This window comes from Lepidochelys kempii, chromosome 10 (genome assembly GCF_965140265.1).
Source record: "Lepidochelys kempii isolate rLepKem1 chromosome 10, rLepKem1.hap2, whole genome shotgun sequence".
Taxonomy (NCBI): domain Eukaryota; kingdom Metazoa; phylum Chordata; order Testudines; family Cheloniidae; genus Lepidochelys; species Lepidochelys kempii.
The window spans coordinates 64,070,194-64,214,372 of record NC_133265.1 but is presented as its reverse complement, the minus strand read 5'-3'; the positions used below and the strand labels follow the sequence as shown (position 1 = coordinate 64,214,372).

Below are 144,179 nucleotides of genomic sequence, written 5' to 3'. Positions count from 1 at the left end.
GCAGAGGTCTATGAACAAGATGTAAAGGTTCCAACCCTGCTGATGACCCATATGGTGGAATTTCTATTTTTTTCACTTTGTTTTTCTAAAACCATAGTGAATTACACACAAAAATCAACATTAAAAGAATGCTAAAAAGAACTCAAAAGGCGGAATTATGAGTTACGATACAGTTTTTAATTACATGAACACATACTGTTTTTTCCAAACAAGATCCTTGCCTCTTTCAGTGCAAAAGGACAGACAATGCGCTGGGGATGAATCTGAGTTGTGTAATGAAAGAAGTTATTGTCTGTAGTATCTGTGCTTCATTTGTCGCAGCAGTTGAAAGGTGTGTAGTGAAAAAGACAGATTGCAGGAAAAGAAAGGTTGGTCAAAGCAGTAGAATGTTGCCCTGAAGTACCTTCCACTGCCACAGAGCTCCTATGCGATGGCAGGCAAGACATTTAAACCAAATTTTTCACAATTGGTCACTATTTGTATGTTCATTTTTGGGGTGACCAACATGAGACTCTAGAATCTCCAGAGCTGTTGGGCACTCATAGCTGCAAGTGAAGTTAATGATTTGAACATATAATGCTAAGTGCTCTAAAAATCAGGTCATAGGCATTTCAAATTATTTGAAAATAAAATAAATTAATATTTGTGAAGCACCAAAGAAAAGCCCATCACGAGGTTTGAATGTGGGGGGGGGGAGGCATGGGGCAACATACTGAACAATGGGGATAAAACAAAATACTGAATAGCTATTAATTAAGTGAGCACCATCCATCCTGTGTACTGAATAAGGCAGGGGGAAAAATAGTATGTGATAATGTAATATAAGACTGTGTTGTGACGCATATGCACAAGAGGTTAAATTAAGGTTGCACAGGAAACCTTCATTCTGGCATTTCCTAACTTTAGAGTGCTTGATTTTGCAACCTTAATGTTCTTTTAACAGTTTTTGTATGTAGTATATATTACAATATCAAAAGCTAAAGCTTACCATTTTGGGATTTTTCTCATTTCTAGCTGAGATGTTCCATATCAATCTTCTGCTTTGTTCCATACTTGACTTCCCCTCACCCAGAGATGATTTTTATTTTTTCCCCAAGTTTGAGAGAAATCCATTTACCTGTTTTTGAATTATGGAAAGGTGAAAAAAAGTGATTTTTTAAAAAAAAAACATACACAATTTGAAAATGGCTGATCTGTACGATCTGACATTTTCAGGTTGGCTAGCTCTGACTCAGTACTGGGTACTTTCATTACTTGCCAAGGGGAAAAAAAGAACACCCAAACAACAGATATAAACATTTTTTAAAAATTGGTTTTGTGCATGCATGGTAGCTACAACATCATCTGCACTGCTGAATTAGCACTGTAGTTAACAACCATGGTTGTAAGTTTTCAACATATTTCTCTGTAGGAAAATCAGAAAGCAGGAGGATTCTGTACTGAAATTCTTATGCTCCTGTGGAGCTCCTGAAGGTTCTAAATAAACTTCACAAGCCTAAAAGCCTGGTATTGTATTACACTTCCCAGATAATCTGCGTGGCTGGAGGCCCAATCTCCTCCTTCTCCCCTATACAGAATCTAACACCTTGGAGCACCATCTGTTGGGTTTTGAGAATAGTGCTGTAGAGGCACCCGACTCCTCCCCAAATATTCTGTATAAGAGAAGTGAGATCTATCCCTGAAGAGACCCATCCACATGTAGGACTAGCTGTCACAATCTGGCCCATGGAATTTAAAATGCAAAACCTTGTCTTCATAGAATATTAAATTAAAAAACTTTAATGCTGTAAAGTTGGGGAAAGAAAGTGTTAGTCTCATAGTAACACTCTTTGGGGTTAGTGAGTGAGTAGGGGGAAGGAACAATAGGTAGGCGAACTGTTGAATTAAAGGAAAGGGTATTGGAATTATATTGGATGCACTGGGGAAAGGACTTATTAGCTGATGAGGCTGAGAATTGATAAATTTGGAACGGGTCTGAGAACTACATAGGATGAGGGAAACTGAGAATGGAACTGATAAACTGGGTGAGGCTGGAACTGAATTGGGGAAGGGGAACTGAGAATATAATAGACTGGGAAATGACAGTGAACATTTGATTGAGTGAAAGGTGATGCAAACTCAATAGACTGGGAGTAAAGACAGAATAAATAAAATAGAGGAGAGGGACTAAGATTGAAGCAGATTATTAACTGATACCACAAAACTGATGGTAAGAACATCTGTGCCCATTTGTCTTTGTGGATAAAACTTAGAATCTTCAGCTTCAAGAAAGACTCCTTTGCTACTTGAGCTAAAGGAGTAACTGCACTAATTAATAACATTAGTAGGCATTTATCCTTTATGTTGACCACTCACTTAAGTGGAATACAACAAACTGAGAAAGCAATAACACTCTTCCCTTCAAGGGAAACTTGTCCTTAGCAAGTAAAGTCTGTGTTTGAAATCTAGTATCTTTCCACCCCACAAGGTAACAAACAGGAGCTTTACACCACCAAAAAGGGGAGATTCCTAATTTTCCAATGTGATATCAACTAGCTTGTAAGTCTTGGAACATCCCAAGATATCAGACTTCAAAGTTATGACATATTTCTTTCCTCCCTAGCTATTTTTTAATTTATAAAATGTAATAAAAAGGTTCTCATTCCTTCTGCTTCTCTAAGGGTAGTTTACATTATTTGAACAATAAACCAAAGCCGAATCAGCAGCAAAAACTCCAGCAAAACCCCTTCCATGATAACTCAAAAGGTAGGGCTTTCCCCACTAGAACTCAACCACCCATAAACCACATTTCCACTGTCAAACTCACCCTAGTCAGACATGAGGGGAAAGGATGGGCCTTACATAGTGGCCTGCCAATCAAGAATCCCAAACTACTTCAGACCAAAGATAGTGCTTCTACCACAACTGAAGGCTCCTCATGGAAGAAGCTCTATCACCAACCCCCTCTATGTCAAATAAAAGAGAATACAGCTCATGTGTCTCTGCTGATCAAAGTATGGCAGCAGTCTCTCACATAGGAAGGCCCCACACCAGTTGGGGCTTCACAGATTAAAGCCAACATCTTAAAATCCACCCAGAAACTAACAGGCAGGCAGTACACATCATGGAATACTTGTGTTCTGTGCCCTAATTAAAGTATACCATTTACTAAGTGGGCTGCTGTATTCTGAAAGCTCAAATTTCCAAGTTAACCTGAAGTGTAGCTCCATTGCAAGAATCTAGCCTCAAGATAACAAAGACATAAAACCCTGCAGTCAGACCCACACCCAAGAGAAATGGGTTGCAGGTACTCACAGATTGCAAAACTTGAGTAACAAATGGCCAATGCACTCACTGAATAGATCATCCTTGTCACAGCATTTGGCTGTTTCCTGCAGGAAACATCACTTTGGTTTTATCTGGACTGAGCTTCAGCCAACTCTCATCCAAGATCCAGCCACTTCGAAACACTAGGGTAGTCTTTCCACAGTTATGGTGCAGTCAGGTGAGACAGTACTACTGAGTTGAGGTGTTGTCAGCATATTGAAAGTGAGTAATTATAGGCTGTCGTGCTAGTTCTTCAATCAGCACCATACACAGATTGAACAAGATAGGAAACAAGATGCAATCTGGTGGAATTCCATGCCATAGCACCCTATGGAGTAAGAGCAATTGTCCCACCTTCTGAGAGCACTTAAGAAAATAATGGAGTCACTCAAGAGTGGCTCCATCTACTCCTACTGCAGTCTACAAACAAATCAATACCCCCCTTTGGTCATCAGTGTCAATGGCTGCCGATACACCTGACAATATCAGCATAGACATCCAGTCTTTGTTCATCCTCAGATCATTTACTAATCCCATCAGCACAATTTCTACCCATATACCAAGATCTGTAGCCAAAACATCAAGGAAGTCTGAGGAATCTAAGTACTTAAATAGTTGTCTCACCACCAGAAACTTCTCTTAACTCATAATAGAAGATGTCATACTGGTCAATAATTAATCAGACTGATAGCATCAAGGGTTGGTTGTGAAGCAAATGTTTCACAGTTGCCTCCTTAAGAGACCACCTGAAGGGAAACATTGACAATTCCCACCAGCAATGGACCCTGTACTTCCTTACTACCCTTTATCATACAGGAAGGACAGGCATCCAGAGGACATGTTTGATTAGTTATAACTTTTTTTTGCCTTCTGAGCACTGTGCAGTGAGCTAGTAGCAATGAAGACTGTCCAGCTTTACAAGAGGGGATATGAAAAATAGACATTTTTGTATATCTGTCTAAGACATTTTGAAAATAGATTTTCTTTAAAATACAAGGCATATGCAGAATACTTTGGATGATAGCATGGTATGAGGTTTTTATTGGCACTTCTTCTGGATAACCTGCATACGTCACACATGGCTTATTACTTATGATTAATGTGGCCATTATAAATTGATGCCAATGAAATCCTGTAACTACAGAACATCATCATGCAGTCTCTCTCATATGTACACAAAAGTAGGTATATAGCGTTGCTGGCCAAAATCTGAACTGACATTACAAAATCTTTACTGTTCACAATATCAAAATAAAAATCCTTATAATGGACAGTTCTAGCAGGTGCTTCTTATACTACTTACTCTTACTCTCTCCTCCAATTTCTGCAGGCCAAGATCTTCAAAAGTGACTTGTTACTTGGGGGGAGGGGCGCGTGGCTTTATTTTTGGGTGCCAAACTTGAGACTTTAAGGGGGCCTGATTTTTGGAAAGTACTGATAACCCATACTCTAGACTTCTCTCTACAGCAAATTAGTGCTTGGCAACTTAGTGTGCTGAAGATTCACATCCTGCCTTGCTACGCACTAACTCGCTCTGTAGACAATTCTTCTTCAGACCCCTTAGTATCTACAGATTGAGGCACCCAAAAAATCACAAGTCATTGTTGAAAATGTTGGCCTAAAAATATGGACCGCTTCCATTGACTACAGTGGGCTTTCAATCGAGCCCATACAGAACAAAAATCACAGTACGACAATAACTGTTTTAATAATACTCAAGCTTAAGTAGAAGTGAATTGTAAATGAAAAATAAATATTTATGTATAACAGTCCAAGAAGTACTGACCTAATCTTTCTTTTGCATCTTGATATGTGCAGCTAGGCAATGGATTACCAATATTTATATAAGATGCCCTTTAAAATTAGTACATAGCTTGAATTTAGAAAGGTCAAAGGAACAATCTTCATTCTATTCTCAGATAGTTAGTAAAACCTGACCTTCCCTAGTGTGTTATATGTTCTCTACTCTTACAAGATTTAATAAAGGCTGCTCCGTCCATGCAGCTTTCCCACACTTCTCAACAGAAAGTTCTATAACCTGAAGACGTTGGAGGTATTTAAACATAAATTTATGAGACAGGAGTAGACAAACAAAAGATTTAGAGCTAGCAGAGAATTCATTTCAAAACAATGGCTTTTTTATTTATTTCTGTTTTTACAGTGAATCCAAAATCAGAAAACATGTGAGCATCAGTGTACAAATAACTCTCTATTTTGGGGTCCTGAGAAGTTTCAGCAATTGCTTGTAGTGTAATGAATGTTTGTAATTCATTAGATTCTGTTTAAACATGCAAAGCACGCCATGACATCAATGATGTTCTCTTTATCTCAACAAATAGGCTATTACACTTAATATACTTCCAGTTAAGCCAGCGTGGTTAAAATAAGTATTTCTTGTATATATTCTAATTTTAAATTGTGTATTCATATTTTAATAAGATTTAAATTAATTGTCACATCCCAGACAAGACCACGCTCTGAAAATTATCCCAATAAGCTTCAGAATCTTTACAGTATACTATCTATATATATCTTCCCCACAAACGTATCTTTGTTTATATAATTTTGCAAATGATAAAATCTAAATAAACTCAAAATTGTCATGGACAGACCCTTCATAGATTTTCAGTTTGTAGCTGTCAATCTTCTTACAGCTGCTACATAACAAAACAACAGTTCTTTTCTTCATGCAGACAAGCAAATTCAATAAACATTGGTAAAGGTTCTTTTACAAAAGAAAGAAAACCTGGTTTTCTAACAATCTATTAAACCTTTTCTTATTTACTTCTGAACTTCTACATGATTTTTAAATCATTCATGCAAGTTGTACATATTTTAATGCCGCATTTAATCAAATATGAATTTTGCAAAACATGAATCTGCTGATTGCTAGACACACATTTTGTTGACAAAAAGTATGATCAAGACTATTAATGAATAAATTCATTAAAAAAGATAGAGGTACTGACTTACTATTCACATTGCATTATAATTTGGAGTCTGGGGTACAGAGAATGCAAGTAGTATGCAAGGATCTAAAAGGGCCATTAAGGGTAGTCAAATTTATATTTCACTTTATCTCAATCAAAATCTGCTTGAAATGGTCCATGTTATTCTAAGAGAACAACAACAAATGTACAATAGAAAGATCAATGCTGTGTGCAAGAATATACATTCAGTGCTCTAAACTGAGGAGGACAATGCAGATACGATAGAAAGATGGAGACAAACTGAACAGTAGTTAGAAATACTGTTAAAGGTTGAACTAGGGACAGAAAGCTATGATGACAGGCAAACAAAACATTTAATCAATAAAAATCAATGTGAAAAGGATAATAAAACTAAAAAATGAAAACAGATTGCTACTAAGAAGAGAAATAAATGGGTACATTGATGTGTAATTTATTTGAAGAAAGAGGAAATTCAGAAGTGACTTATAAAATGAAATATAAATATTTTACAGGAGCTAGATGTCTGTTTTATCTATCGTCACTTTCCATAATCATAACACCAGTTCTATGTCATGGATTTTCCCTTTGAAATCAAGCTCTGAGTTAGAGGTTTTCATATAACTAACGTGTTTCTCCTGGGGGCTAGAAACTCAGCTTCAGCAGACTGGAGCACTTAGCAAGTCCGTCAAGTACTGTCAAACCAAAATACATTCAAGGCATTAGATATGTTAGAGTCCATTGGGATTTACACCCAGCATCACTTGATGCACATGAACAATTTAGTGTTGAGAGTTGTACCAGTTGTTACCAATTTTTTATCACTAGCATCTTGTTTAGATAAATCAAACCCCCTCTGTGGGGGAAGTAAACAAAGTGACCAGGAGTTGGAATTATAAACAGGAAGGGGAAACTGTATGTGTGAATACACTTACACATTATTTGAAAGGCATATATATATATATGTGATATATGTGCATCAATATTGTATCGATCTATTCTGCTCTGGGTGCACATGCATTAGTGTTAGGAGTAGTTCATGTGGACACCGTGGGGAGAGTACACCTTTAATAGCATGTCTATGATATATGGTAACATCTGAGAAGTGGATAACATCATTAAAAAAATTAGAATTTCTCAGCCCATCAAGTAGAAACTGCTGAGCACTCCAGCTGAGAGAATAATTGGAAAGTGGAAACATCCTGAACGAATTAAACCACGAGAGAAACCAAAGAAGGTAATATAGGTGCAAACACATACACAATGCATAGAAAGAAAAGCACACAGACTGTATTGTACATATTTGTGCTGAGACTTTATACACTAAATCTCGTATAGCAATATTTTAAAATTTAAAAAATTCATTATTAAACTGCCTCCCCCTAAAATGCTTTCACTGGCTATACAGAGAGGCTTTCACTCATCTGCAAGCGTGTGCTTCCTTTGTACGGTGGGAACAGGCTCTAAGTTTTACGCTCAGAGCCAGTAGCTGTCTGAATAAAGCAGACAACTATGATCATAATCCCTTATCTATCCTGAGATTGTTGTGAGGAAGTCAGTTTTACCCCCAGACCAATCCTTCTCAGCAAAATACAGAACCCTGCCATCTCCTCACGCTTAGAGACCATCAGCAGCGGTCCTGTCTCTCGGCCACTGGCACGGATGGAAATAACACTGCAAAACAATGAGCCAAGAGAAAAGAGACCCACCCAGAGAAATGCAACGAAACCGACCAAACCCAGAGAAAGAAAGGAACCCCCCCCCCACCAAAACAAAAGCCACGCACTCCTTCTCTCTCACACACAGAGGACTTTTTCCACGCACCGATTTCCCCCCCACACACACTTTTTTTTTTTTTTGCAAATGAAGCAAATCTTTCTACTCACTGACATTACGATCCAGAACCTATGTAACCCCAGAAGGACTGCGTGTGTGTGTGTGTCTCACCTCCAGACATTCTGCATATAGCTACTCTTTGAAAATAAAGATTAAAAAAAACAACAGGCGACAAAAATAAGACACGGGCCAACTCACTCGCTTTCCTTCCCTCTCCCCCAAATCCTGAGGGGCAGCAGCTCCGCGTGCGAGCGATGCTCACCTCCACCCACCCACCCAGGGGATGCCGCGTCTGGGCTGCAGCTCGCAGCGCCCCGCTGGGAAGCGCTCCTGTTTCCCCCGCCTAGGTCAGGGCGCCCGGGGAGCCCAAGAGCGCTGCAGCCGAGCGGGCAGCGCTGTCCCCGGCATGGCAGTCTGCTAGCGAGGCGGATGACTTACTTGGGGCTGCGGCTCGCTCAGGAAACCACCTGCTCCGGGCTCCGCAGGGCTCTGACAGCGATTATAGGGAGGCGGTGCAGGCTCAGCTCCCGGCACGGCAAACTCCCGGGCCGGCTCCCTCCCAGCCCCGGGTGACTCCACCTCAAACCCCACGCCCACCCCCCGCCTCCCGCCACTCCCCGCGCCTAACGCCCCTCCAGCGACCATTGCCTCAGAGCCCCACGCCCGCCTAGTAGCGACCTCCCTGCCGTTGAGCGGCCCCCGCACCTCACATGGGTTCCGGCCGCAGCCTCCGCTCTGGAGTGAACCCCAGAGCCTCCTACCACCCCTCCTCTCCTTCTTCCACCCGACGCCATGCTCAGTGTCCCCTTCTCCCAGGGTCACCCCATCCTCCAGCCTGTGCCTCCTCCGACCCCGCGCCCCACCACAGAGCCTTTACTTCCTCCACCCCAGCGCCTCTGCCTGCTTCCATCCTCCTCTCTTCACTGGGTGGCTCAGTATGGCCTTCTCCCCCTCATCCCAGTATTTCCTGAAGACCTTACAGCTCAGTCCCACACCAGCTTCTCCATCAGCCACGCATCACTTTTACACCCTCCCCCTTATCCCCAAAGCAGCCCCCATCTCAGACACCCACACTCACACCCCTGTCTTGCAGCTTCTCATACCAAATGTCTCCTCCACCCATGTAGATCCCACCCCTGTGTTTTGCCTCCTACACACAGACCCCCCAATACACCTGAGTTGCAGTCTCCCAGATAGTGCCTCCACAACCACCCCCCAGTTCTATTTCAACCTATTCACTCTTCAGGGTGTTCCACAATGGCAGGCTGTGCCCAGTTTCACCTCTTCCTTAGCTCTTGCTTTTTCTGTACATCAGGGGCCTCCTCTCAGTGCTTGTCCTTCCTTCACCCACTCTCTTCCTTGTCCTTCTACCTCTCCTTCCTGTCTGCCACTCTTTCTTGGTTTTGGCCTCTCCATTTACTCTGCCTGTCCCCTTCCAGTTGTTTATTTTCTGTGCCCTTCCCCCCCCCCCCCTTCCCGAGTTTCTTCCCCTTCCTTGTCTTTCTTAGTCCCCTGTATCTCTACTGCCCTCCCATAAATGCAATCCAATTCAGGGGGCTTTTTTTTTTTTTTAATTCTTCTGAGGGTTGGGGACATCCATAATGAAGGTGCATTAACTGCCTGCATTGCCTACATCTCAGGGAATTCAACAGCCTGGCTGACTGAACCAGCTCCCCACCCCCATCCTCTGCTGACACACAAATGCTCTTCAGTAATCAATAAAGCACTGAGTTGGTTTAGCTGTGAGGAAAGAGATCAGACAGAGATTTTCTCTTCAAAATGCACTGTTTTACTTTTCTCACTTTACTTCCTAGCCAAGTTTCCTGTTTAAATTTAAACACAAAGTGCTTCTCTTGGTTTACCCTAAACAGTAAAGAACACTAGATTGGGGCCAAATAATTGATTCCAGTTTGTGTGGATGTTTTCTTTTCTATCTATGCAATAGAGGTCAGGGTTTGAGCAAACTAGTGAATGTCATATAGTTGCACATTGAAAATGTATTTTCTCAGGGTTTTTATATGCATATAAGTCATTGAGGCTTCACAAACATAGGCTGAGTTCTGAATTTTTGGCCAGAAAGAAGAGGACAGGTTTTGCACCATTACCAGTTTTGTAGTAATGTTTTGTGTGTAGGCAGTTTTGCACGTAGGCAGTTTTGCACAGTAAATAACTCAAGTTATATTTCAGAGATAGGGTAACTGGCTAAAGCAACATAAAGGTGAGCTTGTTCTTGGACCCTTTTAATTCTTAATAAAAATTATTAAAATATAGTTACGTGGCTGCAGTTACTGTGTAATTAACGTCTGGTCTGAATTTAGTTGTTTTAATGTTATTTCAGAATTTTTTTTAGAAAGATATTTATATGTATGGTATGTATTTGAGTTCAGATCAATTGCTTTTGTGAATAAATGGAGACAGAAGTATATTACTAGATAAATTATTTTGTATAGCAGCATTTATAATTTCTTTAAACAAATTACAGAATGGTTCTTAAGGATAGGTACAATAGAAATTTAGAGGTGGTAGGGACCTTGAGAAGACATCAAGACCAACCTTCCAATCTGAGGAAGGACTAAGTATACCTAGACCATCTGTGACAGGTGTTTGTCCAGCCTGTTCTTAAAAACCTCTAATGATGGGGAATCCGCAACCTCCGTTGGAAGCCTATTCCAGTGCTTAAATACTTTATAGTTAGGGAAAAATTTCTAATATCTAACCTACATCTCTCTTGCTGCAGGTTAAATCCATTATTTCTTGTCCTACCTCCAGGAGATATGGAGAATAATTGATCGCCATTCTTTTATAAAAGCCCTTAACATCTGAAGACCATTATGGGGTCCAACTTTAGTCTTCTTTTCTCAAAACTAAACATGCCCAGTTATTTTTTATCATTATAAAGATGGGAGTGGTTATGCCAAGGAGAAGTAATACTAATGTTGTAATGTCAAAATCATTCTGTGTTAAGCCATTGAGCATGTCCAGTATAAACTAAATGTTTTCCAGAAGCATAAGCAACGTCAGTCTGAGCTGGTTGCTGGTTCACTTAGTAAAAGTCTTTCTTTCTAATCAACTTGTCTCCTGCATGCTCATTATATTGTATCTGGAGTTAGTGTTATGATAGAGCTCTATGTCTTATATCTATATATAGATAAGCACCAGAGGATGGCACTCTAAAATACGTAATATAGTTCCTGAATTTTATCATATTGTCTAGCTCTTAGATAGCACTTTTCATCAGTAGATCTCAAAGCGATTTGCAATGGCATGTATCATTTATCCCTGTTTTACAGATGGAGAAACTGAAGCACAGAGAGGCTAAGTAACTTGCTTAAAGTCACTGAGCAGGCAGGGCCAGGAATACAACCTGAGTTCATGTCCAGTGCTCTGTCCTCTAGGCCACAACAATAAAAATTTGTTGTGTACTGCAAATGGTTTCTAATGTGCAGCTCTTTATATCAAATCTTAAATCATCTCAAACAAATAATGAACCAGTTACTTCCTTCAAATGTACTGGGTTTGCAAAGGAAGTTAGTAGGAAAATTGCACCTGCTTAAACAATAGTTTGACATTTTTCTATATCTCATTGATGCAGCAGAGACAGACTTTTTTCACATTGTGTTTGGCAATGTTACATGTACTTGTGATTTTGACATGGGAGAAGAAAGAAAACAATGACTATTAGTCAGGGATTATAGATATATTTGTTAGGTACTGTAACCCCATAAAAATGGTATTTATGAGACATTTGTTTTATCCGTGCACTATGAGCCAGTTGATGAATATGTGACTAAAATAAAGACTAAAGCTGGAACATGATTTAGGGAATTATGTGACTCCATTTTAAAAACAAACAAAAAACCCCATTCCTTTGTGGAATACAGAATAACCAAGAGGGGCACAGACCGCTGTGGAGAAGTGATTTAACTTCAGCCTGAGACATAGCCATTTGCAGAATCTGTGTCCTAAATGTCTCAGTTCAGAGTGAACATCATCTCATCGGGAAACCAGCGTAATCTACAGTTCTGAAATTTGCTGCAGAATTCACCCATCATTGCAGAATCATGTTTCAGAATCTCAACATTCTTTTTTTTTTTAAATCAAGTTTCTAGTTCCTATGATTGCAAAGATAACCTTTAACATGTGAAGAAATTGTAAAATGATGCCCAAATGAGTTTGTAAAAAGCTTTAAAAATTCCTTGCAAAGATATCTGTAGGCTTAATAGGCCTGATTTTTTACTGACCTTCATCTTGTTTTTTCGATTTGCCCCCTGTGCAAAGTAGATGTAAAATGCTACTATTCTGCTTTGGTAGTGTGTACATACACATGGGGTAAATGATTACACAAGCTGCAAGGATCAGGTCCAAAGACTGCAGATTGGTAAATACAGCTAAACATCAGTAGCAAAACTGTATCCTTTAACATGGATAATGGCATAAAATGAAATGTCATTCCAAGAATATATATGACTTCAGATAAGAGAGAACAGAGGTGCAAAGCAAAACTTGCTTCATATTCAAGACAGAAAATAGCAGTAAAAGGGCAAGAAACTATTATCTTATTTTAAAATTCAGTATCACTTGATAACTTTCCACATAGTAAATGCTGATGTAGCACTTGTTTTAAGATTAAAAAACTGCCTAGACATGAAGTTAGTTAAAAAAAGATGTTTGCTGCAAAACCACTAGATAGCACAAAAAACAGATATAATGTGACATTTTTCAGATGTTTTCCAAAGCTTAGGATGTCTGAAAAAGAGAACACTACAATAAGTTAGGCAAATCAGTAACTCTAGTGAAGCAGACACCAAGAAAAATTCAATTTTCCTTAACAGATAAAGTAAAAAATGAATTTGATAATATGGAAACCTAGGATATATTTAAAAGGTAGAACAGCTTACAGAATACTTTACTCTAGGGTTATAATTGAAAAGCCAAATAAAGTATAGATATGCATTGATCCATGTGATTTAAATAAAGCCATAAAACATTAACATTCTCTTATGAAAACCATTAAAGAAGCGGGAGCTATGATCTCAGAAGCAAAGATATTCTCAATATTAGATGCAGGAGCTGTATTTTGACAAGTAAAGTTAGATGAATCAAGCTCTAAATTAGTGACTCAATAAATGTACCATTTAGGTGTTAAAACTTTAAATTAATGCTTTTAGTTATTATACTCTCAATATATTCCTAAAGAATAATATTACCCTGAGTTTCAGAGATTGGGACATAAGGTTCAGAAATCATAATAAATGATTTAGGCCACAATTCTACAAGTTACTTTAATCAGTGCCCTGGGCCTGGACAGAGTGCCATTAGAGTCAAGGTTTATATGTTTAACAAAGATGAGGACACAGAGAAAGGGACAGTAAATACACAGAGAACCTAGACTATTTAGAGGAATAATTTTGTACTAAATTCTGAAATGGGCAGAAAGCTACTGAAGATTTCTGAGGATGGAAATGATATATTTATATTTACATGTATGAAGAAGAAGATGAGCAACTACAGTGTTGCTAACTCTTATGACTTTATCACAAGTCTCATATTTGGTGTTAAAGCCCTAGCTCCTATAGTCATGTGATTACGGAGGATCTCAACTGTCATTTAGCCCATATTTGAAAAGAGTTTGACAACATGAACACTCCATGCTCAAAAACCAAAAAACAAATTAAAATCTCATGATTAAGCCAATCTTATGATTCTGGATGCATGATTCACAATTTTTGAATGAACTGGGATTCACAATGCTGCAACTATATATTTGACAAAACAAAACAAAAATCAGAGTGTAGCCTTAGAGAGAATGTAGAGTAATTGGAGAAAAGAGATGGAAGCAAGAGTAAGATCTCTAAAGATGCTTTAGAAATGTTTTGGAGGAATTGGTAGGCAGTCTTACACACATGGGAGAAGTGGCAGGCAAAATAAAATGTAAGCCCTTCAAATATATAAAAGTTTAATTAGGTCATTTAAAAATCATTCACATTTTTCATTGAGATGACTCAGTTACACCAAAAATGTTTGTGTCACAGATTCACAGGGTCTGTTCTATGCCCCAGCCGTTAACCAGTGTCTTGTGAGTATCCCTCTAGTGTGCTGGACTCTAGGAATCCTCACTGTTTCACAGAGGCAGACCCATGGCCTCCACAACTCCAAAACTGGGACTTCAGGTTCCAGCAATCCCTGTCTCTTGCAGTGGCTCACTGCAGTGAGTTCAGCCAAGCTAGACTTTCCCGTCCTCCTCACTTCAGGACTCAATGCTCTGATTAAGTATCTGCTACGACACCAGGCAGCCTTTTCATAACAGAGGTGCCACTAGTACTCCTTTTCTTTTTGCGAATACAGACTAACACGGCTGCTACTCTGAAACCAGTAAAAAAAGTATTACTCACCAGGAGCACAGCATCTGAAAGTCTTTGGGTTAGCATGAGAGATGCAGACTTAGGACAGAGTTAATGTTGGTGGGAGACAGGCATCCCCACTCTGTGTCATTTGTCTTCCAGTCCCAAGAGAGCTGCCACCTCTCTGTGAGCCCTACCCTTTTTTAAAACAGGCACCTGTAAACCAGAAACTCTGGAGAGCTTTCATTTCAAAAACACTGTTGCATGGTGTTTCTGAAACAAAGTATGCTCCCTAGGACCTGGCAGCCTGAAATTGACAAGATTTTTATCATTTTTACAGCTCCTCACCACTGACTAGCCCTTTCACCATTGCTATTCAGTGGTTGGCAGCCATGAAACTGACAAGAATCATGTCAAGTTCAGGCAGCAGCTGATGGGTCTTCCAGCATCTACAGCTCTGGGGCATGTGGGCTGCCCCACGGCTTCCAGACTCCCAGGCCAGCTGGCTCACTGTGCTGCCTGACTTTCAAGGTATCTACCTCACCAGGCTACAGGTACCTGGCAGCCCAGGGAGCTAGTCTGCCTGGGAGTCTGGAAGCCCTGGGATCCTTAGTTGGGGGAAGAGGGGGAACTGCCTTGGTACTATGGACCTTAGAAGCCTAGAGTCCACAGCAGCCCACCAGAGGAGCTGACAGGAAACTGGGCAGAATCTTACCTGGGAGGAAGGTTTCTGTTGGAACCCTGCCCAGAAGTTCATTGAACTGGATGGGTTTCCAAAAAAACCTTTTGGGTTTGACAAATCAGCATTTCCCATTAAAAAATTCCCTTCCAGCTCTAATTGATACTTGTCCAACCTCCATTTACTAAAAGCAACAAAATGAGATCCACATTCTTCTTCTTCTTCTTATCAGGTGAAGCACCCGCCAAGCCAATTTGCAACAGCCTCAACAGTGAAGTGCAGAGCCTTCAGACCACCATCAAATCTGGCCAGAGGGTAGTTGTGTGACTTTGTCGGTCTTTGGCCACAACCACATGTGGAATCCTCTTGTTGGCCCTAGTTGTGAAGGCAAATTGATCCTGGCCTGTTTGAATTAGTTCAGAAGGGCCCATGAGTGCCATAGCAAATCAAAGCTGAGTACTTGCATATTTGGGCCAGTTATAAGAGACTGGTTTATGAGAGACACAGTAGATTATATAGATGTTCATAATATGATCCTCCCTCTTCTTTCTTATATGCTTTGATCAGCAGTGAGTAGTTAGTAACACTGACAAACTTATCATCATTGGGCATCTGAGTTTTCACCTCTTAGATGAATGGCACTGTTCATTCCTTTCTGAGTTACTATTTCAGGCTCTCTGCAAACTCAGGCTAACATCACTACATCAGTTACACTTGCTTCACATTTTCAGAATTTTCTTCACAACCACAATAGTGAGAAACACTTAAAAAATGAAAGTTAGAATCTGGAGCACAGGATAGCACTGTAGGAGCAGTACAGTGTGTCTTATTAACATGTACCACCCCAATTTGAACCCTTTTTCCTTTTGAGTACAGTGTTTAGACTTGTAAAGTTGTTTCTTTTCTAAGAGCTATAACAGCAATATGCCTCATTTCAAGTATAGGATATATCTTTCAAACTGACAGAATCATTCAAAACTTAAGTTTGAGTACTGTATGTGCTTCAACTACTTTTAATATGTGCATCACGAGGATGTGCACTTTCAAAAAGGAGGCAAAGTCAATCAAGGTGGCGCATTCTGATTTCAAACAAAAAATGTGTGTATAATAAGTAAGAATAAAGATGGAAAATAAAGTTTTTGGGAAAAAAAGCATGCAGCCCCACGGATAGCAGTAACCTACTTGCAGGGATTTGAATGTGTGCTAGTTCTCTATGTTCTCTGTTAGAAAAATGTGTGTAAACAATAGCAACAGGCACATTTCATAATACTTATATGTTAATCATTAAGCTAATGATTATTTGCTTCCTCTGAACTGGTGAAGAGCATTTTTTCTGTTCTCTTAAGTGTTAGTTAATAAAATATTAATAAAATAACTCATAAATGGTTAAACATATTGAACGGTGGAACTTTAGGTTTCCTTTTTACATTTTCTAATACATGGAGTAGAAAGATTGATTTAAAGTAAAACCTACGACACACTCATTATGTCCCTTTTGCTCTTAAGAATGGGATCCACAATAGCAAATGCAATTATGCCAAGAGTTATATTGCTTAGCCTGCTTTATATTCCCACTTCACACCTTTAACCCCACTAAGTGGACAGTAAGGTTTTCACTTTGGTTACATGAATTATTATGTAATAATAATACTCCATCACTTGTGGACATTTGTATTGGCTTATATGTAAGGCTATGTTTTCAAACTCTGAAACAATGTTATGACTTTATTATTTTCTCACCCTTCTTTCCCATTGAAATGTAAAGTGATTAACAGCAGAATTCAAATCATTTACAGATTTTCAAGATGTGAAATTTTGTTAGAGTCAAATTCTGCACCTCTCTGTCCATGTAAAGTATAAATAGGCATACTTTAATTTTACCTAGAATAACCCAATGTCAAACTCAAAAAACTTGCCAAACCATCGCAGAAATTCAACTCATCCCAAACACCAATTGAGGCTAAGGCTTGAGTGAATAAATAGATCTCGTAACATGTCCTTAAGGTCAGGAACTCAGGGTCTGTCAGACCAGTTATGGAAGCAAATCTCAGAGTCAAATGACCTCCACTCTCAACTCCCTATCTCCATCCCTAGAGGTACTAATATAGGGACAGTGTGCAAGAATACCCCAGATAAGCTCAGCTTCTGGAGTAGAGCAAGAAGATAAGGCAGTGTCTAACAATCAGGACTCAAACCCTATAGGACTTTACAGGTTCAAAGCAAAAAATTGAATACACTCGGATACTAAATGGAAGTAACTGGCATCCATAGAATACTGAATTTCGATGAGAAACCACAAGCAACACGTTGCAAAACCTTTTGCATATACACAGTAATCACTGTAGGGTTCATTAACACATTAATGGATGACAGTAAGTGATTTATCCTATTAGGTTATTTTTATTCTTGATATGTTAAAAGTAGTAGGTTTTAACTAATTTTACTTACTATATAGAAGTTATGTGTAGCCCATTTAAGGACATAGTTTTGCAGTAGTTCCATTGGGCAAAATCAACCATCCTTCTTTCTTTGGGTATATCTACATTGCAACTGGAAGCAAGCTTCCCAGCCTGGGTAAACAGACACACAAAGTTTGTTTGAGCTAGTGTGCTAAAAATCACAGCGTAGCACAGATGGCTGCTTGGGCTACCTACCCCAGCACATACCCAGGGGATCCAGGTGGATTTCTCATCAGGTGGCTAGCCTGAACTACCACCCATTCTACCTCTGACTATTCTGCTATTTTTAGCATGCTAGCTTAAACAGAGGAGGCATGTTGTGTCTATCTGCCCAAGCTGGGAAGCACGCTTCCAGCTGCAGTACAGATGTACCCTTTGTCTATTGTATACTCTTTAAAGGATAACTCCAGAAGCTACATAATGATTTTCTAGCACCTCATTTACTGTATCTCCCTCTACCATATCCATACTGGATATCTATGTTCAGTTTTCTGTTCTTGTTTAAATAGCTCAACTCCAGGCAGGGCCAAGGCCTTCTTGATTATCTGCAGGCTCCAGCCTCTCCTTTGAAGAGGTAGTAGTACACTCTTTCACAGTGACCAATCACAGAGCTTGAATACTGAATCAAGAATATTTAAAGGAATAGTTACAGTAGCAGCAAACAATTAATGATCATTCAATAGGCTGAAATTTGTTCACCAAAATATTTGGCGAACAAATGCTTATAGCAATCAAATAAATGGATCTCACAATCTGTTCAACCAATTAGCAAATAGAAAAAAGGCCTAAATTTGCTGAACAAGTTGTTCACTTCAAATACTTTCCCCAGCTGTCCACAGGATTAACAATGGCCTACTTAGTTTTTCCTAACGGTGCACAGAAATGCTGTATAGATAAAGCTGTTGAACTCAAAGCTAAAACTTTGCAATTGATAAATGAGTATCACTACAGACCATGGATTAGTTAGTTACTTGCTTTTGAATTCATTGTACTAGCAATCAACTGTCCACAGGATTGTGTTCGTGTGTGTGTGGAGGGTGATACTTTTGGACTAAACAAAAAACAAAAGACATAAAAATGAAGTTTAACAAATTAATATCCAGTTGCTATAATGAGTTGCCATTGGTAAGGATAATAGCAATCAACCCAGCATGAGCATGGTACAGTAGTTCTAGGCTGCAAACAGGCTGAGACCTGCAAATCAAGATTTAATGTGGAGAGTCTTTTGCTTTTCCCAAGAGAACTGTAGCTGCATTTCAGATCTTAAGGTCTTGCCCTCAGTTATTTTGCCTGAGAAATTATCCTTGGATCATTGATTCTACTAATACATGTGTAGTACATAATATCTGCTGTAGGATATAAGAACTGACTTATCAGTTACAAGTAGGCACCTGTCATGCAAATAGTAGTAAAACAGAAATTCCTTAATGAGCAGCTCGTATTTGTGTTAAGCAGCAGAAATTGATCTTTTTCCTCAAAGATAGACTATTAGTATTTCCTTTCTGAGAGAGAATTTAGAGATACCCCTTTCTTTTTGAAGAGCAGCAGAGGTAAAAGAATGATCTTAATCAGTTGTTCAGTTTTCAAAATATGGGTAAGAAATAATGCCCATAAAAGTTAGGTTTCTCCTTAACATCTTTTGAAATCTAGTGTAAGTTGTTAAAGCACACTCTGAAACTTAAAAAGTGCAAATCCTACCACTTGTTCAGCTTTGACTAGGACTCCGCTGTAGCAGAATGAATTAAGAATGATTGCATCATTTACATTCTAAGTTTAGTTTTCAAGTATAGTTGATTTTGCTTAAATGAGAATCCTGTCGCTATTTTGTAATTAGGACTAATAATTCTCTGCAGTTCATAATTGGTCCAAAACAGGTGTTTACTTTTCTCTCTCCTCCCTCCCACGCAAATTATATACATTTTCAGCCTGTGCTTAAAGTATGAGATTCTAAAGAATTCTGCTAAGCATAAAACACAAATGAGGATACAGTATTTATAACAATTTTATGTTATAAAGCCTAAAACTCGCTCAACGTGCTGACATGGTCCATTTAGGTCCATTCAAGGTCCATTTAGGCCTGATTTTTAGATATATCCATAATTCCAAGTGAAGTCAGTGAAAAATGGAGGTGCTTGGCACATGTGAAAATCTTCTAACATGGTTTGATAACATTTGGTGAACCTCAGTAAAGACAATGCAGTAAATTCAAATAACCAGCAGAGCTAAAGTAGGGGAATTGTATTGCTTTTCTGTGTAGATTGTGCCCACTGTAGGTAGATAGATTCTGACTATACTGTTGAGACCCATAGCTGAGAACATACCCGGTTTTATCCCTAAAGATGAGGTTCCCTTTTACATTGCCTAATTGCCAGGAATCACAAAATACTTTAAGTTAAAAGTTTCTGTCTGATTTGTCTTACCTCCATTATTATAGATTTGTGTCTGTGCTTTGAAAGTGGTAGCACCTGGCAATCATTTATCATATCTGATTGTTCTTCAATGATTTGAGCTCAGACAACTTACCTTATCATCCGTGCAGCCAATTTTTATGTAAAGTACTCGTATTGACTATAAGAGATCTGATGGCAGTTTTAAAACCTTTCTGCATTAATAGCCTTTCCGCTGCATTTAAGCATCCTGTCTCTTAGATGCTGTGACAAATGTGGCACTGCTATTATATGTCCTAACTACCCACTTTGAATGGTGACAACGTCTATTCTTCAAAATGATAATTGCCTAATGCAATCTATCATTCAAATTTATGTCCACCTAGGGAAAACTATACCTTTACAATTACATGAGTATTTAGTTAGAAATACATAATTAACCAGTTACCCTATTGGAATTACTTTAGGGGAGTTCCATATCACATAATTCTCAGATAGAATACTTGGCATCCTCTTGTTGGGAAATTGGGGCATCAATTGTTCAAGGTCCTTTTCAGTTCCCACTTATAAATTCTAGAAGGGAGACAGTATGGTTTAGTAGTTAGGATACTGGACTGAGACTGAGGAAACTGCAGTTCTTGTGGTGACTCTACCGCTAACCTGCTGTGTGACTTTAGACCGTCACTTCATTGCTCTGTGCCTTAGTTTCCCCTCCCACCCTTCATTTGGCTTGTTTATTTCGACTGTAAGCTATTTGGGGCAAGGATTTTCTATGTCTATCAAATAAGGCCCTATTCTTAGCTGGGGCCCATAGGGCTACCGTTGCATTAAAAAAAACAAAAAAATCATTCATTCATTCACTCCCATGGATGCTGAACGCACTTGGCATCTCAGAGGAGATTAGCTGAATCCTCACACAACTGTGCCATTGGGGTTCAAACTGAAAAATTACAAGTCATTTGAATAGGTAAAGATGAATGAAAACAGAAGAAAATTGCCACTGTAAGCAAGCTGTCCTTATTTCCTCCTTGCAAAGCAGCCATTAGACTCACTAGTTTTCATCTACCCTTCAATCACAACTTAATACCTCAAAACTTGAAATAAAAAGAATCATCAGAATAATTACATTATAGACAGTCACTAGGGCGAATTAATTTTTTTAAATTGAACTCTTTCAACAGAAAATTGTGTTTGACCACACGATAATTTTTGCAGAAGATATCAGCTCTCTTGGAATTTTTAATTTTTTGTTGTTGGGGGGGGCGGGGGGGAGGACAACACAAAAACAAAAAACAGCTTGAAACTTTCCAGGTGTTTGCAGTTTTAAATCTGAGAATATTTAAGTGTTTGGCAGGTTTTGGTTAAATACATAAATAAATAAATAAATTCAGTTTTCTCTTTCTCAACAAAAAGGTCAAAATTTTCTGTAGAATTTTTTTTTCCAGCCAGTTCTAGCAGTCACACAGGGCCTCATCCAAAGTCCATTATAATCAATGGAAAGACTCCCACTGGCTTTGGATAAGGCCTACAGCCAGTACACAGCCAATAATACAAAATAGTGAATAAATGTATGCTTAGCCTTACAACATAAAAGTGACTTTAAATAATCTCCTGCCTCCCATTTTTTCTGTAACATACTAATTGTGGGCCAAATTATGGACATTCCAGTGCCAACGGTCCTAAGGGTTTAGCCCTGGAAGGTGGAGCACCTCAGTTTATATGGAAGTCAACAGAAGCTGAAAGCAGTCAGCACTGTTCAGGAGATTCTCAGTACCTTGCAGTATCAGGCCCTAGGCGAGAAAGCAGAGGTGGATTTACCATGAAACAAACAAACAATGTGGTAGCACGGGGTCCCCAATGACAAGGTGGGCCCCAAAATGTAGGACAAATCTCATCTGACAACCTGCCCCCAAGTCCTGGCCGGCAGCACAGCAGGGCTCAGGCAGGCAGGCTGCCTGCATTCCGTGGCCGGTGGCCCCACATGGCTCCCGAAAAGCGGCCGGCTGCTGGCATGTCTCTGTGTGCCTCTGGCAGAGGGAGGTGGATCCGCACGCTGCCCCCACCCCAAGGGGTGCACAGAGACATGCCAACAGCAGCGCAGCAGGGCTAAGCCGGCTCCCTGCCCATGCTGCCACTCTCACTCCGTGCCGTGCCACTCCCAGAAGCAGCTGGCATATCCCTGTGGCCCCTGCAGGGTGGTGTCTCCGCGCTTCGCCCTCGCCCCGAGTGCCGACTCTGCAGCTCCCATTGACCCGCCTGGCCCTCCCTCTGCCTAGGAGCCACTGCCAGAGGGGTGTGCTGGTCGCTTTGGGAGCCGCACTGCCCAAGGTTAGTGACTGACTCCTCTGATACCCCAACCCCCTGACTCCTCTGATACCCCAACCCCCTGCCCTACCCCACACCCAAACTTCCACCCAGAGCCTGTGCCCCAACCCCCTGCCCCAATCAAAGTACCTCACTTTATTTTCATTTACTTCCTATTACTTTATAATATAGGAGGATGAAGAAAAAAAAAGAACGAAAAATGGGGTGGAGTGGGGGAGATAATGTTCTTTTTCTTGGCTGGCTCCCGAGAGGGGGCCCCCAAAAATGAAGCTGCGCACAGGGTCTCACTAACTCTAAATCCCCCACTGTGAGAGAGGGTGCAAATGGCTCTCCCCTCTCATCCATAATTTTGCTTGCACTGCTGGCAGTATTAGAAACTGCTGAGGTTTTTCTGGGCAATCCATACCTTTGTGCCTTCTGAACCCAAGCAGGGCTGCTTCTGGGAGATTGTGCCTACAGCTGTACAATAATATCTTGCTTTTCAGTATGTTTCTTCAGTCAATGCTGTTTGGCCAGTACACCTAGTCCACATCCCCAGCATGCTACTCCCTCAGGAGAGGTACAGTTGTGCGCCATGCGCTATACAATAATCATTTATTCTAGCCTTAAATATTTCAGGAGGAACTGCTGTTCTACAAAATGTAAAAAGTATATTCCACATCCAATAAAGATTTTAAAAGAGAAAGTCACCTCTATTCTACAGTGCCTTTACAATTCTATTATTTTAGCTACAAGTTTTTTCTTCTTGAAATTGAAATGACTGCATTAAATGACAAATATTTAACATGTAACTAAACAGGACGTTAAGAATGATATATTCATCTGAATTCGTAAATGTGCAAGGGTTTATTTAAAACCTCCTCAAGGCAGATTCATGACTGTGCATTTTATTAGCATAAATGACACTATACTGGGCAACATAATGCACCTGATGAAGCACTGAAAGAAAGACTGAAAGGCAAAACCCATCATCTAACATAGATGAGAAAAAGGTCTGAAATTTGTAAATGTCATTGTAATGAACTAAAATAAATATACTGAAGGCTCAATCTTGCAAAGTGCTGGATTGAGTCCTAGAAGCACTACACAAATTTAGCTGATCTTCCTCTGCATTGAGCATAATAGATTTGTTACAATCCTATCCATATGATGGAAGGATATAGATCTAAGATTGTTCAAAATTTGCTAGGGAAGAACCTCAGCTGGTGCAAATTGTCACAGCTCCCTTTACTTCAATGGTCCTATGATAATTTACACCATTTGGAGGATCTAACTACATTCAAAGCTGACTTTAGAATGTCTGGCAATGTTTTACTGCAGCTCCCTCTGTTCAGCATTCACAAGTCCATCAGATGTCTTACTTAAGGTTCCCACAATCTCAATTTAATTCTCGCACATATTCTTTCCCAACTAATGCAGCCTATGTTCCTTGACGTTTTTAGAGCGACTTATAATTTTCTATTGGATTATATATATGTTTGATTGTAGGATTTTTTTTAAAACATACATGGGGCGAAATCCATCCCTGTTGTTGTTCTATTCAACTTAATGGAGCAACACTAGGAATGCATTTATCTTGACACTCATATGGGGAAGAATCAGAGCAGTAAAAATGGTGTCTGTGGCACAGGTCAGTTACATATCTGCAGGCTGCTCTCACAACCATAAATCATTCCTTGAAACATTGCACAAAGTGATTGTAACATTTGGGGGCTGGGGGAGGAAGGGAGAGGCAAGTTTCTTCTTTGACATTTTGTGCCCCACTGGGAAGGAGAAGAATAAACACTCCAAGGTTTGAAAAATTATCCACAGGCCTTCAACTACAGTACAAATTATTCCACAGATATCTGCAGAGGCAGAAATAGAGGGCATTCCATGAGTGGTGCTAGGGCAGCATATGTCAAGCTCTGAATTCTGTGGAGCACATGTATATAAAGACCCTAAGCATTCCTGCCCAGTAGTGCTGCACACATGGATGATAGGAACAGAAACACACTCATCACTTAGCAAACATATCAAAACAACTCAACACATGAGATGGCAAGGAGATATTTCAGAAGTAAGAGACGAATTTAAGGCCACTTGTACATAATGATGAAACAGTAGTATACTTGAACTGTGATTATATTTGGCAGGACTTCTCCACTGCAGTGTCATATGACCCTCAGAATTAACCACACAATGGGCCAAATAATGAAGGCATTACTAATTTCATACACAGGCAAACGCCTAATGACTTCAGTGAGAGTTTTGACTGAGTGACGGCTTCAGGATTTGTCCCTACAATAACTGATTATATAAACAGTGATATAAGCAAAATTAATACACAGTGAACTGTTTCCATGCATTTTCTTAGAAAGATGTATTTGTTGGGTTTTATGCAATTAAAAGTACAACTAAAGAGAAGAAATGAGAAGCAATTTTATAAAAAGAACTTTTGAAAATGGGAATAAATCTTAAGCCATTTAGGGCCAGATTTTTAAAAGGTATTTAGGGCCCTAAAGATCCAGATAGGTGCTTAGTAGGATTTTCAAGAATGCTTAGGTCCCAATATCCCATTGAAAGTCAAGGGGACTCGGGCTCCAAAATGTCTAAATTTGTTTTGAAAATGGGACTTAATTTCTGATGTCACTTAGATGCTTTTGAAAATTTTACTCACTCGGACTCACTACTAGAGCTGATTGGAACTTTTTTGACAAAATACGTTTCTGTTGAAATATGCTGTCTTTTGGAAGCTAAACATTTCACAGAATTATCCTGATTTCACCAAAGTATGGGGGGATGTTTTCTGAGGTCCAAGGCTCTACAGCCATTTGAGTTGAATTACAAACCATGACCTTTTGGATCCAAAAAATGGATGTTTTGATACAATTTTGTTTCACAAAAATATTTGAAAGGCCCTGCTTTTGTTCCAATGCCAAATGAAAACCAATTTCAAACCCACAAAAGTTGTAAGAATGGAATTGTCATCCTCCAGGCAGCTCCATTCACTAGTACTACCAACCTTTTCCTCGAAAGAGAGGGAAATAATAAGTACAAAGGAGGCCATTAGGGACATTTTGTTGCTTATCACAAGGAAAAAGATCTATGACTTGCAGGAATTATCTTTAGGGTTTGTGTGCAATATGCCTACAGTTTAAGATGGTGTACATGAGATTTATGTAAATAATTATTAGGATGAACTTTGAGGACATCTGTACATATAGACCACAAATCCTTTGTGCAAAGTATAAGTCACCAGGTTTCATACTGAACTTACACATCCTGCCCTCTCCTTCCAACCTGGGACCAGGAAGAAAACAACCCCGTAGCTGCTCCGTGGCTTCTACGTACAGTTCACAGACCTGCAGACTACAATCTTGCTCCTACTTCAACACTGGCCCAACCAGCCTCATGAAAGCGGCTGCACTGCTGTGAAGAAAGCCACTTAACAGCAGTAGGTTTGCAGCTTGGAGAGGGTTTACAGTCTCTGCATGGCCTCTGTAATTTCTCTTTCCCCATGAAACAGAACCACAGCTCTGCTGTTCCACGGTTTTCAATCAGTGCAAGAGAAAGTGAGGTGTAAGGGACTAGGGTTCATATTAGGAACACTGGACTTTGAAACAGATCACCAGGGTGCAAGGTCCCTTCAGTGTTGGAAGCAGGAGTGTCATTTCACAATACGTGTGTGTGTGTGTGTGTGTGTGAGAGAGAGAGAGAGAGAGAGAGAGAGCACGCGCGCGCAAGCGGAGCCACAAGCTCATAGTATACAGCGAATTTTTGACCTTTTTCTGCTCTTCTCCTGTAAACTATGAAAACACCTACTGCTCTGCAATAGCCATGGTCTCTATAGAAAGTAATTATGCAAATAATATAGTCTTTATTAGATTTGTCTGAGTGGCTGTGTGTGTCAGAGACTTCAAAGCCTTGGCAAAAGACTCCATTCTAATACACTGGCACTTCAATTAATAGAAACACTCGCCCACTATTTTGGACCACATTTGGTCACTTTTAATAATGGTATCATTTGCCCAAGAGTATGCTAGGGTTTTTCTTTTTAAATAATACCCTGATTAGCAAACCTAAAATCAAGGACACACAGTTTGGTTTCAAAGACATCATCTGTAGTATCTTACTGTGTGCAGACCAGTGTGAAGATAAACCCTTCATTAGGAACAGGAACTGTGTACTGAAATGAGGGATCAAAACTGCCTAATACTCTGTGTAGCTGCAGCCTGCAACTGACTTTCTGTGGGCTTCTTCGTTTCTGCTCCAGCAGAAAGTGTCGTGAGCTACCAAAGTCTACATAAAGAGTGTACAGGAAGTTTGGCATCTCTGCACTTCCTGGATGACTTACCCGATAGCACAGCTTCCCTTTTTAAAAGATCCTTTACTGAACTAAAACACTATTAAATTAAACAAACTATACCAGATACAATAGTTGACTTAACAGCCCTTCAGGCTGCCTAAACACAACATATTTCTATCAGCCTATTCAGCAATCTTCCTGATCTGCTGTATTGCAAACCCCCAAGGCAAGTCCTTGTCTGCAACAGACCATTCTGTCTCATGATCAATAACAGGGTCAGATTGTGACTTGTTTCACCTTGTGTGCCTACTCTCATTTCATTTGTCTCAGCCAATGGTTCAGGTATCTTGAGCAGATGTCTACTATTGTTTTGTAAGATTTTGCCTTCATCTGTGAACACTAAGTTTGAGAGAGGTGACTTCTCTAATCACTGTAGCTTTCCCTGGGCAGTGCCCACCCTGCCATATTCTTAATTTTTTCATATTTTTGCCTTATTCATATTTTTTTAACCTGTGGAAGAGGTCTTGCTCCTTCAGTGTAATATTTTGACTGACTTTGCTTTCCTAGACTTTTCCTCACTATTACAGACTCCTTAGTCATCCTGTTATTGTTGTCGTCATCAAGTATTTATAGGTATTTCTTGTAGAGGAATTCAGCAGGTGATATTCCACATTGTAGAGGTGTAGCTCTGTAGTTCAGTAATACTAAATATGGATCTTCTCTTGCATCCATGGCTTTTTTGAGCAAATTCGTCACCGTACGTAGTCCACATTCCACAAATTCACTGTTTTGAGGATATTTGCGAACGAATGTCTCGTGGCAAAAATCATACATTTTAGAAAAAGTCCAGGAATTCCCTATTCTTGAACTATGGTCCCCTGTCAGTTATTCCTGTTAGAATTTCATGACATGCAAATACAGATTTAATGTACCTGACAACTTTTGCTGCTGTGGTATCTTCAAGTGTGACTGCTTCTGGGAGAGGGGTAAAGTAGATCATTGTAACCAGGTGGTGATATCTCCCCAGGCTGAATATGTCATTCTAATTCAGTCTCACGGAACTGCACAGTATCATTGGTTCCTTCTGCTGGGAGTTGCTGTACTTCTGATATGTTTTCACCATTTCTTTGATGTCACTGTTCATCTGTGGCCAAAATATAACTCTGAACACTCCTTTTTGCTTTGGTCATTCCCAGGTGCCCTGTGTGTATTCATTCCAATAGATCCTCTCATCACTGTGGTAATCACAGTCTGTCTCCTTGAAGAGCATGCTTGAGATCACTGACAGCTCATTTTATAGTGGGACTAAGAAGGTGGGAAATCTTGATTTTTTTCTCGTGTTTTACACATTGCTTGTGTCACTGCTTAAAGAATTCCATCTTTAGCTGTTTCTGCTTCCATTATCCCATATATCTGGAGATCAGGACCAGCTCTAGGCACCAGCAAAGCAAACATGTGCTTGGGGTGGCACATTTCCAGGGATGGCATTCCGGCCATCTTTTTTTTCCCCCCAGCCCCGCTCAGCCAACCAATGAGCCCCTGTGTGGGGTGGGGCGGTGGGCTCAGCACGGGGGTCCCGGCCCTGGCCCCCTGCCACCTCGGGAGTGGGGCGATGCAGCTCCTCCCCACCTGCCCGCCCCTGCCACATGTGTCACAAGTGGTGGAGGAGCCAGAGCCGAGCCCAGGATCTGGTCTGTCCCCCTCCCCACGGCTGACCCACCCCCCGAGCTGCTCTGTTGGTTACTGTCCCCTCTGCAGGGGTGAAGCCAGGTCTGAGATCGGGCTGGGGGCCCACGGGCGGGATGTACAGCCCTGAGCACCTCACTACAAACACTGCTATAGCATTATGCATTCTTTTAACATTACCAGTATCAGTGGCTTCTGGTGAGCTCAAGTTCTCAAAACTGAAAATTACTAAAAAATTATTTGAGGTCCACCATGTCTCAAAATCGTTTGTCAGGACTTGCATTAATTTCAGTTGAAAAGTACCATTGCACAAAATTTAGATTTCACTGAATTATTAAGAGACTACGCAAGTATAAAAACCAGAAACATTCAGTTCATATAAATTCTTTTAATTTATGAAAAACTGGGCGCACTGGAAGACACTAACATTTTTCATTACAGTGTATAGTTGAACCCAAATTCTTTGTAATTGTGATTTTATTAAAATTAAATGAGTACACTAGTAGGAAATTGTTTTATTTCACTAACTACAAATTCTCTGGTTTTCATTTTTTTTTAAATTTTAAACAGTCAAAAAAACCCAAAACAACAACAACAAAAATTGCAAAGTGCAAACAGGTGTAAAAAGCCAAAAAAACAAAAGGGGGTGGGGTGGCGGGGGGCAGGCCAAAATTTGTTTTTGCTTGGGGTGACAAAAAACCTAGAACCGGCCCTGCTGGAGATACAGCACATGACACTTATATGTTCATATGTACGTTTACTGCTTGTTCCACATTACCAGGCTGAATACTGTCCGATGGAGCATATGCTCTTGGGAATGTGTCCGTCTTTGCTAAGTGGTGTCCCAGCTGGAACTCTCAGGTCACAACATAATTCTGTATTTTCAAAAGTAGTCACTGCATTCTTGGGTACTCTATCCCTTTGTGTGTCCTGCAGTCAGTGGTTTGTACTCTATTTTGAAGCTATGACCATATAGAAAATCATGAAATATTTACATCTGGTGTAATGATGTACATGTCTCTTATTCAGTTCATAGTTACATCTTCTCTGTGTCTACTATAGCCCTAGATATATGTGAGGCTGGGAACCAATCAGCTCCATGACACTAATAGTATTGCTCCCAACCCTCCTTTTGAGATGTCTGTGGAGAGTTTGGTGTTTTTAAAGAGGTCAAAAAATTGCAGCACTGGAGCGGATGTCAGACTGTGCTTTAAATCACTGAACTCCTTTTCATGCTCTGGTATCCATTCCCCATTGTGACCTTGTGGAGGAGATGTCTTAGGTGAGTTGCATGAGCAGTATAGTTAAGTATGAATTTGCTGATATAATTCAACATGCCTACCAGCCTTTGAATTCGTTTTTTATCTTCAGGTCTTGGCATGTTCACAGAAATGTAGGGCTGGAAGATACCTCCAGAGGGCATCTAGTTCATCCCTCTGCACAGAGGCAGGACCAAGTGCACCTAGACCTTATCAGATAGATATTTATCTAACCGGTTCTTAAAAACCTCCAGTGACAGGGATTCTACAACCTCCTTTGGAAGCCTGTTTCAGTATTTAACTATCCTTATTGTTCAAAAGCTTTTTCTATATCCCTTGCTGGAGATTTAGCCAATTACTTCTTGTCCTACCTTCGATGGACATGCAGAACAGTCAATCACCATCCTCTTTACAAGAGTCCTTACTATATTAGAAGATGTATCAGGTTGCACCACTCTCAATCTTCTTTTTTCAAAAATAAAGATGCCCAGTTGTGGGTTCCCTCTACTCCCTAGTATTCAGTATTGCCTGAATCTTTGATTCATCAGGCAAGAAACCTTTTGAGGTCAGTCTCTCTCTCTCAAGTGTGTTATTTCCGTGGTTTGAAATTGGCCTTATTCAGTTTAAGGTTATTAGCTCTCTCAACTTCCAGTTTGCTCCTCAATGGCAGTGCTGCCCCAAATTATATCATCAATGTACAAGGTCATGCCTGCTCATCCCTCTAGCATCTGGATTACTGTACAGTGAAATACTTCTGGAGCCAAACATACTCCTAAATGCTGTCTTAGGAAGCAGTATCTGCGAAACGGTGCTGATCTTGTAGCTCCCAGTGTCTAAGGGGATCTGCCAAAATCCTGCTGCTGCATCTAATTTGCTGAAGAATTTCACTCCTGCCATTTCAGGCAATAGTTCACTTCTTGCGGACAAGTGGGAGTGTTCTCTTCATGTTCCATACACAGCTGCATAACAGCCATAGTGGCTTTTAGATACAGTTCAAATTGCTGTCTGAACCTCTGTCTGAGCCAGGCATAGTCAGCATTTCCCCTGAATCTCAGGGCTGGTGGGAGGATTTACTTGCAGTAGCACAGGGGCTGTAGCAGCCATTTCAATGTTACCCCTCCGACTGGGTCTCTCAGAACACTGTGCCTTCCACCCCGGTACCACAGAGTATCTTACTGATGACCGCTGTCAAGATTAAACCCTTTATTATGAAGGAGCTATGTACAGAAATGAGGCAACTAAACTCCCCATTGCTCTGTGTAGCTGCAGCTGGTGATGGCCCTGTCCTGAGCTTCTTTGTTTTGGCTCCAGAAAGGAAGTATAATAGGCTACCAAAAGCTATATCTAGAGTATAGAGGAAGTGTGGCATCTCTACACTTCCTGGAGCACTTTATCTATATCATATCATCCTTGCTATAGGGTGGTGATAATGGACTTAATCCCATGAGATGGTGAGAACCCTGTGCTTCCATTAGTGAATGGGAGTAGAGAGCAGCCAGCACCTCACATGGGTGGATTCACTGCTTCTAGGATTACTGCTTATCAGAAAATGGATAGGAAGAATATTGGTCTTTAATCTTAAGAGTGAAGTGGAACTTAACTAGTTACGCCACTGCCCACTTTGGGTGGGAGGTGCTTGAGGATGGACTGCATGGATGGGCCTTCACCCCAGGGATAGCTCACACAGTACAGGCATCTGTATCATGGTTATAGGGCTAACTACACTTCAGTCTCCTTTCTGGGATCACTGAGCGCACTTCCTTAGGTGTCAAACCTCATGAATTTACCTATCTTAGGGTAGAAATTCACAATTCTTCCACTCTGACATCAGTCCCTGGGCTACAGTACCTTGAGTATCCACCCTGCTTACCCACCTGCTGTTCTTCCCTTTGGAGTTTGTGACCAGTGGTCTACACTGATCAGGTAGCTTCTTAAGCCAAAGCCTTTAGCAGTAGGACTAAACCATAAGAGAAAACGGTTTTTAAAACAATGGTTTACATGTGTATTTTACCTAAAGTATTCCAATGGTAATTAAGCAAGCCTAACTTCTTCAGACTCCCCCAAATTCCTGTGTCTCAGTCTTATTCCCCTTAACATCTACTGCCCATCTCTGGAGATGGCCCCCCTCTCTAAACCTGGATCCTGTGCACAGCAAAGGGAAGCTCCTTGCACCTTCTCCCCATGCATAGCCATGCAGCACCAAAGGCTAGTTTGTGAATCTGCCACATGTACTTGTAGCCTCAATTTCAATGATTACCTCAATACAGAAATCAATATAATTTTCTTTTAAAAAGTGGTGTAGGAAATAAAACCAAAAATAAATAAACTAGGAGAAAAGAGAGTTACAAATCAAGTCTTCAAACCTAATAGGATTCTTTTTTCTTCCTTAATTGTAATCCCTAATTGTAATCACATTTGAGAACTGGCGATGGATTTTTTTCTCAGTTGACATGACACATGATGTGGTAGATGCTACAATGTTTTCTCCTGTGAACTACATGTAGCTGAGATCTCCAACAGTTATGCTACAAAGCCTGCTTCAGTCTACTTATCCTTTCTTAGTGCTGTCACGATCTTCCTTAGAGGAAAGAAGGAGAGATGTAAGGGGACTGTTTCATGTTCACTTTATGAATGAATTTAGTTATGCAATATCTCATAAAATGAGAATACCTTCTTGTGATGTGTGCTGTGAGCATTTCTGGTGCCGATAAAATGAATGAGACTTTTCTGACAATGTGGTGCAATGACACTATGTTTTCTATTAATTTATTATAAATCACTGTGCTAATCTTTGTAGATTTTAATCAGCAATGAGTTGTGTGAATGAATACGGAGCTTAGCTTCTTTTATTTGTGAATACTACTACAAAATCCTATAGATTTTTTTTTTTTTAACAAGTGGAAGAAAGAACGGTTTGGGACTTTCATTTTGGTAAGTGTGGCAGATTCTGATCTCAGTTACACCAACATAAATTTGGAGTGATTCCACTGACTGTAATAGACTTACTTCACACTTACACTGGTGTCACAATGATTGTCTCTACCTGGCTAAAAGAAATGTTACAAATATGAATATTCAAAATCTTTCAACATCACTTCAACTGAACAACTGAATGGTTGAAAATCAGTCCTTATAAAAACTTCATGCTCTTTTTTACATTATTTTCAAAGACTTCATTTTAGTTTCCTCCATAAATCTTTGTAGACCACTGATTTGTCAGTTTTTTTTGGCTCCAATGTATCCCATGGGTATTTAAACAAAGAAAATGGTAAGTAAATGGGATACTAGTTTGTAGTATGTGGAAGTCAGTACAACTGTTTTTCCTATCAACATATGTACAGATATATAGAGCTTCTTCATATTCCAGATGTTTAAGCATATGGAGAGAAGAGATTCAATGAGTTGGAACCGCTTGATACAATTATTCTGGTGACAAACTCTCTAGCTATATAGTTCATTGAAAATTTTCTAGCATTGCCAAAGTAGCTGCAGTTGCCATTCACAGATGTGCCCACACCTGCATTTCCACCCATACCATTTATTACACTAGAAAAGAATAATAAGTTTAAGAAATGAGCCATGTGCCATATGTGGTCTATCCTCCCACTGATGAGCAAATGATTTATGTGGGTAACTCCCACTAAGAGAACAGATTAATTGGAAAATTACTTGTGAATCAACTGGCTTTCAGACCTTTATGTATGGATAACAGCCACCAGTTTTTATGACACATCCAATTTTGTAAATTCAAAATAATATTTCATCCAAGAGTCATTTTTGTATCGTAGCAAAATTCTAGGATTTTTGGTGTCACATAAAGATATCGGGCACATTATTCACTGCAAAGTTGCTATCAAATATTTGGCCCATCTGTGTATCAGTATAACTTCAAGACACTACAGGATGTCCATGTACTTATAACAATCTCATAAGCTAAGCAATACCAGTCTTATTATTTGATTAGGAGAAGTCAATGAAAATCTAGGCTCGGTAGGTAGAAAGTATATTGTTCCAAATGCAGGAGGTAGTACTGCACTCTCTGAGTAGGTACTGATTGAACAAATACCCTATTATAATGCTAAAGGGTCAATACTATACTTTAAGTTCCAACTTTTAGCAGAGACATCTATTTTTATGTCTCTGCTAACATGATCATTAAAGCTCCCACGGAATTTTTCATAAGAGCTGTTGTGTCCTAGCCAAATTCCAACATTCTGCCTACCTAAAATGATCCTATATTGTCAGCTGGATAAAGTAAATGCTTTCTATTTACTATTGTGTAGTATTGTTACATGGTATTGAAGAGCTGCCCTGTTTCATTTCAAAGCTGGCTGCATTTCAATAATGGGTTAAAACATAGAACACTACCTTGTCACTATTGTGGCAAAAATAATTATATAAAATATAAGTGGTTATTATTGTCTTTTAGTACTCTGCCTTTTTCCTAATCCGAATTTTGCCTAAATCAAAAATTTGAGAATTTTTATGAATTTATGAACATGCATAATAAATATGGTAATGGTCACTCCTGAACAAGTTTTAATAAGCCAATATAGGTGCTAGGCAATCGTAATAATTATCCTTGAGAGGTAATTACTCATTTAGTGATTTTTTTCTGATAATGGAAGTTCCTCAAGCAGCTCACGATTTCTATTAATTTCTTTGTTAATCAAAATTACTCAATTGTTTTTGCAACTTTTAAAATAAATTACACTGTGCATTGATCACAAACTGTTCCCCAAAAATGTTTTAAACTTCATATTCAAAATTTGAGTGGTGTGGGTTAGGTGTTGTTGATCTGTAAGTCACCTTGTACTGTTTCTGTTCTCTGAGTGTATGAAAATAAATCAGGAGCATGCTTTGAAGAAGCTACTGGGCTCTGTATGTGTTTGGGAAAGGTAGAAAATAAGCAGGATTAGGGAATATTAAAACTTTTTCCATTCTGAGCCACAGTACTGTCTCTAAACCTTATTCCTGGGGCGGGGGGAGGGGGGTAATGGGGATGGGGTGGAAATGGGCAATTAAACCAAAAAAGGATCTGACCACAAACTTCACAACTATGACCATATTTACACAGACTTAAATTTTGTGACTGTGATATGAGAAAATTAAGTTTAAATTGTACCCCAAGCAAATAAATCTACTAGGAGTCTGGCAAGGGGTTTTGCGAACCCCATCCCTTTTGCTCATCTACTGTATACTTTTGATTCAAATAGTCAAGCTTATGAGCTAGAAATGAACTTCCCACATCATTTGTGTAAGAATATCCAATATAAATTCTTTTTTAAATTCAAGCAACTGCTTATGGAAAATATTTTATGATATTCATCTGGCTCTGCAGTCCAGAAAGGAGGACTACAAAACCTACATATCTATTCTAAAAGTGTAACGTTAGCTAAGAGTTTGAGCTTATGATTAATATTGCTGTTTGTTACCTTCTCTGGGAAGACCATGTACAACCACAGTGAAGATTTTGCTGTCTTTCAAGTAGAGAGAGAAGCCAGTTCAGGGAGAAACAGTGAAAAGTTTCAGAGTTAAATTTGCCTACATGCTGTACAGAAGTGTCCTTACCAGTCTTGCATTTTCCCTATAGTCTGTCCAAGGCAGGTAGCCTAGCCTACAAATCCATGATGTCCACTAAATCTGATGACAGTCTTATTAAATTACCTGAACAATTGTAAAACATCATAGCATTTCACCAGAACTTAGACATGTAAGCAAGTTATGAAATCAGAATCTGCTCCTTTTGGCAGGTTCTCCTCAGCACGTTATTCTACTTATTAAAATGTTGACTGATTTCCTGAGGTTTGAGAGTGGGGGGATGGGGGGACAGGATAAAAATATGCTGTTCTAGCAGTCTCTTCCCCACTCCCCAAAATAACGGTTCTCTTTCTGGACCCATTTCCACACTTGATTACCTCCTAATTCCAACTGCACAGGAGTTTCACGGCCTTGGCAGCTTCCTAGCTAGTCTCTCCCTGCAACTACATCACAGAACTGCTATAAAGAAGAACAGGAAATTCTCTCCATCCCTTCTTTGCACACCATTTGACTTCCTCTCCAGAGACAGCAGAAACAAGTAAATAACCCTTCCTCTTTTTCAATGGAGAAGACAGAGGAAAAATAAGGTAATTTTTCCATTTCCTTAGGATCACTATTATGAAATGGCTGATAATAATGTATGGGAAGCTGCATTTATGAACTGTTATCTATTCAATTTCCTACTGTAATGGTGCATTGTATAAATATTACATTTCTATACTTACTGTAGTTAATTAAACCCTTTAAAATGTGACAGAAAATAAATAGGAGATTATATCAAATAAAAGGCTTTGGAAATCTGAAATGCAGTTTTTGGGTAAGGGGGGAAACACCCTACTGATAAACACATTTGACCTTTTTTGTGTTTCATTCTATGCTGTTTGCTCCAACTTAGATCTCTGCCATTTTATGTTGTTGGTTACTAATACTGGATTTTTTCACTGAATAGTTTAAAAGGTCCACACACATTAGAATTTTTGTCTTGTATTACTCAAACTGAATATTAATATATAACATAATAAAAATATTATGGCTTCAAAGTAATACAACAACATTTTCATATCTTTTCTATTACAGACATACCACTCTTCTGTTCTACCCCACTACAAAACATTCTGAGTAGAAAGGGATGGCATACATTTCTGTTTGTAAAAGGAGCTCCATTCACATTTCCATGGTGACATACACAGCTCTTTTCTTTGTTACTCCGGAGTAAAACGTGCAGGATCTCTGCCACATACTAGAAATGCCAGTACTTGCCATTTTAATTGCAAAAAGTCCTTCCCCCCTTCTAATTCTATTATTTTTGTCGTGCTTGCTTGCCAACTTCCTTGGAATAACTGGCTCCCTCACAATACCCAAGTTCTAGCTGAGAGGGCAGGAAGCATAGCCTTCTTCAAAGCAACTGCACTGGCTCAAATCCTGCAGCCCTCAGTTTTTACTAAATCCTTACTCACACAAAACTCCCTTGATTACAATGTTTGCGGTGTTGGTCCCAGACTAGGAGAGAGACAAGGTAGGTTACAGTGGGAATTTTGACGGAGTAAAAACGGTGTCATGACTAAGATCTGGCCCACTACAAAGGCATACAAAGGTTATAAAGGCATCAATGGGACTATTTATGTGAGTAAGTATTATTCCACCTAAATAAGGACTGCAGAATCAGGATTACAGTGTTCAATTAGCATGGTCCTGGAAACCAAATTTTCCATCCCTAATACTATGTTAGTTTACTACTGGCCTATGGAGAGATGTCTTAGGAAGACTTCAGCTTGGGAGTCTGTTGTTGCATCTCAGTTATAATAATCATCATTTTTATGCATGTAGGCATTCAGCTGAAAAGGAAACAAACAGTTGTTGGTTTGTCTTTCTATGCTCACTCCCCAGGTTACAGACCGCAGTAAAAATACTGGGACAGATTTTCAGTTGGCATAAATTAGCATAGCTCCAGCTAAGAATCTGGCCCATTTTTTTCTTTTAATATTTCATCGTGTTCTCCTTTTTAATGGAATGCTAATTCTTCCTGCACTGCAAATGCAATATTCCCTTTTCTCTACTAAGTCCGGATCATTTTCCTGTAGTTTTTCAGAGAGTGAAACCTGAGTCCTGTTGTGTCAGCCTTAAAACTCAAATCAACCATATGCACATTTCTACAGCACATTTTGTACAAATGCCCTAGGGCAAATGCACAAAGATGTAAAATACAATAAAATAAATATTTAAAAAGCTAAATAAGACAAATGGATTTTTCATTTTGACCTAAAAATAGACAGCATTTTGGAGTTATAAAACATAAAGGAATCACATTTCATTGCTGTGGAGTACAGTGAGTAAATGGATATGATCCATTAGATTGTCTGTACAAGTAGAATAGATAAAAGCTATTTAAGAAGAGGAACAAAGCCCCTTGATTAAGTCTCCAAAAGACAGAACCAAGACATACAAAGCCTTGTAAGTTGGTATCAGGATTTTAAAATCTAACGTATTATTACTGTAGACCAATTAGGTTCTTTTCAAATAGGGGTAATACAATGGAAAGACTCACCTAGTCTGGGAAGCTATTTTCAGCACCTGATGAATTCTGTACTTAAAAGCAACATTCAAGGGAAGTTGCTGGAATACTCACAAATAAAAAAACGGAAGCAGCCAAGTTAAGATGAAGTAAAGAATATACATAAATTCTCTGTTTTTTTAAAATACCGGGCTTAATTGCCTTTTAGAAGGTTCAAAATAGAAAGCATAGATGGTAGGGAAATGCATTTCCATCAGATAATCACTTTTTCAACTGACTTGTGTGCATTCTGCAGAGCTCACATTTGCTTGCATAAATTAGGTAGCGAGGCATACAGCTATCGGGCGTTCATGTACTAGTTTGAGTGTGTGCATGAAAAAACACGGACAAACAAAAATGTTGCAAGCCATCTACTGGAGGCCAGTTGTAGATTTGGCCCTGATTTTGTTCCTGTGTTTAAAAGGGAGGTGATATTAAAATTGCTGTTTTTTGTTTTCACCTTTGCTTTATGCACCAGTATTACTGATGTAAACCCAACCCAGAGGCTATTGCTAACCTGGTAAGTGATGTTGCAGAATCAGCAGAGAGAGCACAATATAAAAGCAACTGGCTAAAATTTTTTGTTTGAATTTTCTTTTTTTAAAAATTGATGGTCTTTTTGTCAGAATGGAAATTTCTGCAGGAAGTGTCAACAAAAATGTTTTGGAAGGGTTGTTAAGAAACTGAACCCCACCCCCTAAAATGATTTTTATTATTACAACTATTTTCAATGATTAATCCCCCAGACAGAATTTTTTGTTTTTTTCAATTTTATGACAAAAACCTTAACTTTTGAAGAAAAACATCAATGCAAAATGATCATTTTTGTTTTTGTTGAAGGTTTGCAGGGGAACAAACAAACACACCAAAAACAAAAAAAACCCCAAACATTTTCTAACCAGCTCTTCAAGTAATCCTTGTTGTGAGTCTCTAAAAAGGAAGCCAAATTTGTGTGTGTCAAATATTGTTTTAATTTCTTGATGACAAGCAGGTGGATATAAATTTAAACACACATCTGGATGATTTTCCAGTTCAGAACATAATATTTTTGGCCCAGATAACATATGTAGGGAAAGAGAATGGTCTCTTTAAAAGATGGCATTTAAGTTTATAATTATTTCTTTTGAGTTGCACCAGACATGATATCCCTTTTAGACTTTTGGCAGCCTTTGATACTGCTGATTACAATGTTATTTTAGTTTACTTCCTGTCTATTACGGTACTGTCTGGAATAAGGACAGGCTCACTTCCTCTTAGTGATCAATAGTGACATCATTAGAGGCCTTTACTTCTGAGTCTCCTTAGAGTGTACCACATGTTTTAATATTAGGATTTTGGGCTAAAAGTAAGTAGTGATTCTTTGGTGCCCTACTTGAAAGACTTAAAAGGGTCTGATTTTTTTTTTTTTTTTTTTAAAGTGCTGATGTGGTTCTGGATGCTGATGATAGAATGTTCCTGAGCTTTAGAGGTTGTCTCCAAAATTGCCTCCCAATAATTTGGTTGATTTTATGGCTGTCTTGTTTGTTTTAATTTTTGTGCCCAAACCTAGACATTGCATGATTAGCATTATATACCATTTATTTTATATATATATATAAAAATACATATGTATGTAATGAGCCAGATTCTTGGCCCTTTTTAAATCTCCTTTGCACTGTACCGCATGGAATTGCTCTGATGTAAGGAAATCACCTGGTGGCTTTTAACTTGATTTATGTCACCTGATCCCTCTGCTCTTTGCTTAGCGGTATACTTGGAAGACTGGGTTGTGGTGAGGGCCAGAGAGTCCTGCCCTCCAGCAATCTGGGCTGCTGGATTATTTCTGTTGCCGTAAATTGGAGTAAACACAGAGTTGCTCTAGCTTATGCCAGGGGCTACTTCAGACCCCAGGAAGCACAGGATCTGGGGAGGCGTACAAATTATTTAGAGCCATCTTTCCCATCATGCTCCATTACTCCAACTGTGAACCGAGCACAGATGAGGATCCAATCCCATTAGTTTTTATTTTAAAAAAAAGCAAAGAAAAAAAACACCTTGTATATAGGCGATTAAGTAAAAGACTGCAACATTTTCATTCTTGAAATTGTGCAATTCCATATATTTTTGTTAGCACCCCCAACAAAGTTTCCAAGGCCAATTTCCAGCACTTGTTTGATGGCTGCACTTGGTATCAGAAAATTAGAAAATGTGATGCCACTTTTAGCAAACTAGTAGCAGTGATTGTTCAAACAGTTTAACACTCACAGCTAGTTTAAATTAGATTACAAACATTATTTAAACAACAATGCCTGACAGGGAGCATCTAGCACCAGGTAATGGAAGGTATCAGAGTGAACAGAAGGCAAGATCTGAAAGGCATAACTACTATTGTAAACTTCAGTTTTCAACACGAATTATACAGGACTAAAGATTCTATTTTCTTGTGGACGTTTACTATAGTGTAATTTCTGCTAGATAATGAATCAGTCTTTCCAAGGGAAAAGTCAATATTTAATATCCAATGTGTTCTGGTTTATAGGACGTATTTCAGTCAAATAATAGCAACTTAGACCAAATTAGGGCATTTCCCCCCCTCCCCCGCAAAAAAGACTGGATATGTGCCATGAATACAAAAAAATCCCCACAGTTTACTGTAATAGATTCATAGCAGCACTCGAAACTGCAGACTTAATATCAATAAATTCATGGTCCTTAGATTCAATAAAATGTTTGTTTCTCTTATAAATGCAAGCATAAGACTCTACAGTTTTATCCCATAAAGGCCTGTGTTTTCGTAACTGACAAACATTCTGAAGTTTATCTTCTAACATTTCTAGATCATTCAAATGTTTTGTTATTATTAAGGAAAGTTTCCACTTGTAAGTTGACAATGGCTCAGTAACCGCACAGTTTTACATTTCTGCACTCCTGCATATTTGTAGTTTCATGCCCTCTGAGACTATCTCACAGAAATCTCAATTTTTGTAAATTAAAACCTATACATTAAACTGATTTGTGATTATTATGGCTAATAATAATAATAATACTTGGTATGTAGAGAGCCTGCTCTCCTTTTCAAAAGTAAGTCTCTGATTCTGGATTTACACCAGTGGAACAAAGCCAAATTTGGTTCATACAGCCCTTTACATTTGAGGCCATCAAAGCATATTAAATAAGACTTGCAGTACCCTGAGTGGAAGTGAAATATTATCCCCATTTCATGGATGAGGAAACTGAGGCACATAAAGAACCTATGTCAGAAATAAAATCCAGATCTCCTAGCTCCCAGTTATGTCTCAGTATTTTTAAAATCAGGAACACCAGGCAGGGGTACTTTCAGATAATAAGTTTGGTTTCAGCCAATATCAGCTTTCTGATGTGCATTTATTTTGTTCGTTCTTCCTTCTGTTCTCATTAGATGTATTTTATTGAAGGTTAAGCCCATGCCATTTTTAACTCCATCCTTCCCTCCTCCAGCTGCTCAGTTCCAACTCGGAGATGACAATTTATAGAGAAAATCGTTTTGTAAAGCAAAATGAAGTAATTGTTCAAAACAGAGATTGCTCCTTTGGATATAACATGAACAACAGAAGCAAGCAGCAGATAGGATGGTGATAAGGTTAACAATGGTGGGTTGTTACACAAGGTTTTTAATAACACTCATATTAATATTAAATGAAATATATAAAATAAGGACCTAGGTGTAGCATCAAATAACTGGGGGGAGGAGGGAAGAAACAGACATTATGGAGAGGGGTTGGTGAGACAGGCAGCAAATTTTCTTTAAAAAAAGATTTAAAATAAGTAGTAAATTAACTATGGCATCATACGTTATTCTTGCTAATGTTTCAGTGCTATTACTCTGACCAGTGGAAATCATTCACTGTCCTTACAAATACTTCAACCATGAATGCAATTATCTAGCAGCTTTCTAAAAATAATTAAAATGTAAGGGCTTGGCTAATTTGAGATACTCCCATATGGTTCCCTGCATAGCCTGAAAAACCTCTTACAATGTATGAGCACACACACACAAAAGCAGATTTTACAAGATACCTGGCAGTGTACCTATAGATTTTGGATTAAGAGGTACCTCCTTACATGTAATTACAGTATTTCGAGCTGTTAGGAAGAATCTTTGCTTCTGAAAGTGTTAAAGACAGTTACATATTTTACTGAGCACACATTTCATACTTGCATTACAAGAGTCATATTCCAGCTCTGCATTAGTTTACAGCAAAACTATTGGGAGATCAGATCCCAGCTGTGAAGGTCCCCACAAAAAGACCAGCAAGGAGGTGACTACTAAGATAGATCAGTTAATGTGCATGCTAAAATATACTGGCAATGACCCTTGTCACCAGATCATTCTCACTCTGTGCAACTGGCTCCGGGTGATCGATGGAGAGTGGAGTGTTTGAGAAGGGCTAGAAATGGGGTGCAACAGGAACAGGGGAAAGTAGTTGAATCTCCGAAGATCTCCCCCCCCCATCTCCACCACCCCAACTTCGCTGCTTATAACAATATAAACGAGGCTGCCTTCATCCTTATAAAGTTAGGGACATATAGGGCTTGATTCTCCTCTTACAATAGTGTAACTGGAGTAACTCTGATTAGTCAGTGGAATCCTGGTATACAAGCAGTTCAAGTGGGACGAGAATCATACATTAACAAAAATTTTGAGATGATTTGCACATAACCTGCAACAGGGCTGGCCTTACCATGAGGCAAACTGGAGGTGGCCGCCTCAGGTGCCAGATTGTGGGGGTGTACCACTAGGACCCAGAGTGTAGAAAATTGTGTCTACAGCTGATGCATACGTATTCTCTCTGCTCTAGATCCACAGAGATGGTGGAGTGCTGTGCTGGAGGAAGGAGACATAACAGGCAGGCAGGAGAAAAGATGAGAGGGAATAACAGAGAGCAGCAGGAGCTGCAGGGAGAGAGAGGAGGAGGAGCCTCTTATGTACCTCTCTAGCACCCCCCAGGAACCTGGATTGATTAACACCAGCTTCTCAGGGAGCTTCCTGTTTCCTGCTGCTTCCCTCAACCCACTTGAGGAGAACAGGCAGTCAACTGAAGTAGTTGGAGCCAGTTAGGCCTTTGAGATGCTGATATCTTCCCTCACTCAGGCCCTGCTATCAGCTTCCTTATTTGTTCCCTTCAATTGAGTGTTGAAAGCCACTATATCTGGCACAGAACAGCAGTCATGAGTGAAAGAAGAAAACGCCCCTCTGGGGCAGCATTCAGAAAAAGAAAGAAAGCAAAGGAAGCTTTTCTATCTAAGCAGGAAGGAGCTCTCCTGAGATACATAGACACAAATGTTCATAGTGAGCCTTTCGGCCCCAGCGAGGATGTGAGCGGTGAGGAGATGCCTGATCTTCCAGTTAGTCACAGTGCAGGTGACCTGGCAGCTACTGCAGCATCCATATCTCCATCTCAAACGGATGTAACCATGCACATTCCTGAAGAAAAAAAGTGTAGATCGGAGAAGAGTATGGTGGAGGCACAAGAAACAGCTGCTGCTGACCTTAGTTCCTTAAATCTAGATGATCCAGGACTGTGGGCCCACTTGAGCAGCAGCCTAAGGGACTTCCTTGTACTGCATGGGTAACAGCAAGTGAAAAACTTCATGTTCCCCAAAGATAATGAGAATAGAAGTTTCCATCCAACACATTACTGGCGTGAAATTCCCAATGGTGACAGAGTGGAGAGGCCATGGCTTATGTACTCAAAAATCCAGAATGCTGCAGACTGTTTTTGTTGCAAACTCCTCCAGTCGAATGTTCCAGCCACATTGGGTTCCACAGGAACAAAGGACTGGAAAAATCTGGCTAGAAATCTGGCATGCCATGAGAAGGCAGCAAATCATCAGAGAGCATTCCACAGGCGGAAAGAGCTTGAGATAAGACTAAGGTTAACGACCACCATAGATGATCAGCATCAAGAGAAGATTGCATCAGAGTCCCTTTACTGGAAAAATGTTCTGAAAAGGCTCATTGCCATTGTGAGAATGCTTACTACCCAAAACCTAGCACTGCGTGGCACTTCAGATCAGCTTTATATGCCAAACAATGGAAACTTCCTTAAAATTGTGGACCTGATGGTGGAGTTTGATGCTGTACTCCAGGAGCATCTAAGAAGAGTCGCCACCCAAGAAATGTACACACACCACTACCTTGGAAAAACAATTCAAAATGAGACCATACAGTTACTGGCAACAAAAGTCAAACAGAAGATTGTGGCAGATCTGAAGTCAACAAGATATTACTCTGTTATTCTGGATTGCACACCTGACATCAGCCACACGGAACAAGTGACTTTAATAGTGCGTTTTGTAACAACAACAGAACCTAGTGAAAATGTCCCTGCAATGGTGACTGTCGGAGAGCATTTTCTAGAATTTATTGACATTGATGATACTACAGGAGCTGGTATGACAAATGTGCTTCTTAAAAAGCTGGAAGATACGGGAATTGTGATAGTTGACACAAGAGGTCAGGGCTATGATAATGGTGCCAACATGAGAGGAAAGAACAGAGGAGTGCAAACACGGATCCGAGAGTTAAACCCTTGAGCTTTTTTGTCCCATGCAGTTCTCATTCATTGAACTTGGTGGTCAGTGATGCAGTATCAGCTTCTAGTAAGGCTGCTGAATTTTTTAATGTAATTCAAAGCATCTATGTATTTTTCTCTGCATCAGCTCATCGATGGCAAATTTTGAAGCAACATTTGGGAACTGACACTGAAACTACTGAGTGCCACACGATGGGAAAGTCAAGTGGAGGTGACAAAGCCTATCAAACACCAGATTGGGAAGATAGATGATGCCATAGTTGCCATTTATGGAGGATAATGCTATGACAGGAACTGTTCGTGAGAGAACAGTGGCAGAGGGAAATGGAATCACCAGAAACATACGTAACTTCACATTTCTGTGTGGCTTATTGTTGTGGCATGACATACTGTTTGAAATAAATGTAAGCAAGAGACTCCAAGGTGTTGACCTTGATATATCTGGAGCAATGGAACAACTGGACAAAACAAAGTCATACCTACAGTCTTACCAGTCAGATGAGGGATTTCAAAATGTTCTGAAGAGCACACAGAAGTTGGCAGAGAAACTTCACACTGAAGCTATTTTCCCACCCACTCAAGAATACAAGAGTCACCGAAGAAGACGACATTTTGATTACAAGGCACGGGATAATCCCATAAGAGACCCCAAACAACAATTCAAAGTTGAATTCTTTAACCAGGTGCTAGATTGTGAAATACAGTCAGTTGAAGAACATTTCATGCCGCTCAAGGAACACAGCAGTATATTTGGGATGTTGTCCGATATTCCAAAACTCCTCACTACACCTGAAGAAGACCTACACCAGCAATGCAGGGCACTAGCGACAGTGTTGACACTTGATGACATGCGCAATATTGATGCGAGTGATTTAGGTGATGAACTGAAAGCCTTTCAAGATACATTTCAACAGGGTAAACTCCAAAGGCTGTCTTGAATATATGTGCACAAATAAGATGACCGCCCTCTTTCCAAATATTTTTGTTGCTCTGCGCATACTTCTAACAATTCTTGTCACAGTTGCCGATGGAGAATGCAGCTTCTCCAAGCTGAAGTTAATAAAAACACATCTACGCTCCACAATGACCCAGGAGAGGCTGGTTGGCCTTGCAACCATCTCAATAGAGCATGAGCTGGCCCTGACTGTGGACCTCAGGAACAGTTCAAATCCTTGCAACCAAGAAGGCAGGGAAAGCACCACTTTGATTATTCAAACAGATAAAAATGCCAATGTTTACTATGCAGACAAGAAAAGTTAACTTTCGAACGCCTGAACAGCAAATGTAAGTGTTACTTAAAATTTTTGAACAAGGCATTTTAAGTTGTTAGTTCTCCTTTACTGGGGTAGGTAGCAGAGCAGTATCATGAGAGGAGTAAAACAGGAAGAAGGCAGAACTGAGACCTTTTAAAGTTTTGGTCTAAGCGAGGGGAAATGGGGGTGTCATTTGAGCTCCCTGCCTCAGGTGCCAAAATGTTGTGGGCCGGCCCTGACGTGCAAACTGTACACAGCTAAACCTGGGTGGTACAGGAGAGCCTGCACTGATCATACAAGAAGGCCATTTTCCTTGTTGATGAAGGTTAAAACCATGAGTTTTTTTTGCAAAAAGATCAGACAATTAAAAAAAAAAAAAAAAAGATTCTTGCATGGTCAAACGTAAGGCTAAAAAGCCAAAATAAACCAATGATAACCACAGTGCCAAAACAGTTAAGCAAAATCTTTAACAACAAAAAAGCAAAAAGCTGATATTTCTTTCCTGGATGGTCCGCTTCCAAGGTGCAACACTAGAAATCTTTGAATAGAAACCCAGGCATTCAATAAGAGCTTGATTATATTTTACCTACTAGGTTTAAGGGAATTTGAAGACATCTATGATTGAATATCACATAGAAAATTATGCAAAACATCAACTGCTTCACAAGATCTGTAAGGATTGGAAAGTATATTTGAGTATTTTCTGCATACCAATGACACCGCAAACAATGATTTTATTCAAGGGAAGACTGTAAATGAAAAATAAAAAGGGACCACAAATGTCAGTCGGTAGTTTGCAATAATAATTCCCCAGATAAATGGCATGAGACAAACAACAACAGAAAACAGATAAACGAAGCTTGATGAACCAGACCAAAATCCCAGGTGAAAAAGAAAGGACTGTGATTAGTAGCATTATAAGCCACAAAAAGTTTATGAACAGGTAAATGGCATCATAACTCTGTGGTAACCAGATGCAGGAAGGGCATGTCTGCATATTTGCAACCGAGTAGTTTCAACTCTACGAGCTGGTGCAAAGCCAGACTAAAGGCCTAATTCACCTCCCATTGCAGATTTACACCATTGCAACACCCATGACTTCAATGGAATTATCCAAAATTTACACCTGTGTATGTGAGGTCCATACCAGTCTAAACCAGCCCACCCAGCCGCTGCACGGCCCCTCCCGGGAGAAATGTATGCACAGCTGGACAGATAGACAGGTACAGCCCACTCCTCATGACATGTTACTCTTATTTAATGTCCTCTCCCTTGGATACAGCCGCTCGCCTGCTAGGCCTGGGAAAAGACTCTGGGAAGGCGGGTGGCTGCTGTCTGCATGTGCCCGCTGAGGGGGCAGAAATAAACCTTCAATCTTCAAAACACACTTCAACCTTCAAAACACACTGGCTTTACATCAGTATAAATTTGTGCTGGCTTTAGTGATGTGGTGGAACCATCAAGCTGGCTCTTTCCACCAACACAGGGGACATCCCTGTCTGTTGTAGAGCCAGTTTGGCTGACTCTATGACTTCCTCCACAGGAGACCCTGGTGCAGGAGGTCTATCCAGACTGCTGTTGCATACTAGCTCTTCCTGGCTGCTGCAATAGTTTCTATGAGCCGTTGGCAGCCACATAAAAGTTAGAGTGGTGCTCATCTGCATCAGGCCTCCAAGCCCTGCACTGAACTCACTTATGACACAGGGATAAATTGGCCCCACTACTTGATTGGAGTTACTCCTGAGTTTCACCAATATGAGATGAGATCTGAAAACTAAGACTTAATGATAAAATCAAATATATGCCACTGCTGCAAAAGCTGTTTCACTACGCCCTTCTTACCTGCCACTGAAATAAACAGGAGGTAAGAGACCGGACGAAAACTAACTGAATCTAGTCCAATTAATTGAGCTCTTTAATTATAATAGTAATTGCAGCCATGTTCTAATGAGGTGAAAGCTGACCCTGAGTAAGCAGGAATATAAACTAGACTGGTGAAGAGCCCTAGGAATGGATATGACTTATTTAAAGCAAGGCAAACAAGGATCAATGAATCAGCTGATTTGAGGTATTTTTCTGAATAATAAATGTAGTCTCATCATTAATGAAGTGGATAAATTTAGGGAAACAAGTTGATAATGGCAACAAAGAGAAACTGAACATCAAAACTATGGCGTGTCATAAGGCAACCCCCACCTGGGGTGACCTGTGGCAGGCTGTATCTGCCCATGAAAAGAACATAGTCACTCAGTGTGTGATACAGAGTCCACCTCTGGTCATAATTTATTCATAGTTCCCCAGAAATCTTGTAATAAAACCACTCTCCAATTCCCACAGTAAACATATAAAGATATTAGGGGTTTTCCATTACCCTCTCTGGGAACATCACTTCCAAGTCACCCACCAAAAAAGTCAATCGCAGCACTATGTTTTCAGTTCCTTTATAGCTCCTGATCCAGGTCTCCACCTTTCAGGTCCCCCAACTTGAGAGTGCTTCTTCCTACAACACTTCACTTTTACCCCAAGTGCTGCCCATCCTGCAGTGCTCCACTTCTCCAAGCTTCCCTATCTGGAGTTCTATCCCTACATGGGGACCTACCCTCCTGCAACAACCCTCTGGCTTCTGAGCTTGGCTTCCTTGACCAAGTTGGATCTTCCCCTTTTCCTAGGGGCCACTGCCAAAGCCTCCCACTTATCAGGGGTCCACAGATTTAGCCAGTGCTCACCAACAGCTTCCTCCAAGCTCCTCACTGGCGGTTCCCAGTTACTGCTCTCCTTCAGCTCTTTGCTTCAAGCAACATTCATTGGCCCTCCCTGACTCTCCAAGGCTCTGTCTCACCAGGTCTGCTTCATTCTAGGGCCCAGGTGCCCTCTCTTAAACCTAATTGGGCATCAAATGACCAGTCACAGATGCACAAGCCTCCTTCCTCTTCAGGTAAATCTACACAGTCAGCAGCAATGAGCTACTAAGCCTGGGCCTCACACTACTGTACTAAAATAGCTGTGAAGATAGCACTTTTAAGTTGCAGCAAGGTCAGCTCCCCTCCCTAGGCTTCAAAGCCCAAGTTCCAGCCTGAACCTCAATGTCTACACAGCAATTTTTAGCTAGGTAACATGAGCCTGTGAGCCCAAGTCTGTTGACCTCGGCTGAGAGCTCACTGCCATGGGCTGGACAGATGTACCCTTAAAAGGCCAGTGCCACCCTGTGACAGGGAGTTTGTCTGATCTTACTTATTTTCTTCACAAAAAACTCAGAGTTTTGTGCAAATGGGATGTTCATCAAGATTGCTGCTAGGGACGGAAGGAGACAGTTAGGGAAGGGGAGAGAGCAGAGATAGAAAGTAAGCGGCTGAAAGGAGAGGAGGGTGGGGAAGAGGAACATTAAGATGGGAGGGGAAAGCAATAGAGGAAGGGTAGTAGGTGAAAGGAAAAAAGAGTAAGATAAAATGAATAGCAGGAAGAGGAGAGGTTGCAGGGGAGGAAGAGGAGACGGATGTTGAGAGGTGTGTGTATATATACATAATCAGAGGTATGTAGCTGGAGACTGGTAGCTTCCCACCTGTACAGCTATGTGAAATTTTTCACAAAAGACCTTTTTTGGAGGGCCAAAAAATGCAGATTTGGGTTGATCAAACCTATTTGTGACTTCAGCTTGAATCTGCCAATTGTTTCAGCCAGGGGAAGGGAAAAAAAAGAAGAAGAAAGTTTCAAAAAAATTGAAAGCTTTATCTGGACAAACTGTTTTGATTTTACAGTTCAAAACATCTTTTTGCTTTGAATTTTACTGCAATTTATATTATATATAAAAAAGGTTAAAAAACCCAAAAACGAAATAAAAAGTTTTATTTCCGATTGAATGAAATGTTTTGTTTGACTCAAAATTATTTTTTTTTCTAATTTTTTGTTTCACTGGATAATTTGAAATCCCTCCCCCAACAGTCCATTTTTCGGTTTAGCCACCGAATAAAAAACACAAACAAACTTCTGTTCTCACAGCTCTACTCACAGGGCAGGAATGGGAAGCAAACTAATGCATAAGGATTGGGGGGTCTGTGTCAGACATGAAGTTTTTTGAATTTTGGAGGCTCATTGCCCTGAATTTCTAAAGCTTATTGTGTTTAGAAATAGGAAATTTGGCAAAAATGTGCTTTTTGGGTTGCCAAAAGGAGGAAGGATGATCTTGTGGTCAAAATATTGGTCTGGAATTCAGGAGAGCTGGGTTCAGTTCCTGGTTCTGCCACAGACTTTCAGTGTGACCTTTGGCAAGTCACCCTCTCTTAAATGTGGGCACAGCAACGCTTCAATGCCTCAATGGGGTGTTGCCAAGGTACATTCATTGGTACTGGTATGTGAAGCTCACATGCTATGGTGGAATTAGGGTAGGGCATAAGAAATCTAAATAGATATAACTTTGAAAATTACTGACACTTTTCAGAAAAAAATCAATAAAAACCACCAAACTGTGGATTTCTTAAATATTGTATCACTTTTGAGACTTGGGGATTCTCTATAGCCTCAGTCATGCCAACATCTCTCCACGTGCTTAATATGAGTGCTCCCAATTAAGTCAAAAGCTAAGTACACACTTACATGTTGGCAGGATCAGGAACCATAGACCAAATTTTCAAAACAGCTCAGGACCAAATTTGCACTGGAGCTGGCTGAAACCCCTCTCCCCCCAGTAGTTTCCTTTAATTTCCCACAAAACAAAATTTTCTTTGAAAAAATTCATTTTGGGTTAATCAAAACATTTTTCTTCATACAAATTGTAGTTATAATTTTGACTTTTCTTATTTTATATTACAAATTATGATGTAATAAAATAAAAAATGAAATGAAAAGTCATTTCAAAGAGAAAAATTAAAATCTTTTACTTGAATAAGGTCAAAATTGAAGGTTTTTCTGTGTTTTTTTTTTTAATTATTATTAAATTTCACGCCAAGTGACATGTTCCTGCAGAAACTTTTAATGTGGCAAAACAACATTTTCTTACAGAGAGACTTTCCGTCAGAATGGGGTGCTGTGAGTGGACAGCTGAGATCCCTCCTGCCACCTCTGCCTTTCTTTTGCAGGGTCTTTGAACTCTTCACCAGCTGCAAATCTACCTGTGAGTATTTCCTACCCCAGCCTCTGGTCTTTTGGGCTTGGGTGTGAATGCTAAATCCCCCCCACTAGAAGAGACCAGGGATGGTCAGTCATACTCCCCTTTCCCTCCTAGGCCAGCTTTCTACTTATCAGAAGTGGACCCGTCTCTCTGTACCCCCTTGGTTACCAGATTTCTAGGAGGGGACTTTTCTCTGGCTGTCAGATTCCTTGCAGAGGGCATGCTAGGGGGTTCTCACAACAAATTTTTTGGTGGCCACTCTGATAATTTTTCCTAAAATACTTAATTAACTTTTGGAAAAACAAAAATATGCACAGATACATGTCCAAATCATTGTAATTTATTTGTGTAGGGTTTTTTTGCAGACTCAACAATAAAAATAGTGTACAGTTTTGTCTCTATTCTTTACTGGACCTATATAGAATAGAAACATAAATAAGGTGCTTTGCATGTTATCTTTTGTTGTTGTTTCTTTTGTTTTTTTGATTGCTTTTTTTTCTTTAGACTTGCTAGCTAGTAAGTCTGCTTCTGTGAAAAGTGATATTTATATATTTGTTAATATCACTTTTCATAGCAGCAGACTTGCTAGCTAGCTGGGAGGCAATGAAAAGTAATATTAGCAAGCATACAAATATCACTTTTGACAGCAGATTTATTCGGCCCTGGCAAGCCAGGGGACAAATTAAGCCCTAGATGGGGAGGTAAGTAGGGAGGCGGCAGGGGCCAGGGGTGATGAGGGAGGTGTAGAACCCGCAGCCGGGGGTCAGAGCCTACTGCCATGCAGCTGGAGCCTGCTGCCCACCACCCCAGAGCTGAAGCCAGAGCCCTTGCCCCCAGGAAGGTGGGGAACTCACAGCTGCTGCCTTCTCCTTGGACATTTGTGGCTCCGGAGAGGGACAGGGCCCAATCCCTGCTGGCAGCCCCAGGGTTGGGGCCGCTGCTTGTTTCCTCCCCTGCACCCCCCACCCCCATTACTGCCCAGGAGGCTGTGACCACAAGAAAAGCCACTGGTAGCCGCACTTGAGAAACGCTCCCACCATAGGCAGCCAGGCCCATGTGGGGTCCTGTCTTCAGGTAGCCTGCGCTGCCCTCACTGGTGCTCATCATGGCTGTTGCCAGTGATACAAACAAACTCTAAGAAGAGGTGGGGCCTTGTGGGATCCCCAAAAATTTAGACACACTCTGATTCAGATCTGAAAATGAGAATCCCACACAAATAAACTTATCCTGCCATACGATATAGACAAGTATTGTATTTATTTTATCTGTGACTTGCCCAAGGCTAAACAGCGAATCAATAGCAGAGCTGAGAATCTAATATACAAGTCTCTGATCTTGCCCTGTGCTCCCACAAGCAGATCAATATCCACCCTTGTTTTCCTTGTGGGCAGCCCTAATCATCTGACATAAGTAACACGCACTCAACAATCAGTGACAGGTATCACTTGTTGGCTCTCAAAGGGCAATGCCATCAGCTAAACTGGCACAGGATAAATTATAATAGCTCATCAGTTATGCAAAATAAAGAGGAAGAAAAATGATGAAGCCATATAAGCCCATAAAGAGTTTTGCCTGTGTGGCGGTACACTGACTTCAACAGGACTGTGCTTGGGTATAAGGAACCACTTGTCTGGTCCCAAGACAGGATTGGGCCCAGAATGGCTAGCAAATATCACAGGAGAAGAAAGGAAAGGGAGAGAAACCTTTAGTCAGTCAATGGGAAAATGAATGAGAAGGATAAGGTGTGTTATATGGCTGAGATAAAGATTAAGTAAGATATCCAAATCTAATATATGGCCCATTTTACAAGAAAGAAAATTAACATAATTTGATAAACTAAGGAGATTCGACAAATCATTAATCCTTTGTAAAAGTGGATGTTCTGAAGCATCAGCATAAATTTCAAAATCACCCAAAATAAAAAGCCTGAAAGAGTGAAGAATCAAACCAGGAGCAAGCTTAGACAATTAGTTAACAAATCAAAATGAATGTTTGGTTGGTGATAGAGACCCAAAATTGTACCAAATAAACAATAAGCAGAACTACGGACCATTTAAAAGTACATAGATCAGGTAAAGGAAAAGGAACTAAATACACACAGACACACACAGATTTCCACAAATGGCACAAATAACCTTTAGCAACATTCTTAATATTTGGAGAAGGGAGAGCTGGCTGAAGTTTGGACATTACTTTAGTGGCTCTTTTAGCATGTCAGTGTTACCTTGTGCCTCTTAGCCCCCTGCTGATAACAATACAGACATGGTCAGAAAAAAGCCTCTTTTCAAAATAGTCCCTGCTTACATAGGGGTTTGGACTTATTTTAAAATCAAGTGATTCACCCAGGGTCTGTGCCAGCTAAAGCTGGCCAGAAAACAATTTTCTGTTGGAAAATGCCTCATCAAAAACAGATTTTTTTCATGAAAATGTCTTAATTTCAATGAAACGGCCCATGGAAAAATATTTTTGAAGTGAAATTTTTTGGAATTTCAGTTTCACAGGAAATTTAAAATATTTGGTTTTGTTCCGATTCGTAACTTCAAAATGTTGATGTTTCCCATGCAATAGAAATTCCAAGTTTCAAGCAGCTCTAGTGCCCCCTTCTAGCAACAGAGGACCCTCTGTGGCAGAAAGCCTATCTGGTGAGGGACTGCAGTACTGCATAGCACATGCAACTTCCCCTGTGCTGAAGGACCCAACCTAGTCAGTGCAGACCCAAAAATGGGCTGTGATGTCTGGTTAATGAGTGTCACTAGGACAGATGAAATCTTGCCCTGAGAGGATTTAGCAGTCATTATTCTAGAGGAACCCACTGGGAAGGGGATCAGTGGAAACAGGCTACCTACTGTCCCAGTCAGGTGAGAAGATGAACACCCCTCTAAGCCAGGCACAGTGCCTCTCCCTGCATCAGCAGAGACTAATCTGGTCCGAGAACTGTGACAGATGCATTATTTAATTGCAATGCAATCCTCTACATTATTTTATTAGTTATTCCAAATCCAAAAACCTCTGTTGCAGAGGTTGGCAAGAACGGATCTTTTGTTTCTGGGATTCCTCAGGGTTTTGGGGGTTTTTTTTTGTACTTTCTCCCCCTTTTGCTTTTCCATAGCTAAATTAAGACAATATTTAAAAAATTAAATAAATGGGATGGGGCATACCACCAGTTTACTCCCCTGGGGTGGTATGGAGTAAGGTTGAGTCACATTAAAGAGGTGAGGGATGCTGGCCAACCTGGTAATAACTGCTACAGAGCCTGCCTACCCCAAAGAGCACCAGAAAAGATATGCTTATTCTCTACATAGTTATTTTAGCCAGGCACAGCCAGATGTTGGGAAAAAGGTCCTAGAAATTCTTAGCAAAGTGTCATGCCCCAAACTAGAACCCACATTGCTGGGTTCCACAACAGATGATACACTCTCATAAACCATAGTGTGTCTCAGCCAGGGTTGGTTAGTTACCTCATCTAAATTATGGCTAATAGTATGCTTTGCACATAGCTAGCTTTTCATCTGTTCATCTCAAAGCAAAAATCCAGTTGCAACTTATAGTCCTGATCTTACAAAGACTTATGCAGGTGCAAACTTTACTCATATAAATAATTCCATTTAATTGAATGGGACGTGCTTTAGGATCATGGCCTTAGTATGGGGAAGTCCATGCCCTACTATAGTGAGTTCATGAGGATCTCTCTCCATTAACAAGGGCTCTGTACAATGACTGATTTGTTGAACAACACAACTATAGGAGTTTGGGCATAATGAACAGTTTTGTCTAGGACAGCGCTTTGTGGTTTGCCAATGGAAGATGTAGAAAACTTGGATTCTGCAGTACAGATGATCAGTTAACAGTCATTTACATTTATGCAAGTGTATCTAAGTTATTGCTTTTGTACAATGCAGTTCTTGTTATAACTGCATATTTCGGGTTCAAATACATTGATGAATATACCTTCAGATATGTTCAAATACGCCAATCAGTGGTATAGATGATAACATTTTATTGATTAGAAACAAAATATTTTCATCTGTTCATGGAATAGACTGCAGAAAAGTACACTAGAAATGTGGCTGAGCCACTAAATCCTCTCGTGTCAATGTTTCTCCAGTTTTTAATTTGATCTATCTGAAAAAAAAAAGAGCTTTTTACAGCATGATCTAAATATCTTATCCAACTGAACCTAGAAGGGATATATGAGCAGAAGCAGCAAGAAAAGACTATAGACCCTATCAGAAGTAGTTTCAAAAGCCAAGTGCAGCTGGAAACAGTCATTTCTTGTAATAACTGTTGGTCTTTGGTAACAAAGCTTTGCTCCAGTGATAAAAGGCTTGCTAATAGTACTTTAATTGAAACTTTTTATCCGAATGTTGGCTGATACTCTGTTAAATGTTACTTTCTTGCTTCAGTTCAAATTTTCTTAATCTTCATTTTCACGTTGAATATTGGTACACTGTCTGCCTCATTATGCTAAAGAAAGATGAAGTGAGCTATTAACATGCTGAACAGCCTACGAGATGTTATGATATAGAATGTCATTCATTTTTATGAGTTGGCTGTCAGTGTGTGCTGCAATAAAGTTATAATTCCTCACTGACAGTATGTGATGTCTGGAGTCGCTGCACAATCCTTATTAAAATTTCAATAATTGTAAATCAAAGGAAAGCAAATATGACTTTTATGAAATGGTTGCTTCTGAAAGTCAAGGAGTACAAAGAGATGAAATACAAAATCAGAGTGTTAGTCTTGTGCTGTTCCAGGTCATCACTCTATAGTTATTCCTATGCTCTGCATGAGACCTGGTCTTCGTACTGTATATTGTAATATTCTGAGGAATGTCGCATGCAGTTTGCTGTTGATATAACAGTGCATTAACAAAACACAGATGATACTTTACTGACACTATCTTCAAATTGCTCAGATACATGGAATCTATCAGAAAACTTTTTGTTGTGATTATTTAATATCGCAGCCCTACATCTGCAAAGCCTGGTACCTTTGTAACCAGATATAAGTCTTGGACAGAGAGGAAAGTTAGACAAGATTATTTAAAATAGCATCTCCTTATATCAGTGAGTCATGATTTCAAAGTCTGACTTATCACAACCTGCCACATGTGCGTAAAGAAAGGCACATGTTTGTGGCACACTCTTTAAAACTCTTTCAAAGAAGCTTTAGAGGTTTGGGGTCTTAGTGGACAGAGTGCAGGGGAGCAAGTCACAAGTTCAAAGTAAATACAGCTCATGTGGGTATTTATTATTAATGGTAATATATGGTAGCAAAAAAAGGGTTTTACCACATGGATATTACCATTTCATATGGTATAAATAAATGTCAATATATTCATCCAGCAGCTCTTAAATAGAGAGAAATGATCAAACCCCTACCATTTGATATCACATTCAGTTAAGTTACAAAACAGAACATCCTCCATTCCCTGCCTCACACAAGCCTCCCAGTTTGGAGAAACTCATTGTCAGAGCAGAATTAATACCCATAATTGTTCTCCCTATGGGTGAGAAGAATTATCCCTCCTCCCCCAAACTTTCCAGGTTCAGCAGTGTCTGTCCCTAACCCCAGGGCAGCCATCCAGCAAGCTCTGAAACTCTGTATATCAATCACTACTTCCATGGCAGGCAAGGTGATTCAGGATGGGTTGGCAGAGTGAAGGGGACATGCCAGTGAATTCATCAGTTGCCTGAGTTCACTGGTCTCAAACCCCATTTACAATAGGGACAGTAGACTGGAGCCAGTACACAACCGATGGATTATGTTACTCTGGGCCCTGTCCTAAAATTGGGGTGATAAATTCCATCCCCCTCATCCCAAAATGCCCTTTACTCCAGCTTTGCACAGGTGTTAGGAATTTCACACTAAAAGAATGGACTACTGTGATTCAGAATCAGAACTGTGAAGCTTATTACCACCTGCGTCCAACTTCTGAATTCACTAGTGGCACTACAGGTACATTTTAGCAATAGTTCATATGCAGAACAACATGGTATGATTTATATCCCTCAGAGTCAAATTTCCAAGCATGTAGGCAACCCAAGCGTATAATTGCATCAAGGTACAAAAACAAATTGGCATTTGTATATTCACAGACACAAACACACACAATTGCTCAGCATAAATGCAATATTCAACTTATGTACATGCATCAGTGTACTTGTATGTATAATTTAAGCACATGTATTTGAAAAGCTGGCCCTCAGCATCAGAAACACACAGAAATACTAGAAACAATATGTGCAAGACCTCCAGAGACCTCCAGACCTGATTGAGACATCACAAGTCAGTTATCATTACTGGAAAAGATCTACAGCCAGTGGTCTAACTTGAAAGATGCTACAGTTTATTAGATATCAACATTTTCCCAAAGGGAAAAATGTCATGGCTGAACAACTGTCTGAAGGAAATACTTTCTGGGTATATTTTCTTAAAACAATGTCTCCTTATAGACTCAAACCGTCATACACTATGGTGAAGTGTACGGGAGTTGGATTCCATACCTCTTCAGCTCCTTTGAAAAATCTCAGCTGAAGATGAGAACTGCATGGAAATGTAAAACAACACTACAGCAAATGGAACTCTTTGCATGTAACACAGAACACCATGTAATTTCCACTCTAGGGATATATGGGGTTTCATATGTTGTGAATGGCTAAGGTTAGAAACACATGTTTTGCTGGTGTTAGTCAGGATATCAGATCTAAAAACGGTCACAATTCTAGGATTGAAAAATATGTCAGTCTTGGATTTGAGACCAGTATAAGTCGGTGGGGAAATTCCCTATTTGTGGAAGGAAGAAAACAAAGTTTTGGTAAGTTCTACTTCATTACTATTTCACCAGTTGAGAAGTTTGGAATATTAGTAGTAGTTCCAGCTTAGAGTAGAAGGCAGAGTGCAGTTGAGAGGGTGAAGGGTACAGAATAAATGTAGTTTACTCCATGAGTCCATAGTTTATTCCATGTCACGGCTGTAGAAAAAGAAAGGAAAATTATACTATGGATACCCTAACTTGATAAAGACAATTCTCCTGCTGCTATTCAATTGAATGACAAAACTGCTACTGACTTCAGTGGGTGCAAGACCACCCGTTAGTGACTATGCTACTTTTGAGTAATGCTGTCATTTTACATTCATGTCAATAAAACTTTTATACTATGACAGATGTACCCAGATGTGCGCATTCCTAAACCATGTAACCTCAGTTTCACATATCTGTAACCCTCATCCTTCCTCATCTCTTTGCCACCCACACTTGCTGTGTTTCATCTATAATTGTAGATCTTTGGGACAGAAAGCATGTCTTTCCATGTCTTCTGAGAAGTGCCTGGCTAACATCTGGGCTCTAAAAAATAATTCTAAACAACAACAAAAAGCACTCTATTGTGCAATCTCTCTCCCCCTCTCCCTCCCACATATACCCACACCTTTCTAAGCATTTATTTGGCTGCAAATTTCTCATGTTAAAAGGCTTAATTTTTAATGAAGTTCTGCTATGAATGGAATACATTCTGATTAATCTAATATATTACGACTTATAAGGATATATGTCTTTTATGGCTCCTCAGTTCAACAACGAGTTTTTAATGGGATACACTAGCTTCATTAAGTTTGGTCTCTTAACAGAGAACACCAAATTCTTGTGTTGTCCTCAGCATTTAAACTATCAAAGAGAATTTGTGTGAGCAGCCAAATCATCTAAGATTGAAGTACTTAGTGTTCTTCAATTTAGCAACAAGTTATGAAACTTCCTTTAAAATGGGTGATTCTACTAATTAGCTCATTCTCCTCAAATGAGCTTACTGCTCGGAAGTCTAAAACATAGTTTATTAAATCAAAAGATATGACTGCACTTTAGCACACACATGGACATTAGAAATCAAATAGTCCCCATAGATTAATCCTCATGGCATCAGAGACTGATTTGGCTTGCCTACATCACATTAGTAAACCATCTAATCCAATTTAGGTCAGGCCAGGAACGCTCCATCCATTACAGTATTTCTAGTGTCATTAGAAGCAGCTTGATTGAATCAGCATCCTCAGTCAGTCTAGTAAACCATTGTGGCTGTGCACACTGAGATTTTTTTTTGAATAAAGATTTTAAATTTTTTTTTTTTTTTTTTTTTAAGAAAGGAAGGTAATAATGCTGGTAGCTTTCCACGGGCAAGGCTTCTGTTTCTGGACCCATGTGGTCAGCAAAGATCTCTTTGTATTCTCACATGCAAAAGAGTTTCTATACATGAGGTGGCTATTACTGATATTAAAGTTTCTTTAGTTTTAGGCAGGTGTGTTTTTAAGGAACTCATTGGGAAAAAAAGAAAAGAATAAAGGATAATAAAGTAGATTGAATGATGGGACAGCCTGATTCTTTTATGACTAATGAAGTAAACGGTATGAAACCAGGGAGCGTATGTAATAAAATCTATCAAACACAATAAAGTTTACAATAGAAAAGAGAAAAAGGAAGCTCAGTTACAGTATATACACTAAATGAAAACCACTCAAGTGCATTACAAAAACCCCTCATATTTCCATTCCAAATAGGTATACCTGGAAAGAAGACAATAAAAGGTGTAAGTAATTGAATGAAACGTTGGAAATAAATTGGTGGAGACCACTGTGTGATTGACAGCACAGATTTCAGAAGGGTTTTGGGAAGGGATTAAGTAATCCAAATGGCACATGTTCCTGTGAGACCTACCATGTTCCACCACCAGGCCCCACAACTCTCAGCTGCACGCACCATTTAAGCAATCATCCATAAAAAATACCCATTGTGCTAATGCACAGCCAACGAATAGCTCTCCTCTTCAAGAGGGTTCGCTACACTTGTCCCATGGTACTGCTGCTGTACTACTAGTCAGACAGTTCATACCAGTATCTGAAACCCCTGTATCTGGGTTACAGAGGAACCCATTGCTTCTCATTATAGCAGGTGCAGAAACAATAAGGATTACTTGTAATGACAAATCTAGACCTGGCTGGAAAATTATTTTTTTCCCCACAACATTTTAGTTTTTAATTGAAAAACTGAAAACCCCCAAACAGGTCTTTTTTGTTTGTTTGTTTGTTTGGCAACCAAAACCCAAACACATTTTTCAGCCAAAAACTGATTTTTCTGAAACAAAACAAAAAACGTATTTTGACAAAAGCTGATACTTCTGTGAAAGTTGTTTCACTGAACCCGCAATTTTCCACTGGAAAAAAATTTCAATGGGAAACTTTCCATCAGGCCTAGACAGAATCCTGCTCATATTGCTCCTTCTCCTACCTCAAAAATTAAATCCCTCCACACAATTGTGTTAAATGGCTCAAAGTCTTATATAATGAATCCCACTTGAGTGAAATAAAGTAGGAGAAATCCAGTCATGACCAGTATTCCATTCTTAAACATAATTACAAGCTTGAATACAACAGTGCCAAGTATTATTATTGTTATAGATAGGACACCCCTAGACTGCTGCAGTAAATCATTTTCCTTCCAGAGATGATTACTTGTCAAATGTTTAGCATAATAGTAAATGAGGAATGTACTCTGACTAACAAAGCCTAAAGGTTTACCGGGGGCAGAGGGAGGGAAGGGGGCAGGAGAGACGCTATCCTTGTATATTCTTAGATATGAAGAAAAATGCAAATACTCCCTCCAGCTAATGACTGAGGGCTAGATTGTAACATTATGAGGGGACTACAGGAACAGAGCAGGACTTTGAGAATCACATTCTGGTTTCTGATTTCCCCCTTTGCTCAAGAGAAGAAATATTCTGCCACTTACTTTCCCTAGATTGAGTACTTCCCCTCTGCACATGTTTAGCTTTGATGGAACCATGTTGGGTGAGGAGTATAGAATAAAGCTGCTACCCATGTCTGTTCTCCTCCCCCCAAGCTGTGATCCACGTAGTCCAGAAGATCAAAGGGTTTCCTTATGCCTCCGTACTTCCTTGGGTGGCCATGTTGCCATAATTGTCTTACTATGAATGAATTCTCTGTGCCAGAATTTGGCACTGACCGCTCAAGTTTTAAATTCTTAAAGTATTAGAATAATACAGGACACTAGAGGCTAGCTACCAGTTTGACCATCTCAAGGACATGTTAAGGTCCAAATTTTCTTGGTCACTGATATTTTTGGTTCCTTCATTTTTGTATGCTTAATGTGAGTCCTGTATTCAGAAGTGTCGAGTACTCCCACCTCTAATCCAAGTCAGTAGGAGCTGCTGGTGCTCATTGCTCAGTCATTTTAAAAATCAGGTGCAAGGTGGTTCAGCTTGGGAACCCAAAAATGAAAACACTCAAAATCATCAATTGCTTTGGAAACTGTTGGGCTTACTGCTTAAAAGCAAACACTGCTCCAGCCAACCATGCATAAATTGATGCTGACATTCTGTTTTAGCAAAGGAGAGAATATGGAAAAAAACTGTGGGTTAAATTCTCTGCTGGTTTAATCCCACTGAAGTCAATGGAGTTATGCCAGCAAAGAATTTTGTCTTAAAGACTGCAGTACCAATAAAGTTGTCCATAAAGTTGTCCCCATACTCAGGATTTATATATAGCAATATTTTTAAATAGATCTATTAAAAAGGCACCTCCAATATCCAAGTCCTTATGCCTGATTTTCCAAATGCATGTGTTTACTCAGGGATGATGTTATGCAGAGGAGCTGGTATGCATCCTTAGAGACATCCTCAATGTAATACTTTACCTCTAACTAGGGGAGTCACCACATAGAATAATTACAGTCTCTCTTCTGAGGAAAGATGCACCACTGGTATTTTGAAACTGCTCTTCTATTGCATGTATTGGCTTCTATTAGTGCCAAGCTAATAATTGCCATGGAAAGGGTGCGCTAGGTATGAACCAGAGGAGTGCACAGTTGCTTCGCTGATCAGCAAGGCAATTCCCTGGGGCAATGTGCTGATCAGCACACTGAGCTGAAACATCTGCAGAATGAAGGATTGTGAAAACCCTCTGTCTGATGTCCATAATTGTGACAAAGTCATTGCATATTCTATACAGAGAAGCTCTTACATGGGGTGGGTAACTCTAAGTACATTTGGGAAATCTGCCAGAGAGAAGCACGTCTGCATTTTCTGTTGTCTTTTCTATGATGTGTCAGAAGAAATAAAGATACATATTTGCAAGGTTTCCGCATTAAAAAAGAAATCATTCAGCCACAAATTATAGTTTTTTAGCATGCGTATTATTTATACTTGAGAGATCTGAGTGGCTTATTGGTACCTCGTAAAGCCTGTCAAATATCTATCTATGCAGGCAGTTTTTACCTATTAAACAAATAGCAATTTAAGGTAGTTACATACTATTGTATCATGAAAATTCACCATGAAGAGCTGTCAACAATGCCTTTTCAGTATACTAAACATGTTCTTGAAAAAAAAAGTTACCAAGCCGAAGTATTTTTTGCTTATAAAGTCCCAGCACTGGGCTAGATATTTTGCACACAGTAAAGTCCTGCCCAAGGAAGCTTACAATCCAAACTGATGATGTATAGTCAACAGGTGGCTCCAGTGGGTGGAGAGATTCTACTCACCTTGCAAGGTCACTTAGCATAGGAATCTTGCTGGTTCCCCAAGTTCTGATAGGATTTTACCAATTTTAATTTTTTAATACAGATATTGACTTTTTACTATCTAGTTAACACATTTCAAAATGGAAAAAGCTGAACTGGTAGACACAGCACTGTGCTGAACATTGTGTCTGACCTATGGGAGCTTAGGGAAAAATCCCTCCCTGAACTCATCACTGTGCAGTGCGCAGTACTCAAAATAGTGTAGCATACTACCCCAGCACACTGCGCCACATCTGCTGGTTGCTTTGGAGGAATTGGCAGGAAAATGGCCCAATTATCCCTCCCTACCCACACTTCTCAGCTACCAGATGAAGAAATTCCCATGCTACCCTGAATGCAACGACCTGTGTCTATCACTGGCCTTTGCATCAGGAGTCAGAGGTAAAATCTCTTTGCGCCAAGCTCCATTTATTTGTGCAAGGGCCAGGGACCCTAAACATCCTGTCAAGTTTCATTTTGAAAACAGCCATTTTAAAATGTAAATGATGGGAGCCCAAATATCTGTAAAATCATCACTTCTGCTGACCATCTGAGGCTTTGCTCATGTACGATCTCTTTGGGGCTACAGGATTTTAAACAGCAAAATAAGGTAAAACTTTTGGGGCCTCATCCAGAGCCTATGAAATTCATTAAAAAGACTCATCGACCTCAACAGGCTTTGGATCAGACTCCATAGGAGAAGATGCTGCCTAGAACAAGTTGTTCAGTTAAGTTAGAAAACGCTGAAGCACAAGATTTTATTATGGAAACTTGGACAGGTACTTCATAAGGGGAGAGCTAAAGATCTGCTGCTATAAACACATTGATCTCTTTATCTTTCCAAGCAACAGGTGTTAACGGTATGGAAAATTGCAAGGGCGCCATGCCAGTGCCACCAGCATGCAGAGTTCCCTTGTGCGGGGGCTTGTGTCATAGGCCTATTTGTCTTGGTTGCAGCTATAGAAGAATTCTTCTGAAACAAGGCACTCTAGGGATTTATCAAGCACCTTTCAATCCTCAACAAGATTTAGCAAGCGAAGCAGTTTCAAAGATTGTAGATTAATACTACACAATCAATCTCACATTAATGAGCATGACAAGGCACAGCATCAGGGAACTGATGGGTAGGATCCCCTGGGGGAATAACATGAGGGGGAAAGGAGTCCAGGAGAGCTGGCTGTATTTCAAAAAATCCCTATTGAGGTTACAGGGACAAACCATCCTGATGTGTCGAAAGAATAGTAAATATGGCAGGCGACCAGCTTGGCTTAACAGTGAAATCCTTGCGGATCTTAAACATAAAAAAGAAGCTTACAAGAAGTGGAAGATTGGATAAATGACCAGGGAAGAGTATAAAAATGTTGCTTGGGCATATAGGAATGAAATCAGGAAGGCCAAATCGCACCTGGAGCTGCAGCTAGCAAGAGATATTAAGAGTAACAGGAAGGGTTTCTTCACGTATGTTGGCAACAAGAAGAAAGCCAAGGAAAGTGTGGGCCCCTTACTGAATGAGGGAGGCAACCTAGTGACAGAGGATGTGGAAAAAGCTAATGTACTCAATGCTTTTTTTGCCTCTGTCTTCACAAACAAGGTCAGCTCCCAGATTGCTGAGCTGGGCAACACAGCATGGGGAGCAGGTGGCCAGCCCTCTGCAGAGAAAGAAGTGGTTAGGGACAATTTAGAAAAGCTGGACGTGCACAAGTCCATGGGGCCAGATGCATTCCATCCGAGAGTGCTAAAGGAGTTGGCGGCTGTGATTGCAGAGCCATTGGCCATTATCTTTGAAAACTCATGGCGATCGGGGGAAGTCCCAGATGACTGCAAAAAGGCTAATGTAGTGCCATCTTTAAAAAAGGGAAGAAGGAGGATCCTGGGAACTACAGGCCAGTCAGCCTCACCTCAGTCCCCAGAAAAATCATGGAGCAGGTCCTCAAGGAATCAATCCTGAAGCACTTACACAAGAGGAAAGTGATCAGGAACAGTCAGCATGGATTCACCAAGGGAAGGTCATGCCTGACTAATCTAATCGCCTTCTATGATGAGATTACTGGTTCTGTGGATGAAGGGAAAGCAGTGGATGTATTTTTTCTTGACTTTAGCAAAGCTTTTGACACGGTCTCCCACAGTATTCCTGTCAGCAAGTTAAAGAAGTATGGGCTGGATGAATGCACTATAAGGTGGGTAGAAAGTTGGCTAGATTGTCGGGCTCAACGGGTAGTGATCAATGGCTCCATGTCTAGATGGCAGCCGATATCAAGTGGAGTGCCCCAAGGGTAGGTCCTGGGGCCGGTTTTGTTCAATATCTTCATAAATGATTTGGAGGATGGTGTGGATTGCACTCTCAGCAAATTTGCGGATGATACTAAACTAGGAGGAGTGGTAGATACGGTGGCAGGTCAGGATAGGATACAGAGGGACCTAGACAAATTGGAGGATTGGGCCAAAAGAAATCTGATGAGGTTCAACAAGGATAAGTGCAGGGTCCTGCACTTAGGACAGAAGAATCCAATGCACCGCTACAGACTAGGGACTGAATGGCTAGGCAGCAGTTCTGCGGAAAAGGACCTAGGGGTGACAGTGGACGAGAAGCTGGATATGTGTCAACAGTGTGCCCTTGTTGCCAAGAAGGCCAATGGCATTTTGGAATGTATAAGTAGGGGCATAGCCAGCAGATCGAGGGACGTGATCGTTCCCCTCTATTCGACATTGGTGAGGCCTCATCTGGAGTACTGTGTCCAGTTTTGGGCTCCACACTACAAGAAGGATGTGGAAAAATTGGAAAACGTCTAGTGGAGGGCAACAAAAATTATTAGGGGATTGGAACACATGACTTATGAGGAGAGGCTGAGGGAACTGGGATTGTTTAATCTGCAGAAGAGAAGAACGAGGGGGGATTTGATAGCTGCTTTCAACTACCTCAGAGGTGGTTCCAAAGAGGATGGTTCTAGACTATTCTCAGTGGTAGAAGATGACAGGACAAGGAGTAATGGTCTCAAGTTGGAGTGGGGAAGGTTTAGGTTGGATATTAGGAAAAACTTTTTCACTAGGAGGGTGGTGAAACATTGGAATGCGTTACCTAGGGAGGTGGTGGAATCTCCTTCCTTAGAGGTTTTTAAGGTCAGGCTTGACAAAGCCCTGGCTGGGATGATTTAATTGGGGATTGGTCCTTCTTTGCGCAGGGGGTTGGACTAGATGCCCTCCTGAGGTCCCTTCCAACCCTGATATTCTATGATTCTATGTCATCTAGCAAGTGACATTTTACATGTTTTTGAAGAGAAAGGGTTTCGTTGCACTTGAAAAGCAAGAACGAGGAGACTGTTCTACATTTTTGTGGGTAGAATTACTTATGAAAACCAGTGCGTTCCTCTCCCTATCAGCTGATTCTGACACTTCTAGTGTTCATCACATCGACTTTAGCAGGGTTGATAATGTCGTCAATAGTTTCTTTAACACAGACACCATGATGATGGATAGATTAAATTAGAACCCCGCTAAAAAAATAAAACCACAAAGACATAACGGTAGGGCATATATAGGCTAAAAACAGTGGGGTGAAATCCTGTTAATAGGAGTTTTGCAATTTACTTAATTGGGGCCAGGATTTCACTTTGTATATTTCAGTATGGTTTTTGAATCCAAAGATTTGCCTTAGTAGAGAGCTGAAAGTGGCTGCTGAGTCCAGGAGAACCGATATTATAGTCTGCAAACACTTACTACAAAGCCTTTCATTCTTGTGCCTGGGACAATGAGTCTAAATAAGGGTAGCAAGCACAAAGTTCAATTTTAGAGTTTGGAGAGAAAAACCAAAACCAAAACAAAACAAAAACCAGGGAGCAGGAAAACTGTGAAATGATGTTTTCCTGTTTTCTTCTTTCAAGTTTTCAAATTGAAAAATTTCAGTACCAGCTCTGTAACTGGTAGAACTATGCCAGGAAAATATTAACAAAAATATTTTAATTTTTCTTCTCTTTTTTCTGTTAAATTTGGAAAAAAGAAAGCATTTCATCCAGCTTTGCTGCTTCTGTATTAATTGTTAACAGGGTTGAACCCTTAGTCTGAAGGAAGAATATTGACTTCTGTGGCCTTGTGACAGGTTTTGAACAGCAGACCACAACACTATCTTTCAACGAACCAGAATCTTGAATGGGGGATGTTTGGAACTTCTGGATCAAATTTTGCCCTTAGTTATACAAATCTAAATGTGGAGTAAGTCTGTTGACTTCAATGGAGTTATTCTGGAATAAAATTGGTATAAAAGAGAGTAGAATTTCACTATCCAAACAAAAAACAAAGTTAGTTTTTAAAGGGTCTCTTTAAAACGTTCCCTTTAACTTAGTGAGTGATTAATCATCTTCCAGCGATACCCAGCACGGAACAGTGAAGCATAATGTTGCTGAGTATTATGATTATTAGCTGTATTTATTATTTGTATTGCATTAGTGCCTACTACCTCCATTGTGGTAGGTGCTGTAAAAACACAGAACAAAAACTGGCCTCCTCCCCAAAGAGCTTAAAATCTAACTCTTTTGACTTTACATTACCATTTCTATCTAGGAGCAAAATATTTTAGTGTTAGAACAGAGCATGGTTTATTAACCATCACAGTTCTCTGGCTCGAAATCTATCTAGCTTTTGTGGTGAATTTCCATAAGGAAATGCCCACATTTGATCTATGCTTCAATTTTAGTACTTACAATAGCAATGATGGTGAGGCAGGCCATATGACTAAAGGTATAGTGGCACCATACAGTAGTTACTAATTCAGTTCATTAGTAACATTAGGACATATCAATTATTTAACTGGAAAGTTAAGAAATTGTCAGAACTTTCAATTGGTCAGGAAGATTTGGCATTCATGGGAAGGAAATTAGCTGAAACAGACACTGAATTAATAAATTATTAGCACCCCAGAAACTTTACATTTTTAAAACTGCTAAAATATTCCCTGTTAATTACAAATGTAAAGGCATGTTACAGTTCAAACTGTGTGAAACTTGGCAGCTTAGGTTCATATGGGATTTGTAGAAACCTTTCTTTTGTTTTGGGTCACAATGGTTTGTACCCTCAATTTCTGTTCAAGTTTCAGGATCAAATGAACGAAGTGAGCTGTAGCTCACGAAAGCTTATGCTCAAATAAATTGGTTAGTCTCTAAGGTGCCACAAATACTCCTTTTCCTTTTGTGAATACAGACTAACATGGCTGCTACTCTGAAACCTTAAAAAAAATCAGTGAAACTTGTAAAATTCAGTCAAAATTCATCCATAGTTCCTGCTGTTGCTATGGAACAATCAAAGCCTAGGCTCATCCAGCCCTCAGTAAAGTTTTTGGGAACTCTGGCATGAATTTGGGTTTTGTAATGAGACACAAAGCTAAGAGGGTTGAGTTCGGGTTTAGAATGTGATGAGAGCTATGAAACCTCCATTACAACTGTGCAACCCACTGGGCCAAATTTGGCCACCTTGTAAATAAAGACAGGTTTCAGAGTAACAGCCGTGTTAGTCTGTATTCGCAAAAAGAAAAGGAGTACTTGTGGCACCTTAGGTGCCACAAGTACTCCTTTTCTTCTTGTAAATAAAGCAGACTACTATTATTAATCCATACTCACAGCTTTATCAATCAGAATGCAAATTCTACTCTCGGTTACACTCATGCAATCATATAAACTTCAGTGGGGTTGAATAGGTGTAGTTGAGGACAGAATTTTGCACATTACATATAATTCCTGCAGTGATGGTTTTGAACAATGGTGGACACTGGATAGTCACAATTAGTGCAGTCTGTTTATATTTACTCACAATACCACTGCAAGTCCTTGAAGTGGGAAGATTACTCCAGCTGTTCCAGTTAGCTGAAGGCTCAGTAACAACAGCAGTATATAGTTAAACAGAACACAACATATTTGCCATAAAGTCATTTTACATGTGATCAGAGACATTTGGATATCCCTCTTTCATTTGAATGAAAGGCATGACGTGCAACCACTTTTGCCAGCAATTTCAGATTCAGGCTATGGTTTCAGGTAACATGATAAACTTGCAGTGAACTAGGATAACATAATATGGAGTGTCAAATTTATTTGTAGCTGCAGGCAAAGAAAAGAGAAGGAAGAAGAGCTTCACTGTAGCATTGCAATATAATAAAAATTTTCCCATTAAGTTTAATAAATTCCATTATGAAGTTTAAGGCATATGTTTACATCCCTAATACAGACTAAAGCCTGTGTTGCTAGGCATTTAGCAGGAAATTGCTTCACTTCACTAATTTTCATCTAAAACCCTTTAAACCATTATTCTGAAATAAAGGCACTGAATATAAGCATTTCCATCATCCTCACATCTTCACAGACATGTCTGTATTATTAGGACTATACTTGGTGAAGCAGCATCAGAAATCAGGTTGCCATAGAGAGATAAAGGCTGGGATTTGCAACAGAACCTAAGGGAATTAGGCACTCACCTATTAAATTTCAATGAGATTTAGGCATATAATTCCCTTAGGCTTTTTGAAAATCCCAGCCCCTCTCTCTCTGACAACTTGTCATATCTAATTTTTAACACCTATTTGGTCAAAGGCTTCAATTACCACATTTGTGGCCATTGGCTACAATCTTTTCCCACAGGAGCCATCCAACCCCATGCAACTTTGTTGGGGCTGCTTGTGTGTGTAAAATATGAAGGATTTATGAATTTATCTAACCCTTGAGAACCAGGAGGAATTTACAGATGTTAGTCAATGCTAAGATCTCAAACGCAATCTTTTGTATTTCTCTGATATTCTGGATTACAAAATGCAGATTCAGACCAAAAACCAAACACAAGTCACAGTATAGTCTGGTAAACATTAGTCAGATAACTAGACAAACATGGTAAATAAAAGTCACCTTACAGAAAAAAACAGAAATATAAATATTTCTAATTGGTTTGCCACAGCATATTTGTTCTTTGTAAAGTTTAATGTTGCCCCTGACAAAAACATTTAAATGATTTCCAGTTTAATTTTAATTAGTCGCGGAGCTGCAGCTTCTGATACCTCACATTTTTAATTGCTGTATTACTGCTAAGTCTTAACATCTTGAAATGCATTGGATTCCACACAGTGTAGTATACTGAAACTTACCGACTTTTATTATAAGCCTTCACAGCTGATGTGCCAGCCTAATAACTTGTAAGAAACTCTGTGTGCATGTGTGTATGCATGTGCAAAGATGTATCCAGGTTGGCACGCTGTTATGGCATATTAAGCATAATAGAAATTACAGTCACTTTTTTATTTATATGCCTGCCTAACAACATTTGTAAAGTTGCCTCAATCCCCCTTCTATATGCAAAGGATCATTAAAGACTCCTTACATAACAAGCAAGGCCCTTTGTGGATAGGTCTACAGAGCTGGAGGTGTAATTTACAGCACATATCACGTTAGCTTGATCAGAGCTAGTGCAGTAAACAGAATGTAGCCATGGCAGTATGAGGGGCTAGCTACCTCAAGTATAATCTCATATAAGACCTTAAGTGTATATTTGGGTGCCTATCCCCTCCTGGTGTTCACACCACCATGATTACACTGCTATTTTTAGTGCACGAGCTTGATCAGAGCTAGAGCAAGTATGGTTCCTCGATCTTGGAATTATACCTTCCAGTGCCGGCATACACATACCCTGTGTGCAGTCAGCTCCACAGGCTGGTATGAAGACACTGGCATCCAGAACACGAGAGCTGTATCATAAAGTGCAGTATCAGGCCCCTACTGAGTAAGGGGTTAATTCTGACTTTACTTCCCTCTTATTTGTTGGTTGCAAGGATTTGCTCCAGCTAAAGTCTACCTTTACTGATTGATGCTGCCTTTTTGGTACCTAGTCACCCTCCAGGGTATAGACTAACAGAAATGTAGGGCTAAAGGGACTTTGAAAATTTGTCAAGTTCAGCACCTCTGCTAAGGCAGGACCAAGTAAACCTAGACCATTCACTTGACAGGTGTTTGTCCAACCTGTTCTTAAAAACCTCCAGTGATGGGAATTCCATGACCTTCCTTGGAAGCCTGTTCCAGTGCTGAACTACCCGTTATACTTGGAATTTTTTCTAATATCTTACCTAAATCTCCCTTGGTGCAGCTTATTCCCTTTAGTTCTTGTTTTGTTCAGTGGACATGGAGAACAATTAATCACAGTCCTCTTTATAACAGGCCTTAATATATTTGAAGACCGTTATTAGGTTCCTTCTCAGTCTTCTTTTCTCAAGGTTAGACTACCCATTTTTATTTCAATCTTTCCTCATAGTTCAGGTTTTCTAAACCTTTTATCGTTTCTATTGCTGTCCTCTGGACTCCCCTGTTTGTCCACATCTTTCCTAAAGTGTGGCGCCCAGAATGGGACACAGTACTCCAGTTGAGGCCTCACCAGATCCAAGTAGAGTGGGACAATTACCTCCTGTGTCTTACATACAACACTCTGGATAATACACCAGATATTACTTTTTTCCCCAACTGCATCACAGTGATGACACATATTCAATCTGTGATCCACTATAGCCCCCACATCTTTTTAAGCAGTACTACCACCTATTCCACAATTTCCTATTGTGTAGTTGTGCATTTGATTTTTCCATCCTAAGTGAAGTACTCTGTGCTTTCTTTTATTGCATTTCATCTTGTTGAGTTCAGACGCATTCGTCAAGGTTGTTTTGAATTCTAATCCTTCCCTCCAAGGTGCTTACAACCCCTCCCAGCTTGGTGTCATCTGCAGATTTTATAAACATGTTCTCCACTCCATTATCCAAGTCATTAATGAAAATAAAGACTAAGAACAGATCCAGGTCTGACCTGTCTGGGACCCCACTAGATACATCCTCCCATTTTGACAGTGAACTGTAGAGAATTCTCTGAGTATTGTTTTCCAACTAATTGTGCTCCCACCTTATAGTAATTTCATCTATATCACATTTCCCTAGTTTCCTTATGAGACTGTCATGGGGGACTATGCAAAAGCTTTATTAAAATAAGATTTATCACACCTACTGCCCACCCCCGCCCTCATCCACTAGGCAAGTAACCCTGTAAAAGAAGGAAATTGGGTTGGTTTGTTCTTTACATATCCATGCTGGCTATTCCTTCTAACTCTATTATTCTCTAGGTGCTTTGAACTGAACATTTAATAATTTGTTTTAATATCTTTCCAAGTATTGAAGTTAGAATGACTGGGCTATAATCATAGAGTTTATTGATGGAGTTTATGCTTTGGAAGGTGGTGGAGGCATCTTGTACCCTCCTTACTCCTTCTGCCCCAGGACATACTGGCCCTACATATGCAACAGCACTTAAAACACATCTTGTTGAGCTTAACATTTTTGCTCATCCACTTTCTGGAGAATCCTGCTATGCTGATATCCTACACATTGGCTTAATTGTGGAGTTTATTTCCTTTGTTTTGTAAACTGAAGTCAGACACCTAATCACTCTTCCCTAGCCTCTGCTGGTTTAATTTCCTTTGTTATGATTAACCATGGAACCATATATATCTCGACACACTTTATATTTCACGGAGTATTACTGACACAACAGATTTGTATCTGCTGTACATGTACAATAATTCATATTACAGTGAAAAATATGAGCTAATGCAGCCCCAGTATAAGTTGGCATATCTCCATTGAAGTCAATGGAGTTGCATCTGCTTACACTAGAGAAATAGTCCGCCTGGTAGCTACTCTGTATGAATCAAATATTTGCTTGGATATTTGTTTCTTCTGTGGAAGCTATTTTTTAAATGTCCTGTTTAAACACATAACAGAGAAAATGTACAGCTGGCGTAATGTACATGGAAAAATGTACATGTTTCAGAGTAGCAGCCGTGTTAGTCTGTATCCGCAAAAAGAAAAGGAGTACTTGTGGAACCTTAGAGACTAACCAATTTATTTGAGCATAAACTTTCGTGAGCTACAGCTCACATTAACATTTTTGATCAAATATTTTTGGTCAATAACTCAATAAATTAGCTAATATTTTTCCTCATTCAATCAATTCTAAAACTGAACAAACTACCCTAATCAGCAATACGTTGGAATGGAAATATCTGTATGAACTCTGCCTATGCATGTCTAATGAGGCCATCACATATCAGTAGGTGTGATGCATTTAGAAACTCCACCAGTGCTCTCTACGCTAAAATTTTCATCCATTATAAAAGAGGCCATGGAAGCCCTCAAAGCAGCAGAACTGCCATAGTTGCACTGCATGTGAGAGTGAAGCAGGCAGACAGGGGGATCTGCAGCCTCTGTATCATGTGGAACTGGGCTCTCTTCAGCCCAATATACTGAGAGTTGGGAATACTGAGTTGGGCCAGGGGACAGAAAATATGGCCAGTAGGTCTGGCACAGATCCACTGGGTTTGAAACATGATGGTGCTGGAGGTCATGGGACCTATTCCAGTCCAAGGGCTGGACTAATGTCCAGAATGTCTAGTAAGGACTCTGGAGTTAGATAATTGGCGAGAAGGCATGCATTTGCATTAACGAATGATCAGTCATCTCAGATTGAAACTGATCAAGTTTCTGAAAATCTTCTAGTTCACAATGGGCATGCTTAGAGACATAACAGGTATTAGCATAGTCTTTTGAATACTAGTGATATAATAATATCTTTAATGTAGCTGTAGAGCTACACCAACGCTCTGTCCTTCAGTTGGAGGTGGACTGTGTTCACCCAGCCCAAGAATAATACCCTACCCATGCTGTTTAGCATGTACGGAGTACACAGGCTCCATGCTAGTGAGTTCCAAGAAAGAGTTCCTCTTTCCAATTCTGCAGAACATCAGGGGAGCGTGTGCATGGCTACTATGGCAGTCTCAAGGCTGAAGCAGTATCTACTTGTATGCTGGGCCTGCCACTCCATGGCCTGGTAGACCTTCATAATTGTGGATCCACCAGCTGTGGCCTGCCTTTCTTTTGCCCTGCCAATGCCTCTCCACATTGCAGTTCAAGGAGCCCCCATGGAGCTATGCTCTGTGGTACACAGAGGTGACATGGCCTCCCCGAATTCTACGTAGTAGAATTGCACCCGTTCGTCTGCATTTGGGAACTTTCTGGGGAAATGCAGGATTTGCACCATAGTAAACTAATAGAAGGAATAATTCCAGCAACTCTTGTAACTGGTACAGTTATTTTAAAACAAAATATTAATTCTCCAATAGTTCCAAGCCTTCTTAAGGAAATCCCCTACTTCCATTTATTGCATATTTCTGACAATCAGAAAAAAATATCTGCCACTTATCAGGCGATAAGCAAGTTCTATGCTGAAAATTTAACAGAGGTGTTGGTTTTCTGTTGGTTTTGTTTATATTAATAAAAATCATCCCAACTTGTTCACAAATTGAATTATACTTGTCCTTGGAATAAGCCAAGTGTAAAGCCTCATTCCATTTCTCACTGGACTTTATGGAAACCCCTGCATCATTCAATAGTAAAACATTACACATATTAGAATTTAAAATAAAAATATGGTGAATGGAAGGAGATAACATCTTACTTACTAAAATGTTAATTCCAGTCCTTTGATTCCTTGTATTTGTAATGAGCTCAGTTAATAACTTAATAGTAAACATTGGCAAAAAATAATTGAATAAAAGCAAAAGCACAGTTTCTTTTACCACACTAATTTACATGAAGTATTAGATTATGGGAGTGATTTTCAAAGGCACAAATAGCAGGTGAGTGCCTAATTTCCATATGTGATGATTTAATATATGCCTGTATATATGTATATCAAACCACAAACTCCACTTTGTTTTGTGAGCACCCTTTTGATTGTATAGCTGTCTGGTACGGTGATGGGGTGCTCCACTCACTGTTAGGATGGTGCCTCCTCCTAGTCACTCTAGGGAATAGCTTGTGAGTTGCACACCATCTCTCCACTTCTCTCTCTGGGTCTGCAGCCCCTCTCTTGCTCCATGAGTTTCAGCCTCCTCTTCATGATTTGGCCCTGCAGCCAGGCCACCCTACATCTTTTCCCCTTCTGGGGTACCAATGTCTTCCTTCAGCAATCCTAGACAGTCTTCCCATTCACTGCCTCAATGCCACTTCCTTAGTGGCTGGCAAGGGAACCTGGGCCAACCCTCTATTCCAGGTTCTGGCTCAGGGACCCTCTAGCCAGAAGTCAAGGTCTGTTCCCTTTTAGGCCTTACTGCCTTTCCCTGAGCCCTCTACCACCATCTGGTACTCCCCCTTCTCTGGGGTTTACCAGCCTCCTAACCCCCCACACACTCTGGGCGTATCTGTGGGCTCCCTGTCGCCTCCAAGAACTGTTCTCTGCTGCTAGGAAGTGACTGCAGACTTTCCCAGCCACTCCTTCTGCTTCCAATTTCCTGTCTTTATAGTCCCAGCTCGTTCATCCTCAGCTGGCTCCCTCACTCAGCCAGGGAAGGGGATTATTTGGCTACCTGATTCCACTCAGCTGTGGCTTGTTGAGTTAATTAGCCCCCTTCTCACTCTGCATTAACCCTTTGCCAGGGTAAGTGTGGGGGTAAACACACACACAAGCATGGGGGTACGTCACAGGCACCTTCCCTGTGGTCTTTTTACCTCCATCTTCAGCTGAAATTCTGTGGGGTGTTGACACAAGGCAAAGAAGGGCGAGCAATGAAGAGACTTAAAGTGTCCTTGTAGCTAAGTGATAAGACATTGAAGTTTTACTGCCCAATAACAATATCTAGATGCCGGTGTATTATAGCTATTCCTGCTTTATAAAGGGCCAAATCCTGCTCTCCTTACTTAGACGTGTAAATATACTGTAGTTAATTTCATTATTCATGTGAGTAAGGAGAGAAGTAGGCCTTTAAAGGGATTAACAATACTTCTCCCCCCCCATTAATTTAAAAACAGGAGTATTCGATATGAAAATTAATCCTACAGCGCACTTTGGATAACACAGCATTAGGTTTTTGCTGAATTAATGAAATCAGTTGTAGTTCCACATATCAAGGACTTGTGAGATGGGGTAAATAGAAGTCAAATATCTAATCATCCTCTAGTGGACACCTTTCAACTGAATATCCATTATCAACACAACATGAGCCAAAGATTCTATGGATAAAGCAAAAAGCAAGGTTGATAATACACTTGCCAGCATGCAAGGGGAAAGAAAGGAGAAATCAACCAAAATATAAAATGTATCCAATCCAGTATCAAATCCCACTGCTAAGAGAACCCCTCACTGCTATTGCCACCCAACACCAGTTAACAGCGTTTCTAGAGAACCTTTCCTCAAAAATAAAATGAAGTATAATAAAAAAAATCTATTCTATTCTTTTCCATTGGAAAGATAACCTTCAGAATGTAAATCAGTGCATTTCTGCCTTGCAGAAAGCTGTCTCCAGTTAAACAATAGAATCAGAAAAAAGAAAAATCTTTCCAGCACCTTATTCACCTCTGTGAAGTGTTCACTTCAAGTCCTAGCTGTGATCATTTAAATGCCAACCTTAGTAACACTGCACAGACAATCTAAGAAGAACTCTTAACTGGGAACAAGGTCTCACTCTGCTCTTGTGTACATGAAGAGTGAGATCATTGGTGTCAACGGAGTTGTACCAGCATGACAGATGAGAATCAAGCTCAATGTATTTGAAAACATTGGGCCAAATTCAGCCCTTGTGTAAGCAGACAACTCCACTGCCATACAGTCTTCCTTAGCCAGCCACCCCTCTCCAGAAAGGAGAGTGTTAGGGACGGTGGTGTTGGCTATATGGAAAATATAAAGTATTTATATAACAAAGTGATCAGGTGTGTATATGTAACAACCACAGACTGACTAGTGCATGACAGATACAGATTACTGTAGAGCAGACTCATTAATCTTTCTCTACGTGGTTTTGTTGCCACTAGATGGGACAGAACACCACACCAGAAGGTGTATGGGTTACATATATGCTGGGGAGGATAGCAGAACAAGAGGACTGCTCCCCCTCCCCCATTTATTAAAAATGAATTCTCTTAGTGAACGTGACATTTCTCATATTATACCTAGCAAGCGTAAGGGAGCCTCTTCAATGTGCTGGAGTATATTTGTCTTGCTAAGCCAAGAACTTCCTCAGGGCACCAGGGATCTCAGCTCTAATAATCTACATTGAACCTTTTCTCTACTAGGAAATCTACTAACTTTATAGGTGTGGCCGTTAGTTGCATTTAAAAAAGATACTATAAGCCCCTGGCCTGTCAAACTCCCTGTCATTCGAGTGCCTGACACAGAAGTCACAGAAGAAGTCAGCTCCTGAAACAGAATAGGATGTTTCCTGTGGGAGACAGAATCAGTGAGGTGTTCTTACAGCAGTTCCTCCACCGATAGCATTTTGATAGCATATGCCAGCCAGAATCTGCTGGTCGTCCTATGAGCTAGAAACAGGAACAGCCACTGTAAATATGAGACAAGACTGATTTCACATCACAAAGTGAGAAAGGGGTTGTATTCCCCAACTAAATGAAAACATACTGAGAAACCCTTTGGAGTTGTAAGCACCTTTACCCCTGAATCCCACTTTTTTGGAGAAGGCAACACAGCTTCACTCTGAAAACTCAGCTCCTGTTCAAGACAATAAATTCACCTCTATGACATGTGGACACACAATCTCTAGGATTTGTTAATTGGACACTTCACAACTAGATATAAACAAACCTGTTCTGCAGCTGCTCTTCTTTATTCTGATTCCATGAAATTTACAGTTTGGTGCCCAACACAGATAACATCACTGCAGCTGGCATGCTTCAACATCCCACAAAGATAAAGCTGTGATGATCCTGATATGCTTTCCTTGAAAGGAAACAGGAACAGAGTCTATCTACATTGTAAAAACGTCATGTAAAGTAGTGAACTTTCCAAAATGGCATTATTTTAAGAGAGCAGTGAATCTTGATACAGAGAGACAGCCGTTCCTGAGGTCAGAAACATCAGCTTTACAAAAAAGTCCTAAGGGATGCTTGAATGTATTATCTTGAGGTCTTTCACCTCTCACTTAGGCCCTACTGCCCATCACTGTACTATAAATCCATTTCTAGCATTTTACTTGGCTATGAACTTCTTGGAATGACAAGAGGATGATTCATAATATATAGTAAGGCTTCCAGGAAGCTTTTTCACTTGAAGCTACAGGGTAAGTGAATCAGCCTTTTGCTTTCTCCCAGGAACTACTTATCTTCAATCTTTCAATTAAAGGTCAAACAATGAAAGGAGACAGTCCAGTCATCTATTCTGTTTTCCCTTCCTGTTCCTATGGTAAAAAGGTCTGCTCTTTACATGGTTATGTCTCAACCAGCTTAAGATTGTTTTTGCTGGTAAAAATGTGAAAAATAATCTTCCAAGACCTTGCAATTTTCTAAAATTAATGTACGGAAAAGTGGTGGTTCCTCCCATGTTTGACTTAGTCTTTTGGCGGCCTAAATCCCTCTGATGGAGACAAATCCAAAGCATTTATCACAAAGGTAACAAACAATGTCTTCTGGGTACCAAACTGAAAAAGTCTTTTGCGGAAAACATTTCTCCCACCCCTCCACAGCCAAGGATTTGAAAGAAGAGTAGATGAATACAATAAGGCTGGTGTTTTTAACTGGAATGCACACAGTGATGATTAATTGATGACTTGAATTAACATACTGGGCCAAATTCATCATTGCTCTAAGGTGCTGTTGTGCCAGCTCAGCTAGCATACAGAGATGTCATGGGGCAGGCAAAAGTCTCACTAGAGAATACCTCTAGCACAGAATGTCTCTATAGCAGGCAAAGAACTAACTCTGCCTGCTCTACGCCAACTCTAGGTGCGGGCGCAGGCGTAGTTTGGGAAATGCTAGGGGGTGTTGTCCCCCTAAACACCCCCCAAAATGTGCCATTCCAGAGAATGAGTGGAGAATGAATGTAGAGGAGTGTGGCTCTCCCCAGCTCTAAGAATATTTTCTGTCATTTATAGAGGCATTTCCCTTATATCGATGCCAAGAAACATTTGCTGATTTAAAACAGCCATTTCTCTTTTTGGAAGGTAATAATGCAACAGCTCTCCTGGATCTGAGTCAGTGGACGTGTCTGTGTGACAAGGAAAATTGGGAGACTGTGCCTAAGCATGCCTATTTTTAGGTGCACATGCTCAGTTGCATGTGCTTTGGTAGTTACACGAAGCAAATTCTTGTTGTTTGATCTCAGTTAATTCCTCCATCAATAAACAGCAGCATTACTATCAGTATAGCAGGCATAGGCTGTAGACAACAGTTGTCATGGGGTGATACTCTGTTACTGGACTTTTTGTGTACAGCCACAAAAATGACCAAAGGTCAAATCCATCACTGTCTGGGGTTGGACATGGTTGTACCAGTTATCTGGTTCCTAGTGTATTTCAAATCCAGACCCACCAAGTTGTGACATGTCATGTGACATTAATTTTTAAATAGCTAGGTAAAACGTTTTCACCATTTGAAAAGAACAGCAACAATAACAGCAGCAGCTTAAAAGTGTATTTTCAGTTCTCATATAGTAAGAGCACAAACAGACAGTATAGGCTCCTGATCAACCTCCAACCTTTTGAGAACTATAGAGACAGGGTGTAGCCAGTCAGAAAGAGTCAATCTCCTTTCACTGGCAATGAACTTACAGTACTTTAGAACAAAGGTTTGTCTTTATGGAAAGATCTTTACATTTACTGGGAAATTAGAAGTTAGCTATGTGCTACTTAGATATTCTGTACATGACTGTCATTAAGCTTTTCTCTAAGTGCATATTTATGCTGCAGGTGGCATTGTTACTGAATAGAGAACCCAGACAGTACAAATGTTGAGTGACTCACTTTTCTAAAATGAATCTTGAAAGCCCTTTGATCAGACATTTCCTGCTTTAACATTTCATTTTGAGAACAAAGTGAGAACGACGCATGGCAAGAACGAGAGACGAGTGTAACACTTACACTGAGTTTTAATGAAATATCTTGTTTGTTCAACAGCTGTAGGAATCCTGATATCTTGTTCTTGGTGGTAGCGTGTATAATATGAATGACAACTACGTTCAAAGTTTTCCCAGCTCCAGAACTATATTTGAGGGAGTGAGAACAAGGATTTGGAAAGGGGATAGGGAGAAAATATTTTATTTAAAGGTGGCACATTTTACTTATTTAGCAGGACAAAACACAGAGCCAGATTCGTATCTCCTGTTCTTCTTACTTTATGCTACTGAGCACAAAATCAGCCAGGAAGCTGCCCTAAAGCAGCAGTTGAGGATTCCACTGATGCAGGGGAATGCACTCAGGGTGTAAAGGTGGCACAGATATCTCTACACCACCTGCTCTCCTTTCTTGCACATATCGGAGACTTGTTAGAGCTCTTATGCTGCTCTAAATTTCAGAGGCCATTTCAACTCCTGTGATGTTCCCAGAACTGAGAAATCAGAAAGGCAGGCACCTTTCCTCCCCTTTGTCAGCTGCACTATGGATTTAGCTCACAGTATGTTACTCATGAAAACACATTGGGCCCAATTCTCCTTTTATTTACACCAGTGTAAATTGGGATTAACTCCAGTGAAGTCTATGAAGTTATACTGGTGTTAGCTAGAAGACAACCATGCACTGACAATTGAGAAGGGTTTTTCTGGATGTATAATGTACATTCATATAAAATATAACTTCAAAACACAAACACAAAACATAGCTTCCCTATATTCTCTGCTCTTAATTTAAATTACTGTATATCACTAATAGCAGTTCATATGCTGTTCTTTGAGGTTATGATATGCAAACAGATTAGGAATGTTAAACAGGTGACAAATAATGAGCAAGGGATTTATTGTAACCAGTCAATATGCTCAGGCTTATAAGTGCTCAGCATGCTGTGCTCCACAATTATATGGGTGCCACAGTATAGCCATTCAACAATGTCATAATTAGCAAGTAATTAACTAAAGTATTTGATGAGATTCTGCAGAGCACAAATTGTGTGTGCAGGTTGATAGCAACAGGATATGTAAGTTGCCTTTTTAACAATTTTCTGAAACCAACATGAAAACCCATTGTTCTTCAGCTGCGGCAATTAAGAGAGCTGCTCAGATGCTGATTCTATAGATTAGAGAGATTAAAGTCTTGTCTACACACAAAAGCTATATCACTTTAACTGATATAATTAAAGCTATATAACCCCCCCGCCCCGCCCCCAGTGTGGACATAAGTATGTCTGTATAAAGGTATTTATAGCTTACTCCTGTGTATGAAGGGTAAAAAGCTAGGGATTGTACTGGTATAACTATATTGGTTAAAAAAAAATCACACCCTTAACCAAATTTGTTATAACAGTACAAATACTATGTATAGATCTAGGCATAATGACAATTAAGAACTGTCAAAATTGATTTTGAAATTACTTTATTTTCATATTTACATTTTTAAGGAAAAGAAGAACTTTTGGAGAAATATTTACATTAGCCATTTGGGCTGAAATTCACATCAATGTGGAGGGCTCATGCAAATAGAGCTGTGTGAAAGGGGGCTGGGGGGGAACTGGGCCTGTCAGGGGCCTAAAAATGCCTCTCTCCCTGACTTCTTAATTTCTTGCTCTTTTCTTCTGTCATGAAGTCCTGTCCTTTGCTGTAACCACTCCCTTCACTTGACCTTGATTGATCTTATCCTCATTCATTCATCAACAACCAATACATTCTGTTCAATGTTTGTTTGGGGGTTTTTTGGATAGAAAACGGCCCCATTGCTCATTTAGAACAAGGCATTTTGCCTACTGAACACAAAAGAAGGCAAGTATAAAAATCATGGTTCTTTGTCACAACGCCTCACAGGGAGTTATGCCAGCAATTTTAGTTGTATTTGGGCCCCATTTTGCACCCTAAAAGGACCATAATGCCCCAAATGATGTATTCAAGGCACCATTTAGGGTATGTCTACACTGCAGCGGGGAGGTGTGATTCCTAGCGCAAGTAGACAGTCTGGCATTAGCTTAGCTCAAGCTAGCAGGCTAATAGCAGCCTGGATGTTGTGAGGCTGCTGGTGGCTCAGGCTAGCTGCCAGAGCTTGGCCCCAGGGGGTCAGGTGGACTTGGGACTCAGGTGGCTAGCCCAAGCTGCCACCAGTGCTGCTATAGCCTTACTACTATTTTTAGAGTGCTAGCTTGAGCAGTGCCAGTGTGAGTCTGTCTACCTGAGCTGGGACGTACAATTCGACTGGTCTCTTTGTTCTGTTTCACTTGTTGGCTTCTCCAGCCAAATTCCTCATTTTTCTGCACAAACCATAAAACTGGGTTCACAAACTTTTTTCACTTTAACAAGCAAGTATGCCAGCATGAACTTTCGAAGGAACAGTGTGAACTGCCTGCTTTCATCTCAGGGAAGAACTGTTCACCCTGAAACCTAAGGATGACATTAAATTTCAATGTTTTAAACTATTTCACTCCTGATCATTATATAGCACAAGCATCCAACTCACCTGGAATTGTGAACAGAGCTTGGGTAGAGTGATGCCATTACCTGCCCTCATTCTGCCTCCAGGGACATGCAACTGTTTAATTGAAGGATATTTTACTGCTTCCAGCACAATCTGAACTGGGCAGATGTATCCACTGGAAAATAATTAACATTTTCCACATTTTCAAAAAATATTAAGTGAGCTTGGTGCTCACAAATAGTATCCGTTTCACAGTCTTGTAGATGGATATCTTCCATTTACCCACAGAGTAGGTACATCAGCAGTCCAGGCTTTCCTCACGCTGTCCACCAATGCCCCTCAGCTTGACCTTGATTGATAACCTCATAACGAGAGTGTGATTCTGGCTTCACACTCATTAGCTCCTTCGTAGCCCTTGGCTTCTTTGCTGAGACTGCCAAGAAAAGAGCCCATCAAGTAGTGCCTGTCAGGGTTTCTTTTAAATTTTTACTGTCCACTAGATTCCAACTCCAAATCATGATCTCTTGTGACAGCAATCCCATTGCAATGACTTTTGAGCGCTGAGCACTGGAATCACACTTGCACCAGTGAAAAGCTACCAATGTCTCCTGAGCCATCTGATTCTCTTCCCAAAACTAAAAAGTGAGGAATGGAATTTTTCAAAAGTGCTTTCAACTGGCCTAATTACTCCCACTGAAGTTACTAGCAACTCCCATTGACGTCAGTGGGAGCAGAGGGGCCAACACTGAGTGCCTCTGAACATCCTACTTGAAATGCATACATAAATTGAAACATTCACCTTACAGTAAAAGCAGCTCATAACATCTCCAAATAAAGCTACTAACTTATGGTTTCAGGATCTTTGGCTACTCTATTAGCAAGAAGAAAAGAAGTACTTGTGGCACCTTAGAGACTAACCAATTTATTTGAGCATAAGCTTTCGTGAGCTACAGCTCACTTCGTCGGATGCGATGTACTCCTTTTCAAGTACTCCTTTTCTTTTTGCGAATACAGACTAACACGGCTGTTATTCTGAAACCTATTAGCAAGGTAATCAGAAGTCAGCAGAGACAATAACTACATTGGAATTCAGCAATGAGGAATGGTTTGCTCTACCTAATGTGGCATTTTTGGGAGCAGGCTATATCAATAAGAGGTGAATCAATTGATCCCAAAATTACATGTCATGTATAGCAAACTTGGCCCTTATTGCTTTTCCATTATAATTTGTCCATACTCTCTTCATTACCATTAAATACACTTGTGGACTAGACCTGTTCCCCCATTTATCTGTTTAGAAAGGTGGGCTCTTACTAGGTGGATTATTTTTTTGCACAAGAGATTACAAAACATCTCTTTTTATTTTTTAAATGTTTATTGGTTTTGGTAGGAAAGGGAATCTGTGAAACAACTGCAGAAGATAGTGTTTCAGGCACAAGTTATAGCATTGACACCATAAAACAATGTAGACTGTGGACAGCATGCTTAACACCACATTTCTGGGACCTTCACATTTCTTCTGTCCTGCACAGTGGGAGGGTCTTTCATACAAGAACTCAGTGTTATTCAATGGAATTCACTCTGCCAGGCAGGGAATTTCTTCAAGGATAAGTGGAATATTAAAGCTCCATTGTTGTATATAGAAAATAGGAATAACATGGCCTCAGCTCCAAGGAGCTTACAACCCACTGAAATGATTGACAAACACCCGACTGACTTCAATCAGACCAGGATTTGGCCCAAAGGCAAATAATACAGACTCAAAGCACCAGGTTGCCAGAAGTGGATGCATCACATAACTGCAAGTTCTTTTTAATAGTGGATTCACTATGATGGGCTTGACCAAAAATAGTGTTTAGAGAAGAGATTTGAAGAAAAGAAAGTGAATGACAGGGAGTTTAAACATAAAAGGCGATCTGGAGAGGGAACCATAGATATGAGAGTTTGACACGGACACAAAGGGAAGGATACAAAGAGTGGAAATGTGACCCTATTGAAGCCAATGGCAAAACTCCTATTGACTACAGCAGGGCCACAATTTTACTCAAATTAATTCAAAGATAGTATGAAGTATGGAGATGGAGCAAAGAAAAGAGTAAAGTCTGAGAAAACACAAAATTAATAGGGCATGTAAATGAGAGCAAACCCCTTAGGAAAGTTAGAACATGTTTTGCTCTAGTTGGTGTGATCTGACAATACAATTAATCTTTGGACAGACTATGTCCAAATTTTGATCAGCTGGCAATCGTTAAGGAACTGATTGGACACCATTCAAAAAGGTGTCCAATATGGACTGGCAGAGTCTATGACCTTATTCTACACTGAGTATATCTGCCCCTTGATGCAAAAGAGATGTACAACCTTAGAATCCTGGTGGACTTGTTTCCGCTTCTGAATCAGAGATAGCTGCAGTGGAAAAAATTACCTTTTTCTATTTATGGCTGGCCAGGAAATTGTGTATTTTCTGATAGATGAAAACCTAATAGCCATGGTGATCCATGCATTTTCATTTCTTGCTTAGACTGCTTTATGTGGGTCTAATCAAAAGGGCCACTTAGAAATCAAAGCTGGTACCAGGCATTACAATGCATCAGGAGCATATCACATCAGTGCTTCATGTTCTACATCGGCTGCCTGTCCATTTCCAAATTCAGTGCAAGGTCCTGGTCACCTACAACAACACCCTAAACAGATTGGGATACGGCCATCTCACAGAATTCCTCTGTCCTTTCCCCTGAAGGTATTCATGTGGAACATTCTGGCTGACAGAAGACAATTTCCCTATCACAGGGGCTAAAACCAGAGGAAGAGTGGCTGTGGATTAAACTTCCAATAAAGATGAGTTTGATCCTGAATCTTACCCAACTCTTCATCATGGCATTATCTAAATGAAGAGATGTGGCTCTGCTTGGGAGTATTAGCATTCTGACAAAAGCTCTGAGTAATGACAGGTGAGCAATGCTCCCATTAGAGAGCATTCCATGCACTAAATTCACTCCATGGATCCTATCCTCAGCTGGTGTAAATTGATGTGGCTCCCTTGAAGCCATTGGAGTATCTGGCCTTAAGGGAGTATTGAAAGACATATCCACAAGATCTGGGTATACGCCTGTTAACTGCAATAAAAGAATGCATTATCTCCCCATTATTACATAGTATCTTTGAATAAAATATCCCCCCAAATGATTCAACCGATTTACAGCTACAGCATCCTGCCCCTCAGTAATTAAAACCTTATTTTTGGACCCAATTATTTCATTCATTGCTCAGGTACATTCTGAATGCAGCTCTGGAAAAAAATGAGAAGATGCTATCAAGAGGAAATGTAACAAACCTAACACTGTACAAAGTGTCCTATTTCTGATCATTCAGGAGGCATTCAGAAGTGTAGCAACTTATTACTTGTGGTGAAAGAGTCTGGTGCAGGACACCTTGCTAGTGACATTGTAGTGGGAACTGTATCACTGCTGCTAGGGAACACTTGCTGCCAAGAAACCAGGAGAATTTAGATTATTCTTTAAGCTTCAAACCTTTGAACATGTTACAATGAGCATTTTCTAAAAGCTCAAAAAAAATAATTACCAGCATAACTGAGGGTTTAAAAAAAGTCACTAGCAAGCTAGAGGGAAAGGTCTTTATATTTCCCAACATCCTATAGCTTTTATTCTGTATTGCTTAGGATGCATTTATTACAGAAAATAAAACATTGATAATAGGATTTAATGTTTATGCATAATTTTTTAAAAACAGGTTAAAACATTATTTGGGAGAAATGAAAGCTGAGAATTATTATTTAGCTGATTTAATTGTGCAAAACCGGCTGGCTTCTCTTTTCTAGGTCTGAATACCTCTACTGTTTTTAGTCTGCCTCAGTTTCCCCACATATAAAAAGGTGGCAGATTACTATACTCTTTGCCAGTTGTTTTAATTCAGAAAAAGATCATTTACAGACTCAGAGCTCTTATGTTACCAGACAACATGATCAAGTACCAAAGTAAATATTTACTATTTATTATTTAGATTTATAAAGCAAACACAAGCATCTCTCTCTCTCATGCTCTGGGTGCTTGTATGTAGTTTTATTTTCACAACATAAATTATAAAAGGCTGCAAAATACAATAAGACTCAGCAAACATAATTTAAAAAAACTACTCCCCCTACTGTTGCCAGTCAATGAATCTTTTCAATCCATTTGTTCCCCAAATGACTGGGGAAAAGTTAGGCATTTGTAGCACACAAGAAGCACAGACACATTATCTGAAACAGTCCTATTTCTAGCCCTCATCTTGTAATGGGGGTATAGTGGCCCTTTAAACCCTGAGGAGGTCAGAAGACCCTGTTCCAGGAACACTGGAATGAATTAAGCATGAAGAGTAGATTTTTTGAGCAGAGGCCTTACAACAACTCAGGAGTGGCTGGTACCCCGTTCCTCAGCAAAGAGACAGACAATCTCCACCAACAGTAGAGCCATTTTCTCCACACTGGCCACGAAGGTCTTGGGTCCAGCTCCCATGGGCTGTAGTTGGAGTAGACCTAACACCCCAAGAGCCAACATGAGTGGCACTGGTGGAAACTTAGGACCAGACATTTGTTCCTACAAGAAACTTTCTCTGGCTTCGCAGGAGAAAGAGGAAAAAAAAAAACCTCAGTCCAGATCTGAGAGATTTTGTCTGCAAAGTACTATGGCAGTTACTAACAGTGAAGAAAATTTGACTCTGAATGAAAGGAGCTGGAATTACTCATGCTATTAACCTCCCAGAACAGTGCTGCTCTGCAAGACTTGGAAAACACCAGGATGGAAACAAAAGGTGAAATCAATAGCAAAATCCTCAGGAGTTCATCCAAAAAAACCTTTCTTCATTTCTGAAACAGCCATGGCATACAGTTTTAAAATACTTGTGTACCACAATCAGTCATACTCAGCCCCAAACTCTAGCTGCCTCCCCTTTAACTGCATCTGTCATAGATCATCTGTGAACTGCAGAGACTTTGAGGGTGACTACTCCATGCACAATAATAGAAGACAAAAGATCATTGTAAAGTCCTACCAGACAATCCATAGAATGGTCTAGCAATATTTTTTTTTCAAGGCTGCCTGGAAGCTCACTGGTTTTATCAGTCTTCGAAGGGAGCCCATCAAAACAGGTCCCTTAGCCATCCAAGTTAGGTATGGCCAGTCTCAAACCAAGGGAGACAATGACCAATCCATGACAATTGTGTAATAGTCACCTTCCAAACACTACTCTCAACCAAAACCTCAAATCCAGAATTTTCCCAGCATTATAAGTGGCATTCACCCTACTGGGGACAATCTCATATTGTTCTGGCAATTATGAAATTCTAGACTGATCTGGAAGAGCCATCATCTGTGATGAAGCACAATTATCCTTGGTGACACCAAGAATACTGTAGAAAGGGACCTAAGCAGCATAGATAGGGCCTCTGGATTGGAGCACACAGATATCATGTCTGAATTAAAACTATCTAGTTTGCAAGCAGAAGGAAAAAGTGACACCAACAATATACCAGAGAACAAAGAGAAATTAAATTCACCACAGGGACAAGGGCTGCTATTGACATTCAAAACCAGAAGTAGATCAACTAGATAAAGTAATATTTTTTTTAAAAGCATGCATCAAAAGTTTAGGACTCTCTCACTCCTCAGCTTTTTATCTGACAATAGCGTTCCCACAAAATGGATAGACGCTTTGCATTGTAGGCACATTTTGGTTCAGAAGACTCAAAGCATGTCTTAAAAAGAAAAGGAGTACTTGTGGCACCTCAGAGACGAACAAATTTATTTGAGTATAAGCTTTCGTGAGCTACAGCTCACTCCATGAATGCATCCGATGAAGTGAGCTGTAGCTCATGAAAGCTTATGCTCAAATGAATTTGTTAGTCTCTAAGGTGCCACAAGTACTCCTTTTCTTTTTGCGAATACAGACTAACATGGCTGCTACTCTGAAACCTGTCAAAGCATGTCTTGACAACTTTGCAGCAGAGCCAGGGAAATGAGAGTTACAGGACAGGAATCAGTCTTCAGAGACAGGAGACAGCAGGAAGTTATTGTACTAATTTTGTCAATGGAAGGGAAATCTGAGATGCAAACAGGGTATTTCCAAGGACTAAAAATACTGAGAGACTTCCAACTGGAACATCTTGTGTCTGACTCTATTTATAAAAATTCTTATGGAGAGAATCCTGTTAGCTGAGTAGAAAAATGCCATAAAAGTATTAATCATTTTGCCTATTCATATGGATTTGTCCTGTGGTTTTGTAAATATACCTAAATGCCCCCTTTGAAGCACATGACAACGTGCTGTGAGGGGAAAACAGCATACATAAAGAAAACTGCATTTAGCCACAGTAAATGTCACCTGAACCTGCCCAAATAATTAACATATTTATGAATCCCTCTGTATAAAAATTATTTCTATGTACATTTCAACGATAACTTTATATGATGGTACTGCACTATGACACATCAGAGTGCCTGTGTTGTTCTTAACTCTATGGCTGCACTTCTCAGACTTTTGGACCTAAATCCTCATTTGTGAACTCTGCCCTTCAGGTGCAGGAACAAAAACACAAGTGCCTACTGAAAATACCAAGATATATTTTTCCTGATTCTCTTGACTAACACTGAAATGTTGAAGTAAAGCAGATGGATGCTCCACCAATGACAACCCAAGAGGACATTGTGTGGGCAGTTCAAATTAGTTTCAAAGTGGTGAGGGGGTGGTATGTGCAAAATCCTATTAGCAAATAATGGGATTTCTGTGCCTTCTGTACCTCAAAAGACGAAAGCTACTGCACTCAATTTCTTTGCTATTTGCTTTATATGAAGTGATCGCTGAACTCTTTGGTGCTCTGATGGGTGGGCTGCTCCTGTTTAGCCACATCAGCTGTATAGTCAGAGTTGGCCACTCAGAGAGAGCACAGCCTTTACACAACTGTGTGTGCAAAAAAAATTAAAATATTTCAACCTAGCTCATTTCCCCCTTGTTTTTGAAAGTGGAGTAGTGAAGTGAAATCCCAAGATCCTTATCCCCAAGAAATAATGGCATTTGTCTTTTTATTGTTCATTTGATTTGGAAGAAAATCTCCAACGCTCCTATGAGTAAATAGATGCCCATATTTCAGAGTAGCAGTCATGTTAGTCTGTATCCACAAAAAGAAAAGGAGGACTTGTGGCACCTTAGACACTAACAAGTTTATTTGCGCATAAGCTTTCGTGAGCTACAGCTCACTTCATCGGATGCATCCGATGAAGTGATTTCATGAGCTACAGCTCAGTTTTGTAGATTTTTTTTTGTAGAATCTCAGGGTTGGAAGGGACCTCAGGAGGTCATCTAGTCCAACCCCCTGCTCAAAGCAGGACCAATCCCCAATTATTGCTCCTGATCCCTAAATGGCCCCTTCAAGGATTGAACTCACAACCCTGGGTTTAGCAGGCCAACAGTTCATCGGATGCATCCGATGAAGTGAGCTGTAGTTCACGAAAGCTTACGCGCAAATAAATTTGTTAGTCTCTAAGGTGCCAAAAGTCCTCCTTTTCTATATGCACATAGTTTATCCTCCATTCACTATATCAACAATATTCACAATACTGTGCAACAGTCATGCCTCACATTATGGCATCTTTAAAGCCCAGTACTTTTTGTAGGTCATCTAAATCTGTTGTGTGACTTTAGGGATCCCTAATTAGAACTGTGTATTCCACTGCTCTTGGCTGTTCACCTACCAGATGTATGCTCACCTAGAGATATATTGAGATGCCATCGTATCATTCCCCAGATTACTGCCTCTGGAAAGGCGATTCCTCTGGGAATGTTGCCTCTAGATCAGCAAACCATTGTTTTTCCCTTATTGCAGGATCATTCTCAGAAGTACAACTTCCAAAAGGAGAACTCAGGGTGTGATTCAAAAGCTTTGAATTGCTAATTACAAGGGCAGCAGGTATTACTGTATCCACCCTACCAATAAAACCCTGTTTATCTGTAGTGGAATTTTCTCCCGCAAGAGTTTTGGCTGCACACTCCATATTAGATCTAGAGAAAGTTATGTATTTTATTGCTACTAACAGAGGCCATAATTTCTTGCTTGTTACCAGACTGATGTGCATGTTAGTGTGTTCTGCAACTGTAAGAGACACCTGACAGCCCACAGAAAGTTACCTGGAGCAGGAAAAGAGAAACAATCTTGCTTGCAACAAACAAAATTTCAGCACAGACCATTTCTCACATATTTTTGGTTTCCAGAGCTTTGACATTTGAGAGACATTAAGATCAACAGCATATATCACCTGAGGCAAAACACTTCAATATGGATGACACGCTGGTAATGACACCGTAGTACATGGATTCTATTAGTAGTTGCAGTACAGAAACAAAATCAACTGTGTGGATTATCTCTAAACTTGAAATGCTGCATGTTTCCCATCATAATGTTATGTTAATTTTTTTAAAATTCCAAATGTGCATTTTAAAAGCAACACTGCAGTACAAGGAAACGCTGCCTCTAGGTTTCACTATCAAACCATTTCATGAGGAAAGGAGGCTGGGTTGTCAAGTTGTGCAGTCATAACTGAGGTTAGCTAGTATGCTTTCATCTAGAACTTCTCTACAGGAAGCAGTGATAGCGCATGTTGCACCATTGCCCCCCCCCCCCCCCACACACACCCCTGATGCAAGCCTGCCATGTTTTCTTGTTTAACACTTTGCAACTTCTTATAACCTAGAGAGTGAGAAGAGGTGGCAACTCAGCCTCGGACCCTGGGGCTGCTCCTTAACTTTGGCTCACTCCAAAGCATTCTAGTTCTGAGTTCAATAGATCTCACACTCCTATCCTAATGGAGATTACATACTATTAGAGTAGGCTGCTTTGCATCCGCTTTGGGCCTGATCCAATGCTCGTTGAAGGGAATGTGATGACTACCATGGACTTCAATAGGCCTCGAATCAGGCCCTTCATTCCATTGTAGTAGCTTTTTTATGTTTTTTCTTTTACCTTAACACAAAGCCCAAACCTGAACTGTCCCCAAATCACAAATTTTAGGACCAATGTATATCCCTAGATTGGATCGTGCTTGTTCTGAGAAGTATTCCAAGCCAGCTTTACATGCCAAACCTAGTCACATCCAGCTGTTCAGAACACGCAGGAAGTCCGTCTTAATCAAGCCTTCTGCACTCATTAGTAAAAACTGACATTTCACGTTTCAGCTGTAACATACCTAACCAGCTATTTATTTTATATACAGAATAGCAAATGTAGCATTCTCTGACGCCTGTTGTACAGTGGGAGCTCTCCTGACAAAAAGACATTTTATTATGCTTTCCAAACATGATTGTGCTGAACCCTTTTTCACATCCTCTCAAGCATGTTAATAGCAAGTGAGCTTTATTAGTACGCAGAATTAAATTCGCAGGAAACATCAGCAGATGTCGTGATCAGTAATGTGTGATCAGTGCTTGACCTTTTGCCCAGCCTGCTGCATTTGATTAAGTACGTACACTATTGATTAGCAAAATAACCATTCTCAAAAAATACATGTAACAGTTCAGTAACACTTCTCTGTTTCAGGCCATGTTTGGTTCTGTGCAGATTATTTATTCACATGTCAAAATTTTACTCCTTGTTGCTTTTTAATCTAATCCTACCAGGTTATTGAGGACATATGCCTCATTTCAGGAAAAACCATCACTATACAGAGAGTGTGCTTTGAAAATCAGGCAACATTTACAGTATATTAAGTCTAGTAAAACTAATCTAAACCAGAAAGAGTTGTATCCGGAAAGGGTGAATTTCACCCTGTGCTGAGGGCCAACATAGCTCTGTGCATCACTTAGGTCCAGTTAATCTCTTGAGGGCATATATGGGATTTATGTGGTGCACTGACTGGATTCTGATCACAAGTGGACTGCTCATAGAACTTTTCACTGATGTAAAGCCTGTAGACACACGTGCTATTCATCGCCCCACCTCCAGTGCATAGTATATGCTGGGTAAGGGAGACAATGGGTCCAACATCACTATGCTGATCCTTAGGGACCTCACCTCAGAAGTGTGAGAGCAGCCCCTAGGCTGCTCTAATTCACACCAGTGCTAAGCTGGCACAGAATCATTACTGGCCCAGCCCTTTTTGCTGAGTGGTGCTCAGCTGCAGAGGAGAAGAGAGTCCTATGTACAAATGTACTGTTTGCAAAAAGTACCAGACTGGAAGCTATGGAGACTGAACTCCTCTAGGGAAAACTGGGGAGCAATCTGCTCACAATCTTATATATCTATCTATATATACGAGGAGTAGGGGGAACAAACAGGAAGAGCTGAAAGTCTCAGTAAACAAGCACACTTATGATGTAACTGGCATCAGAGATAAATCTCATGAGTAGAATATTGAGAGAGAGAGAGAGAGAGAGAGAGAGAGAGAGAGATGCAGGGCTGGCCTTACCATGAGGTGAACTGAGGCGGCCAGGTCCCAGACTGTGGAGGGAAGGGGGGCATTAGGACCCAAAGTGTAGAAAATTGTGTCTGCTGCTGGTGCATACGTATTCTCTCTGTTCTAGGTGCACAGAGATGGTGGAGTGCTGTGCTGGAGCAAGGAGGGCACAAGAGACATAACAGGCAGGCAGGAGAAAAGGTGAGAGGGAATAACAGAAAGCAACAGGAGCTGCAGGGAGAGAGAGGAGGAGGAGCCTCTTATGTACCTCTCTAGCACCCCCCAGGAACCTGGATTGATTAACACCAGCTTCTCAGGGAGCTTCCTGTTTCCTGCTGCTTCCCTGAACCCACTTGAGGAGAACAGGCAGTCAACTGAAGTAGTTGGAGCCGGTTAGGCCTTTAAGATGCTGATATCTTCCCTCACTCAGGCCCTGCTACCAGCCTGCTTATTTGTTCCCTTCAATTGAGTGTTGAGAGTCACTACAGCTGGCACAGAACAGCAGTCATGAGTGAAAGAAGAAAACGCCCCTCTGGGGCAGCATTCAGAAAAAGAAAGAAAGCAAAGGAAGCTTTTCTATGTAAGCAGGAAGGAGCTCTCCTGAGATACACAGACACAAATGTTCATAGTGAGCCTTCCAGCCCCAGCAAGGATGTGAGTGGTGAGGAGATGCCTGATCTTCCAGTTAGTCAGAGTGCAGGTGACCTGGCAGCTACTGCAGCATCCATATCTCCATCTCAAACTGATGTAATCATGCACATTCCTGAAGAAAAAAGTGTAGATCAGAAAAGAGTGTGGTGGAGGCGCAAGAAACAGCTGCTGCTGAGCTTAGTTCCTTAAATCTAGATGATCCAGGACTGTGGACCCACCTGAGCAGTAGCCAGAGGGACTTCCTTGTACTGCATGGGTAACAGCAAGTGAAAAACTTCATGTTTCCCAAAGACAATGAAAATAGAAGTTTCCATCCAACAAATTACTGGTGTGAAATCCCCAATGGTGACAAAGTGGAGGGGCCATGGCTTATGTACTCAAAAATCCAGAATGCTGCAGACTGTTTTTGTTGCAAACTCTTCCAGTCTAATGTTCCAGCCACATTGGGTTCCACAGGAACAAAGGACTGGAAAAATTTGGCTAGAAATCTGGCATGCCATGAGAAGGCAGCAAATCGCCAGAGAGCAGTCCATAGGTGGAAAGAGCTTGAGATGAGACTAAAGGTTAAAGGCCACCATAGATGATCAGCATCAAGAGAAGATTGCATCAGAGTCCCTTTACTGGAAAAATGTTCTGAAAAGGCTCTTTCTTTTCTTTCAGAAAAATGTTCTGAAAAATGGCAGAAATTGCCATTGTGAGAATGCTTGCTACCGAAAGCCTAGCACTGTGTGGCTCTTCAGATCAGCTGTATGTGCCAAACAATGGAAACTTCCTTAAAATTATGGAGCTGATGGCTGAGTTTGATGCTGTACTCCAGGAGCATCTAAAAAGAGCTGCCACCCAAGAAATGTACACACACCACTATCTTGGAAAAACAATTCAAAATCATCAAGATCATACAGTTACTGGCAACAAAAGTCAAACAGAAGATTGCGGCAGATCTGAAGTCAGCGAGATATTACTCTGTTATTCTGGATTTCACACCTGACATCAGCCATACGGAACAAATGACTTTAATGGTGCGTTTTGTAACAACAACAGAACCTAGTGAAAATGTCCCTGCAGTGGTGACTGTCAGAGAGCATTTTCTAGAATTTATTGACATTGATGATACTACGGGAGCTGGTATGACAAATGTGCTTCTTAAAAAGCTGGAAGATATGGGAATTGCGATAGCTGACACGAGAGGTCAGGGCTACGATAATGGTGCCAACATGAGAGGAAAGAACAGAGGAGTGCAAACACGGATCCGAGAGTTAAACCCTTGAGCTTTTTTTGTCCCATGCAGTTCTCATTCATTGAACTTGGTGGTCAGTGATGCAGTATCAGCTTCTAGTAAGGCTGCTGAATTTTTTAATGTAATTCAAAGCATCTATGTATTTTTCTCTGCATCAGCTCATCGATGGCAAATTTTGAAGCAACATTTGGGAACTGACACTGAAACTACTGAGTGCCACACGATGGGAAAGTCAAGTGGAGGTGACAAAGCCTATCAAACACCAGATTGGGAAGATAGATGATGCCATAGTTGCCATTTATGGAGGATAATGCTATGACAGGAACTGTTCGTGAGAGAACAGTGGCAGAGGGAAATGGAATCACCAAAAACATACATAACTTCATATTTCTGTGTGGCTTATTGTTGTGGCATGACACACTGTTTGAAATAAATGTTGTAAGCAAGAGACTCCAAGGTGTTGACCTTGATATATCTGGAGCAATGGAACAACTGGACAAAACAAAGTCATACCTACAGCCTTGCCAGTCAGATGAGGGATTTCAAAACGTTCTGACGAGCACACAGAAGTTGGCAGAGGAACTTCACACTGAAGCTATTTTCCCACCCACTCAAGAATACAAGAGGCACCGAAGAAGATGACATTTTGATTACAAGGCATGGGATAATCCCATAAAATAATCCCCAAACAACAATTCAAAGCTGAATTCTTTAACCAGGTGCTAGATTGTGCAATACAGTCAGTTGAAGAACATTTCATGCCGCTCAAGGAACACAGCAGTATATTTGGGATGTTGTATGATATTCCAAAACTCCTCACTACACCTGAAGAAGACCTACACCAGCAATGCAGGGCACTAGCGACAGTGTTGACACTTGATGACATGCGCAATATTGATGCGAGTGATTTAGGTGATGAACTGAAAGCCTTTCAAGATACATTTCAGCAGGGTCAACTCCAACGGCTGTCTGGAATATATGTGCTCAAATAAGATGACCGCCCTCTTTTCAAATGCTTTTGTTGCTCTGCGCATACTTCTAACAATTCTTGTCACAGTTGCCGGTGGAGAATGCAGCTTCTCCGAGCTGAAGTTAATAAAAACACATCTACGCTCCACAATGACCCAGGAGAGGCTGGTCGGCCTTGCAACCATCTCAAGAGAGCATGAGCTGGCCCAGACTGTGGACCTGCAGGAAGCAGTTCAAATCTTTGCAACCAAGAAGGCACGGAAAGCACCACTTTGATTATTCAAACAGATAAAAATGCCAGTGTTTATTATGCAGACAAGAAAAGTTAACTTTCAAACGCCTGAACAGCAAATGTGTTACTTAAAATTTTTGAACAAGGCATTTTAAGTTGTTAGTTCTCCTTTATTGGGGTAGGTAGCAGAGCAGTACCATGAGAGGAGTAGAACAGGAAGAAGGTAGAATTGGGACCTTTCAAAGTTTTGGCCCAAGAGAGGGGCATGGGGTCGTTATTTGAGCTCCCCACCTCAGGTGCCAAAATGTTGTGGGCCGGCCCTGGAAAGATGCACAGGTTCTTCAGGAAGGACAGGCAATGGGTAAAAAAAAGAAAGCAGAGTTGCATTGTACATCAAGCACGTATGCCCTTGTCCTGAGACACAGAAGGAGGTGAGAGGCAGACCAACTGAAAGCCTCTCTGTGAAGATAAACGAGGGGCAATGTCATGGTAGCGGCTTACTATAATCTACCAAATCAGAATGAGGTGGTGGGTGAGGCATTTCTAGTACAATCAACAGAAATATCCATCACAAGACCTGGTAGTAATAGGGGACTTTAACTACCTAGACACCTGTTAGAAAAGAAATACAGCAAAATACAAAATGTCCAGTAAGTTCTTTCAAAGTATGGGGAACAACTTGTTTTGGAAGGTGGAGAAGAAACCAGGAGCGCAGCCATTTTAGACTTTATTCTGAACGGGGAGAAACTGACTGTGAATCTGAAGGTAGGTGAAAGTGATTTTGAAATGATAGATTTCATTGTTCTGAGGAAAGGATGGAATGATATACGCAGCAGAATACGGGCATTGGACTTAAAAAAAAAAGCAGATTTTGAACTCAGAACAGGTAGATAAGGTCCCATGGGAAGAAAATCTAAGGGAACAAGTAGGTTGGGAGAGCAGGCAGTTTCTCAAGGACACAATGTTGAAGGCACAACTGTAAACTATTCTGATGCAAAGGAAAGATGGGAAGAATAACAAGAGGTCCATATGGCTGCATCCAGAGCTCTTTAATACCTGAGAATCAAAAAGGAATCCTATAAAAAATGGAAACATGGACAAATTGCTAATTATGAGTACAAAAGAATAGCACAGGCATGTTGGGTGAAAATTAGAAAGACTAAGGGAAAAAATTGAGTTACACTTATTAAAATACATAAAGATTATAGGAGCTTCTATAAATACATTAGGAACAAGAGAAAGACAAAGGAAGTGTACGTCAACTATTTGGCAGGAAAGGAGAGCGCAGTAACAAGAAGGCTGAAGTGTTTAATGTCCGTTTTGTTTTAGTGTTCTCTAAAAAAAAAATGAGAGAGAGAGAGAATTGTAACAGCATGCTTAACACAATTAACAGCAACAAAAAGCCAGAATAGGAAAAGAATAGGTTAAAAAATATTTATATGAGTTAGATGGGCCTGATGAAATCCACCTTAGGATACTTAAGGAACTAGCTGAAGCAATCTTGGAACTATTAGTGATCATCTTTGAAAACTCATGGAGGACAGGTGAGGTCCCAGAGACCTGAAGAAGAGCAAACATAATACTTATCTTAAAAAAGAGGAACAGAGGGAGGGAGGGAATTATAGACTAGTCAGTCTAACTTTGATACCTGGAAAGATACTTAAACAAATTATTGAACAATCAATTTTGTAGCACCTAAAGAATAATGGGGTAAGTAATACCCAGCATGGATTTGTCACAAACAAATTATGCTAAACCAACTTAATTTCTTTCTTTGACAGTTCACTGGCCTCCTGAGTTTGGGGGTGGGGTGGGGGGAAACAGTAGATGTGATATATGTTGATCTTAGTACAGGTTTTGACACAATCTCGCATGACATTCTCTAACCAAAAGGATAATTATGTACTGGAATAGGTTGCAAGGGCCGTTGTGGAATCCCCATCATTGAAAGGTTTTAAGAACATGTTAGATGAACACCTATCAGGAATGGTCTAGCTATATTTGGTCCTACCTCAGCATGAGGGGATAGACTAGATGACCAGACAAGGACATTTCCAGCCCCATGTTTCTATGATTCTATGACCCACACAACAGATACAGGATGGCATTGCCAATGTGTCTTAATCCCAAGCTAGGGAGGGGAGGGTAGCTGAGGCCTGGTCTACATTGAGGGGTGGGGGATGAGCTAAGTCGGTCTAAGTTACGCAACTTCAGCTACAAAAATAGCGTAGCTGAAGTTGACGTATTTAGAGCTACTTACCGCAGTGTCTTCACTGCGGTAGGTCAACTGCTGACGCTCGCCGGTCGACTCTGCCTACACTTCTCACTTCAGTGGAGTACCGGAGTTGATGGCAGAGTGCTCTGCGGTCGATTTATCCCGTCTTCACTAGACGCGATAAATCAACCCCTGCTGGATCGATCACTCCAGAGGTAAGTGTACACATGCCCTCAGTCACAATAAGTGATTCAGTATTTCACCTCTCTGCTGAGGCTGCCAACAAATCTGCCAACTGCAGTGCTGTTTTCTTCCCTAAAATGGGACACCTGTCCCACGGGGACTCACCTGAGGCTATTAACTCATTTCATGTAGGTGATCAACCATCAGAAGATAATTCTGTTTGCTTACTATCGAGGTGGGCTGGATTTGAACTAGTAACTTAGAAGTGAACAGAAGGTTATTGGGATGACGGCAGCTCAAAATGTTGCCAGTTACTGAACGCATGCATTTTTGTGTTCCAACACATGATTCAGACACACAATGGTGTCAAATCAGAAATTTTATGTCAAATCAGAGAAATTTCACACAGTTTGTTAAAACTCTTATCCCACTGCAGTTAAAATGAAACAACATTCAAACACATAGAACTCCTCACTCATCAGCATTTTCAGACCATCAAAATGTTTAATCCCTTGACATTCCAGGCATTTTTGTTTTTTTATTCTGAAATGCTCACCTTATGCTGTGAAAATAAGAGCATTCTTTCTTCACACACACACACACTCCCTATTTTTCCTCTGTGTGATATCTTAGTGAACTGTTTAGAACTATACTTTACCAGGACCAAGCTACTTACAAAGCTCATTTAATTCCACTCCAGACTATCCTGAGGATGTAGAGCGTGATACATAGATAACCATCTTCTTGCTGCTTCCAGAGTTTGCTTCCTCCTCAGGGAACAAGAGACCGAGTTCTAGTTTCAGATTGGGTTGTCTGCACACCTGTGCATCTCCTTGTTTCTTTCATCAACACAAAATGGATACTGGGGGTCTGTGTTGCTGTAATTGCAAAGCAGCTGTTCTGCCTCCCGGGGTTTGGTGTGGATTCTCTGCATATTTGCACAGGAGAGACAGACACACTGGGAGACAGTGGAGAGGAGGAAGGAAAGCTATTCTGCCATTACACTTATTGTCATCTATGAAGGAATCAGCTCTGAGGCAAGGTGGAAGAGGAAGAGAGAAAGCAAATTTTTTATTAGTTTAATAAATCCTGATTAATTTTTGCCTTTGAAACGGCTATGTTTACTTCAACATTTTTCACATAGCCAACGGCTGACACCAGATATCTATGGACCCTACAACATCAGTGGCCCTCCCACTCTCTGCATCCAGTTGTTAGAGGCTCCTCAAAGAGGCAGGCCTTGAAGTAAATAAAGTCTATAGCATTGTATAGTCAGAACTGTGAAAAACTCAGTGTTTTTGATTCACAGGGTTTCATGGGAACCATTTTGTAGGTTTTGGCTTGGGTAAAATTTGCACCCATGAATTTTGCTTTGAATTTTGAACAGACACAGAAAAACACATTGCAAAAAACACATTTGAAACTGCCAACCTCAGCCAGGTTTTGGTCCAAACCACAGACCTTGTCATGGTTTCTAGTTCCACCTGTAACCATAAATGAGCTCAAGTTCACTTGAAACTTAGCCCAGGTTTGGAGAGAGATTTGTGAATCTTGGCAACTCTGGTCTGAGCTTCAGATTTCCTACACAGCCGTAGGTGTGAGGTTCCCTGTTTTGATGTTCTCAGGTGGCCTAATGACCTCAAGCCACTCTTGATTGGGCTCTGCTGCTAAAGACAGCTGCTTCTGTACAAGGCACTTGTGCTCCAGAAGCTACAATGTATTTTCAAATCCCAAAGCCTCTGAAGCCCATTGCCTTGTATGCATCCAAAAATATTAATAAAACCCAAAAGATAGAGAACTATTTTCAAAATGGGACTCATGACCCAAAGTGCATTTAATGCCACTTAAAGAAACACCTATACCTTTTGTCCCGTCCCCCGGTTTAAAGGCAATAAAATGCTTCAAGCACTGGTGCTGCTACAAGAATATCTGCACTTAAGTCAGGTGATTCAATGCACTAGGCCCCTCACTGCTCCTGAGGCATGTGAGTGTCCTGGGATAGCCACACACCTTGTTGCATGTCAGTGCTTGGATGAGAGCATGAGTTAGTTGATTGTTACATTTATCTGCTTTCCTACCTGTCAAAACAATACAAGTTCCTTCCTGCTACCTCTCAAGTGCCATCAGCTGAGTGCATTGAATCGATTTCAGCTAGCAAACCTGTTTGGCCCAAACCATACTCTGTTCTTGTTTTCTCAATTCTTCTACATCCATACACTGTATTTAATCTATAAGACATAAGAGGCAGCGGTGAAAGAGCGATTATTGCACTCCTAGAGTGTTGTCATAAGGTATGAAGCTGAAGGCCAAATTACTTTACCACCTGAGAGGCGCAATAATTCCCTAGAAATGTATGGCTGAGAATGTCTTATTACATTATGAAATAGAATTTTGCAGATATAATACAAATAAGGAAAACAGTTAGTGCATTAGCTGAACACTATTGATATTGATAACATCACTGCCAGCCAACACAAATATTCCTCTCTAAAACTGTTTCATAATATGAACATAACTAAGTATGAAAGCAATACAATCTATGATGATTATAAGGCTCTCCTTTTCTTTACAGCTTTCATTGAAGACTCTCAAGGCAGTTTATAAACATTAGATAATTGAGCCCCTTAATATCCCAATATTTTAAAAAAAAGGAATTTAGGGAGCTCTTTTACAGATGGGGAAGAGAGGGCACAAAGACAATGAGTGACTTTGCCAAGGCTGAGAAGCAAATTCACAACCGTCCAGTATAGCAGTTAGGAGTCGTCCCACACCCCCTGCCAGTCACATTACTATAGTATAAGTGGAACTGGAGGAGGGTCAGCTGGGATCTAGTTTGCTGTGCCAACAGGGGCTAATGAATGCAGGCTGATACCAGACAAACACAGGCCTCTCTGCAAGTAACACAGGCCTTTACACAGGCTCAATAAAGATTTCTTTCCTACAACTCTACCTGCCTGCTGTATTACTTATTGCCAATTAAACCAATCCTTTTCAACCATAGGCTCTGAGATACAACCCCTCCTCCACTCAGCTTAATTAATTATTATTATTATTATTATTGCTATTATGTAACATTTATATTGCAGGAGTAGCTAGAGACCAATCAGGTCAATTATGTATGTAGGGCACCTAGCACATAATGACAGCCACTGGCCCAAACAGCTTCCAATGAATCAGAATCCAGAGAGAGAATAAAAGCCTTAGTTTATTCCTTATGTAATTATTTTACTGGCCTCTCTAATTGTGGATGGTTCTATTTTGGTTAGAGACCCTTCCCCAGATACATGTTAGCACTATCCCAGAGCAGATAGGGTTCAACAAGTAGGGAGACACTAATGGAAATGCAGCCTTTTGGCCTACCTGATTCAAAGACATGGACAAATACTGGGGTCATTTACATTGGCATAAATTGAGTGATTCCATTGACTTTAATGGAGTTACCCTTGATTCCCAATGTGTAACATAGCATAATTTGACCCAGCAAAAATGTTCCAATGTTGGGAAGCACAAGTTACGATTTTAATTGATATTCCTTTGAACAATCTATTATAGAAGACGAAGAAGGGAAGATGCCTTCCCTTTTATACTAAACTCCCTTTTTGTTTTCCAGTGCAACTCTGTCTTCTGTTACTCATGGGTTGAACAGATGCTAATTTACCAAATTCCAGTCTAGTATGGACAGTAATGCAAACTACTTATTCTAACTTGAGACATAGCCTGCTTATACACAGATTCTGCTTCCCTTGCCACGAGTTGTATTCTGTGCCTCAGTCACTCACTTAACCAATGGCACATGCATATTAAACAAGTGCTAAACAACAATTAAATCAGTACACCTTGGGAAGGGGGAGACAAAGATTGAAGGCATTTTTCATTCATTTAATTAGTCCGAAGATTACCATGACTTTTGAGATTTTTCTTTCTGCAAAAATGTCACCTCTGAGTTAAAACAGAACCTAAAAGTGGGTTTTGGTATAGATCAGTATTTACAGATCACATACAATGCACCCAAATAGGGGTTTATAACATCACTGCTAATACAGAAACTATTGATCATTGTTGCATTAGTTTTGATGGAATATATAGGCCCAAAGAGTCAAATGCATTAACATCACTGTCCAATATTAAACAATTTTAAACAAGGATTGGATTCGGTATACAGAGATTTCAGGTTGCTTAGAACCATAGCAAATGTTATTAAAAATCTTTTAAATCTTGTATTAAAGATACCGAAAAGGGGAAAAAGAGTTAAAGCATTTGAAATGTAAAGTATTAAGAAAGACTTTCCTTTTAATAACCTCCCTTGTTCCCTTTTTATTTGTGTGTAGAAAGTTTTTAGAATGAAAACCCCTTTCTTTGACAGTCTCTTAGACAGTCATAACTGTCCTTTTTGGATGGGGGGCGAGGGAGGGAAGAGAAGCAGCTAATTGAGATGGGCCGCAGCTGCTGCTGTTGAAGTCCAATCCTGTTTCCTAGAAGACTAAAGACAGATGTACACAAAAGGGGAGAGAAGAGAACAGCAAAGATAGAAAATGAAGCTTATATTGTTGACTCTGTCTTGCAGCCTCAATAGTGGGAAAACACAGGCACAGCACATGGTCTTATTAGCCTCTCTAAGACCTGGCAAACTCGTTCTAATGTCAGGCTGTTTAGAGCATGGCTGTTAGTTGCCTTTCTGATCACAGGCTTACAGCAAAACATTCAGTCTTGGCCAGCTAAGCCAGACTTATTAGACAGAATCCAAAAGGAGAGGGATAGGAAAGAGGAGAAATTAGAGGGGAGGGAAGGAAAAGAACATACAAGGAGGTGAGGTGTGGGACAACAAAGTCTCACATCTCAGATGGTGTTTGGGATTAGCTGGAGCCAGTGGCGGTCAGGGGTGCTGGAATAATGTTTATAGTGGGGTGGACTGCTGAGAGCCATTGAACCAAACTCTAAGCCCTGTACATGATGGAAACCACTTCAAGCCAGGGTGTGCTCCAGCACCCCCAACACTCCTAGTTCCATCACCTATGACTGCAGTGTCAGTGTCATTTGAGTCCTTCTCTGGCTTGGTCAGGTCAGGACACCTCAGCATTAGAAAGGCACAAAGGTGTCCCTCTGGATCCTGGGATCCCAGGCGATAGCGGAGGTAGTAGTCATGAAGGGAAAGCTTGCACCTTCCCTTTCTTTTAGTCAGCCAGTGTCAAGGTACAGTTTCCACCCCAAAGTCTATCTCTCTTTCTAAGGACCTCAAAAGGGAGTGATAGAGCAAATAACTCATCCCTTCATTATTTTATACACCAATTAAGCCTAATTTCCGACACACCAATTTTGGTTCATTTATTTCCAGTCCCACACTTTTCTTATTTACCAGGTGCAATCTTAACACAGTCTTTGAATTATACTAGTAGCCCCTTATGTTTAGTTTAATTCAGTCTTTGTCCCCCTTTTTTGCACCTTTTCCCATCAACATTTATTAATACATGTTACTGTGACATTTTATGAACTTTCATGCATTTTTCACAATTGAGCACACAGTCGGGTAAATTTGTAGGTCCAATAATCACCCCACCACATGGGCCAAATTTGCTAAAAGTAGCTCCCCTAGCTGTATGTGTGTGCACACCAACGCAAACTCAATTACATTTGCATCTGGAAACAGGATATTGCATACAAATACAGTAATTAAATGTACAAAAGCCATGTAATTTGAAGCCAAGTTGAAAATGTGTAGTACATTATATGATACAGACACTGGCCTTAGAGACTGCAATCCACCAAAGTATTAAAGTTGTGCACATACTTAAAGCATGTGAGTAGATAAAGTTCCTTATGTTTATAATTATGCATGTACAGTGCCAGAGCCATGAAGACCCAGGATCCGCTAAGACAGCTTACTTTGCAAAATACAAGCAGGTATTTTAGTGTTCATGGGACCTACCAACAGAGCTGCTGACCTATGGTATTATTCCCAGGACAGTGCTTCCAGGAATAAAATGAAGGGACACAGGTTTACTGTGCAGATTGGCAAAGGTGTCAGGGAATTAAAAATACCCACCCTGTCTATGAACGTTCTCACTGCTTCAGGGTGTGTCCTCAGCATTCCTACTTTCCCTTGCATTGTTTTGGGGTGTCTGTCATAGATAGAAGAGGCCAAATTCCATTCTCCATAACACTGGTAGAAATCTTAAACAACCATTTGTAGACAAGAGAGTTAATCTGGATTTATGGTGTAACCGAGGCCTGAATTTGGCCAAAGGTATTTTGGTATGAAAAAGGCTAGTTGTTTTTACTGAGAACTTCTTCTTGGATCAGATTTACATTTGAGCTATGCTACTTTACACCAGCTGAACATCTGACACATTTTCTTTAGATTCCCTTTAATTACAAATGATCTAGTCTTGTTACCAGTTTTTGAAATCACAGAGCATATTTCAGAGACTACTATCGGTTAGATGCCTCACTGCACTACTTGTGATAATTTACAAAAACAGTGACAGGCATTTGTCAACCTCTGAACCTAGTTTTCTTGGGGAAAGGAAATTTTTAGAAGGTGGCTGTCATAAATATAAAGGGAAGGATAAACCCTTTTGAAATCCCTCCTGGCCAGGGGAAAGCTCCTCTCACCTGTAAAGGGTTAAGAAGCTAAAGGTAACCTTGCTGGCACCTGACCAAAATGACCGATGAGGAGACAAGATACTTTCAAAAGCTGGGAGGAGGGAGAGAAACAAAGGGTCTCTGTCTGTCTATATGCTGTCTTTGTCGGGGATAGACCAGGAATGGAGTCTTAGAACTTTTAGTAAGTAATCTAGCTAGGTACTTGTTAGATTATGATTTCTTTAAATGGCTGAGAAAAGAATTGTGCTGAATAGAATAACTATTTCTGTCTGTGTATCTTTTTTGTAACTTAAGGTTTTGCCTAGAGGGGTTTCTCTATCTAATCTAATTACCCTGTTAGGTATCTACCATCCTGATTTTACAGAGGTGATTTCTTTACTTCTATTTACTTCTATTTCTATTAAAAGTCTTCTTGTAAGAAAACTGAATGTTTTTTCATTGTTCTCAGATCCAAGGGTTTGGGTCTGTGGTCACCTATGCAAATTGGTGAGGCTTTTTATCCAACATTTCCCAGGAAAGCGGGGGGTGCAAGTGTTGGGAGGATTGTTCATTGTTCTTAAGATCCAAGGGTCTGGGTCTGTAGTCACCTAGGCAAATTGGTGAGGCTTTTTACCAAACCTTGTCCAGTAAGTGGGGTGCAAGGTTTTGGGAAGTATTTTGGGGGGAAAGACGTTTCCAAACAGCTCTTCCCCAGTAACCAGTATTAGTTTGGTGGTGGTAGCGGCCAATCCAAGGACAAAGGGTGGAATATTTTGTACCTTGGGGAAGTTTTGACCTAAGCTGGTAAAGATAAACTTAGGAGGTTTTTCATGCAGGTCCCCACATCTGTACCCTAGCGTTCAGAGTGGGGAAGGAACCTTGACAGTGGCTAAGCACACAAACTCTCTAATGGTTCTAGGCTCAGAAATTTATAGGGGATGATTGCTTTTTATTTTCCAGTTGCCTCTTAACATGACAATCAGAATAATGAGATGTCACTGGTTGAACCTATAGTTGGTACTAGAGTAGCAGCCGTGTTAGTCTGTATCCGCAACAGACTTGTGGCACCTTAGAGGCTAACAAATTTATTTGACAGGTTTCAGGGTAGCAGCCGTGTTAGTCTGTATTCGCAAAAAGAAAAGGAGTACTTGTGGCGCCTTAGAGACTAACCAATTTATTTAGTCTCTAAGGTGCCACAAGTACTCCTTTTCTTTTTACAAATTTATTTGAGCATAAGCTTTCGTGAGCTACAGCTCACTTCATCGGATCTACATATTGGTACTACATATTGTCAAAGATTGTTCACACTAATCAACTAATAATGACATGGCTTCCTAAACAAAATTCCCTTGATTATGCAACACAATTACTACTAATAACCTTGGAAACAGTGTGTTTAAGGAGACTATTGCAGAGACTATCTGGAGACTTGTTTTAGAATGAACTGGGGAAGACAAAAGTCTACCAGATGGAGATTATTCTTTAGTAATTAACTAGACATTGTGCCTTAGGGTGCACAGTATTTTCCAACATCATGAGGCATTTCTTTTAGCATAATGATGTATCTGCATTAATATAGTAGTTTTTATGCTGATGAAATATAGTTTTTAATATTTTAACATTTTAATAAATGCATTATATTAATTGCCTTTCTTTAGTCTCAGAAAAAGCCCATACCAAGTGATACTCAACAAACAATTTGAGGGCATTAATATTAAAAGAGATGATGAATACAAATATAGTACACAAAAATGCATGTGTGTTCACTCCTCAGGAGAGACATACTCTCATGACTATTAATAAAAAATTACTCCAGGACAAGTGCTGAACACACTCTGTACTCTCTAGTTTAGGAATCGCTTTAGAATTAACTTTCTTGTTGGGTTAAATTTCACTCAGATGCAGCAACACGTCTAGAATGAGGTAGCAAATGAGCAGAGGCATTTATTGTGACACAAATGTTGTACGGCTTGTTTTTGAAAACATTAACCATAAGAAGAAGAAAAAAGATCTCAAAGAGCAAGGAGGAGGTTAAGTAAAGCCATCCAACATCTGTCACATTAAATACATAGTAAGGAAGGAAAGACAAATCTTATTTCTAGCCAGAAAATCTCTAACAATTTGACTGACAATTGTCTTTCTGTGCTTTGAAATACAAAATATCTAAAGGTACAGTCTTATCACCTTGCCCAATACACTCAAACCATAATATTACCATCAGATTTCCCATCTTTTTAAAAATCACAACAACAGTTCTTGAGAAAGTATCTCAGCAGCACCCTGATTTAACGGACTAAATCTTTATAAAGCAGAATTTGTTATAGAGCAATTTTGGAGTGGTGAGGGATGAAACGTTTCGGTTAAAATAAGATATATCAAACAAGTGTGAAGACTCTGGGTCTGATCCCATGATCTGATGCTTTATCATGGATTCCTATGTGCAGAGCCACATTATTGTACAAATGAGCTTCAAAGTTCAGCTTCAGATGCAAACTTCCTCAAAGTTCCCTGAGTTCAGAGAGGATGCCCTCGATTCAGGTTTGAAAACCATTTGTTGAATACTTTATTTTTTTTAAATGACATTTTATTCAGTCACCGTTATTTATTTCCTATTCCTCCTAGATCTATAAAGTTGTGATACTTCAGATATCACTGCATAGTAACTTGGGCACCAATTGAGCAAAGCACTGCAATGCATGCTTAAGTCCAACCTTTGTTAGCAAAATACTTAAGCATGTGCTTCACATTAAGTACTTTGCTGAATAGGTGTGGTTTGCTGAATCAGAGACTTGGCAAATAACTTTTTAACAAAAAGAAAAGGAGTATTTGTGGCACCTTAGAGACTAACCAATTTATTTGAGCATAAGCTTTCGTGAGCTAAATTGGTTAGTCTCTAAGGTGCCACAAGTACTCCTTTTCTTTTTGCGAATACAGACTAACACGGCTGTTACTCTGAAACTTTTTAACAGCAACCACTGCAAGCATTCAGTCTTTTATATGCTTCTCTGACCTGAATGTGAACTTGAAACCTTTTGAGGTTTTCCCATTCCTATTTCCTATGCCTTTGTGGGCTGTGCCAGTGACTCCTGGGATGCAGATCTAAAATATTCAGATCCCATTCTAATCACAAGTTTCCTGTTAAAAAAAACAGATGTGTGCACATATGCACTTGAGATCTTTCATAATTTGAAACCGTATCATTTTAAACCCATCTTATCTGATACAGATGAACAAGTTTGTTTTTATCCTGGCAAACTGCTGTTTCCATTATTCTTGTCCTTGGCTTCGAGAAAACTTTTTGAATAGCATTTGTTTTCCTGAAGAGAGTAATTACTCTTAGTCTGCCATCTTGAGATAATCCCAGAAAACAAGCCCATTGCTGCATCTAAATGAATCTTTTAAATATAATGTAGGCACTGTAAACAATAGACTCCTGAAGGTTGGTAATAATTTACATTTTTTCTTTTAGATGTGACTACAGGTATCTAGTTCCATTATCGCCAATATTTTATGGAATTTTCTCCCTTTCTTTTTATTGCTCAAGCTGTAGCAGTTTTCATGCCCAAGATGAATAAAGTCTTCACAAAATGTTGTGTAGCTTGGGGTATTCTGAGCAGCTTTGCACAAAACTGGCCATTTTTAGAGTAAGTTATTTCCACAGCTGGAAGACTTTTTGGATGGGTGCACTTTCATAGCTTGATGCTTTATCTTTGCATTATCAGAATCGGAAATCAAGTAAAACATTGGACTAGAATCAGTGATCATCACCAACACACAGAGGAATGCCTGTAGCAAACAAAGCATTCAAATCACTGGCTGGCAAAACAGTTCTGTCTCATTTTCTTCAGTGCTTGTCTACAGCTAACATCTGTTTCCAGTTACGGTATTAACAAAGGCTTCTCCTCCAAATGACTGTTATTAAACACACAAGCCCATAGAGCCATTGGGATAAGTTTCCAGTGTGACCCATGGGGAGTAAAGTGTAACAGCAGTACCGTAAATGTACCTTACATCACACATATATCACTTATATCACAGTGTAGGCAGGGAACTGTGCAGCCTGGAAAAACCCCAGTCAGGAGGGAGAGAGATGTGGATCTCTGCCCAAGAGAGATGATGGCTGAGGAGCCAGGAACCTAAAATGAGTGCCCTCAAGGGACCACAGAAGTGCAGTTGTCCTGAACTCTTAACAGTTGGTGGCCTAGCATTTTCTCAGAAGTATTAGCCTGGCATATTGGTCACAACTACTCTGGTCTGTTTTGATTTCTGTTATTATCAACCTTCCCCAGCATGTTCTCCCCTAATAGCTGGCCACTTAAATCCAGGAGAAATGGCCAGCTAGAATCAAGAACCATTCTGGATCCCAGTTGGGGTGAGTTTTCATTCTCTCCCTTCCAGGTAATAAGCATTTGACACATTTTTATCTCTTCCTGGCTTTCTAGTCATTTTAGGAATACCCATCCCTTTAAGGTAGGCATGTAAGACACTCAACACACTTTTCTCATAATTGATCATATACTCTTTGCAAAGTGCTAGTACAACAAACCTCCCAGGCAGGCCCATTCAGAGTACAGTTGCCAACTGTGTAATCACACAAACCCAAACACACTTGTCCTGCCACCTGTGCCTGCTGCCTGCCACCTGCGCCGCCCCTTCCCGAAGGCCCTGCCCCTGCCCAGCCCCTTCTCCGAGGCCTCGCCCCACTCACTCCATCCCCACTCCCTCTGTCACTCACTCTCCCCCAGCCTGACACACTTTCACTGGGCTAGCGCAGGGGCTTGGGGTGTGGGCTCTGGGCGGGGTCCAAGGGGTTCAGAGTGTGGGATACGCCTGGGGCAGGGAGTTGGGGTGCAGGGTGCAAGCTCTGGGAAGGAGTTTGGGTGTTGAAGGGGCTCAGGGCTGGGGAAGGGGATTGGGGTGCAGGCTCTGGGAGGGAGTTTGGGTGTAGGAGGGGGCTCAGGGTTGGGGCAGGGGATTGGGGTATAGGCTCCGCCCAGGAGGTGCTTACCTTGCGGGGCTCCCATTCAGCGGTGCAGCGGGGCTAAGGCAGGCTTCCTGCCTGCTCTGGCTCCATGCCACTCCTGAAAGTGGCTGGCAGGTCCCTGCAGCCCGTGTGGGGCGGAGAGAGCTCTGCGCACTGCCTGCGCCTGCAAATGTCGCCCCCGCAGCTTCTACTGGCCGCAGTTCCCAGCCAATGGAAGCTGTGGAGTCAGCACTGGGAGTGGGGGCAGCACGTGGAGCCACCTGCTCCCCCCCACAGTGGCCGCAGGGACGTGCCAACCACTTTCAGGAGCAGCACGGGATCAGGGCAGGGAGGGAGCCTGCCTTAGCCCCACTGGACTTTCAGCACTTTTGGACCAAAAATCCCCAGAGGAACGAGTGGCTGTTGTCCTATCCCATACCTCAGCCATTGTTCACAGTAGGTAATTGGGCACAGAGAAAGGGAAATGACTCACTCAGGTCATGCAGAAGGCCTGGGGCAGAGCCAAGAATGGAATTCAGATCTTTTGCCTCCCCTGTTCTGTAGTTTAGCCCCGAGACCGTCCTTTGCTCATAAGACAGGCAGACTAAGGAAACATTATACACGCGCAAGTGTTGATTAATGGTGAACACAACACTGGCCATATGTTAGTAGAAAGATGGTGCTTTTAACCAAGAAATGGGTAGAGGGCATTTCCCCATGATTGGCTTGTAGAATCCAGGAACAGAAATTTTGTGGACAGTTGATCAGAAATTTAACTGCACATAACATACCATACCTCTAACTCCTCTGTCCTCCCTCTATCTGGGGTTGATTCAGTCAGTTGTCAGTGACACCTGTAATGTAATGTTATCAATCTGATCAGCTCAACGATGCTTTTTTTCCTCCTTGTTTCCAACATCATTACAATGCTAGAAACAATGCATTCTAAAGAGATGTCACAGTGACAAAACATGCAGGAATGGAGCCTGCATAAAAAGAAACTGAAGAAGAGGGAAGCATCACAAATAGCAAGCCCTGAAGTTTAGAATGAAACAAGTGATCCAAGAATTTTATTTCCATTGTTGAGAGAACATTTGTCAGTTGGACAGGAGATGAGAATGGTGGGAAAAGGAGAAAATAGCGTATGCACATGGCTGAGTTTTGAGATTATTTCAATGAAAACACCACTCAGAAGTGTTTCTTTATAACTAGAACTGGCAGCAACTAAAAGACATTTAGAGCAAGGACAGAGTAATTTTGGGCAACACTAGGAAAGCTAACGATGCACAAACAGAATATCTGAGAGGAAGATGTGATTTTCATACAAGAAGATAAAGAGGATGAGAAGAATAGGAAGTGAAAGTAGGGTGGTATTAGACAGAATCCATGTAATTAAAAAGGCTAATATAACATCTCAGAGGCTATTTCTATACCAAACTATTTCCTTTGTACAAATCTAAACACCATCAAGTTAACTGAATGAAAGGCCTGGCTTTGCCTCATTGAAGACAAAGGGTCAGATTGGCTGCTTGTGTCTCTGGCCCCCCGCCCACAAGGGCCTGTTAAAGTTTCAATGCTTGGGCATGGGGGACTGCATAGACTGTTCCCTCAACATGCTCCCAAAGGGAGTCATGAGTGATAGGGATAGGATTTTGCCCCCCCTATCCCCCCATCCCCGATCACAGTAATGGTCCAGACAGAGCGCTGGGCATACTGGAGAAAACCGGCTGCACTACCTGAAGAGAGGGTTCAATCTGTGCATATTCATGTGCACCAGGAAACTCCCTAATATCCTCCTTAATGAAGTTGGGTCTTCAGCACCTCCTGTGCAGACCAGTGCCTAAAAGGCTCAAGGGAATCAGGCTCAGGCCCAAAATCTATATACACTACGCTCAAAAATTTAGGACTTATTCTGATCTCCTCTGACTTCATGGAGTTACTCTGGATTTACCCTGGTATAGCTGAGCACAGAATTTGGTCCTTCACATGTATCGTTCTCTATCAAGGATCTGACACTGGGTGAATACAGAAGTCACAGCTACCATAAAAACATGTAGTAGGTTGGGAGTTTCCATTAGATTGGACATCGTTAGAAGTGCAACATCAACAGCACTATAACCTGAAGGACCTGTTCTAAATCAGGTGATGTATTGTTAATGTGGCAGTATCATCTTTAAATCACATTGCTTCACTTGAATGGATTGCAATACTGCGTAGAAGTGGAGATTGGGACTGGATGATTTTGAACTCTGGCACTAAATCAAAGTACTTGATTTATTTCAGTGATCGCTGCTTGGAGTGTTCTGTATAGCAGGGTGCTATGCATGGCAAGAATTAAAAAAAATGGTCTTGGTTGCTGCGTGCACGCCAAACAAAGCAACTGTACGCTGCGTGAAGGATTTGAATTAGGATGAAAAAGCAGTAGCACATCACGCCCGCCACACTACAGATCTGCGTCTCGTTTGGAAATGTGCAAAACATTCACATTTTTCTTCCAGAAAACATACATATTTCACCATTTTCTGCACACTTCTGTAGCACCAAGCCTAAAATTTCGCTTTGTGCAAAATGTTGACTGAGTCACCATTAAATCCTGTACATGTTCTCCCATGAGTCTGCTGGGGTGTAGGGTGATTCCACAGGGCAAAGATCTATTCCAATCCTTACTCCCATTTAGACAGACCCCTCTCAGAACCTGCAGAGCACTGGCTGTATGGAGTTCATATAAATGCACTTTTAGGGTGTCAGATGGAGGGGTACAGCATGCTGCTCTTGCTTCCTACAGGTTTTGGCAGCTTTTGCTTCCTCTCCTCCGCAGCCCCAATCTTTCCCCACTGCCAGCAAAATTGAAAGAGATGTGGCCTGAAATGCCTTATTGCGATTACCAGAGTAAACAAATGAGCCTGTTCAGACATTTGTTGGCTCACTATCAGCAAGACTGCTCTGGTTTCAAAATAGTTGCCCCTAAAATCCAATTCAAGCGGGCTCCTGTTTTGAAGGAAATGGCTTAATACAATTAATTGTGAAAGGACAATACACCCTTTCTCCAATAAACTTTAGACAGTAATCATTCATCTTAGTACTGCAGAAAGTGTCCTGATATAAATAATAGCATTACAAATAACCATCTGTCTTCGGGATGTAAGTATCTGAATATAACCTTTTAGCTACAGTGTCATAAATTTAAGTGCATTTTTGTTTAGAAAAAACTGACTATTGCCCCACTTTCAATCACCTACACACCTTTTCCAGACTTCCCCTTACACGTGGTACAATGCTCCCGAGCTTATCCACAAAGTCCCCTACCCTCGCCACATTATTGTAAGTCTTGGAAGGCACTTCTGCTGGGGATGCTTGTTGCCATGTATACTCAGTAATCAGAAAAGCAAAAAGTATACAGTGCTCCCCTTCCCTCTATTAGCTCTGTCTATCTGTCTCTGTCTGTCCTTTAGACTTGAGACTTTAGATTTTTTTTGATTCGGGGGCAAACCGAAAAAAACACACTCCAGCTCAATTTGAACCAAACCCAGTTTTTCCCATTGTATCGCAAGGCTCAAAAAACCCCATACCAAAAACATTGTTTCACGCTCACCAATTTGGTCAACCCAAATCATCGTTGTTTCAATTTTTTTTGTTTTGATTCAGCCATTTGCGGGGGTTGGGAGTGTGGGGGGGTGTCACTCTTTTTGTGCACGTTTTTCCTTTAAAAATTGGCTAAATTTGAATTGTGCTATGTGAAGTGTGAAACACAAAACAAAAAGACAGTCCCCACCCCGAAGAGCTTGCAATCTAAGTAATATATTTTTAGGATAATAATCAGTAACAATCATTTTGGTGTGACTTACTGTCCTGCAGCAGAAGTTATCTAAAAGCTCCTGTTTCATGAGCAGACCATTATGTGGACATTGCCAGTGATGCTGATATTCAGCTGGAGAAATAAAGAAAAGGCAGCACAAGAAACACTAACACAAGAAACGTAATACAATTATATGCCCATCAAAAGACACTAGAACTACTAATAAGACAAGTCCTAATTCTAATTTCATTTACCATGATGCAAATCAGGAATAACTTCATTGATGTCAATGGAGCTACTCAGATGTAAGATCAGAATCAGGGTTTTAGTTAAGCATATTTAATAGCCAACAAGGGGAAAACTATCAATTTGTTGTTGGCAGTTTACTGAATTAATTAATAATACAATTTCACTTTTGGTAAATGGAAGGGGTCATCAGTTTCTGATGATATAGAGCTAAAACCCCCATTAAGCTACAACAATCATTTTCATTATTACATTGAAACTAATTGCATTTAGGGCTGTTACTGAACTGAACTGACAACTATATGATACAGAATTAAGGCCAGATCCTTCCTTCTCATTTCAAGCGAGTAGTTTTTCCTCATGTGAATAGTTCCATTGGTGTCAATAAATATTATGTAAGTAAGGATTAGCACATGAACAGATGCAGAATTGGGCAACTAATTTCTAACACCCAATGGCTGGATGTCTTTTTCAGATTTTAGATTGAGCTAACACAACCAATACATACTACAAGAGTTTTTACTTTCATAACCACTCTCAGTTAAAGGATGCAGATGTGCTAAAAATGTCTCTGAAGTCAGCTCCTCTTTCAATTAGAGATGAATTTGTGCAGACAAGACTGATCAATATAAGATTTTTAAAGGAGCTTCTTTGATAATCTTGTTCATCTAGATGCATGAAAAGCTCTATTTGATGGGACAAACTCTGCTCTCAGTTACACCAGTACAAATACAGAGTAATCCCATTAAAGTCTGGAGTTATTTCAAACTTATAAACAGAATAAGTGGGAAACAGAATTTGGCCCAGCATTTTTAACTGTCCGGTTTTAGAAGTCACCATGGACAATGGTACAAAATACAGAAAGCAGACTTCAAATGAGGACATATAAACTTTGAATATAAGTAAAGTATCTTGATACCACCTAACTCTTTATCTTCCTATCGGGTGGTTCACAATATTCTTAATGTCATTTATGCAAGTGATGTTGCGTTCTTAAAGAGATTGACTTCATGGCACTGTAACATTAATTTTTTGAAGGTATGCCAGGAAATCATATCCTATAGTGGCTCTTATAGTAGTATCTGAGAGTAGACATGGGTAGTGGGTTTTTTAATATCCACACATCACTACTTTTAATATCCACGCATAATCTTTGTCATGAGTAAGTTTTACACTCCTGCCACAAAGCTAACTGGACCCATCTCTCAAAGGCTAAACATTTGTTCTTGTATCTGGGGGGTGGCTTTCATTGGCATCTTTTCCTGCTCTGTTAAATGCTTATGAATATTGACAAGCTGTTGTTAAGACAAAGCAATTTTGTTTATTCTGCATGAGAAGGCCAGAAAGTACTGCAGGGATTTCAAGAATGGAGTTCATTGATTTTCATTTGGCTGAAGTTCCTCTGGTAAGTCACATGGACATATCAGAGAAGGAATAAAGGTGTTTTATGGAACAAAAGCAGCTCATTTCAGGTAAATAAAACTGGAGACAATGAACAAACAGCATATGGAACTTCTCTGCTAAAAGGTTTAGCTACATGGTGCATGAATATAATGGGTGAAGATTTAGGAAAGCTATAGAATGGATTTCTATTCCAGGAAGAAATAAGGGTGAAATCCTAGCTTTGTTGAATTTAATGGTAAAATTCCCATTGACTTCAATGGGGCCGGGATTTCATCCTAATTGTTTCAGACCAATCCAAGAATAATCATAAATATATAGCACTGGAGACTGCATTCTGCTCCAAATTTCCTCCTTCTTGGACATGATCCTGCTCCCACTGAAGTCAATGGCAATATTATCACTCACTTCAATGGGATGAAGATCCGGCCCATAATATTTAACTAGAGCTGTGATTTTGGCATGATTGTTTTTAGGGTAGCTATGGTAAAAAGGTTATTTAATTTTTAAACGAAGAAAGGGTGAAAACAAAACAAAAACCAACCCACCCCTGCACATTGTTTTGTACCCGAAATACCCTTTCTTTTCCCATTCCTGGTGCAAATAACAAAACCAGAACATGTGCTGTGATAGCAGAACCCCACTAAACAAAGGCAATTCTGTACCAGAGCTAGCCTTAGTAATCCCCACAACTAGACACTTCGGTATTTCTTAAATTGCCCTTTTTTATCTTCAGAAGAATCTCATGTCTTCATACTCAATCCACCAAACTCTTACAGACTTGAGTAGTCTCTATTCATGTTCGTAGTCCCTTTGAAACCAATGCACCCACAAGAAGCCTCACTGTATAAAAGTTTGCAAGATGGTACCCCTTATGGATGACTTAAAGCTTTCACTGAGAGTTCACTGGTTTAAGGCTTGATCCTACAAAGTGCAGAGCACTCTGCCCCAGTCCAGCAAAGCACTTAAGCATGTGCTAATCTTTAAACATGCGAGTGCTTAAACTCAGTGATACTACTGACATGTTTAAAGTTAAGCATGTGCTTAAGAACTGTGATGGACTGGGGCCACAATGCCTCAGTCAAGATCAAGCCCTTAGTCCCTTCTTTAATTGCAGTGTTATTCCCGAGTTCACACACACTGTTTGCCTCCAACAACCTGAGATTTAACTTCTCAGCTTGCAAAGCTCTCACTGAAGTTTATTCAGTTGATACTATCACATCAACCCAACCAAATCTCAACATGCCACAAGTCATCAGTTTTTCTGGTTATTAACTGATGAAAGTCCTGCCACTGAAGTCCAGAATTCACTCTCCCTCCTTCTCCATCTGCTTCACATTATCCTCTTGCCAGTTATCCTTCCCATTCTGAAACTGACTCAGACACATGAGATTCAAAACCACAGAACCTTTCATCAAAGTTAACGATGGTCATGGCTACAGTGCTTACATGGTCCTGGAGAAATCAGGCAAACCCACTTATTTAACAATTTACCAAAACATGTTCCTGTCTGAGAACATTACATCCAGAATGTGGATTAGGAGTTAATATGGAGTCATTCCTAAGAGCCTACTTCCTCAAACATCAGCTAATGACTGAAAATACTTAACTAATATCAGATAGAATTGGGCTGGCCTCTTATTTAAATGGTCATGTTCAGCATATTTAGTTTGTACATGTTTACTGCCATTTTGTGTATGTGAGTTAATAGTGGCTTTCACAGCTGAAAATAAGTATAAATAATACTATATAATGTATGTCAAGGGAGTCAATATTGTGTCATTTAGGTGTATTATGTTGTTACATTGTATTAGAGAACGCCAAGAAGTTCTATGCCTAAATGACAAAATGCTGGCTCTCATGCTTGGCAAAAAAAAAAAAAAAATATCATGGGCCTATTTTCAGCTAAGAAAGCTATTTCTAGCTAATGCAGAGATTTTTATAATTTTAAAAGTCAATGATCTAACAATATGCTAACGGAATAAAGTCCTGCTTAGTTCAAAGTCATTTTTGGACCCTAATTACCACTGAAGTTAGGTTGACGTTTACACAGCTTTTCTCAGAGAATGAAAATCTGAAAATGTCTGCAATAATATATACCAAAGTAAAAAGTCAAGACACAAAGCACAAAATTAGATAAAATCTTTGTTCCCACTTCATTTTGATGCATATCATTTCAAGTTTCATCTCCAATTTTTTAGGAAAAAGGGCATAAATTATAGAAAACCTGCTTGTTTACATGAGATGAAAATGCAATTTTTATGAAATTCTGTTTTACTATAAGCATAATCATCTAGTAATTACTTGTTATGCCTCTGATTTAGTTAAAATTTAAAAATTAGCTAAATAATGAATAGGCATATCATTTCTTTAAAAAAAATGTTCCAATGAAAAATATTTGAAGGTGCATCCTAATGTAGGAGAATGTTTTGGGTGTAATTTATCTAGCATATATTGTTTGAATATATATTTTGGGATCGGATTTTCAAAAGAGAACAAGGTCCCCTGATTTTCAAGTCAGGGCAAGTTTTTTTGGACCAAAACATTTTCAATGAAAAAATTTAAAACATTCTATGAATTAGTATGGACTTTGCCAGGTTTTTTGGGGGTCAAGTCTCCCACAACATATTTTTGGAAAAAATCAGAACCTTTCCATTTCAACATTTTCTAAACAATGTATTTTGCTATTTTTAATTCAAAATGACTTTTTGTTTCAAATTTTACTTTAATTTTTGAAAAGTAAAAAACTTGAATATGAAACAAAATGTTTCATTTGATCCAAAACAATTTTTTCTACTTTCCTGGTTTTCCAGAAAATTGAACATTTTTTTGTTTTGGCTCAGTCTGAAAGGAAAAATTGTTTTCAACTTTTTGGTTTGGCATTTGGTTATTCACATGGCTCTACTCTGCACTCACAACAGGATACAGATTACCCAAAGACTTCCTTTCCCTTTTAGACACCAAAATAAAAGGCCAACTTCACAAAAGTGTTCAGGTACCAGCAGCTCCTACTTTGACATTTATAACCAGATTTTGGTGCCTAAATGGGAGTTGAGCTCTTCTGATAGGCCAACATTTTCAGACAATCTTGGTTCCACTCCTGCATGTTCAGAAATCACCAGGTTTTACTACAGTGAGTAGGAAATATCCTGTTCCCACTATATGCTAGTAATTTTTCCACAATCTGAATCCAAATCTTCATATGGGATTCCATTTTTAAGTCCCCGCCACCAGGCTCATTATCTGATGCAGTGTGGGTTGAGTACTTTCTCAGAGAGCAGAGGTTCTATTCTTTAATATTAGAGGGAGGAGTACTAGCCTAGGGCCTTGTGTAGCTCCGTTTCCTCCAAATCACACTTACTTTCCTCCCCTTTCTGCACTATTCTCTTTGTAGCGATTATGACCCTGGACCTCTTGATGCAAACTAACAGAAGGCAAAGAGTGGATGCATCAGGTTCCACAGGGATCCTCTGGGTCAGGTATATGTATAATATTTCACCAAAGGGTAGCGTGTAAGGCCTCTACCAAGAGCCAGTAGCTTACTGGTCATTATAGTCATTGCACAATGTATGTACAGATAATATCTAAGAAGTTACGTGGGGATAAGTTGGAAATTATGTTCTTAAAGCCTTGACATTAAAAGTAGGTGGTGACAGGAGGTGACAGGTCTTGGAGAGATTCTGCTCAGGTATAGGGTAGAGAGACACTGCTCTCTCTCTCTCTCTCTTCAGGTGCGTATAGTATGCATCACACTGAAGGCTTATCCGCATTGCTGAGTTTGTGGTTAATCAAGAGATTGCAAAAAAGTCACAAGAGGAGAGCTGCAGGAAAAAACAAAAACAGCAGGAGGTATCCTGTTTATAAGTAAAGGCAATGAATTTGGGGAATATAACTGGGGTACTGCAGAACCTGGATCCTTCACGGAGGAGATGAATTGTCAGCACGTTCTCTCTTATGAAAGGAAGGTCACAGCCAACCTGGCCGAAAAATGCTGCGGAGACTTTGACTGAACTAAAAACTTTATTAAATAGAAAATTATCTTGTTAATTAAGCCTAGGTGTCACAGAGTACTTCTTCAGCTACCCTGCATGCCTCATTTCCTGTTTCCATGGTCCCTCAATCTCAAACATGCTCAGGCTCTTTCCCTTTCACAACATATACCTTTGCTCCTCCGTTCTCCAGCAAACAGAACATGGCACACATGTTACAGGAGATGGCTTCTACACAGCTTCTCTCCTCTGCACAACTCACCCTCTAAACTCTCCCCCACTCCCCACTTCCTGATCCTGCTTGTCCTGCTTTGTCCTGCTTCGAGCAGGGGGTTGGACTAGATGACCTTCTGGGGTCCCTTCCAACCCTGATATTCTATGATTCTATGATTCTATGATCCTCCCAGTTACTGCCAATTGAATCAATAGCCTAGTGATTATCACCAGGTGCTCATAATCCTCCCATTCCAATAGAAAATGGCTGATTACTCCCAGATGAGCCTGCAGCCTTTTCCGTGCTGCAGCAACATCAATGATCAGGGTGCTACAGATAGCACTCTGTCACACTAGGCTTTAGAAGGTGTGTTATGATTTTATTTTTCTGTTTCCAAAACTTTACTCCATATCTCAAATCTCTCTACCTTGTTAAATAAGCCTTTCTTTGTTTTCACTATACACATATCTAAGTGAAGCGTGTTAAGTGGAGTGATGATCCTGAGGTGGAACTGCTAAACTGGTGTGTACTTTTCCTTTGGGATCGGCAAATCTGTGAATTCTACATGGGGCCAGTGGAACAGGGGCTACACACTCCCGGGGGAAGGAGGGAGATGGTTCTGAGGGCTTGGAGTACACCTATTATTAATCTGCAGAGAGACACCAGAGTTTGAATAGGCAGAGAGAGGAGTGTTGCCCCTGTCTGGTTGGGATGGGGAGCTGACCCTCACTAGACACAGATCAGACTTTCTCTCGCTAAGGACAGATGGTAGCAAGGTGCCTCACAACTCTGGGTACCCCCAAGAAGCATCATCTCAATGCTGAAAGGGAATAAAAGAAGGCATGAGGTGAAAATGTCTGTGCAGGATGGAGCATTTACTTTCTGAACCAGCATAAAGAGCTGCTTTGGAGCACAATTGTTCTCCTTTTCCAGTTAGACACTGCTAAACCCTGTCCAGCATTGTCCTACACGTTTGTTTTATATGATCCATCACATCAACACAACCCCCTATAAAATGATTCAGAAAAAGGCATTTGATTTCTCAGAAGTAAGTATTTTAAGAAGTTTGGACCAGCTTCTCTGCTGGTATTGACTGGCACAGTCCAACTAAAGTAAATGGAGCTATGCTGGGTTAAAGCAGTGCAGGAGTTGGTTGGTTATATTTATATGCAGCATTTCTTTTAAAAACTATTACATTAATAGAGCTACTGGAGAGAGTCCTCACGTCCAACTGGCCCAAGATGCCAACCTCCATCACTCACTTGTTAAATTTTAAAACAAGCACTTTTGTGCTATCTCTTATGTCTCTGACCCTGGGGGGGAGTTCCCCATCTCAAAGCTACCTTATCCTCCTCCTTCATATCCCCTCTTAAAACTCTCCTTTGCCATGATGCCTACAAAAAACTTGACAATGGTTAGGAGGCTGATATACTGATATCACTGCCTGTAATGCTGAGCAATATTACCATAATAATATCAATAATATCATTGTTTCCATGTGCTCCCCCCCTCTGTTTGTATCCACCTGTTCTCTCTAGTCTTATAAGCACTTTGGGGCAGTAACTAGATTTTTATACTGTGTTTGTACAGCACATAACACAATAGGGTCCTGGTCCTAGTACAAAATAAATAATAATAATAACCTGCAAAGTGGAAAATTATACTAAGAATTTACTGGACTCCTGCACACTACTTGGAGTTTGATGTACTGGACAATGATGTGTGTTGTCTCATGGGTGGCAATGTGACATGCACAGAATTATACCCCAACACTGTAAATACCTAGTGTAAATATCTAGTGTAACAAATTCCATAGAAATTGCATAGAATAAATAAATAAATTACCACATAAATCAAATTTATATTTACTGTAGGATTTCTTGTCGGCATACAGACCAACAAAGACATAAAAAATGGATTTCCATTCCCTTGTTTGCAGAAAAAGATTTCTCCTCCAAAATTAGAAAAGTCCACGTGCTCTGGTTTTGGAAGAGTGGTATAGTGACACAATGGAGAATGCATCATACAAGCATTTTGCTGAAGATTAACAACAAAGCTCCAAATTTGCTGCACATTTTACAGAAGAATATATCTCTACCATAAAAGAACAGCTGCATGCAAAAAGTGGTCACCATTAAACATTTGCTATGTTCCTTTTTCATGTAGTTACTTTCTGCCATACTCCCTATATACAGCATAGGGAATGCTGCAAATATTATAGGGATGTTCATTACCATACTTCGAAAAGCAATTGCAAACTGTGCAAGAGTGAGAGATTAGATATTGCCAGTGAGACTGTGAGGGACCAGGGAATTATACAGTACTCTAGGGCTTGACTTGAGTCGTTCTGCTCCCCACACAATTTACAAAAGGAAAAGGAGTACTTGTGGCACCTTAGAGACTAACCAATCTATTTGAGCATAAGCTTTCGTGAGCTACAGCTCACTTCATCGGATGCATAGTTGTTTGTTTTTATACACACAAATCATGAAGAAATGGGTGTTTATCACTACAAAAGGTTTTCTCTCCCCCCACCCCACTCTCCTGCTGGTAACAGCTTATGTAAAGTGATCACCCTCCTTACAATGTGTATGATAATCAAGATGGGCCATTTCCAGCACAAATCCAGGTCCCCCCCCACCTGGATTTGTGCTGGAAATGGAAGAGTGATCACTTTGCATAAGCTATTACCATCAGGAGAGTGGGGTCGGGGGAGAGAAAACCTTTTGTAGTGATAAACACCCATTTTTTCATGATATTCTTCTTCTGTATTTTCCACAGTATGCATCCGATGAAGTGAGCTGTAGCTCACAAAAGCTTATGCTCAAATAAATTGGTTAGTCTCTAAGGTGCCACAAGTACTCCTTTTCTTTTTGCAAATACAGACTAACACGGCTGTTACTCTGAAACCACACAATTTAGTTATTTTTCTTATCTGCTACATATACCGTATAAATAGTATGTATATCTCCATAAACGACTGTTGTTTATGGCTGACATTCATTAGGTACTGTATGTTATGTCCCCAGATCACCCAGTATTGTCTATTATTATTTATTGGTACTGTAGTATTACCTAGAGGCTCCTACCAAGGAACTTGGCACTGTACACACAAGTTTATATTATGGTAATGCCGAAGGACTCAATTAGGGATTGGTGCCAGACTTCCTAAACACTGTACAAACATTTCTTAAAGAGGCAGTCTCAGCCCCAAAGAGCCTACACTCTCATCTAGCTGCTGGCTAGGAGGAATTACCGCACAGCTCAGGAAACAATTCTCTTTGCACAGGGAGCCTTTGTCCTTACTGGATAACAGGGAGATCCAGCTTTTTTAAAAAAATACTTCACTGCTTCCAAACACCAGTTAAACACAGCAGACACAGTTCATAGATCCCCTTAAATTTAAAAGCCAAAGGCGTTTTTGACAGGCAGACTCAAAATGCTTTTAGCTACTAACAAAATAGAAGAAAATTTAAACAGATATCAAAATAAGTTTCCATTTAAGAAATTCACTTCATAAGCATAGCTTGTGAACAACTTAATTTGAATAGCATATGGATGGCTAAGGAAAATTTCTCTCATATGGAGAAAAATATAGAAAACATATTAGTTTTTTTTTTAAAAGAGCCATATCTAAGGATAGCTGTTTGTATTCTTATCTAGTGCAACTGTGGAAAGACATAACTGAGTGTCAGCTAAGAAAATGAGTCTAGATGTCTTGGAAATACTACCCAAGTAAATACGTAGAGAAAGAAAGGTATCACATTTAGCTTCATCAATGCAAAAAATAAAAAAAAACCATGGAGCTTATTAATGACAGTATCCCAGCAGCTATGGAATATATACAAGAAGCCAGGCAGTGACTGTGGTACAATTGTAGGAAGAGAGAAAAGAACTAACCGTGAGGACAAAAGCTTATTCAGCCTCATGATACTGTAACTCTATATATCTAATCTCAGTGCTAGTAAGAAGTAGGAGAACAGGCCCAAAGTCATTAGGGTATTCTTAATATTCACATGGGGCAGATTCTACCTGGCTATTCTTTGACTTTGTAAATGAAGGAGCTTTCCCTGCCCCTGCATAAGAGCCAGGTAAAGGGCAGGGACTGCTCTACCCCTGTTCTCTCCAAGATGCAGAAAGGGATGAAATGACTCTGCCCTCCCTAGGCACTGGCCATGTATCACGTAATTAGCTGCATCTCACACAGTGGTGTCATAGTGGGTGCACAGGCTGTGTGCCCCTTAGGAGCTATGGGAGGACACAAGGGTAGTTCAGGACACTAGGAAAGTGCATCCTTCTTCAGTGCTGTGGTGCCTAGATCTGAGAGGGCTCCTAATGTACTGTCAAGAAATACAGCTCAGCAAGGCGGAGCCAGGGGAGGAGTGGTGGTGAGATTGGTGAATCCTTGACTATATGAACCAACTGGCCATTCTCCTCTACAGAGGAAGGGAGCAACTTCTATGGGGTCTACTGCAGTGCTGAGCAATTCAATATTCTTTCTCCCTACCCTGCAGCAGCTCTCTCTCTCTCTCCATAAACTGTTTACTTAGGGTGTGCATAGAGGGAAAATTGGTCATTAGCACATCATGAGTTCCCAAACATTGTAACAGTGAGGCCTTACAGCCAACTCTCCATGACAGCCAGGGCCATATCTAATTTGTATGTAAATGTACATAACATAATATAAAAAACCCAAACCCAAGCATATTTATTTGCATCAATATTGTCCTTGGTAGGAGAAGAAGAATAATCACTTATTGGCTGAATTCACCAGCCATGAATCCACAACATTAAGGCATTCTTAGTCATGAGGGAGGAATAGGAGGTTTGGATTTTTCTTAATAGAATCAATATTCTCTACGTATAAAATACAGAGCACTGAACAATGACTTCAGATCATGTTTCAAGACTCATAATACACATTTGGTCACCCTGATATAATCACACATTATATAGGTCACATGGAATAGAATTTAACCAGAACATTAAACAAAATATAATGATTATTCAGTCACTGGATAGAAAATACCAAGCTCATAATAGACAGCCTCACACTTATCCCCAGGAAGCAATGATGCCCTGCTCCAGTTAGCATCCAGATATAGTGTAATTAGCTTTAGCTCCAGTTCACCTAATTAAGATATAACACGGTGCATTGTTTTGTGGCAAAATAGAATATTCCTGAACGTACTTTATCAGGTGGTAATGGAATGAAAACTCATATCAGTAATTTAGAGAAAGTAAACAGTTTAGTGATCTTATACATATGTGATATTTCTTCATTTCTGTTTACTAAAAAGATGAAAGTAAATGTTATTTTTATAAAAGAACAAAGAAATTAGCTCACGGAGGGCTTAATTATCCCTTCTTCTCCAATGGGAAACAATTCTATTGGCAGCTTGCAGGCCTGTTCTCTTGACAAATCAAGTTGTTGGCTGAGGCGTGAAGTGTTAGATTATGATCGACTCAGTGTGACATTGTGATTCATGGCTACTATATTACAGAGGGAAGAGGGGGATTTATGCTTCATATCCACTTTGAATTCATGGTGAAACTAGTGAGTCACTCTGGTCAACTTCAGGAGCTCCTGTTCTATATCTTGGGACTGAACAATATTTCAGGCTCAAACATTTGAGGAATAAGTAAGATTAAATAATGCTGTGCAATATCCTTCCTCCCCCCCCCATACCTTTTAGAATCAAGTGGAGAAAATGTTTCATAAACCCAACTCATAAACATGGGAGGAAGGTAGAATGTGGGGTGGGGGAAGTGAAGGGAGGAGTAGGATGGCAGTTCTTTACAATAGATATTCGTAATGCACAAGATGAGAGTTTACTGGCTGCTTTAACCACTACTTCTTCAGATTGATATGTCTAGGGATTAAAAGAACAGCTATATACAGTTAGCATAAAAGGCCTAAACATATGCCTAAACGCATTTACAGGCCTTAATTTTTCAAAAGCATCTTCGAATAACTTTAATCCATTGTGCAGCCATATTTAAATGACGGTGCAAAATTAAGTGTGTCTGCAAATGGACTTGAGCCTAAACAACTGACAGCACTCACAAATCAGACAGTTGGGGGTAATTGCAGACATGATTAAATGCTCCATCATTTAATTATGGGCACAAAATTGCACCTGTAGTACTTGAGATTGGACTGAGGTCTGGCTAATCCTCATCACCACAGAACCCACTACACTCAAACAAACACAAGAAGCCATCTCATACAGAATAGATGTTCCATTGCCTTCAATGGGCTTTAGATTGGGCCTTAAAAGAATATAACAATGCCAGGTCAGAAGTCACATACCAAACCAGATAGAATGTATCCCGTGTAAAATGTAACTTGAATTAAAATGCATGCAAGTCTGAAGCAAAATTTAAACCCAGCTCCAAGGTCAGTTCGGAATTCACATCTCAGCCTTATCTTTCTTATGGATCTAAACATCAAACTCTATCACAATGCAAAATTAGGGGAAAATCAGGAATCTGTTCTCCTACAGGTAAATGGTTCCCCATCTTCTGTTCAAGTAAAAGCTTCCTTCCTAGGTTTTACTCACAAGTGTGAATTCTCTTTAGCTCTTTGTTGCTGGTTTTTGCAGAAAGGGGCCAATCATCTGAAAGACTTGGAGAAAGGCCAAAAGAGATAAGGCCAAAAAATCTGTGTCCAGCTCAGAGAAGGATTTTCTTCTGTACACTTATGACTTTCAAGAGACAGTTTTTGTTTGAGACTGTTCAGAAATAGCAAGGAAGAAGAGCTTATTGTTATTATTTATACAACACTGTGTGTGTACAGCACTTCAAAGACATATAAAAGGAATGGTCTCTGCCACAAAGAGCTTGGTATGTAAATAATTATTAATGTAAATGGGAAAAGGGGGGATTGTTTATTTGTGCTCTTGTATGACCCTCTTATATTTAAAAAACAACAGGAAAGATGGGTGTGTGATTTATTTTAAGGGTGTTTGGCTTTTAAACTGGATTGATGTTTTATTGGATGCTGTTCTGCTATTAAATAAAGAAGTATTTTCTTTTTAAAACATTAATGTGTAATGTATTTCTTTGAGGGCATATTCTCTAGTCACTAGGTTCAGTGCTGGTGTGGTAGGGGTTTTTGTTGAAACTATGGTTTGCCCAGGCAGCATGGTATTAGGATGCTCTATGACCTCTGACCTGAGGATGTTATGCTGTTCAATTTATTAGCCATCTGAGAAAAAATGGGGAACCATTTACCTTCATGAGAAACAGATTTCCAATTATAATAAATTTCATGGTAAACTGTCTTTACATACTGCATTATTCAAGGCCCACACAAACCTTAACTGAGCAGGAAAACTGCAAGCTAGTTTATTCACAACCATTAATAAAGTTACCAGAATTGTCCCTCTGATGTTTGACATCTGCCCTTCAAAAGCTGTTTTATAAAGAAGCCAGCACCTTTATGGTACAACTGCTGCAAAACATAATTACTTGGAAAATATTTCCAATGATGACATGTCAGAACCATGTCATAAAAAGGATCTAGGCCAGATTTACAGCTGGTGTAAATCAGCTTCAATGGACAGCTGATTTTAAAGGAGCTACAGCAATTTACATCAGCTGAAGATCCAACCACCTATGTCCAAATCAAGGTTATATCATTCCCACTCCTTGTAATCTGAGGTTTCTTTAGAAGATGAGAGTACCAGATAGGATCAGGAGGTGCCAAATGGTAGCAAGAGATACATTTTATTTACCAATACAGCTCACTACAGTAGTTGCTATTAAAAAGTCAGTGGCTATCAACAATTACCATAAAGTGGCAGCTGAGACTCTACTATTACTTCCAATTCTAGATACAGGAAATATTGTAATAGCTCAAAAAGCAATGAGTGATAAATTGATAACTGTTGGTAAATGCTGACTGCTGTATGAGAATGCCATTATGAGAAGCTCCCTGGACTAGATTATAATGTCCAAGGAACTATATTTGATCCTAAGGATTCTGCTCTCATCACTATCCTGCTGCTAAATTTATTGCCCTTGTTCAGCAAAAGAGCTAAGCATGTGTTAATGGCTATTCCTATTCTGCAAAGCACTTATGTGCTTAAGTCCCATTAATGTTACCATAGGCACTGACTCCGTGGGTGCTTTGGGGCTGGAGCGCCCATGGGAAAAATAGTGTGTGCTCAGCACTATTAGGGGGAGAAGCAGGGGCAGGAAGAGGCAGAGCGAGGGTGGGGTGCACTTGGTGGAGGGGGCTGAAAGGGACAGGAAGAGGTGGGGTGGGGTGGAGTGGGGGAGGAAGAGGCGGGTAGGGGTGGGACCTGAGATGGAGTGGGGGTTGAGCACTCCCTAAGAAATTTGAAAGTTGGCACCTATCAACGTTAATGATGAATTGGAACCTACACAACCTTTCAACTGGTTGCACTAACTGATGCCTTGCTCATATCATGTCTACTGAGACACTGCAGAATAACCAGCTCTATTTGCTTTGTGGGTGTAGTCTTATTTATTTTTGAAGCATTTCCCCTAAATTACAGACAGTACAAGTCGTCTCCTTATTTCTATTAACTATATTTAAGGCTATGATTTTGTCATGGATATTTTTAGTAAAAGTCATGGGACAGGTCATGGGCAATGAACAAAAATTCATGGAAGCTGTGACCTGTTCCTGACTTTTACTAAAAACATCAATGACAAAATGGAAAAGGAGGAGGGTCTTCCACTGCCCATGGCAATCAGGAACTCCAAGGTCCCTTGCTTCTGGCTGGGGCTGGGATCTGCAGGATCCCCCGCTGCCCATGGGAGTTGGGAAGCTGCAGAAGGGTTCCCCATCGCCCGCGGGGGTTGGGGAGCTGCAGAAGGGGGTATGGCAGCTGGTCTAGTGTGGGAGGGTCTCCCCAGTGCTGGTGGTGGCTGGGCTGCTGCGAGGCCCAATGTCACAGAGATTGCGGAAAGTCACGGAATCCATGACTTCCGTGACATACTCACAGCCTTATATACTTAATTATATTATTGAGTAATATTTGTATTTGTCTTACCTAGAGACCCCAAACTAGCCCTCAAACTAGCCTCAGGCTCAGCGCATTACATAGCAAGAGACAGTCCCTGCCCCAAAAAGCCTGCAATCTAAATGGACAAGATAGACATAGAGTGGGAGAAATAAAGGATTATTACAGAGATACAGAGAAATTAAATGACTTGCCCAAGATCACACAGGAAAGTTTGTGGAAGAGCCAGGAATTGAACCCATATCTTCTATTCTATTCTATTCCTTAACCATAAGTTATATTCCCATAAGGAATAGGACCTATTCTAGTTCCTTAACCATAAGTACCAAAAAGAAATATAAACAATAAAATAGTAACATAATTAATGACTCTGTCATAAATGGCATTAAGAACCTATCATGGCATCAACTTATCAAATATAATGAAACATTCGTCCCCACGAAATTAATTTCCAGCTATTCACTTATGGGAATACATACATTTTTGAATCAAATTAGAATTGGTGAAAATATCCATCTTGACCCCTAGAAGCACCCTTTTGAAAAGAAAGTTGTTACTGTAGCTCTTATTTGGAAAGTTCCTATTTTAAGAACTGCCATTTTGACTTCCTCATTTGCGTTTTTAAGTTATGTTCTTTGCCATGGTATTTGCATTGCTAGTATTTATGGCTCATGGCAATACGTACAGTGCAAGGGTTGGCACCACGATCTTGTGGGACTGACACTTGACAAAATTGCCATACTTAGTAACGTTCATTGTGTAGGGGTATGAGGCGGGGTTTGTCATTCAGTCATTCAATTTTTTGAAAAATTACATGGACCTCAACATTTTTATCACAGACACTTGTGTCCACGTACAGACACGTTGCTGACCCCGGTACAGTGTGTACAGTAAGCAAATTTGCCATTTACCTAGTACAGCTGCGTTTCAGATGAGGTTTAGTTGGCGGGGAGGGAGTAGTGGTCAGGCTTTAAAACTTTTTACCTGTTCAAAGATTATTTCCCAGCCAAGCCTGGTCCTTTAGAAAACGAATGGATCTCCTACCCCTTGATCTTTGACAGCCCATGTTAACGAAATTGATATTAGCTTTTCTGGACACACCCAAAGGGCTGGCAAATCCCAGATTGCTGTTTGACCTTGTGCTTTAGTGAGCTGTGTTTTCTCTCTGTGCTGACACAGGGTCCAGTCCTGCTACCAATGTACACACAAATCCTGGAGGTTGGCAAATAGTGGATTTTTCATAGAATTTGTGGGAATAAAACAAATTAATTCATTTCAGCCATGCTCATGATCCTTTTGGGTTTGCTTTTCACTGCCATTGCAGAAACCATCATTTACTTGCATACTAATTCACTGAAAGCACATCTGAAAGTTCCATGTGAAAGTATTCACAGAAACCAAATGCTAAACAGGCAACAAGTGACCATTCGTGCTGGAAGAATTTGCACACACATGCAATCAGGGCACACAGAGATGATATCATGTGACCAATCATAAGCAGTAACACAGCTTGAATAGCCAATATTGAACACTCATTCAGAACTGTTCCAAATCAAACCACAGAAATAACAAAAATATTTAATAATCAGCTGAGTAATTTGGAGAAATGAATAAATTCATGGGAATTGCTACCTTCTTGCAGACAGCCTGCAAAGCAGAATACAAGCTGATTTTGTCATAGAAGCTATTCCTTGTGAAATATTTACCTTGCTTTACTCAGAGAACTCCCATTGGCTTCTATGGAAGTTCCAGTCTTGAAATGATGGCAGGACAGGCCACTCTGTCTGTACCTACACTCCTAAATAAAGATCTTGCTCCTGCTCTCATTGAGATCAATGGGAGTTTTGCTAAGTTTCTTTAATTTTAAGACTGGGCTCAAAGTTTGATTCTCATAGGAGAAGTCTGAACACAAGGAAATTGTGCTAGGAGAATGTCACTATATGAGCATGCTGGTCACAGGGAAATACAGCTTTGGCCCCATATACACAGCATAAATTAGCAGTTCTCAACCAGAGGTCAGGGCCCCCTTGGGGGGCCTCCAAGCAGAGCTGGCATTAGACTCACTGGGGCCCGGGGCAGAAAGATGAAGCACCACTATCCAGGACTGAAGCCTGGGCCCCTAAGCCTTGCCACCCAGGGTTGAAGCTGAAGCCTGAGCGACTTAGCTTTGTGGGGACCCCTGTGGCATGGGGCCCCAGGCCATTGCCCTGCTTGCTACCCCCTAACCCTGGCTCTGGCTTTTATATGCAGGAAAACAGTTATTGTGGCACAACGTAGGCTGTAGAGTTTTTATAGCACGTTGGGAGGCCTCAGAAAGAAAAAAGGTTGAGAACCCCTGGAATAGATAAAGTAGTGCATCAAAACACGAGTACAGAAATAAGTAGCAAACGTTATTAATTTCACACTTTTATCTTTTGCAGCCCTAAGTACGTTAAGGAATTTTTGATAAATTTTCTAATTATATTTGCTCAAGAGCATTGGCAAAACAATCTGGGCTATTAATGAGATATTTGGTACAAATTAATCATTAATTGGACACTCAGCATTCTGAAATAAAACTTGCTTTGCAGTGTGTTTTTATTAGGCATAGCCAAGCTTAGGAAATGTTAATATCCTTAATAGGTTTGCATCATAATAACTTGATGGACATTTACTATGAAAGTACTAAGTTATGATGAATTGAACACAGATTCCACTATACGAGTCAAGTTCTCTGGTCTGCTTTGCTGCCTTTGCACTGCTCAAGAATGAAGGTGAAATCTCTGTAATTTCCCAGTTTGGCATATATCCAGCAAGTGGGAGTCCCCAGTAGAGGTCTGCTGGAGGAGCCTCTGCTGGCTCCTCCACTTCCCCTCCCTGGTAGATTCTAGCACAGATTATATTGGAGTTGGCAGCAGGAGTTCTCCTTCAGGACAATTACCACCTACCAAAGCTAGAGCAGCCCCCCCTGGCTGCTGTGAATAGCTGGAGCCAGGGCAGAAAAAAAAATAAAAAAAAAATCGGGGAAGTAGACCCAACTCCCAGACCAGCATAAGGTGGATGCAGCAGAGAATCTAGCCCTATTTGCATTCACCTGGAAATAGCTCTTTTTCTTTGTCTTTTTTGTCAATCAAATAAGCTGTACCTAGAAAGTAAAAATAACAGCAACAAACTACATAGTGCTATTTTATAATAAGTGAGTGATTACTGTTAATGCATGCTATATAGATGATTTTACACTCAAAGACACATACTGTACAGGCTCTATCCAACAATCGCATGTGTATATATATATATATATATGTATATATATATATATATATTAATGAGATATATATATAACCTTTTTAGCAGATTGCGTATATACTATATGTTATTTTCCACAATGTATGTACCACTGTATGTCAGTGACTCCTAGTGGGAACAGTTCTTGCATAACAGAATTATAGTTTATCTAAAAATAACAACAGCATAGAAATTATGAAAACAAAATCAATCTTAATATCCATTAAGATTCATTCCATTGTTTTAACCTTGTAGTCACACAATACACAATGTTTTCCCCCAGCTATTTGCCTAACTCCTTTTTAAAGGTATTTATAGTAGAAATTAATATCACTGCCTGTTCTTTATAAAGCATAACTATTCTCTGCTCAGAGACATTCTGCTTACATTCCTTCAGGAACTGAGCCTTTCTTAGTTCTAGTTCATGACTCTTGTTCTTGCATTTGACACAAATTCAAATGGGACTGTAGCATCTATCCTCTCACGTCTCTTCAGAATTTTATATACCTCAATAGGGTTACCTCTTTCTCTCTCATCTCTAAAGAGGTTAGAGCTGGGGATTTTTTTTTAGCCTTTTTATAAAAACCAAGTTCCTTGGTTCTTGCAACATTATGGTTGCCATCTGTTTTATTTTATGCATTTCCCTGATATTCTATCTGTAATAAGTTGACCTGACATAATCATGTTTCACATATGGCCTGATAAGTCCCTTGTATTCTGCCAATAGTCCTACTACTTAGTAAATATAGTTATTATGCACACATTTACATAGTTACATTTGTTCCTTTTTAAAATTGGTTGGTTTTTGACACGTTTTAGTCTTTAATGTTCTCCAGCTCATAGGGGCTGCATATGGATTTATTCACCTGGCCACTAGGTGGAGACACTGAGCAACCAGCTGAGCTCCCATGACCAGCCAGCTTAAGGCTGAGAATTGACATTAGCCCAAGGATCATTAAGAAACGCAGCAGGGCCCATTGGTCCTAAGGTGGGCAAAAAGTCCCTTTGCAGGGAGAAGCAAGGAGATTCTATTGTGCTTGGGGATCTAATTCAGAAGCGATGTGTAAGGTGATGCAAAAGTTAGACTTCTTTACACTCATTCAAATTCCATCAGATCTACTTACAGCAACTCTATCTGTGTATCAGGGAGTCTAAATGAGTGCTGAAAACCTGGAAGACAAAGTAAGTTACACTAGGACAGTTACTACTTTAACTTCCTGTTTATTTTGGTTCCTCAAGCTGTATATTATGTACAAACGGACAGATCCTCAATTGGTGTAAATGGGCACAGGTCAACTTGTTTCAATGCAGCTCTGACCATTTATGCCAACTGAGGAATTAACCTAATGTCTTTATAAATAGGGCACATGTCAGCATAGGTGAAATTTATCAGAGGACTAGGACATCCTTCATGTCATAACTCCATATAATAATTCTGGGTCAAATTCTACCTTCAGTGACATATATGAAAGTGCACTGATTACCTCTTTAGCGGGTTCTCTTAAAATGTCAGCATTTGCCACACGGTTGTATCTCAGATGACACAGTTTCTCTCTATGCTTTGAAAATAAATTATAAAATATAATTGTGTGATGATGTCTGTTGCTAGCTGTTGACTATTTACTGGCAGCTACTGTATCTGTGAGTCTATGTTGAACACATATCTTTAGGGCTCAGATTTTACAAGGAGTTTCAACTCTCTCCTCCAATATTGCAGGTGCAGTTAATTTCAGGCACAAGTGATAGTATTTAGATGTTTGCACCCACACATGAGTTAATTAATCAGACAGTTGCTACAGGTTCAAAAACTAGGATTTTGACCCATAATTAATTTAACTTGCAGGTGATTTAAAGGAAAAATATATGGCCCTAGATTGGGCAGAAAATTGCTATATGAGCTGTAAACTCCAAGACTACATTACAAAAACATTCACTAGCATACTGTAGGTCAATAGGTCTATGCTAGGAGTTAATAGTTGAAGGCAAGGAAGGAAAGAAGGTACTAATATGGTAGCTTTTGTAATTAAAAAGAGGAGGGAACATTTATGAAGAAGGTAAAGAAAATGTGATACCTTTATTGGATCAACATATTGTGTGAATTTTATTATAAAGCTTTTGGACCAAAATCCAACTCCCTTTACACGCTGGAAGATTTTACAGGGCTATGTTGATTTCTTAACTGTGAATTGCATAACTACAAGACAGAAAAAGATTTTCATTGCATGACAGGAGAGCTAAGTTCAACTCCTTTATATATTTACCACTTTATAAACATTTTCTTTGCATTTAGGCCCACAACACTTGGTTGGTATTTTGTCCAAATGTGAGAAAAAAATATGGATAACATCTTGTATTCTCATTTCAAAGATCCATGTTTACCACGGAAAAAAAAAATATATATTTGCCCTGGACAAATTCCTGAATGCTCAAAATGAAACCACCCCAAACCACACAAAATCTATAATAAAGTTAAATTGTGACTTTCATGCTACACCCTAGTTTAGGCTTTCTTCCTAACAATTAAATAAAAGGCAGTAAAGGTTGTTTTAGTGATAAGAGTGGTGTATATTCTTGGACTAGCCAGCCATACAGTACTCCTTCCTGTCCTTCAGCATAGGGAACATGTTCCAGCAAACCAGCCATCACAGTGGCACGTTGGGGGAGAGAGGGAGGCATTACTACCAAAACAAGTTAGAACAGTCCAAGGTCATAAAGCTGGTCATAAAGGTGGAGTCCTGCCTTCTCCACCCCTCTTTTGAAGAGTACTGGACTAAGCACAACCCAGCCTACCCAATTAGCAGGGCCACAATCTTTGTTAGTTACTTCACTATCCAGGGAGTTTGATGCAGGTAATGACACCCTGAAATGTGTCAACAGGGTGGTGCTATAGAGTTATAATTTCCTAGACTTACCATAAATATGTGGAGAAAACACCACAAGGGTATAAGGAGGATGACAATACAACTGTGTGGTCTCTTGGGAGAATAATGGCCATGAGGAGTGGAACAGAGAGCAACTCTGATGACAGTTTATTAAGAACTGAGTTGGCCTTGCAGTGTGTTCTGTAAGCTCTTTGGGGCAGTAGTGCCCAGAACACTGGGCCCTAATCTTGATTGGAGTTTCTGGGCAGTAGTTTAATAAAATAATAATAATCTTCAGTGCAGTCAATTGTTTTCTGTAAGAAAATCTGAGTCTGCTTCATTAATATAATCTTGTTGGTTTAGAATGACAGTATCCACTCTTTTGTCAGCTGGCTTGATCAAGATGTTATTGGATTTTAGTGACTGCTTAGCTTTCCTTTCTAAAGGGGAGTGATGGTAATAAATGTTATATGTGATTCTCAGTGGGTTGTAGACTCCAGGCCCATTAGGAACAATATTCTACATTTTGCATTTGCTCAGGAAATGCTTCTCTGATTTTTCCATGTAGCAAAACTGCCATTTGAGAGAGCAGATTGCGGTGTCATCCACACTGTTCACAAATTGTTTGTAGCCATATTGGTCCTCACCATGAGCATATGTGTGCATTTTTCAAACGTCACAGAAACTTGCTGCTTTAAGGATAATATTAAACACCCTGTACCATATGGAGCCATATGAATGAGTGTCCTTATAGATTTTAGCAAGGTGCTGCATGATTTGCTAGGATGGGCTATGTTCTAAGCATCTTTAGTGACTGAAGATAATAGCCATTCATGTGGTTAAAAACAATCTCTCCCGCCACAAACCCAGCTTAATTAGGTTTGCTGCAATTTTCTATGATAATTTAGTTCTGCCTTTGCCTTTTGGCTGGCAGATCATCCCTGGAAACCTCTTATAGAATTTCCTGTTGACTGCAATGATACTCAGTTAGGACAAAACTGATCACTGCTGCCTTCCCTGCTGTTAAATTCAATCAACAAGCCATACATAACTCTCTACAAGTAGCAAACACCAGTGAGGTCAGAATCTGAAACCTGGCTGTTTGACACAAAGAACAAAATGATAATATAACTGGCTTTGCCAGCACTTGCATCAGAGTGTAACAGATGAATGCATCAGTCTATTGAGTAACCTTGCCAACTTTTTTTTCAATTAGTTTTCTCCTCGTAAATCAAGGAAACCATTCACTCAAATTCCAATATTAAACCACCACTGCACGGGGGAAAATATTAGGAAAATGACAACACTGTAACTTACACAATCTTTTTTGTGACAGCAGAGAAGACTCCTCTGTTCCCCTCTCAGTCTGGAAGGCCCCCCCAACCCTCAATTTTCAGTTATACTTTCCCCAGCCACAAAGACTCGGCTTTGTGATGATCATCCCTCCATATGAGATGAATGGAAAACAGTTTCTTCCGGTGCTCTGAACTGTCATCCTGAAATGGCCAGCGCTGAGCACAAGGCCACTGCCATGCTCTAGCCTTCCATTTCATGATGGCACCAGAAAGGAGGAACAAGCACAAGTCTCAGACTCATATCCACATGGATGCCCTTTGTGCCACAATTAATGGAGCTGTGAGAAATATGGTGGGTTCCCTTCACAGGAGTTCATGCCAACATTTTCTCTGATTTTAATGCATGTGAGATTCAGATCTCTCCCCACATTTCACTTTGAGTTTCCAGGTTCCAGGAGAAAAACATTGAGCGAAATTCAATTGAAACCAGCACATTTTGCCTGTTTGCACTGCAAAACAATACATTGTTCCAGGCGTATTCAAACCTGGATCCAAGTTTGCTCAGGAGTTTTGCCAACCTGACCTTAGTTTAGAATCTGGAATAAAAAATACACACCCATCCCAAATACATCTTGCACGATTTCAACTTTGGTTGTGATCATTTTACACAGTCCTAGCTGATTAAATGCTGGACCAGCCTCAAGTTAAACTATTTTAATAACTGTATTGCCATGAGGCAAATGTTATTTGAATACTCACTGAATACTATTGGTCTTCTGTAGCCCCCCCAAAGAAAAACAAAACTGGGTCTCATTCTCAGGTTATACCATTATAGCAGAGTTCTTTGGGATAGAGGAAAAGTTTTACCTTTATCCTTTTGTGTGCATCTTTTCAATGCCACAAGCAAAGACTAAAGGAATCCAATTACCTTTTGAAAAACACAAATTACCATCAGGCTTGGTTTATATTTTAGAATTTGAGACAAATATTGAGATGCATTATAGAACAGGGAGAAAGATCAATAGACCAAATGAATAAAAATAGCTAAATGAAACCTAGAAGCCAGGAAATGGCTAACAATAAAATGGAAAACATAGTTATTGAAACTGTGGTTGTACTTTTTATTTTAACATCTGAAATGTCCTTAAAATAAATAATGTCAAAAGGAAGGGAGAGCAGCATGCTAATCATTGTTTCATGCAGTCTGCATGGATACTGTATAATGTTTTAATATGCAATTTTACAATTGCCAGGACTAGAGACTTTTCCTCATTTAAATGGTACCTGATGAATAGGAGTATTGTAGGGATTATGTCCCTTAATGACAAAGCTAATCTCCTGTAATAATAGCGGCTGCTGCTGATCACTGCTTGAGTTATGCAAGGTAAAAATGATTTTGTGTGTGTGTTTGACTTCAAAGGATTTTGATTGTCAGAAAGAGAAAGCAACAGAAAGGGGACATAGGGACTGGAACCCTAGATTGAAGAAGGGGATTAATTGTGATTATTTCAATGTTTTGTACAAGGTAAACTCATTAGAAAAACATAAGATTTTCCTATTTTAAATATATTTGATTCAAGAAGCTTTGTTAACATTAACGAAAGGGAAAATGTTCAAATGCTTTGTAATGTGCAACTGGATAAATGCAAAGCATTCCATGATTGCATCCCACAAAAATAAAATAAAAATATCACAAATCCAGACCACAAGTTGAGATTGCTGAATTGCCATTATAAAAAGCCTATAATACTCGCAGGAGTTATTTTTCCTTTGAAGAAATGTCGTTTTCCACCCACAGCCAGCCACATTATGCAAAGGACAACACATTATGCAAAGAGGTATGATTCATACCTCTCTCCCCAGTCTGACCCTCCTCCCCGCTTGGGTTTACCTGTTTCTATTCTATCCTCTACAATTTCTTATGCCCTGACCCCTTGTGTAAATGGACACCTTAAACTTTATACTGACTTTATATATGCATTTCAAAAGCAGCCAAGACCACTGGCCTTTAAAATGTGCAGCTAAGACTCCAAGTATGGGATCCAACAGAAAATTTCAGAGGAAACAGGTAGAAATAATGTCAGTTCTATAACATTTGTATAAACTCAGCTTCAGAAGTCATCAATTCTGTAATCAGAAGTTCAAGAACATACAGTAAAATTAACTGCAGATTCGTGATCAGCTGAGATAAGTCTGGTATTGAAATTGATGATGTGTCCCATAATCAATTCCTCCACAGCTGACAGGAGCAGGTCTGTGTATCTGTGTTATTTAAAGCACTGGTAGAAGAGTACCTGAGGAACTCTCTGCCATGGGAAGCTGCACGAAATCGACTAGCAGGTATTTGGAGATTCATTTGTTTTATCTGAGAATCACACCAGTTACAGAAAGAGATTATCTCAGGAAAAAAATTAAGTACACTGTTTATTTTTCTGGTAGATTTCACGGTTGGCTTTAAATGAGTACTCCTCAGAGTCCTTTGGCTTGCAAACTGAGGGAGCTTGGAAGGAAGTGGGAAAAGAGAAAGCATTTACCAAGTGGGTTTCTATAAACCCTCAAAGCTGTGTGCCTTAAAATGGCTCAAATGAAAATATTTTGTGAGGATATGATCCAAATCAAGATGATAATGCGCACCCTGGGGACAAGGGAGAACTCACAGCTCCCACCATCACCGGTAGCTATTATTGCCACAGGGAGACAAAACAACTTACACAATGATATGTCTCCAGCCTTGAGAGAGAAGGTTTAGTCTTATCAGGAAACTTTCAAAATAAGCATGGCTTAGCACAAAAATTATTGCGTGGAAATGTCTTCATCGAAACACTCCACTGTCTTAGAATTCTCATGAAGAAAGGCATTTATTTGATCTGTTGGACACATGCAGTGCATTCTGCTATGTTATTACCATGGGATTGAAATCAATAAGGTCTCACCACAAGGGGGTCTCAATAAGTATCAGGCAAAGGGTCGGGTAACTGGAATATTTATACAGGTATAGATATATTCCAGTTATCTGACCCCCTTAAATAATACATGCTGAGTCATCTAACATCCTAGAAAAACTGGGTCTGATTCTCCATTCCATTCTGTAGCAAATTATATGCCCACAGATTGCAGAATGTATGGAGGCCTGTGTATATGTAATGAAGCAGATGATAGAAGAAGTTAATTAAATAAAAAAAATAGAAGTATACACACATGCACACCCCATATTCAGGCATCTGGGAGATTGGGATGAACAAACTAAATGTTGAGCCTAAAATGATCAGCTGTGAAACAGTTAGCAACATTGACTTTTAACTTATTGAATCTAGGTTTCAGAGTTAACATTGAGATGAATGGGTAAGTTCACCCCCCCTTAGAGCTATTGGGTCCCATTCTGCATTCTATTACAGCAGTATAACACTGATGAAACTGTGATGAAACCCATAAACTTACTTTTTTGAAAAAAAAGTGAAAGCTTAGATTGAAGAGCGCAAGTCTGCAGTAGAGAGGGAAGCAAGATGCAATCATAAAGTATATGGGATCCTGTTTATATACAGCAACACAGTTATAACAAAAAGACCACTAAGTAACCCCAGTGTGATGCTGAGCTCCTAACATGGCTCTGAAAGAATGAGGGAGAGGAAAGGAGAGATCTGGGTTGGGTGTGGTCAGATGCTCTTACAACTGTATGGGTCCTTTCTTCCCTTTCCCTCTCCCTCCACCTAAATATAAGTCTGTGCTTGAATGGCAAAGGCTTTCCAGCAACAAGACTGGAGTCCACTGCTGTGAAAGGGTTTTGTTCCCACTCCACAGCCTTCTCCTATGCGTTACCAACACCGAGCCCACCTGCTAAAGACAGGCACTAGGAAGCTATGCCTTGTTGTATTAACAAATTACATCAGTTAAAAGAAACGGAGTACTTGTGGCACCTTAGAGACTAACCAATTTATTTGAGCATGCCACAAGGTGCCACAAGTACTCCTTTTCTTTTTGTGAATACAGACTAACACGGCTGTTACTCTGAAACCTATCAGTTAAAAGAAGAATCATGGCAAGGATTCTCTCCAAGATTTTTTTAAAATGAGAAGCAAAATTAAAAATCTCACACATACTTACCATAAAGTGATTACACTTCCGTATGAGGCAGTATTACCAGCACAGCACTTTTTTTGGTGGTTTATGGGAATTCTCTACAATCTGAAGTTCTTTAAAGTTAAATTGCACTTCAAAGTTTCATTTACACACTGTAAAAATGATATAGTTAAGTTTTCAACAGGGAATGAATTATTCATTAAAGAAGATAATGGTGCTAAACTCGACCAAGGAGCTATAACATTAGCATAAAGAATGGCTTATGTCATATTAATTTTAAAAACAGAAAACATACAACACAACAGATATTGAAGCACAGATTTGTTTTTTGGTTACATTAAACGAAAAGCAATTATTCTTACAGCAACCTTTCCATAGCATTTTAATCATATTGCTAGGTATTTTACAAGCCATTTGATCTTAATTATTAATTGCATTAGGGTAGGCTGGGTTGAACATGCTTCCATCCTAATTTTACTATCTCTGCTATTTGATTTTATGCAAAGATCCAAACACAAAAGTGCTTAAAGGGGGAAAAACTTGATGACACATTTTTTTCTGCTAGTTGGTGATATGAAAAATTAATATGTAGGAGAGTAATCTCACCTTTAATTTTCTTTTTTTAAAAAAGGTAAGCGTGAAAAATATATGCAGGGTATTTTGAATTACGAAAAGGACCATCTTTGGAAAAAAAGAAGAAAAGAGATTTTCCAGAAAAAGCAGTTTAGCTGTAGTGCACAGCATACATATAAAATTCAGAGAGCAGTAAATCTGAAGAGCTAAATTAATAAATGTTAAACAATCACTCAAATTCCAAAGGCAATTTATTCTAGATGCTAAAGTAAGAGGCTGGGAGTCATGAATCCTGGATTACTTTCCCTGCTCAACCCACCATGCACTTCAATAATTCAATTTACTACCTCACAGTCCCCCTCTGTAACATGGGTATAATATTACTTTCTAGCAGTAGTTTATAGTACTTTTCTGCATATTATTTAAATAATGTTTTGAAATCCTTGGATGAAAACAACAATAGATCAAATAATGACTGAACTGTTAGTTTTTTCTAAAACTATACTTCCCTATCATCATACAAAACTGGAAATTTACCAGTTTGTTACTTCGGTTTAAATAATTGCCCTTACATTCATTTTGAGATTATTTTCAGTGTTGTTCGATCTTTGAGGTCCTCCACTTATTCCTTCTAAGTTGAATTTGGTTTAATTATTACAGACATGTTTTTCATTTTGCCTGAGAAATCATTGCAGAAATATAGATCTGATTATTTGTGCCATTCAGAGAGTTCATACTGTTCATTTCTGAAAACAAAGGTGGTTCAGATCTGGATCTCAGTTCATCCAAAGCCCCAAAAGCCCAGTGGGGGGGATTGGAAAAATTGTTTGGGTTGTTCCCCATCTGTAATTATAACATTTACTCCTTTTCTTCTCATGAGGTTGTTTTTTTGAGCAGTTGGTATGGGATAACAAATCTCATCATCCTCCTGTTGCATACAGCTGGAAACTCTGAGATCACAGTAGGGGCCATATCTCCTATGTTTACTGTGGAAAACTCAGCATAATTTGGGAGGGCTATTATGGTAATAATAATGATAAAGATAACAAAGGCCCTATATATTGTGTGATTCAACAGTGTTGGAACTTGCTGCACAATCCATTCCTTACCACAGAACTGTTCTCCAAAATCTACCCTTTCATTTCATATATCTGTATCTATCTCCAGCTCTCATGGCTGTGATGATAACATCGAAAACATGGATTGAATGTAAACCAATGCAGTGTTGGCTTCCTGAGTCTGCAGACTGCTCAAAACAATAGCTCTGGGAAGTAGCTCACTTGCCTCAAAAGGTTGTTAACTCTGAAATTTAAAAATAACATTGCGACTATCAACGCCCCTAACAATTCAGTGCTGATCATTGTAGCAGAAACATCTAGCTCCTGTCCTTATTCCCCTCAAATTGCTTCCCATTCCTCTTCATGGATAGAAAGCCCCAGCTACCCACTGCCCAGCTCCCAAAACCTCTCTCTGCCCCAGACAACTTCTTTGATGCAGTCATTCCTTGTCAAAACAAATATCTGCTCTGCATTGAAACTGGAAACACAGGAGCTTAAAACATTTAACGACACACGAAATATCTCAGGGACTAATGCACTGATTGAACCATGCATTTTCGTATTTAATTCATTTAAAAAAAGCTCCATATGTTAACATGAATGACTGAGGCTGCTGCAGACTTTTCAGTCTGCTGCATCACAGTATGGCAGAATGTAGGTCTAGCTTCTTGGGGAGTATGCAGACCTTCATTATAATAAATTATAAATGTTCAGCCAGCTCTATTGATAACTGCATATGTTTTTTCATTCAACCTTCAATTACTGTGCTACCTCTCTAAAGTAATTACCCTTTGAGGATATCTTTAATCACTGTAATATATTTCAGAAGTACTAAGGGCCTGATTCAAAACCCAACCTATTCTATGGAAAGATTCCCATTCACTTTAATGGACTTTGGATCGGCCCTTAAGTCTGTGAACATGGAATTGTGTTAGGACTTAAAATACTATCTTAGGCTATTTAGAGAGCACATCAAGAAGCAAGTATCGTATATCGTGTTTGGGGAATGTAATGTTTCTTTTCTTGAATCCTGATCTAGCTGATAATGCCAAAAATTCAATATTTCAAAAGAAAATAGTGCTAAAAATATAAATTAGTCTGAAATCAGCCATCTAGCAACAGAATAATACAGATTCTATTTGCAATAATGGAGAGATACTAACAATGGATAGAATATTGTCACAGGATAATGCTTTCTTGCTGTTAGATATATGGCAAGAAAAAGCAGGGATGTTTATTTTCAAAGTGGGAGGCACTGAAATTGTGATAATTTTCTGTCTTATTAACTTTAGTTCTATTATGTGAAATTACTGATGTTTGGAAATAATCCTTGTATCTGATGGATACCGGAGCAATAGAGTGACCGCTGCTCACTCTGCTATTACAGAATGACTGTATAGAATCATGATTTGAATTCACCTCAGTTTAAATGACTGTCACACACTCAGGAGTTCAGAATCAGGAACAAGTGGTCTGACCTTTTACAAAGGAGATATATAGGCCCTGATTTTCAAAAGGACCTCAGCCTTTGGTTTTTTGTCTACATTTTTCAGATAACCATAGTCACAAATATGTGTGGGTGCATTTTATTGTCACTTAGACAGTTAGTTACTTTACTGTCTCTGCAAATCAGGTAAACAGATATCAAATTTGCCTACAAAATTACAACCAGTAGGATATTAATTTTGCAGACAAATGAAGCGGAAATTATGGTCACAAGAATAGCTCATATACCAATCTTGTGCAGTAATGGGTAAAGCTGAAAAGATATGTAGGTTGAGGTTCAGATTAGCACTCAAACTTTTGGATGATTATCTGAACTTAGTCTGAATCATCCAAATATATCTGGGCTGAAAACATGGTGAGGGTAGGCTGTCTTGTGGAAATTCCTGATTCTAACTGGACCAGAAACCCCAAGGGGACATAATACTGCACAATGAAACCAAAAGAGGAAAGAGAATATAGATAGGGTTGCCAGGCATCCAGTTTTCGACCAGAACTCCCGGTCGAAAAGGGATCTTGGCAGCTCTGGTCAGCAATGCTGACTGGACCAATAAATGTCCAGGTGGCAATGCAGTGGGGCTAAGGCAGGGCTCCCTGCTTGCCTTGGCTCTGCACAGCTCCTGGAAGCAGCTGGCATTTCCCTCTGGCTCCTAGGCAGAGGTATGGCCATGGGGGCTCTGCTCGCTGTCCCCGCCCGAGCATGGGCTCTGCAGTTCCCATTGGCTGGGAACCATGGCCAATGGCAGCTGCATGGGTAGCACCTGCGGACAAGGGGAACGTGCAGAGCTGCCTGGCCACACCTCTGCCTAGGAGCCAGAGGGAAAGGCCGACTGCTTCCGGGAGCCTCCTGAGGTAAGATCGCCTGGAGCCTGCACCTTGAATTCCCACCCGCACCCCAACCCCCTGCCCCAGCCCTGAGCTCCCTCCTGCACCCAAACTCCCTCCCAAAGCCCACACCCCTTCCTGCACTCCAAAACCCTCAGTTCTAGCCCGGAGCCCACACTCAGCACCCCTCACTCCCAGCCCCAGGTCAGCCCGCACCCCAGCTGGAGCCCTCATCCCCCCAAACCCCAACCCAGAGCCTCCCCCACACCCTGAACCCCTCATATCTGGTCCCACAGCGGAGCCTGCACCCCCATCTCCGAGCCCATACCCCCTCCCACACCCTATTTCCCTGCCCCATCCTGGATCCCCCGACACATTCCAAACCCCTCATTTCTGGTCCCACCCCACAGCCCGCACCCTGACCCAGAGCCCTCACTCCCTCCCGCAACCCAACTCCCTGCCCAGCCTGGTGAAAATGAGCAAGGGAACAAGAGTGGGGGAGAGCAAGCAATGGAAGGAGGGGGAATGGAGTGAGCAGGGGCGGAGCCTCAGAGAAGGGGTGGGGCCTTGGGCAGGAGGAAAGGAAAGGGGTGTTCGGTTTTCTGCATTCAGAAAATTGGCAACCCTAAATATAGATGATACGTGTACAGACATACACACACTCCTCCATCCACTCTTCCCCTGACATTCTCTATCTTCCAATTTCATTTTCAGCTCACAGCAGCCAATTATCAGTTTAGCAGGTGGAGGGGATGTAGAGACGAAGGAGGTAGGCCACTTTAATTAACACAGAGACAGTAGAGGTTTATTTTGGTACTACTTTCTCTTATGAAGAGACAATGCTCCTGCTATCAGACACTATTAAAAATCCATTTATTTCATATTCTCTCATAATGTTCTCCATAAGGAAAGGAATGAACCACAGTGCATATTTTGTGAATGATTTATAAAGAGGTATTACAGATTGATGATCTGATTCACAGGTCTCCATAGAAGGGATGACCACTTGTGTTAAAGGGAGCTCGCAGTGGATAAAATATTCTTCACTTAAATAAAAAAAAGAATGTTTAACCACAGAGAGCAGTTGGTTTCGCCTGTCTTCCTGCCCTTGGATCTCCAAATCTCAGGACTATGGGCA

At 40.1% G+C, this 144,179-nt stretch overlaps 2 protein-coding genes across 28 annotated transcripts in view; one reads left to right on the top strand and one right to left on the bottom strand.

Moving 5' to 3' along the window:
* SEMA6D (semaphorin 6D) overlaps nucleotides 1-8,652 on the bottom strand; it is a 281,482-nt gene extending 272,830 nt beyond the window's left edge. For 16 of the 22 annotated variants that reach the window (XM_073303916.1, XM_073303919.1, XM_073303920.1 and 13 more), the window contains exon 1: nucleotides 8,529-8,652. The gene's annotated coding sequence lies outside the window, so the exon portion shown is untranslated. Of the gene's footprint in view, nucleotides 1-988; nucleotides 1,118-8,140; nucleotides 8,241-8,288; nucleotides 8,500-8,528 lie in introns of those variants that run through there. The other 6 variants (XM_073303918.1, XM_073303922.1, XM_073303925.1 and 3 more) reach the window with 5 other exon arrangements.
* Nucleotides 8,653-35,342: 26,690 nt separating this feature from the next.
* LOC140894943 (zinc finger MYM-type protein 1-like) lies at nucleotides 35,343-125,588 on the top strand. 6 transcript variants are annotated; one of them, XR_012154002.1, is made up of 3 exons: nucleotides 35,343-35,642; nucleotides 41,063-41,214; nucleotides 50,409-50,839. XR_012154002.1 is itself a non-coding variant. In XM_073303892.1 (3 exons), exon 1 carries the CDS (start codon nucleotides 43,217-43,219, stop codon nucleotides 44,159-44,161), a length of 945 nt encoding a protein of 314 aa, XP_073159993.1. In that variant the 5' UTR covers nucleotides 42,963-43,216; the 3' UTR covers nucleotides 44,162-45,444; nucleotides 50,409-50,520; nucleotides 125,195-125,588. The 6 variants fall into 6 exon arrangements, 4 of the variants coding, with proteins under 4 accessions (XP_073159993.1, XP_073159995.1, XP_073159992.1 ...); XM_073303892.1 differs by lacking the exons at nucleotides 35,343-35,642; nucleotides 41,063-41,214 and adding exons at nucleotides 42,963-45,444; nucleotides 125,195-125,588 and having other exon boundaries at nucleotides 50,409-50,520; XM_073303894.1 differs by lacking the exons at nucleotides 35,343-35,642; nucleotides 41,063-41,214 and adding exons at nucleotides 42,963-45,444; nucleotides 92,042-92,115 and having other exon boundaries at nucleotides 50,409-50,520.
* The last annotated feature ends 18,591 nt before the right edge of the window (nucleotides 125,589-144,179 follow it).

What these genes read in the sequence shown, in the direction of transcription:
- LOC140894943 (XM_073303892.1), top strand. Translation starts at nt 43,217, where the DNA reads ATGTTCCCCAAAGATAATGAGAATAGAAGTTTCCATCCAACACATTAC.